The 115,000-nt window shown below is 39.5% G+C and overlaps 2 protein-coding genes and 1 long non-coding RNA gene across 19 annotated transcripts in view; 1 reads left to right on the top strand and 2 right to left on the bottom strand.

The window, feature by feature from the left end:
• Nucleotides 1–10,741: 10,741 nt before the first annotated feature.
• LOC143026242 (rab GTPase-activating protein 1-like) lies at nt 10,742–98,562 on the top strand. 7 transcript variants are annotated; one of them, XM_076186305.1, is made up of 23 exons: nt 10,742–10,808; nt 13,206–13,364; nt 13,840–14,131; nt 14,831–15,038; nt 18,383–18,566; nt 19,004–19,072; nt 21,419–21,571; nt 22,460–22,672; nt 23,585–23,732; nt 25,021–25,145; nt 27,771–27,842; nt 38,213–38,396; nt 50,219–50,298; nt 51,154–51,318; nt 56,230–56,418; nt 57,959–58,084; nt 63,705–63,890; nt 65,538–65,712; nt 78,381–78,532; nt 82,910–83,014; nt 83,612–83,767; nt 88,339–88,518; nt 91,017–98,562. In XM_076186305.1, the coding sequence occupies exons 2-23, from the start codon at nt 13,212–13,214 to the stop codon at nt 91,209–91,211; spliced, it is 3,510 nt and encodes a 1,169-aa protein (XP_076042420.1). In that variant the 5' UTR covers nt 10,742–10,808; nt 13,206–13,211; the 3' UTR covers nt 91,212–98,562. The 7 variants fall into 7 exon arrangements, with proteins under 7 accessions (XP_076042420.1, XP_076042419.1, XP_076042422.1 ...); XM_076186304.1 differs by having other exon boundaries at nt 38,198–38,396; XM_076186306.1 differs by having other exon boundaries at nt 10,767–10,808; nt 13,252–13,364; nt 38,198–38,396.
• LOC143026244 (uncharacterized) lies at nt 28,601–40,668 on the bottom strand. The gene is made up of 3 exons (XR_012966468.1): nt 39,551–40,668; nt 39,108–39,233; nt 28,601–30,085 (listed from the first exon to the last, which is right to left on the bottom strand). It is a non-coding gene; the product is annotated as an uncharacterized LOC143026244 (long non-coding RNA).
• A 14,277-nt stretch (nt 98,563–112,839) lies between the features above and the next one.
• The window catches only part of Crag (DENN domain-containing protein Crag), a 150,026-nt gene continuing 147,865 nt past the window's right edge, over nt 112,840–115,000 (bottom strand). For all 11 annotated transcript variants that reach the window (XM_076186292.1, XM_076186296.1, XM_076186297.1 and 8 more), the window contains one exon: nt 112,840–113,030. In XM_076186292.1, coding sequence (XP_076042407.1) covers nt 112,894–113,030 — 137 coding nt within the window. In that variant the 3' untranslated portion in view covers nt 112,840–112,893. The remainder of the gene's footprint in view (nt 113,031–115,000) is intronic.

Below are 115,000 nucleotides of genomic sequence, written 5' to 3'. Positions count from 1 at the left end.
TTCATGATACGTGTATACATGAGTGTATACACAACATACATACACACATACATAGATAATAAATACATCCGTACATACATGTATACATACAAAAACATCCATACATCCATACATAGATACATACACACATACATACATAAATATGCACACATGTGCATGAATTTATGGTAAATTTTGATAAATGGAGGTACAGAAACGGTATCCCACAAGTACACCTCGTATAAAGCAGTTAGGTAAATTTCATTAGGTACACACACACACACACACACACACACACACACACACACACACACACACACACACACACACACACACACACACACACACACACACACACACACACACACACACACACACACACACACACATAGGTTTGGAGGAGGTGATTAGTGGAGTTCCACAGGGATAAGTATTGGCTCCAATAATGTTTGCTATTTATGTGAATGACATAGATGAAAATATGGAATGTTACATGACCTTCTTTGCAGAAGATGCTAAATTATTAAGGAAAGTGAAAGCCGAAACGGATTGTGAATCTCTACAGAGAGACCTAAACACTGTTTGGAAATGGAGTCAGAAGTGGGAAGTAGACTTCAACTTTAAGAAATGTAGCATTATGGATTTCGAAACAAATGAAAAAAGAATACCAGGACAATATACCACTGGAACAAAGGAAGTGAAGAAAGTGGGGTATGAAAAAGACCTGAGAGTAATCATCTCAAAATTGTAGGAGAATCCTACAACTTGCTAAGATCAATAAAGGTGGCTTTTACCTATTTAGACGAAGAAATAGTTTAAAAAATATTAGTCATACTAATAAGGCCTAGACTGGAGTATAGTGTGACACTATGGTCACCCAATACCAAAAAGAATATAAAGAAAATTGAAAGAATCCAGAGAGAAACCACAAAAATGGCCCCAGCACTTGAAACCTGTCATATGAGGAGAAACTGTGGAGAATATTATAACTCCCGACAGATTTCCCATCCCTTTTAATACGAAGTACTAGTCCTGACGGAGTAAGGTAATCTAGGTGACCGTCCCACCGAGTTGACTCTGGGGTACTCTGTGTGAACTTATATACAACTTTCAGCAACAACAAAACTACATACCTGTGATCGGCAGGGACTCATCGAACCCTGAAAAGTACAATGGCATCACAAAGCATCATGTATCTTTGTGAATATGTTATCATTTCAACCATTCAGGTTTGTTTGGATATTTCATGTAACTGTTAAGTTATGACTTACCGTGGCCTTGGGGTCACTTGGTGATTTTCTTCGTCTTTGTTCTGGTTAATGACGGTGATGTGTGCGACGACTTTGGGCGTGCCATGGGGGATAAGTATGGGAATGGGGAGAAGGATAAAGGTATGTGTTGAGGGGAGTGGTTCTCTCATAGAATCCCCTCACTGGTTTAACACACGCTTTGTCGTATAAGCACTACACACGATAGGGTATATATGAGGTCTGTGATTGGGGTAAATTCATATCACTCCCCAGTCATGAATCACTAACACTTCTGGTTAATTACATCTCTTGTCTTGGACTTGCCTGCCTTATAGGGGGCCCTCTTGGCGCCGAACGCATAGTGACCTTTGAACTCTCGTTGCCAAAGGTCTATAGGAGGTCAAACTTCACCTTAACTGAGGTGAAAATGTTGCACGATACATATATTATACAATCCCCATACATGGGAACTAGAGACAGGTAATGCACCAGAAACAATAGTCAAGACTGAGAAGTCACCAAGTGGTAAATAAAAATGTTAATAACGACAATGATATGTCGGTAACTCGACGTTCCTGAGATGGGGGTAATCAACCAGCTTGGTGTAACTACAGTGTCAAGTCCTTTATATGATGCTTTATATAATGTTTTGGTATATAAAAACACAAATGATAGGGATTGAGGAAGTTAGTGACATAGTTTGGGAAGGTGTGCGAAAGAATGAAGTTCAAGATAAATGTGGGTAAAAATAAGGTGATGAGATGTACAAGGGGAGAGAGTGGCAGCAGGCTGGAAGTGAATATAAAGGGAGAGAGACTGGAGGAAGTGGATAGTTTTAGATACTTGGGTGCGAATGTGGCAGGAAAGGGAGGAGTGGGGGTGGAGGTAGAATGTAGATTGAGAGAAGCGAGTAAATGTCTTGGTGGTTTAAAAAGTGTAATGACGACTAATGAGGGATAGACATTTGGGAATGGATGCTAAGAGGAGACTGTATGAAGGAGTGATTGTTCCAACAGCACTGTATGGGGCAGAAACATGGAATATAACAGAGGAGGAGAGAAGGAGTTTGTGCTTGAGATGAAATGCCTGAGAAGTATGATAGGGGTTACTAGGCTAGATAGAGTGAGAAATGAGGAGGTAAAGAGGAGAACACGGGTGGAATGGAAGTTGGGAGATAGGGTTGATGAAAGAGTATTAGGATGGTTTGGACACATGGAAAGAATGAGTGAAGAAAGATTAGTAAAAGAAGTGTGGAAGGCAGAGGTGGAAGGAGTGAACATGAGGGGACGTCCTAGGATGAGATGGATGGATGGGGTAAAAGGGGCATTGGGAAAGAGGGTAATGTCTGTTGAGGAAGGACGGGAGAGGACAGAAGATAGGGGTGAATGGAGAATGGTTGTGTATGGATGATACTGTGATGCATGAGGAGGTGTGGGTGGGGGATGGGGGTGAGGGAGTGTGTATGAGAAATAAATTGACGCAGCCCAAAGGGATTTCTCCTCGCCTTCTCCTTTTCTGCATGAGGGGACGGAGTGGGGGGGTCGTCGAATTAATGAAGCGTCCTTGCTGTGGATTTGCTGTGTCTTGCGACACTGCTTCTGACCCAGGACAGTGGACAAGATGCAGGGATGACCCGTCATTCAGGAGGTGTCAGGATAAGAGGGAGGGAGGAGGGTAGAGGGGAGTGGAGTATGTAGGGGATGGAATGGGTGGGAGTGGTTTCTATACCTTGTCTTTGGCTACCTCCCGTGTAAGGGGAAAGAAAGCCTTTGGTATATGTATGTATGTATGTGTTATTATTATTATTATTATTATTATTGTTGTTGTTGTTATAATCATTATCACTATTATTACTGTTATTATTATTATTATCATTATTATTATTATTATTATTATTATTATTATTATTATTATTATTATTATTATTATTATTATTATTATTATTGTTATTAATATTATTATGACTATTATTATTATTATTATTATTATTATTATTATTATTATTATTATTATTATTATTATTATTATTATTATTATTATTATTATTATTATTATTATTATTATTATTATTATTACTATTATTATTATCATCATCATCATTATTATTATTATTATTATTATTATTATTATTATTATTATTATTATTATTATTATTATTATTATTATTATTATTATTATTATTATTATTATTATTATTATTATTATTATTATTATTATTATTATTATTATTATTATTATTATTATTATTATTATTATTACTATTATTATTATTATTATTATTATTATTATTATTATTATTATTATTATCATTATTATTATTATTATCATTATTATTATTATTATTATTATTATTATTATTATTATTATTATTATTATTATTATTATTATTATTATTATCATCATCATTATTATTATTATTATTATTATTATTGTTGTTATTATTGTTATTATCATTATTATTACTATTATCATTATTATTATTATTATTATTATTATTATTATTATTATTATTATTATTATTATTATTATTATTATTATTATTATTATTATTATTATTATTATTATTATTATTAATATTATTATCATTATTATTATTATTATTATTATTATTATTATTATTATTATTATTATCATTATCATTATTATTATTATTATTATTATTATTATTATTATTATTATTATTATTATTATTATTATTGTTATTATTATTATTATTACTATTATTATTACTATTATCATTATTGTTATTATTATTATTATTATTATTATTATTATTATTATCATTAATACTATTATCATTATTATCATTATAACCAGCGAGGAGTGAACCCGGCCAGACATAGCACGTCTACTGAGAATCTGCTAACTTTCCTCACGCTTGCCGCTGTATGTAGACGGACTCATGTCCGTGCTTCTTAGACAGAACCCAGCACATCACGGCATGTCTGGTCACGATCAGTCAAAGCTGGTGAATGGATATATTATTGATATGTGCTGCTATACACGATTTCACGTGTACACCGCACGTGGGAGAGGCGCAACTGACAAATAGTCTGTACGGTGTGGTCTAGGTGTGATGTGTCAAATTAGGTGTTTGTGTTTGGCGTGCAGTCTTTCTAGGTATCTCATGTGAAGTTTGTGTTTGTGTTGGTTGAGTGGACGGATCAGAGGAATGACACTCCTGGATGAAGCAGGCGGTATGCATAGAAGACCCGACGCCAATTAGGCGGGGGACGCTGGTTGGTGAACAAAGACCTGTAAATTAATAAATAAATAATCTGCTTAAAATAAATGAAAATGTGTTTCCCAAATCATGTATTAAAATTGAATAAGGTTGTCAGGAATATTCAGTTTACTATGGAAATCGAGTCTCACGACTGCCTACCCTTTCTAGACTTGGAAATAATCAGAAATGGTAAAGAAGCTCTTTTCAGAGTCTATAGGAAGCCCACAAATAAAGACGATTTAATATACTACTACAGCGCATATAATGAGAGGACAAAAACAGGAGTGGTAATAGGTTTCTTCCTCAAAGCACTGATAATTTGCAGTCAGAAGTTCCTCGACGAAGAAATCTCACTCATTAAAACCATTTTAGGAAACTGGGCTATCCAGAGGCTTTTTTGTCCACTTCTCTCTCTCAAAAAAAGCACAAAACATCAGACAATGTAAGGACCCAGTCAAACGGGACAGACAATACTTAATTGTTCCGGGATCTAGTCTTATACACACACACTTGGAGCCGCATTACGGCCGCTTGGTCTGGAAATTATCAGTGACACAGGTAAGAAAATAAGAAATATGGTAACACCAACTACGAAAGTAAGTAACGACCAAGTGTAGTCTACAAGATCACCTGTAGCAAATGCAAGAAGGCGTACTTTGGCGAGAGCCATAGAGGTCTCCAATAGAGAATAGGGGAACACAAAGCGGATCTGAGATACCATCGCCTCTCAAATGTGCTGGTGGGCTACGTAGACAAAGAAGATCATCTACCTAATTGGCAAGAGTCAAAAGTGTTAAGAAAATGCCTAGCAAGGAGACAGAGAAAGGTAATTGAGGCCCTATCCATAGCTACCGAAGACAACATAAACCAAAAAGTAGGGGGCATAAAATGGTGACCGTACGGAAACAACATATTTCAAATGTGGACCAACTATGCGGTCAAGCGTCTGCTACAGTGTAGTATCTGCTGTTATCAGCTTCACATCATATCTTCAATCCTCAATGGCCACTAGTGAGTGCTACTTGCCCTGGTAGTTTGAGCACGAGGCAAATGTGACTGCTTCGGTTCCAACTAAGTTCCTTGTGGGTAAGCTTCTGGACGAAGGAACTTCAACAGAATGTAAGCTTTTAAATAGCATACTGGCCCGCGCCCTAAATTTGTGCGTTCGAGTCTTCCATTTCTCTCCTGTCATTTCTCAAGAACTCTTCCCCTGACTGCGGTGCTACTGTCGTAATAAAGATAAAAATAAATATACTAAAAGAAAATGAAATGCAATGAAAGGAAAGAAAATATAGTTTCTCTTGAATGCATGTGGAACCGAATCATTCAGTCATGTTCCTCTGGATAACGACTAAAGCCAAGGTTATATATAGTACCCATTATCTCGTTTTCTCGCAACATCCCTCCATCTCGAGTGTCCCTCCACTTACATGGGTAATTCCCCAACGTCGCGAAGCTTCTCTCCATTCCCTATCCTTCTTTTATTTACATTTCCCAGTCATTCGTCCCTGCCTCCATTTCTTGTCACCTACACAACAATCACTTTGGTCAATTCTTCGTGAAATTTGCCACCTACACATACATACTGGGAAAATGTCTCTATTTCCCATATCCCTACTTATTGCGACAACCATTGTATTGAGTAGTGCTTCTCATATTATTGTGGCTCCCGCCAGACTGTTTTATTCGGCTGCACGAAGAGGAAATGCCAACGTCTTTGTTTTACCACGTCTCTGTTGGTCGGGAGCCAGCTGTTATCTCCTCCCCAACTCATCTGAGCAAATAAAATTAACTCGTACACGCTAGGGATCGTTATGCTTATCTGACTGCCGTCAGCTGATATGATTCAGCTGAGGGATCTCCTCGGACGGGGTCACATTTAATCAAACTATTTCATTCAACCGACGCCAACACCCAATTGTCTAAGCATAAAAGAGATGGTGGGCATAGTGGACGGAGGTACGAAGACGACCTGGCAATTTACTCAGCCGTCTGTTCAGTAGCTCGCCGCTAGGCCTTCGCGGTCGGTCCCCTCTACGTGGGAGGACCGCGCCATGTCAGGCCGTAGGCTGATGTACAAGGATCCACCAATAAATCACCAAGCCACACCGAGTGTCAATTACTCCCTACGTCACCAGTCTAGTAACTTTATGTTACACGTACGTGTGTGCACATTGGTCTGTGTTGTACACAGATTTGAGGCGTGCCTCTGCTTGCCTCTCCATGAAATAGGCGTATGCCTCCTGTGCGGACTAAAAGTTGCACCGATGTAAACGCGCCCTTGGATTATAAATTTTCACCTTCAGAGGTATTGATAATGGAGTTGGTAAGACATATAAACGAGGTATACAAAGTGAAAATCATAAAAGCAAATTTGATAATTCAAAATACACATTTGGTAAAATAAAGATTAAGGAGGACATTATAGAGAACACGCAAAAAAAAGTAAATAAATAAAATAAATGAAAATAAACTGGCCAGATACACTAATTGTGATATAAACTAAAAGAAGAAATGATCCAAGAAGACATTATGAATAAGTTTAAAGCAAATTTTGATAATTATAGACAGAGACAATACCCTATGATCATGGCTCCAGGTCTTTATGGGAAATCTAAAATTCGAAATTACTGATATTCGAAACGAAAAAGGCCTCAGTAAAATGTACCAGAATATAAGAAAGTGTTTCCAATATCTAGGAAATTTCAGATTTTTTTTTATGAATATTGGAAATGCATTCTAAGTTTTAGTTATTCTCAATAGCTGAACTTATTTGCACCTACCAATCATCTGTTCCTCCATATTTCCAGTGTGAATAACCGTGGTCTTGGATCACGTGCTGGACTCGGGATCGACGTTGGACTCGAGAGAATGTATGTGTGTGTGTGTGTGATTCACTATGGTCTTGGATCACGTGTTGGTCTCGTGATCGACAGCTATTTCCCTACCGGAAGAGAACTCAGAGCTCCTATATGACCGATCTATAGGAAATGCATGCACGCCCCCAACTCCGCCCACGATAGTTTGAGTAATGACTCGCAGCGCAGCGATACAAAAATTAGTTTAGCCCTGGGCGGAGTTCAAACCCGGACCACCGTAGTGGGAAGCGCGAACTCTATCACTGCGCCACAAGTTGTGTGTGTGTGATTCACCATGGTCTTGGATCATGTGTTGGACTCGTGATCGACAGTTATTAATCTCCCGGATGAGAGCTCAGAGCTCGCATGACCGATCTATGGGTAATACTGTGACCTTACACGCACACACCACCCCAACTCCACGCCCACGAGAGTTGGAGTAACACCCCACAGCGAAGCGATACTGATATTATTTCAGCCCTGGGCGGAAGTCGAACCTGGACCGCCGCAGTGGCAGGCGAGAACTCTAACCACCGCACCACGACATGTGTATGTGTGTGTGTGTGTATTTACCTAGTTGTATTTTGCGAGAAGGGGAGCTACGCTCGTGGTGTCCTGCTTTTGTATCTCGCAGTGTCTAGTTTGCTTTTAAACTCATGAATGGTTTTTGCGCACACTATTTTTGTCCAGTTTGTTCCAAGTGTCCACTACTCTATGTGGAAAGCTGTTTTTCTTCAGATCTCTTCTGTAACTATGGTTTTTTTTTCTTTCCATGTTCTCTTGTGTTTCTCTTGTCTCAGTTTAACAAGTTCTCTATCGAGTATTTCTGTGCCCTTCATGATTCTGTAGATGGTCAGTAGGTCACCTCTCTCTCTTCTTTGCTCCAGAGTCGGTAACTCCAGTTTAGCCAATCTCTCCTCATATGACAAGTTTGCAAGTGCAGATGCCATTTTTGTGGCTGCTCTCTGGATTCTTTCTATTTTCTTTATATTCTTTTTGGTACTGGGTGACCACAATGTCGCCGCATATTCTAGTCTAGGCCTTATCAGTGTGACCAATATTTTTTTAATAATTTCTTCATCCAAATATGTAAATGCCACTTTTATTGATCTTAGCAAGTTGTAGGATTCTCCGACAAGTCGTTTGAGATAATTACACCCAAATCTTTTTCGGTTCTTTCCTTTACCTCCTTGGTTCCAATTCTATATTGTCCTGATTATCTGATATTCTATTTTTACTTTTTACAAATTCCATTATGCTACACTTGTTAATATTAAAGTCCACTTCCCATTTCTGACTCCAGTTCCATACCTTATTCAGGTCTTCCTGCAGTGATTCGCAATCCTTTTCAGTTTTTACTTTCCTTAATAGTTTGGCGTCGTCTGCAAAGAAGCTTATGTAACATTTCACATCACATTTCACATAAGTAGCAAACTTTATTGGAGCCAATACAGATCATTGCGGTACTCCACTGATCACCTCTTTCTAACCTGAATATTTTTCTCTGAGCACTACTCTCATCTTTCTACCGGTCAGGAAGTCCTCCATCCATTTTAGTAGGTTTCCTTGTATCCCTCCTATATATTCCTTTTTTTTTTAAATAACTTTTTGTGTGGTACTTTGTCAAAAGCTTTTTGTAAGTCCAAGAAGGCACAATCAACCCATTCATTCCTTTCTTTCACTATGTCTACTAATCTTGAGTAAAATATATTAAGTTTGTGGTACATGATCTTCCTTGTCTGAACCCAAATTGTCTTGGATTTATTATATCATTGTCTTCCAGGTGCTTTACCCTTCTATTCTTGATGATTTTCTCACAAAAATTGGCTATAGTGCTTGTTAGTGAGACTGGCCTGTAGTTAGTTGGTTCTTCCTTGTTTCCTCCTTTATATATTGGTACGATGTTAGCATTTTTACAGTCTTTTGGTATTTTTCCTTCATTAAGTGAGCAACTTATTATGTTATGTATTTTGTCCGTTAGTTCTTCTTTGCATTCTTTTAGAATCCAATTTGCAATTCCGTCCGGGCCATGTGATTTCCTGACGTTAAGGTTTGATAGATGTTCCATTATTTTTTTTCTGTGTGCGCGCGCGCGTGTGTGTATGTGTATGTTTGACACTTCAATCTCAGACATATTCTTAGTCCATATTCACAGCTCTAAATTAATTCGTAACATTTTCCTTTCGTGTAAATTATACAGTGACCGCAATTCTCTTCGACACTTCCCTGTGTATTAGTCACCTTGCTTGAATCCATCTATCTCTTATTTCTTCCTTCATGGACTTTCTTTTCTACCACTGCCCTATTTTTATTCCATTTGTCATTAGAAATACCCAAGTTGCGCTTCTATTCACACAAATAAGGCTGATCACTTTTACCATGTGCCCTTCCGTTCTTCTACATATCTCAGTCTCTATCACTTCTATGACACCATCTCTTCGGTGCGATTTTGTCCTCAAGGATGGAAACGCCAATTAAGGTTGACAAAATTATTTGTTTTTCTTTGATTATGAACAGTCTCCAGATTCATAAACGCTACATATTTCTTTTCCTCTTCAAATATTTCTTACTCATGTGTATCAGAGTGAACGCTTTGGACCAATGTTATATCTAGAAAATAAAAAGTGTTAGGGTATAAAACTTGTATAAAGTGTTTCGGTCACAAATCGCGCGTCGCTGAACTGCGTTCGAATCCAAAAGCTAATGTTGACTTCTACTTGCCCTGGGTTTACAGGTTTTATTTGAGCTTACGCCCAAGGATTCCATTCAATTTGAGAAGCTCTCTGTGAAAGGATTGAAAAACAAATTGTTATGGAGATGTTAGTGTTTATAAATGGGAATTCTCAATTTTGTGATACTGGAAAATCATGTAGAACAAATTCATACAGAAGATCTTAAACATGATAAACAGCTTTCTACATTTGGATTTTCAGTTTAAGATCATGATTGTATTCAATATATCTTATTTAAGGGTGAAGCTTCATTGACTATGAAACCCTCGCAGATTGTCGCTGGCGTATAAAGAATTGTTGGCGAAAACATCGTAAAAATTAACAATTTGCTTCCATCTGGTCTCTATGCGGCAAATTTGGGCGTATATTGAGGAATAGTAAGGAGTAACAATTCAAAACATTCTACGATAACACTAGGAATATCAAAAAGAGCGGTGTACATTCCACACCCTAGTGTTTACTGCGTAGCTGAATACTTTTATTGCGATGACAAGCGTGTCGCACTAAATGCATGTTAAACAAGTAGAAGGATTACTTCGACCATGGTCGAAATCGAAGAAGGAATAAGGCATTGTGTTGGTTAAGAAGAGGCATGAATTCGAAATGTAAAGGTTTTCAAGGCAGAAATATACCAGTAATAAAACAATTAGATCTATTTTACGATGCTATTTTGTTTATTCCTCAGTGTTTTGGGTGGTTAGACCAGTGGAGATGTTGTTGACAAATGTCAGATGATCGTCCCCGATGTCTGCGTTGTATATAGGTACGAAAAACTTACTTGTCTGTATTTTTAGTACCTGCATTTGTTCAATCATGAATATGGAGCATACAAAAACTAATAAAATAACGACATTTAATTTTGATATGGTGGAAGTTGCCGGTTTGTTAAAGAACCTCAAAGTCTGTAATGCATGACGTTTCGACGAAGAAGGACCGTGATTATTTGAGGATTGATACTGCTGACCAGTGGAGTGGGCACGTATAGTGAATTTTTGGGCTGTAAGGGATATGACAAATGTTACTTCGGTGTCATCATGACATTATGAGCGTATTCCCCATATATATATATTGTGTTAAGTTTGGTGCCGATAGGTGTTACGTTAGTCTATTTCCATTTGTTTGACCGATAATTTTAAAGTTTAGCATTATAGATTTTAGGACTAAATAGAAAATAAAATTGTGGACGATATTGCTTCATAATCAACTTAGAGTTAGAAGGGTACCATGTAAATGTGTATTTGTGATGTGGATTAATAGAAAACATTTGAAGTGTTGGTAATGTAACTAAACTAAAGGTATCTAAATAGCCAGACTTTGAGACTAGGATGTAGGTTTACATAAGATATAATTAACAAAGGTATTTTATTGTTGCATATAATTTATTTGCTGGCAGTTTTACATGTTGAGGAGTGGTTTAATATCTGTTGGACGAATAAGAATGAGCATGTAATGTTCTAAATCCATATTTATTGTTAGTCACGTTTGTTTCTCTGTATACATTACAACAGTTACAGTACAAATAGCAGTGGCCAATGGCAGGTACCCACAAGTATTGTTCATGCAAGATGGACATCAGGGAGAATCGTCTCCCTATTGCCCACCTTCAAAACCCATCAATACTTCTACCTCTGTCTGAAAGGTGCAGCCCTTTGGGGCTGATGCTCAGTCTTTGGACCATGCCCGGCCAATATCTCACTTTATAATTTATTAGCTTTTACTATATTTGCACCATCTTTTCACATAAAGCAATTTAACAAATTGTGGCTGCTCCCTTGCAACTATTATAAGCTGGTGACAGAAATATCCCACACCAATGTAACATAGTCATAGACTGTAGTCCAACACATTTCTTCCAAGAGAGATCTAGGGAAGGGCCTGAAGACTGTTGCCAGCTACTGTAGGGCTGTGGATATCCAGTTAGTGAAACTCATGTAACAGTTGTTATTGTATGGGCAGTAGCATGTTTTTGTCTAATTAATGTGTTTGCAAGTGGTGTTCATTGAAAAAATGAAATTTATCTAGTTGTGAATAGGAATTTTGGAGGTAGGTGTATATTGTACATATCATATGTGCTGTTGCTATGTTGACTTACCGGTATGTGCAGCTTTTAAGTACATTTGACTTAGCTGAGATGGTAAAGTTCCAAGTAAAGTGCAGGAGTAAACTAGAGATTGTTAAGAAAATTCCTGCTGGGGATATCAAAGATACCGAGATCATCTTGGTGGAATAGTAGATTGTAACATACATATTAACCAGGTTGCATTGATAATGTAATTGTAGTTTAAATAAATGTGTCACTGTGCTTCAATACTTTGGTTATAGATGAGATTTCATTGTTTAGAAAATAGTTTAATGTTGCAATTGTTTCTCAAGGAAGGCATATGATTGTTGTGCGGCATTAGAATGTTGTACGCTCACTTCAAATAGTTTATATTTGGAATTAGTCAAATACAGAAAAGATATTTCATGAGATATATACACTAAATAGAAGTAGTGTACTGAAAAAAAACATAATAACTATCAACTCCATCTCTCCCATTCTACTTGGTTGATGTGGTGTTGTAGCTCTTGCATTTTTTTTTTTTTTTTTTTTTTTTTGCTTTAATTGGTGTTGGTTTGATCTTGCATATGAGTATGTATTTGTAGAGGTTGACTGTAATTGTAACCTTTACCAGTGCTAAATATTTTACTAGATTATGTGCAGTTGAACCTCTTACATGGCAGATTCCTGTTATATGTAATATATTCATTTGTACTTGATTTCATGAGTAAATAGCTCAAAAAAAATTATTTGTAATTATTGTAACGTATCATATTTGTATTGTTCATTTCACCATATCACAATTTCATGATGTAGTCAGTGGCATTGATTTAAATTGGGTTGAAAGACACAAGTTAATTGTTTGGTACCTGTAGCAGTAGCTTTTCTACATATTTAGACAGTTTGGAAAATTTTTACATACTTGTACTACAATTTATTCTGCTGATCAAGTTTCTGTTGCATTATACGAGGTTCAACTGTACCTTGTGCTTCAAGAAGGTGAAGGGGAACAGTTTTAGATCTGTGCCATTACTAATTATTTTACAAGATGATATACCTTGTGTTGTGATGAATGCAAAAAGGAACACATTTGAACTTAAGCATTTCTTTTGTAAACAGTTAAGTATGGAAGATAGTTCCAGTCTGAAGTCTAGTGATTCAGCAGGTACGAGTGAAGAGTATGAAATTGTGGAGGGCCTCGCTTGCCAACACTCGGAACCAGAGTTGAAAATCGCCAACAACGGCAATATGGAAGACCTCAAGCAGGAGCTAAGTGAGGTGAGCAAGTTCTCTGCATTAGAATGAGTTATTGAAAATTTACTGAGTTTGTGTTGCTTAGCTGTAGTTACATTGCATAGAAATTAATTTCATTGTGTATTTCAGTTTAAGATTGCTTTGGTATTGCTGATTTCTTTGTGGTATAGATTTTTAAGTTTAGTGTTGTACAACATGTATGGACCAAAATTCAAGTCATGATCCCTTGAAGATGGTATTATACTTTGTCTCTAGTAATATTTAGGCACTTGTGTCCTTGAGAGTATGAAGGTGATAAAGGAGAGATTTAAGGAAGGTAGCAGAAAGGAGAGGTAGTATTAGGTGCCTGAGGACTCTTGTTATCTGCTCTGAGGATGTGGGATTCTAGTCAATGAAACTTCAGGCAATAATCACACTTGTTATTGATAGTGGTTGATTTTCCAGGATATCATTGGGAAGTTCAGGATATAATGCAGTTATTAATGAAGTTCTTTTTCAGGTTATGATTGAGAAGTCTCCGGGAAACACATCTCCAGTCGACAAAGAATTGAAGAACAAACGAAATGAAGCATTTACAGGGCCAGCAAAGTTGAAGGGCAACACCCACATCACACCTACCATAAAACCTCCTCCAGCAACCTGCAACACTGGGACCACAAATACACCAAACATCCCAGCTACAACAGTTAACGAAGTTCAGGACAAAAAGGATTCCAATAAAGAGAAGATAGAAGAGAAGAGGCTTGGGGAAAGTAATCCATCATTCTCAGTCAATACACCAGCAGATGAACGTAAGAATAGTTCAAAATTTGATGCTTTAATTTCTTCAGCATAATTATTTTCTTTTAGAATTTTGTTGTAGCTAATTCCAGACACACTCATCCAGCTGAGAGGTGGCCCCAGATTTGAAGGATTTTATTTCTACTAATCCCTTTGACATGGTAGAATACTTTATAATTTATTTTGAATGAGGCCAGTTGATTTTATTCACATATAGGATGATTTCAAGAATGTAGGAGTTGTGAGGAGTCATTAATCCTTGGAGTATGATGACATAGTTGGTTTTGTTTTGCTTAATTGGAGAATCCACACACTAACAATGGTTTATTGACATAACCTGAGCAATGTGGTTGGGGACAGGGATAGCCCTTCTTCAATGAGGTGCTGAGATGGGAAGGACATAAAATAGATTTTAATGTGTAGAAAGTGTGCTTTGGTTTGGTCACCCCCTTTATAATGAGAGAAAGTCTTTGGTATGTGTGTATAATACTGATTTATTGTACTCAGCTGAGGGACTGCCTTAATACAGATTAGAGTGTATGCTATGCTGACTATGAGCCTATTTGCCCCTGTGCTACATAGATTCATCTTGTGTTTGGCAGAATAAAACATAAAAGATATAATAAGCACAAAATGGTAATAGGCATAGCTTCTTATTTTACGACATCAGTCTTTGGTTCATATATGAAATTGGTTATCTTGTTTTGCAGAGCTGCTGGAGAAATGTAATCTCAATATGGATGGAGGAGGAGAGTATACAATATTTAATCGAGTAGCTTATCTAGGTGCTGCATCAATAAATGCACCTAGAAGTGAATGTGAGATTCAGCGTAACATGGCAATACTCAATGAACAAGAGCAGGAACAAGCAATTGAAGTGTCTGTATCAGTTCCCTCAACTTCAGAGGGCTATGTAATGTAAGTCATTACGTGTTACTATTGTAATAGTACATTATTGTCAGACTGGTGGACCATAGCAGCTTGTTGTGGGTGATATACCATGGAGAGATGATAATGGAAGAGAAGGCAGTAAGAGGAAGATGGGCAGAGTATTTTAGGGAGTTGCTAAATGTGAAGGAGGATAGGGAGGGAAAGGTAGTTGCAGTGGGAAGTGCAAAGAAAATGACCATGATGAGTGAGAAAAATGGATGAGAAATAAGAAAGGATGAAGTGAAGGCAGTTGCTAAGATGAAGAGAGCAGGTAAGGCACCTGGTCTGGATGGATGTCATGCAGAATGTCTGAAAAAAAGAAGATACATTGATAGTGGACTGGCTGGTGAGGTTATTTAATGTTTGTTTAAGAGAGGGTAGAGTGTTGGAGGACTGGAGGAGTGCCTGTATTGTTCCACTTTACAAGGGAAAAGGGGACAAGTGTGAGTGTAGTAGTTTCAGAGGGTTTAGCTTTTTAAGTGTAGTTAGAAAGGCTTATGGGAGGGTCTTGAGTGAGAGGATTAGGAGAGGAACAGAGGGAGTAATTGGTGAGGAACAGTGTGGATTTAGGACAGGTAGAGGCTGCGTAGATCAGATTTTTGTGGCAAGACAAAGATGTGAGAAAGCTATAGGAAAAGGTAAGGATGTATTTTGGGCTTTTATAGATTTGGAAAAGGCTTATGATAACGTAGACAGGAAGGCACTGTGGGAGGTTATGCAGATATATGGGATAGGAGGAAAGCTTTTAGGAGCTGTCAAGAGTGTTTACGAGAGTAGTAGAGGTTGTGTTAGGATTAGAAATAGAGATAGCGAGTAGTTTGAGGTAAAGGTGGGACTTCATCAGGGATGTGTTATGTCACCCTGGCTGTTCACTTTGTACATAGATGGGGTGGTGTGAGAGGTAAATGCAAGGGTGGTGGGTCAGGGATTGGAGATGGTTAAAGAAAATGGAGAAAAGTGGGAGATAAGCCAGTTGTTGTTTGCTGATGACACTGCTCTTGTAGCAGGATCAGGGGAGCAATTGAGGAAGTTGGTGACAGAGTTTGGGAAAGTGTGTGAAAGAAGGAAGTTGAAGATAAATGTGAGTAAAAGTAAGGTGATGAGAATTACAAGGGGTGAAAATGTCAGCAGACTGGAAGTGAGTGTTGAGGGAGAGAGACTGGAGGAAGTGGATAGTTTTAGATACTTGGGTGTGAACATGGCAGGAAAGTGAGGAGTGGAGGGTGGAGGTAGAATATAGATTGAGAGAAGCGAGTAAATGCCTTTGTGGATTAAAAAGTGTAATGAGAAATAGACACCTGGGAATGGGTGCTAAGAGGAGGTTATATGAAGGAATGATTGTGCCAACAGCACTGTATGGGGTAGAAACATGGAGCATAAGAGAGGAAGAGAGAAGGAGTTTGAATGTGTTTGAGATGAGGTGTCTGAGAAGTATGATAGGGGTTACTAGGCTAGAGTGAGAAATGAGGAGGTGAGGAGGAGAATGGGTGGAAAGGGAGTTGGGAGATAGGGTTGATGAAAGAGTATTAGGATGGTTTGGACACTTGGAAAGAATGAGTGAAGAAAGACTAGTAAAAGAGGTGTAGAAGGTGTGAACATGAGGGGACGACCTAGGATGAGATGGATGGGGTAAAAGGAGCTTTGGGGAAGAGGGGAATGTCTGTTGAGGAAGGACAGAAGATAGGGGTGAATGGAAAATGGTTTTGTATTGATGATGTTGTGATCCATGAGGTGGAATGGGTGGGGGTTGAGGGGAGAGGGAGCATGTGTGAGAAATAGCCCAAAGGGATTTCTCCCCATCTCCTTTTCTGCATGAGGGGATGGAGAGGGGGGGTTGCCGATTTGATGAAGCGGCCTTGCTGTGGATGTGCTATGTCTTGTGACACTGCTTCTGACCCAGGGCAGTGGACAAGATGCAGGAATGACCTGTCATCCAGGAGGTGCCAAGATAAGAGGGAGGGAAGGGGATGTAGGGGAGTGGAGTGTGATAGGGATGGAATGGGTGGAAGTGGTTTTTATGCCTTTTTTTTTGGCTACCTCCCTTGTAAGGGGGAAAAAACCTTTGGTATATGTATGTACTATGATTTGCATTACATACATATACCAACAGGTTTTTCCCTCATACAAGGGAGGTAGCCAAAGTCAAAGGTATAAATCCATTCCCATCTATTTCATCCCTACATACTCCACTCCCATTCACCACCCCTCCCTCTTTTCTTGGCTCCTGGATGACTGGTCATCCCTGCATCTCACCCACTGCCCTGGGTCAGAAGCAATGTAGCAAGACACACATCCACAGCAAGGATGCTTCATTTACTCAGCAACCCCCCCCTCTCTGTCCCCTCATGCAGGAAAAGAGAAGATGGGGAGAAATCCCTTCAGACTGTGTCAACAATTCATACATACTTCCTCACCTCCCAACCCCCACCCACTCCCTTCCATGCATCATAGCATCATTCATACACAACCATTCTTCACTCATCCCTATCTTCTGTCTTCTCCCTTCCTCAATGGACATTACCGTCTTTCCCAATGCCCCTTGACCCTATCTGTCCATCTCTTCCTTGGTCGCCCCCTCATGTTCACTCCCTCCACCTCTAGCTTCCACACCTCTTGTACTAATCTTTCTTCATTCATTCTTGCCATGTGTCCAAACCATCCCAATACTCTTTCATCAACCCTATCTCCCAACTCCCTTTCCACCCCCACTCTCCTCCTCATCTCCTCATTTCTCACTCTATCCAGCCTTCAGTAAAGTGCTGTTGGCACAATCACTCCTTCATATATTCTCCTCTCAATATCCATTCCCAATTGTCTATTTCTCATTACACTTTTTAACCCCCAAGGCATTTACTTGCTTCTCTCAATCTACATGCTACCTCCACTCCTCCCTTTCCTGCCCTATGTGCCCCCAAGTATCCAAAGCTATCCACTTCCTGTAGTCTTTCTCCCTAAATCACTTCCGATTTGCTGCCATCCTCCATGTCAGTGGAGAGTAGTTTAGAATGGATGATAAATTGACACTGTACAGAGTGATTTTTTCCTGTCTGTTTTGTAAATCCTGGAGTGGATTATTGGGGAGAGGGTTGCCATGTAATGAAACAGTGGAGTTATATCAGTGGAGAGAATTATGGAGAAAGTGTAACATCCACCATGAGTTTTACTAATATAGAATATGATTTTAAGAAGTAAATTCTGAATAATTACTTTTATCTTTATTTGCAGCACAAATATTGTTTCATTTGAACTTCAGGGGCAGTGTCTTGAAATTTTGTTAGAATGTATTTATAGAAATTTTGAAGATTTTTGACTTTCCCTATCATTTCTTTTAGCATATATGATGCTGCCACTTCTCAAGAGATGACAAGGTTCAAGATCCATAGAATTCTGTTTTGTGCTCGAGGGAAAGCAGACACCCCTGAGGCACGATGCTTTGCCTTCACCTGTTCTCATGGGGATACCCAGGAAACTGCAATCTTCCAGTGCCATGTATTTCGATGTCAGATTCCAGAAGCTGTAAGTGATGTATACATTTTTATCTCACAATTAGTTAGCTGTTACCTGCAGATTGAAAGAGCAAGGCATAGGAGAGAAAAAGCCTCATTCATATATGCCCCATGCCGCAAGGTTAAGGTCCGGGCTAGAAATAAAGAAAGAAATAAAAATTACACATCCATTTCACTCCTTCCCATTCAGACCATGTAATGATTCCACTTCATAACATTTCCAGTAATACAGCTGGTTGATCCCTGTTGTACATCTCATGGAACTATGGGTGTGCCGATTCCATTTTTATTACTGGTGCCAATGCCGATTCCTACTTACCATTAATTGCTGATGTCAGTGCCGATTCCTATTCACTCTTAGTTGCCGATGCTGATTCCACTTTTTATAATTACGGTATATCAATTGTAATATAAAGTGATTTAACTATGATTTTTACTTGTATCTAGGCACCTGGTCTGGATGGATGCCATGCAGAATGTCTAAAAAAAGGAAGTACAGTAATGGTGGACTGGCTGGTGAGGTTATTTAATGTTTGCTGGAGAGAGGGTAGAGTACCGGAGGACTGGAGGAGTGCCTGTATAGTTCCACTTTACAAGGGAAAAGGGGACAAGTGTGAATGTAATAGTTTCAGAGGGATTAGCTTGTTAAGTGTAGTTGGGAAGGCTTATGGGAGGATCTTGATTGAGAGGATTAGGAGAGGAACAGAGGGAGTAATTGGTGAGGAACAGTGTGGATTTAGGACAGGTAGAGGTTGTGTAGATCAGATCTTTGTGGTAAGACAAATATGTGAGAAAGCTATAGGAAAGGGGAAGGATGTTTTTTGGGCCTTTATGGATCTGGAAAAGGCTTATGATAGGGTAGACAGAAAGACACTGTGGGAGGTTATGCAAATATATGGGATAGGAGGAAAGCTTCTAGGAGCTGTCAAGAGTTTTTATGAGAGTAGTAGAGCTTGTGTCAGGATTAGAAATGAAGAGAGTGAGTGGTTCGAGGTAAAGGTGGGACTTCGTCAAGGATGCGTTATGTCACCCTGGCTGTTCAACTTATACATGGATGGGGTAGTGTGAGACGTAAATGGAAGGGTTGTGGGTCAGGGATTGGAGATGATTAAAGAAAATGGAGAAAAGTGGGAGGTGAGCCAGCTGTTGTTTGCGGACAACACTGCGCTTGTGGCAGGATCGGAGGAGGGATTGAAGAAGTTGGTGACAGAGTTTGGGAGAGTATGTGATAGAAGAAAGCTAAAGATAAATGTGGGTAAAAGTAAGGTGATGAGATGTGCAAGGGGTGAAAGAGGCAGTAGACTGGAAGTGAGCATTAAGGGAGAGCGACTGGAGGAAGTGGATAGTTTTAGATACTTGGGTGCAAATGTGGAGTGAAGGTGGAGTAGAATGTAGATTGCGAGAAGCGAGTAAATGCCTTGGTGGATTAAAGAATGTAATGAGGAATAGACATTTGGGAATGGATGCTAAGAGGAGACTGTATGAAGGAGTGATTTTGCCAACAGCACTGTATGGGGCAGAAACATGGAATTATAAAAGAGGAAGAGAGAAGGAGTTTGAATCTGTTTGAGATGAGGTGTCTGAGAAGTATGATGGGGGTCACTAGGCTAGATAGAGAGGGAAATGAGGAGGTGAGGAGAAGAACAGGGGTGGAAAGGGAGTTGGGAGATAGGGTTGATGAAAGAGTATTATGATGGTTTGGACACATGGAAAGAATGAGTGAAGAAAGACTAGTAAAAGAGGTATGGAAGGCAGATGTGGAGGGAGTGAACATGAGGGGACGTCCTAGGATGAGGTGGATGGATGGGGTGAAGGGGGCTTTGGGGAAGAGGGGAATGTCTGTTGAGGAAGGATGGGAGAGGATAGAAGACAGGGGTGAATGGTGAATGGTTGTATATGGATGATGTTGTGATGCATGAGGTGGAATGGGGGGTGAGGTAGTATGTGTGAGCAAGATTTGACGCAGCCCGAAGGGATTTCTCCCTGTTTTCTCCTTTTATGCATGGGGGGACGGAGAGGGGGGGTCGCCGATTTAATGAAGCGTCCTTGCTGTGGATGTGCTGTGTCTTGTGACACTGCTTCTGACCCAGGGCAGTGGACAAAGTGCAGGGATGACCCGTCATCCAGGAGGTGCTAAGATAAGAGGGAGGGTGGAGGAGTGTGGAGTGTATTCAAGGATGGAATGGGTGGGAATGATTTTATTCCTTTTCCTTTTTGGCTACCTCCCTTGTAAGGGGGAAAAAGCCTTGGTATATGTATGTATGTACAAATATTTTTAAACCGGCATCACTAAGCATAATTAATTAGTGGTTTTATTCTATAAGCCAGTAGTACATAATCACTAAAACAATACATAAATGCATAAAACAAAAAATTTAAATAATACTTTTTATTATGTTGTTGATGAACAACAACTTATTAGACAAAACAAACCTTAATATAAACTTTAAAAACACTAATAAAATACATGTGATATTATTTATAAAGATGCCAGATGTTCTTAATTTAGCAATTTTTAAGACTAAAGTCTTACAAAAATTGTATTTTTGAAAACGAGAACTATTAATCCAAAATGCATAATGTATTGGTATATACTTACTTGTCAAAATACATAATTTTTTTTTATAAATTATTCATTTAGCTATAAATTGCTGCAGAGTAAGTGGGAGTAAATCCATCCACTGATTTTTTGCACGCTATTATTTTAGGTCATCTATGTGTATGAGTTCTTTGATGGTATGTTCAAATTTTGGGAAGGGGAAGTCATTCACACAGTTGGGGGTGGGTAAGTCATTTATAGATTTTCTTCAGTAATTTTCATTGTTATTATTTATTTTTTTCACTGCTATTTTTCTTTACCAGGTGGCAAGAGTATTAGGAACTTTTGCAGCAGCTTTCCGTCGAGTGCCAAAGAGCAAGTGGAAGAAGGAGGAGGAGCAGAACCAGGACAAACAGCATGCCAAACATGAATATCTCTTCGACATATCATTAGAGGTCAAGGAGGAGGATAGCAAGGTGAGATGGCACAACTTACATCTAGCATTGTAGTTTGTTTTTTTTTCCTTTCTAAAGAAGAGGATAAATAAATTGGTCTAAGTGATGAAAGGGTAGCTATCTCATCGAGACTGCTTTCTTTATGACCAAAATTATCACACATTAACAACTTGAATCTAGTGATATTCATAATAATTTTGTTCTGGCTGATAATGGTAGTCTAGTGAGATGGATATCAGAGAATCATCTTTCAGTCAATTGTCTTTAAATCCTATCATCACCTCCATCTTGAAATATAGTGGCACTCAGCCTCTGAACTTGGTGGGGGGGGGAATGTGAGGAGCCTTGCCAGGAGGGATGTAGCTGCAGCTGAAGCCGTCACCTTTGCTCTGTGCTTGGACTGTTGGGGCAGGTAACAGGCACTGCTGGGGATTGGAGAGAAGTGTGGGATTCAAACCCATAACTAAGCAAGTCTGAGACCAGCACACTTCTAATTATGCCACCAGAACAAAAGTGCATAGATTAAAGATACAAACTGTGGATGAAGGCTGTGCTTCCAGAAAGTATTGTGTCATATATATTATTTTTGTTCGTCTTGTAAGAAGCAAGCTGCTCAGGCGAGGGTTCGAATCCCAGTAGGAGTTTATTTCCATATATATATATATATATATATGTATATATATATATATATATATATATTTGTATATATATATATATATATATATATATATATATATATATATATTCATAGTGAAGGCAGGAAGGAATGATGGGATGAGTGAAACGGGATTGAAAAGGGTAATTATTTCTTTCTTCCCTTGTTTAGCCACCTTGGGTTGCAGAAAATGGCATGCAGGTTGAATAGAAAGTTTTTAAGTTAATTTATTTTTGTTTGTTTTTCTTTCCCAGGGCAACTTCAGCCATGTACCTCGTGACAAAGAATTTTTCAAGCTAAGAAGTAATGTGGAGAGACAGTTGGTACTCACAGTTAATCCAGCCCCAGATAGTACTAACCATAGCACCACTAGTAATCACCAAGAATTGGTTATTGAGAGATGCTTTGGTCTCCTTGTAGCCCCAGGCAGGAGAGTCAAGCATGCAGACATGCACCTACTAGAGATGGTGAGTTATTTTATTGTTAAGGTTGTTAGTATACTCACAGATGAGAATTATTCAGCTTAATTGTTTTGTTATTTATTTATATATATACACACCCAGGAGGTGCTAAGATAAGAGGGAGGGTGGAGGGGGTGTGGAGTGTATTTAGGGATGAAATGGGTGGGAATGATTTTATGCCTTTTCCTTTTTGGCTACCTCCCTTGTAAGGGGGAAAAAGCCTTGGTATATGTATGTATGTATGTATATATACACACACACACAACTTGTGGTGCAGTTGGTAGAGTTCCTGGCTGCCACTACAGCAGTCTGGGTTTGAATCCTGCCCAGGGCCGAAATAATTTCAGTATCGCTGCGATGCAGGTTGTTACTCCAACTCATGGGCGGGGAGTTGGGTGTGTCTGTGCGTGTAAGGTCATAGCATTACCCATAGATCAGTGATATACAAGCTCTAAGCTTGTTTATTTTTCTTGCTGTAGCCTTACTGCATTGCTTCTGACCCAGAGCAGTGAGCTGGATACAGGGACAACTTGTCATCTATAAGGAGCTAAGATGAGAGGGAAGAAAGGCTGGTAGATTGGAGTGAAATGGGTGGGGGATGGGTATTTGCCTTTTGACTTGGCTACCTTCCTTATAAGGAGGAAAAAGCCTTTGGTAAACAGGTTTATTTATTTATGTATTTATTTTATTTTATTTTATTTTTTCTCTCTCAAAGAATGCTGCATGACTGATCTGTAGGGAAATAACTTAAGTCCCAAAATTATTGACTTTATAAAACTTATTGTCAGCATTCCATATGGGGAAGAATGAATAAACAGAGATAATAAGGATATCTGAGCAAGTAGTAAAATAGAAAATGAGGGAAGAAATTTCAGTTTGGTCAATTTATTTTTGGCCAAATTGTGCCTTCCATTTCAGGTGTCCATGGGGAGCAATGGAGGTGATGGTAAAAACTACATCATATCAGGTCAGTGGGACCCCTCTGATCCCGTCTTTGAGGTCCTGAATCAGGAGACACCCAAGGACATGAGAGTCTTCATGACTGTGGCCATTGATCTTGTCATGCGTAAGTTGAAGCATTTCCTATACTTTCAGATTTATTATTTATCATACACCCTATACTACCATTAATTATGTAAGTGAATTCAGCAGCTTCACCCCACAGATCATTGTGATCATGTAATCTTATGCAAAGATGATGATGATGATATGATGATGATTATGTGGTTTAAAGTCACAAACTACCTCCTATCTATCTATCTATATCTCTCACCTCTCTCTCTTTCCCCTCTCTCTCTCTCTCTCCTCTCTCTCTCTCCCCCCCCCTCTCTCTCCCCCCCCCTCTCTCTCTCCCCCCCCTCTCTCCCCCCCCCCTCTCTCTCTCTCTCTCTCTCTCTCTCTCTCTCTCTCTCTCTCTCTCTCTCTCTCTCTCTCTCTCTCTCTCTCTCTCTCTCTCTCTCTCTCTCTCTCTCTCTCTCTCTCTCTCTCTCTCTCTCTCTCTCCTTCCTTTCTCTCTCTCTCCTTCCTTTCTCTCTTCTGTCTCCCTGTATCCTTTCTCTTTCTCTCTCTCTGGCTCCTCTGTTTCTTCTCTCTGTCCTCTCTCTCTTTCTCTCTGTGTCCTCTCTCTCTTCTCTCTGTGTCCTCTCTCTCTGTTTCTCATCTCTTGTCTCTCTCTAGTCTATCTTGTCTTGTTTCTTTCCTTTCTCCTCTTTCTCTGTGCCTCTCCCTCTATCTCTGTACCTCTCACTCTGTCTCTGTTTTTTCTCCCTCTCTCTCTTTCTCTCATTCTTTCTCCCTCTCTCTCTTTCTCTCATTCTTTCTCTCATTCTTTCTCTCATTCTTTCTCTCATTCTCTCTCTCTCATTCTCTCTCTCTCATTCTCTCTCTCTCTCTCTCTCTCTCTCTCTCTCTCTCTCTCTCTCTCTCTCTCTCTCTCTCTCTCTCTCTCTCTCTCTCACTCTCTCTCTCTCTCGCACTCTCTCTCTCTCTCGCACTCTCTCTCTCTCTCTCTCTCTCTCTCTCTCTCTCTCTCTCTCTCTCTCTCTCTCTCTCTCTCTCTCTCTCTCTCTCTCTCTCTCTCTCTTTCTTTCTTTCCCTCTCTGTCTGTGTCTCTATCTCTCTCTCTCACTGTCTGTCAGTCTCTCTCTCTTTATCTCTGTCCCCCTCTCCCTCTCTGTCTGTCTGTCTGTCTTTCTGTCTGTCTCATTTGCTTCCATCATCTTCCCCGCTACTCTCCCTTTTTTTTTCCACTCCACTTAAATAAGCCAATTGCTTTTGGAAAGTCTCTTCAAATTTATAATTTATCATCATTGTTTTATTTTTAAATCTCTGTTCACTTCTTTCATTTCCAACAGGAGGTATCCAGGAACCAGTTCGTTTTGTAATCGAAACTAAAGTACGTGTGTATCCACAGAATGAAAGGTTCTGGTATTTTAGCAAGAAACCTCTTATTCATCTCTTCTCACTCAAACTAAAACAGGTAAGATCTTTTAGAGTTTCAATGTAGGGATCATTGTACTTGTACTTATTAACAAAATTTTCTCTTAAGTTTCATTTTCATGTGGGATATTTTAAATTAAGGCTTTGTTATTGAATGCCACAATGAATAGCTTGTTGAAGTCTGCACATCTATATTTTTTTTAATGGAGATGTAGACCAGAGATGTTACAATTAGAGTGCCCTAAATTGAACAGAAGTTCTGTTGCAATAGTTACCCATCCTCCTCCCTGTAGCCCCACAGGGCACATTCCTAAAAAAAGTAAAGGCATAAGAGGGTCTAGGAGTTTTCCAACCAGCACCCTAAGGTTTGGATCTTTTAAAGTGCATGGATGTGGTACAGATGAGAGTAAAAGGGAAGAGATAGGTAGTATGTTTGTGAGAAGAAAGATGGATGTGCTGTGTCTTGTGACACTGCCTCTGACCCAGGGCAGTGGACAAGATGCAGGGATGACCCGTCATCCAGGAGGTGCCAAGATAAGAGGGAGGGTGGAGGGGAGTGGAGTGGAGTGTATTTAGGGATGGAATGGGTGGTAATGTTTTTTATGCCTTTTTCTTTTTGGCTACCTCCCTTGTAAGGGGGAAAAAACCTTTGCTATATGTATGTATGTATGTAGGGGAAGGTGGGGTAAGACGGACCCCTTAAGAAAGAAATGGGTCTAGAAGCCACATTTTGATATTTTTTTAATGTTTTAGGGGTTGTGGTGGTACTTTGGGGTCTTATGATTCCAATACGCAACCTAGGCACGGTTATTTGAGGAAAAAAATTAAACTATGATTAAAATAAAAAAGGTAACTTTTATTGTTTCCGAAAAAAAATGATGGGTTAAGATGGACCCCAGGGGTCCGTCTTACCCCGTCATTTTTTTGGGTACTTCCTAAGGGTTCATCACAATCCTCGACCAAAAAATAAGAAAAGAGATCCCTCCTGGAATAAATGACAAAGAAAACCCTTCTTTCAGCATCCTTTACCATCATACATTTGCTTCTGTGCCCATTTTACATCTACAGGGATACTTTATAGTGCTATATTATGCCAAATTGCCTGATCATTCCTTGCATAGATCACAAATAAAACACTCAATATCATCCTCATCATCCAGTATCCCTGCACATTGCTCGTGTGCCCATCGTTTATAATTGTAACAGCAAACCCACCCTTCACCTCTTTTAGAATTTCCAAACTTGTCACTGCAGTACTGGCAGACAGTTCCATCTCCCTCTTCACTCTCGCTACTGCTTTCATGAAGCCAGGATGGTCCAGCTTTTTCTTGTTGAGTTTTTGGTTTTATTTTCCTTTTTTCACATTGTAGTTGCTTTTTATTTTTGGCTTCTATTTTTTTTTTTTTTTTTTTTTCTAGACTGACCTCTTTTTCTTTTTTCTTCTGAACTTCTGTCTCGAGCTCATTCTTGTATGGGGATCCTGTCATTCTTGTATGGGGATCCTGTCATGTTGAGGGGTCCCCCTTGAGTCCTAGGTCTTTTCTTTTGTGTCGTTATGGTCACCTTTGGCAAGGGAACAATTTCCTTGGGTGAACTACCTGGCCTGAACAGACTTGGTTTTTCAGGAACAGGAACAGCACGTGGGTTTTCCGATATGTCAGCTACTTCCAGTTCAGGTTCATCCTCAGTGACCATGATAGGAGGGGCGACATGGTCGTTCAGATCTTCCTCTTCCTGATCAGCATCTAATGGAGAGTCTGTTGGGTGTGCAGGTAAAAATGCAGCTTCTCCGAAAACATGCTTATTCAATGGGCAGATACTGGTTTTCTTAAACCCATTAATGGCTGTGTTTGGAACAGCATCATGGAGATAGGCCTCACCAAACAAAGCACTTATTTTGTAGATTGTCACAAGTCTGCCAGGATTGTTTCTGAGGAATGTTTCAACAGCCCTCACATAGTAGGCATTCAGTGGTTTCATAAATGAAATATCCAGTGGCTGCATTCGGTGACTGCAATGTGGTGGTAAAACAACAATCGTGACATAATTATCCCTGGCAAGATTGATAACATCAAGATTCTTGATATGGGTCATGTGTCCATCCATAATCAGCAATACTGGATCATTCACTGATGGCTTGGTGTGGGCAAGAAAGTGCTGAAACCATTCTGTAAAAATAGGGAGCTGCATCCACCCAGATGGATGACAGGCAAATCCGGTTCCTGGTGGAGCACCATCCTTTAGTTCTTGCTTCATACGAACCCATGGAAAGATGAGGAAATTCCTTGGAGGCTGCTTTCACACCCATCTTTTTTTCTTTAACTGCAGATATTGCATTCTGCATTGCTTCTGTATTCCATCCCCCTCTATTACTTATCCTCATGTATTTCCAGGGCATCTACAAGAAAAAAAAAAGAAAATGCTAAGTGTTTGTAAAATATTTAGAGTATGGGGTGAGATGGACCCCTCGGGGTCCATCTCACCCCATACGTAAATATTCGCATTATGCATTTTTTAATAAAACATCTATGTTTGATATATCATTTTATGGCACATACCTATTATGCACACACGATTGGCTATATGCAGCATGATTACTAAATCATTACAGCCAGTATATCAATGCAAAAAAAATAATTATCTTACCTTCTCCAAATAACATCAGCACTGTCCAAAAACACAAACCTTCACATCGAGCGCAAATGCTGTACTGAACCTGGCTTCCGGTTGCACCCGCGTGAGTTACAGTTGATGTTGAGGACATCTAGCGGCAACAATCTTAATCATGCCCTTTCTAATTCAAATTAGAGGGGGGGGTCCATCTCACCCCAGGGGTCCGTCTTACCCCACCTTCCCCTACATACATATACCACTTCCCACTGCAACTATCTTTCCCTCCCTATCCTCCTTCACATTTAGCAACTCCCTAAAATACTCTGCCCATCTTCCCCTTACTGCCTTCTCTTCCATTATCATCTCTCCATCTGCACCTTTTACCTTTTCTTCTCTACTTGATTCGCCTCCTCTTCCTCTCTTAATTTCTTTCCAAATCATCTTTTTATTACTATCAAAATTTTCTGTCATACTCTTAACCCATTTCACATCTGCTCTCCTCTTTGCCTCCTTTACCTTTTGCTTTACTTCTCTTAACTTTTCTTTGTACCTCTCATATGACTCCCTCATCCTATTTTGTAACCAATCTGTGAAAGCTCGCTTCTTTTCTTCTACAACCTTCTTTGTTTCCTCATCCCACCACTCACTACCCTTCCTTCTATTTCCTTCCGTCCTTCTTGTTCCACACACCATCCTTGCACACTTTGTGACTCCCTCCTTGAACCATCCCCATTCCTCCTCCACTCCTAGCTCTATCCTTCACTCCCTCCCACTCCTCTCTCAGCTTCTTTTTGTACTCCTCCTTTTCATTTTCATTTAAAGAGTTTACTCTAAGCACCTCCCTACCTTTTATCCTTTTCCTCTTTCTCCATCTATCCTCCACTCTCAACTTACCTTTCAAAATTTTTTCTGATATTCCCCTACTCTCTCCCCTTAGCACATGTACATCCTTAACTCTTCCTATTATACTCCTATCCATCTACCACTACATAATCCATTAACGCTCTATCTACTACCCTTCCATCTACCACCCTCTCCCAAGTGTGCTTATGCTTGACGACTTTCTTCCTTAACACTGTATTTGCTATCATCAACTCTTTCTAGACACATCTCCACCATCAACTCTCCACTACAATTCTTTCCTGGAACTCCACATTTCCCAACCACTCCATCAATTGGTTCATTTCCTACCCTAGCATTAAGGTCTCCCAATACTACTACATTGACATTCCTCCCTAATGCCTCTCTGCACTCATTTAAATCTATCCAAAAGCCTCCCTTTCTTCTCTATTTTTTCTCATGAGGGGATGAGGAGGGAGGGTCACTGTGTAAGTGAAGTGGCCCTGTTGTGGATGTGCTCCTGTGTCTTGCTGAATTGCTTCTGACCTGGGGGTTAGTGGGCAGAAGACAGGGATGGCCATTCATCCACAAGGAGCTAAGAGGAGAGGGAAATAATGGGTTAATGGATGGATGTGGAATGGGTGGGAGCGGGTGCATGCCTTGACTGGCTACCTCCCTTATAAAGAGGAAGAGGCCCTTGGTATATATATAGATAGATAGATAGATAGATAGATAGATAGATAGATAGATAGATAGATAGATAGATAGATAGATAGATAGATAGATAGATTTATTTATTTATATATTTATTTATTTATGCTCACTCAAGACAACTACAAATCAAAGAAACATCCAGTAGTAAAATTAAACCATCAAATCCTTCCATTGCTAAAGAATCCAAAAATTCTGGGCTTCATTTTTATACATGCTTGACCTACATCTTGCATGTCAGAGATCTGATAGTGAAAATCGGCAAGAAAATAAACATAAAATCAGTCACAAGCATAAAATTTGGACAGGAGAAGGAAACTTTAACCACAGTCTACAATTTTTAAGAACCACACTCAACTATGCTATTCCACAGCATGGTTCCCAGAAGTTAAGAATACAAATGGGTGCTGCTTTGACTTGGTCAACCCCCTCATCAAGGGGGAAAGAGGGAAAGCTTTTTGGTATATGTCATTGCTTTTATATAATTTGTTGTTGGTGATTCTATACTTGGTTTATACTTGTGCATTTGCATATGTGTGTGTTCTGGATACTATGCAAAAACACTTGCATACATACATATACCAAAGGCTCTTTTCCCCCTAACACGGGAGGTAGCCAAAAGACAAAGGCATAGAAACCACTCCCACCCATTCCATCCCCTACATACTCCACTCCCATCTACCCTCTTTCTTCCCTCTTATCTTGGCCCCTCCTGGATGACGGGTCATCCCTTGTCCACTGCCCTGGGTCAGAAACAGTGTTGCAAGACACAGCACATCCATAGCAAGGCTGCTTCATTAATTCCGTCCCCTCATGCTGAAAAGGAGTAGATGGGTAGAAATCCCTTCAGGCTGCATCAATTTATTTTTCATACACACCCAATCCCCCACCCACTCCCACTCATGCATCACAGCATCATCCATACACAACCTTTCTCCATTTGCCCCTATCTTCTGTCCTCTCCCATCCTTCCTCAACAGACATTCCCCACTTTCCCAATGCCCCTTTTACGCCATCCATATGTCTCATCCTTGGTCACCCCCTCATGTTCACACCTTCCACGTCTGCCTTCCACACATCTTTTACTAGTCTTTCTTCACTAATTTTTTCCATGTGTCCAAACCATCCTAATACTCTTTCATCAACCCTATCTCCCAACTCCCTTTCCACCCGTGTTCTCCTCACCTCCTCATTTCTCACTCCATCTAGCCTAGTAACCCTATCATACTTCTCAGGCACCTCATCTCAAACACATTCAAACTCCTTTTCTCTTCCTCTCTCATGTTCCATGTTTCTGCTCTATACTTTACATACATAAGAGTATAAATTTTGAATATTTGAGGATGGATCAGAGTGCTGTGATATTTTAATGATATGGGCAGAATGAGTGAAGAAAGATTGGCAGAATCAGGGTGGAAAGCAGGTGGAGAGAGGGAACTTAACGGGATGGCCAAGAATGAGGTGGATGGATAGGGTGAAAAGGGCATTGGATGCAAGAGGTGTCTGTCAAACTATTAAAGGAGAGGAAAAAAAAGTGTGAGTGGCAAGTGGTTGTAAATGGATGAAGAAATGATGTGGCCCCAGAGTTTCTTGTCTGATCTATAAACTTCTTAAGTGGATGAGGGTGTTGGGGGTTGCTATGTAAAAAAGCAGTGGGGATAAACCAATTTTGATAGGGATTTGCTGTGGTGCTGTGTCTTGTTGTGTTGCCCCAGAACAAAACAATGTGGCAGGGGACAAGAATGAACCTTCATCCAGAGGAAAGGACATGAATGGGATTTTATAAAGGATTACAAAGAAAGAATATATTGAACTAACACAGTACCACAAGGATGGAAACCTTTATTAAATCACTAACTTTATCATAATTCGCAAGGGGGCATACATGACTTCACTAATATTTAGCTCAACAAAAGAAGTCCTAGTTACTTCATTGAAGGGAGACGATATTTTGTAATTTTACTGTAGGCATACATACATTTTTTACTGTGATACATTCTAATATTTGTTTAGAACAGTGGTTCTTAGTCTTTATACCTCTCATTCCCATAGAAGTTAGCCTTAGCCTCCATTTTCAAGATATTTTGGTATCAAATTTGGCTCCATTTTCTCCAAATTTTCAAAAAAGGGGACCTGACAGCTGGTGTCTTCTCCCACACTAATACACAGACGACAGTCTGATGTTTCTTCTCAGGTCCATGGGAGGGCCCAAGGACAATTGCTAGTTGCTGTGGGGTTGTAGGTTTCTAGTGTGAAATTCAAGGGAGTAATTGTTTCATCCATGAGGGGCTAGGATGAGAAGGAAACAAGTGTGATGGATGGAAGTGTGTGCATGCCCTTGACTAGGCTACCTCCCTTATAAGGGGGAAGAAGCCCATGAAACATAAATAGATATAATTGTTATTATGATAAATTGTCTTGTGATAAAAGGAAACAAACTGAATTTTTTTTATCTTTGTCTCAGTGTTTAGTTATATATGATTTGTTCCGAAGAATACAAACTCTTCGGTACTCCTTACAATAGGGATACTTTCGCGTAGCGCGAATATTTCTACTGCGAAATTAAAATCCTCACTCTGTGGGTCTGGGCAACGCTTATCCTCAGTAAGGGGCCCCATTGGGGCAAGGGGGGGGGCCCTTGCCCTCCACCACAAGTCTCGCACACTATAACCATTCTCTTTGCAGTAGTGAACAAGTTAACATCTCTCAACTATACATGTTTAGTTTTTATCGGTTTCCCCCTTAATGGGCCGATTCTCAGTCAAACTCCATTATTAGCACGGCAGCGAACCGTTAATTAATCAACGGTTCTATATTTACGTATGTGCCGAAAATCAAGCAACCCGCTTCGATTGTCGCCAGCTCACTCCCAGGACGCTAAGGAGTTCGTCGTCCTTCAATTTCATCGGGGTTTTCCCTACGCCATCCTGTGTCCTGGAATTTATTAAGTGCCTTCTCCCTTTCCTGTATTATTCCCTTAACCGCCACTGGGTATCCTACTCTTCACTGTAAGTATGGAATCTGGTTCCAGTATTGTTGTTGTTCAAGATGGGTTGTGTGCCTTCGCCGAAGGGAGATACCTTTGTCTCACCCCCTTACCGCCAGCCCAAGTGGATCCTCACATTTGATGTTTCAAGTGTATAGCTCTTAAGTGTTCACCTTCATCCCCGTGTGAGACGTGCATTCAGTGAGATGATAGTCAGTGTTCCGTGTACTTTCATGTTCACAGGAAAGCACATGCAGGGGAAAAGGTGCGCAAGCATAGAAAATGGCTTCCCTCTTCACCCCCCAAAAACAAGAGAAGGCAGACTACGGCTTCAGAGGAGACGGGCAATTCTCTCCCTCCTCCATGGCGTAGTAGACAGGAAAGTGGTACAACGTCCACCTCGAGCCATTCTCCGGCCAAGTTGTCCTTTATTCCTTTAACCAGGACGGTTAGCGTAGACGGACATGCGCCTCAGGCCACCTCTAGCTACCGTTCCTGTACGAGAATTTTCCCGGATGAGGTCGCTTGCAGCTTGCCCTCGACCCATCCCGGAAACTCGACGGTCCCTCCTCCAAAGCGAAGTAGCCAGGAAAGTGGTACAACATCCACCTCGAGTCATTCTCAGGCCAAGTTGTCCTCTATTCCTTCAACCAGGACGGTTAGCGTAGACGGACATGCGCCTCAGGCCACCTCTAGCTACCGTTCCTGTACGAGATTTTTCCCGGATGAGGTCGCTTGCGGCTTGCCCCCGACCCATCCCGGAAACTCGACGGTCCCTCCTCTAAAGCGTAGTAGACAGGAAAGTGGTACAACATCCACCTCGAGTCATTCTCAGGCCAAGTTGTCCTCTATTCCTTCAACCAGGACGGTTAGCGTAGACGGACATGCGCCTCAGGCCACCTCTAGCTACCGCTCCTGTATGACATTTTTCCCGGATGAGGTCGCTTGCGGCTTGCCCCCGACCCATCCCGGAAACTCGACGCCAGCACGGACAGAGAACCTGGGTTCAAAGACAAAGAGCCCCTTAGTCTCTTCTACTCAGGAATCCCGCAGTACGCATAACACCCACCGTAGGAAGAGCCGGGTGATCAACGGTGACCTTTCCATGCCCTTTGCTCACGAGGACAGAGATCAGGGACGAGGTTGCAGACGCGGTGTTTCTCGCTGACCAGACAGGCACCAGCTACGATGGCGACGGCGTCCACAGCGCCGGGGATGAGAGGGCAAGTTACCAAACTTCGCAGGATTCCCAGTCAGAATCCCCGATGGTTGTTACACCCTCCTGCTCAGAGATCCTCTCTAAAGTTAGGAGAGCTAATCAACTGAGCCTTCCACAAGAAGAGGAAGTCACGTTCGAGTCTGAAATCTTCAGGACGGGCCATTCTCAAACAACAAATCCACCTCCCATGGAGTACAGACGGTATGAGCCATGAACCAGGCCTCCGACGCACTCACAAACCGGGCAACCGAAAAACCGTGCTGGCGCTCTGTTCCAGTGGAACAGCAAAAACGCTTCTACTTGCCATCAGGGACAAACCTTTAAGAAGCCTTGATCCCAGCTCGGTTACCAGAGCTTGTCAAAGCGGACGTGGATTCACTGCTCAGCAGAAACGTCATCCTTTCCGGCAGAGAATCCAGGGACCTCGTTCAGGGCCTGGCTCTCTCTCTTGCGGTGCACTCCTGGCTGGAACGCGTCTTGGCTTCAGTAAGGGAGTTTTTACCCGGGCTGCAACCCCAAGGGGAATGCAACCTCCAGGCTCTATGGGAAAGCTCGAGCAGAGCTCTGAAGCATCAAGCGGCCTGCCTCTTAACGTCTTTGGCCAACATTGAGTCCCGCAGGAGAGACACCATCCTAGGAGACCCCAGTGATCCCCTCCTCAGAGAAATTTATGCTCCATTGAAGAGGGCCCCCCTTCTAACCCGCATGCTGATTCCCTACCCCTCCACTCCAAGTCGAAAAGGCAGACAGGAAAGCCCCGTCCCTTTACGACTAGAGATCCTAGACGCAAACATTATAGAGGCTCCGGATTCCCCCACAGGAATCCTAGGAATTCGCCAGCCCCTCCGCACAAGATAGGGGGTTGCCTCTCCCTCTACTGGAGAGTATGGGAAGAGGCTGGGGTGGAAGACTGGACCTACTAAGTTATTAAGACAGGCTATTGTCTTCCCTTTCACAATGTCCCAAACCTATCCCCCTATCCCATCCAAGTCAGCAGCTACCACCCGGACTCGGCTCGCGGGCGGGCCCTAGCGGAGGAATCCTCCGTTCTGCTCCAGAAAGGAGCTTTAGAGGAAGTCTCGACTCCGGACCCAGGGTTCTACTCAAGGCTATTCCTAGTAGAAAAGACAACAGGGGTGTGGAGACCAGTCATCTATTTGTCTCCACTCAACAAGTTCCTTTCCCTGACGAAGCTCCGAATGGACACCCCAGAGTCCGTAAGGGCGTCTATCAGGGAAGGGGACTTCATGGTGTCGCTGGACCTCCAAGATGCCTATTTCCACATACCAGTGCATCCCTCCTCCAGGAAATTCCTCAGAATCGTCCCCAGGGGCAACACCTTCCACTTCCCCTGCCTCTGCTTCGGACTTTTCACAGCACCCCAAGTCTTCTCCAGTGTGTTCAACCTCATTTCAGCGTGGTCCCACTCCAGGGGAATTCAACTACTCCATTACTTGGATAACTGGCTGATCCTTGCACATTCTGCCCAGCTATGCCAAGAACACCTGAGAATGGTCCTAACCTTTGTCCTGAAATTGGGCACAGTAGTCAACCCGGAAAAGTCAGATTTCTTACCAAGACAGAGAGTCACGTACCTGGGTATGGTCCTGGACTCCTCCCTAATGAAGTCCTTCCCGGTAGAAAAGGGGATCCAGAATCTCGCTTCTCTAGTTGCACAGGCACTATCGACCAGGTTCCTGACGGCGAAACACTGCCAAATCCTCCTGGGCCATATGGCCTCCGTAGAGAAATTAATCCCCAGGAGTAGACAAAGAATGCGACCGCTACAGTGGCTCCTCAAGTCTCAGTGGGCCCCGCAAGAGGGAGAACCCCTACAACACATCTCCCTCACTGAAGAAGTCAAGGATTCTCTTCTCTGGTGGAAGGCCCATGCAACCTTCTCATGGGGATGCCCCTTGGCCCATCTCCCCCCGAAGTCCTCCTGTTCTTCGATGCCTCCAAGGAGGGCTGGGGAGCCCACCTCAACGACGATCACATCAGCGGATCCTGGTCCACAGTCGAGCGGACAGCCCATATCAATTGGCTTGAGTTGAAAGCAGTACTCCTGGCTCTCCGTCACTTCAAGGATCAAGTCTCAGGAAAAGTAGTGGGCATAATGTCGGACAATTCCTTGGTAGTAGCCTACCTGAATGAGCAAGGGGGGCACAGTCTCCCAGGAACTATGCCTTCTGATGATGGACATCCTCAACCTAGCCAAGAATCTCCAGGTGTCACTCAAAGCCCGCTACATCCCGGGGAAGAGGAATGTCTGGGCGGACCACCTCGGCAGGAAGAATCAGATAATCAACACAGAATGGTCCCTCTATCGAGAGGTAGCGAACTTCATCCTCAGAAAATGGGGCTCCCCTCTAGTGGACCTTTTTGCAATGAGATGGAATCACCAACTCCCAATATATTTCAGCCCTTTCCCGGATCCTCTGGCAGCAGGAAAAGACGCTCTTCTGCAAAGTTGGGACAACCTGGACTCCTACGCTTTCCCACCATTTCCCTTGCTCCAGAAGGTACTCCTGAGAGCAAGACACGCATCTTACCTTTGGATGACTTTGATCGCTCCTTGGTGGCCCAAAACCCCATGGTTTCCAGACGCCCTCGAGCTAGCAGTAGAAGAGCCTCTGGCCCTTCAGGGAAGACCAGATCTTCTGCATCCACCCATCAATGGGGCTTGGCACAAGAACCCTTCAGCACTCAATCTTCACGCGTTCAGACTATGGTCCGGATCCTCCTAAAGAAGGGTTTTCTCAGAGAAGCGGCGGAGGACATGTCCGCTCCTATTCGCTCTTCCTCAGCTAACCTTTATCAAGGGAAATGAAATGCCTTTGCAAAATGGTGCCACTCCAGGAAGTTGGTCCCAGATCGAGCCACCATTCCTGAGATCGCCTCCTTCCACTTCCTCAGGAAGTCCAAGAAGATCTCCCTCTCGGCAGTACAAGGCTATAGGGCAGCTCTAAATCAGGTGTTTTCTCTGAAGGGCATGGTCCTAGCCCTTTCACTGGAAATTTCCATGCTCTTCAGGCACTTCAAAGATCATGCCCCCCCCAGGGAAATCAGTTCTCCTCCGCGGGATGTGGCATTAGTCCTGAACTCCCTGAGGGGTCCCCCTTACGAACCTCTCCGAGAGGCACATCTGAAGGACCTCACCTTGAGGGCAGTTTTTTCTGCTAGCCCTGGCATCTTCCAAGAAAGTAGGGGAGTTACACGCCATCTCTTATAGAGTCGCCCATTCCAAAGGATGGAAAGAGGTCTCCTTCACTTTCATGCCTCAATTCATTGCCAAAAAAACCAAGATCCTGCCAAATCCGACCCTAGATTCTGGTCCTTTAGTGTTCCGTCCTTAGACAAATTTGTAGGGGGAGAATACACTGAAACAGTTCTATGCCCGGTACGAGCCATCCGGACCTACCTCAAGAGAACCGAACATCTTCGACCAGAATTAAAGAGGTTGTTCATCTCTACTAAAGGTAGACCGAAGCCCATCACTAAGAATTCCATTTCTTACTGGACAATGGTAGTCATCCGCAGAGCCTGCGACATGAACCACACAGATTGCCCATGACCTGAGGGCAGTAGGGACCTCCCTAGTCATCAGAAAGAATCTGTCAGTCAACCAGGTTCTTCAAGCAGGTATATGGAAGAGCCAGAATACGTTCACTTCCTTTTACCTCAAAGAAGTTATGTGGGAATCTTTAGGGAACTTATCTTTGGGCCCCATAGTGGCCACCCAAGAAGTCCTGAAAATGATATGCCCCTCCTCAAGAGCACACAGCCGACCCTGACAACTCATCCAGGTTCTGGCTCGGCAACTGCAGGGATAACTTTCCAAAGTCCTTCTCATACTCTTACATTCCCTTACCTCACCCGCGGGCTCTCAAGCATTCCAAGGGAATCAATTCAAGCCCTTCAGTGGTACAAAAGTGATTATAACCTGTCTGTCTCCACTCCAGGGAACAGAAAGGGGTGCACTTCAAAGTGAGGGGAATGTATAGGGGTCTGGTCAACATAGTCTTAGCACACTAGATTTTCCTTACGGCAGTTTCCCAGGCTAGATAACAACTTCCTTCCCTCCTAAGTCCGAGTCTCCTATTGTAAGGAGTACCGAAGAGTTTGTATTCTTTGGAACAAATGTAATTTTCGCAGGAAAATTAATTTTTCCCTGATACAAACCTGAGGTACTCCTTACCTTTAATGGCCCTCCTCAACCACCCCTCTAAACAGTTCCTTCTCCTTGCCTGTCAAACCTTGTGCTTAATTTCATACCTGGCTCAGAGAATGGTTATAGTGTGTGAGACTTGTGGTGGAGGGCAAGGCCCCCCCCCCCCCTTGCCCCAATGGGGCCCCTTACTGAGGATAAGCGTTGCCCAGACCCACAGAGTGAGGATTTTAATTTCGCAGTAGAAATATTCGCGCTACGTGAAAGTATCCCTATTGTAAGGAGTACCTCAGGTTTGTATCAGGAAAAAATTAATTTTCCTGCGAAAATTACATTTTTTTCAATTTTTGCCTTACTGGATTTGTATCCCCAGATAACTCATCCCCTCTTGTGGGAGTAGTGGGGGTGTATTCCAAATTAAGAAATACTTGTTTAGAAATTGTTTACTTAAGGATACGATGCATGTTTTAATTATTAAGATATATTACCCTAACACAAGGAAAAATTTGATTATAGTATTTAAAGAGAAAAATGTAGGCTTTATTCTATAACCAGGTTGAAAATACTCAGGGCGACCACCACTTCGAGGTGATGAGTGTGGACAACCTAGGTGAAGCAGACCGGTCCAAACCATCATCCATGTCCCTCTCCCTTAATCTGTCCTCCCTCACCTCCTCGACACTCTCCTCCTTCTCTTCTGGTCGATCGCCTTCTATTGCCTCCATCGACACACCTGGTGCTGAGGAAGACACAGGTAAGGCAGATTCTCATATCTGTGACTGCTTTTAGCTGTGATGTCATAAAGGAAATGAATTCTTTGTTTATTAACTATTGTTTTCATTAATTGATGTGCTTGAATTGTGTTTGTATTACTTCATAATTTTTTCTTTGAGTAGATTTGTGGATGTAACAACTGTGCATGTATTTTGGGCAATGCAGAAAGGCTTTTGTGTGTAGGCTACTATAAGCTGGAGCACTTGTGCAAGGACACTTTTATATAAAACACATTAAAAAAATTCAAACTGGAGTCTTCTGAACAAGCATCTATGAGTTAAAGATTAATGCCTCCCATTCATGACACGTATTTGTATATTGTAGTCAGTGACCAGTGCTTCCATCTTTGGGGACAGTATTGCACCAAAGAAGTGGAGTTGTAGAGGTGGTAAATGAAAAATTTAAGAAGGGCAGCAGAAAGGAGGGATAGTGGAAGCTAGAAAAATAATAAACATTCTTATTTGGGTGGATATTAGTCTCCAATCTTAAAACAATGTTCTGTGACTGCAGTCCATAGGAATGAAACTAGAGTTCCTAAATTATTGACTGCATAAGTCTTATGCAGTCTGTACCCCCACATGGGTACTAGTTCTACCAGTGGTTACTTTCACTATAGAGACAGTAATGGGGGGGGAGGCTATTTAGCATATTGTTGCATGAACACACAAAGATATGAAGTCAGTACCCTTACCTTGTGCATAATTACTATGGTAAAAACATAGAATACTGAAGGTAACACTGAACACACAGATTTTGCAAGCAACCAGTTCACTGTCATGGATTTCAGTCTTGAAGAAAACCTATATGTGGCCACAATCTGGAACAACCCAAGTCTTCTTTCAGAGAAGCTTAACACAGGTTTGTTCATGTACATACCATATTAACACTGACCATAAACAAAGTTCATTCAGCTAAACCATCAGATTAACTGGGATATGGGCAACAGGAATGGGTGGTATGAATAATACAGAAAAGATTATAGGGTTGCATTTCTGGCAGACTTTATAAACACTGAACTAACACACACTCTGCTTGTGCTAAAGTAACATAGGAAGGTTAGAGGCTGTGACTTGTGTGACACTAAAATTATGAGAATACTTATCACCTCTCAGGGAATCGGTGATTGGTACCTACAAATGGTGGTCCTGCAAAGTGAATGTTGGAGCAAAGAATCTCCCTGCTGCTCAACCTCAAAACCTGTAAACACCTTCACCTCCATCCTGAGGGTCTGATTCATTAACTGTATTTCCTACATCTTTACACCTGAAGAGAGTTGACAGCTGCCCCCCCTCCTCCTACAACTGATAACAAGCTGATAACGGAGACAGTCCCTCACTTATGCAACACAGACAATGACCCAAAAGTTTCTTCCCAGTAGATCTTTGTGAGGGCCTGGAGCTGTTGTTTTCCAGTTAGTGAAACTTGAGAGAACAGTTATTGTTGTCATCAGATATTAAATTTATTCTGGAAGGACAGATGCTGTGACTCCTTTTGTACTTAGGTACCACAAGGATGGAAACATTTATTAAATCACTAACACTCTCGTAACTTACAAAGGGCCATACATAACTTCACTAATATTTAGCTCAACAAAAGAAGTCCTATTTACTTCATTGACTCTTATGGTACTGGAAAAAATTCCTCTCCACTTTTCTTCCACTCTTCCACTTCCAATCTTGCCTTTGAGTACACTACATAGTCCATTGATGCCCTCTCCACCTCACTCCCCCACCCTTTCCCATATATACTTATGCTTGTCTCTTTTCTTAGATAATATATTTGCAATCATCAACTCCCTTTCTAAACACATTTCTAACATCTTTCCACTGTAGTTCTTACCTGACACCTTGAACCTCTCTACTCCATCCATCAGTTAGCATTGAGATCCCCTAACACCATTAAATTTACACAATGCATTCACTTAAATCACTCCAAAAAACTTCCCTCTTCTTTTCCTTTTTCTCACTATTAGGACCATATGCACTCATAAAAGCCCACATCTCCTATCCCAATTTCACTTTTGCTCATGTTATTCTTAAAGATAATCCATCCACTGCATGCACATTCCCATCTCATCACTTAACAACAGAACTGCTCCTTACCTCCCTCACCCACTCATCACTTCTGATATTTACAAAGGATTACAAAGGCGGAGCATGCCGACAGGAGACCTTTTGATCCATATCTAGGTCGGATGCGAAAAAAAAATCATATTAATAATAAAATAATAAATAAAAACTATAATAATGTAAATAACAAATAAAATACATAAATAAATGCATAGGTATAGTTAAATAATAAACAAACAGGTAAATAGTAAATGATAATAAATTGACATATAACTAATAATAAATGAAAACAAATATTATAAGATAACTTATAATCATTACAGCATCTTACTTAGGTATTTATCTAAATGATTCTTAAAGCTTCGAACTGAACTACATTGCACTACCTGTGCAGGAAGTTTATTCCATTCATTAACTACACGGTTGGCAAAGTTGTTTCTACCTACTTCCAAATTTAATCTATTTCCAGACAGTTTGAGACCATTGTTTCTTGTCTGATTCTCATTCAATGTGAAAATTTGGTCACTTTTGATGTTGTCAATTCCCTTTAAAATCTTAAAGACCTGTATCAAGTCACCTCTGAGTCTATGCTTCTTTAGGGAAAACAGATTCATGTGTTTTAGTTGATTTTTGTATGATTTATTTTTGATATTTGGAATGAGTTTTGTGGCTCGCTGTTGTACTTTTTCCAGTCTGTCAATGTCTTTGATGAGATTCGGTGACCATACGGAAACAGCATATTCCAAATGCGGACGAACTAACGATTTATATAGCTTGTTAATGAGTGATGGACTTTTGAAATCAAAAGATCGCGCAATCAATCCCAGAATCTTATTTGCTTATTTTGCTTTACCACATCTTATTTCCAAACTCTAACTTGTCCTTCTCTTTCAACTTAGTTTCAATCAACTCTGACACATCTGTCTTCTGTCTCACAAATATGCCACCAATCTCTTCTCTTTTACTCTCATTTGTCTAACTCAACATCCCACTACCACAAAGTGGAAAGTGAGAAATCCCTGGTGGGGCAAGCCCTGTCTTTTTTTTTTTTTTTTTCTTTCTTTCTTTTTAAATAAGTATTCAGCAGGTCCCGGGAATCAAATTTGCAAGCTTATAAGTTCAATATGGTATCCATTGGGTTACAGCATGGTCTTTCTTATTTATCTGACAACAACATATGTACATTTAATGACTCGGTTATTAGTGTTCTCATTGGAATCCTCCTTCCATACCTTCTTATGCCTAGACTCTTCATAGGAGGAAGATACAGTGAAAGAACCCTGATTACCTCACTCCATCCCATTGAGTCACCTTATATGGTATGCATGAAAAGCAGTGCCAAATTTTTTTTCAGCCCATCACAGGAATATCAGAAAAAGGTAGTCAGTTGTGGTAAAGTAGCAATTCAAGGAGACAGCATAAAAAGTATCATAATTCCTTAAACTCTTCAATATGGTGACACCATGTGGGGAAAGCTGTTTGTTTTCAGGTCTCTTCTACAACTGTCCTTTTTGAGCTTCCTCCCATGTCCTCTTATATTTTTCTTGTCCCAATTTAGTAAGTCTTCTCTATCAAGAACTTTTATACCTCTCATAATTCTGTAGATGGTCAACAAGTCGCCTCTTTCTCTCTTTTGTTCCAGAGCCGGTAATTCTTTGTCAGAGGACATGTCTGTTGTGATGATAACTTCCAGGTCTTTTTCAGATCCCACATTCTTTACTTCCTTTGCATCAATTTGATATTGCCCCGGTATCCTTTTTTTTTTTTTTTTTTTTTTTTTACTTTTTCCAAATTCTATTAAGCTACATTTCTTATTGTTGAAGTCCACTTCTCACTTCTGACTCCATTCCCAAACCCTGTCCAGATCTCTCTGCAGTAAATCATAGTCTGTTTCAGTACTCACATTCTTTAACAGTTTTGCATCATCTGCAAAGAAGTTCATGTTGCATTCCACACCTTTGTCCATGTCATTCACATAAATAGCAAACATAATTGGAGCCTATACTGATCCCTGTGGAACTTCACTAACCACATCTTCCCAAGTAGAACTCTTATCTCTGAGCACTACCCTCAATTTTTCTTCCATGCAAAAAGTCCACCTTCCATTTCAGTAGTTTACCTTGTATCCCTCCTATGGTTTCCAGTTTTGTTAATATTTTTTGTGTGGTACTTTGCATGGGGGGACGGAGAGGGTGGGTCACTGAATTTATGAAGCAGCCTTGCTGTGGATGTGCTGTGTCTTGCGACACTGCTTCTGACCCAGGGCAGTGGACAGGATGCAGGGATGACCTGTCATCCAGAAGGTGCCAAGATGAGAGGGAGGGTGGAGGGGAGTGGAATATATAGGAAATAGAATGGGTGGGAGTGGTTTCTATGCCTTTTTCTTTTTGGCTACCCCCCTGTGTAGGGGGAAAAAGCCTTTGGTATATGCATGTATGTACTTTATCTAAATCTTTTTGTAGATCTAGGAAAGCACAATCAGCCCATCCTTCCCTGTCCTGTATTATGTCTAGTAGTCTTGAGTAAAAACAGATCAAATTTTTGGCACATGATCTTCCCTGACTAAATCTGAATTGTCTCGGATTTAGTAGGTTGTTCTCCAGATGTTGTATCCATCTAATTTTTATAACTTTACAAATTTATGCTATCATGCTTGTAAGGGAAACCAGTCTGTAATTTGTTGGGTCTTCCTTATTTCCTCCTTTGTAAATTGGTACAATATCAGCAGTTTTCCAGTCTTCTGGTATTTTTCCTTCTTTGATTGAGCAACTTATTATGTTATATATTTTGTCTGTTAGTTCTTCTTTGCATTCTTTTAGTATCCAGTTTGCAATTTCCTGACATCAAAGTTCATTATTTGGTCTATTATTTCTTTCTGTGTTACTATTATTTCCCTCTTGGGGGGGGATTTAATTTCTCTCCCATCATCCCAATGTTGTACATTTTCTCTAGTAAAAACTGACATGAAGTGTTTGCTCATGACTTCAGCCATTTCTGTATCTCTGTGTATTCTATATTCCCTTGGTGTAGTTTCACTATAATAGTTTTGGCTGATACATTTTTCTGTTATGTCTTTTTCATAGTTTCTTTTTTCTTCCCTGCATATTTTTACATATTCATTCCTTTGATTAATATACATTTGTCATTTTCTAGGTTTTTGTCTTTTCTCCATCTTTTCCAAGCTTTATCTCTTTTATCTTTCACTTCACTGGACCTTATGTTAAGCCAGCACTTGATATACACCTTTTCCTGTTTTTGCTTTGGGACATATTTATCCATTCCTACTTTATAGATTTTCATCAGAAGAACCCATTTTTCTTCCACTTGTGTTTCTTCATTGTAGAATTTTTCCTAGCTTGCTTAAAAAAAATTCTTAAAGTTTCCTTTTCTGCATTTCTCATTTCTCTCAATATATATTTGCTCCTTTAGTTCTGACTCAAGTAATATGTGGTCATCTTCATAATTGGTGTCTTGTATGTGTGTGACCTCTCCTGGTGCTCGGTGGTCCTACGTGTGATCTCCCCTAATATCTTCGTCGACCTCTCCCTGTGTTTTTTTTTTATCATTTAAAGTGTGCTCCCTTTTCCATTTTCTTCACTTCAACTGAGGATGCAGAAAGATGTGCAAAGTGTCTTGATGTCTGTTATTATAGCCTGTTTTAATTTCTTGTATTTTGTTTGATGTATTCTGTATTTTTGTGATCATTATAATCTTTGTATTTCCTAGGAATTGGAAATTTGATTCATTCCCACTATCCCCACTAGAAATCTACTTTTCAAAAGTTTGAGAGCTCACAAAAAAGTTAATCACTATTCCTTACCTTTTCCTAGAGCTTTCTCACATATCTGTCTTACCACAAAAATCTGATCTACATAACCCCTACCTGTCCTAAACCCACACTGCTCCTCACCAATTACTCCCTCTGTTCCTCTCCTAATCCTCTCAGTCAAGATCCTCCCATAAGCCTTTCCAACTACACTTAACAAGCTAATCCCTCTGAAACTACTACACTCACACTTGTCCCCTTTCCCTTGTAAAGTGGAACTATACAGGCACTCCTCCAGTCCTCCGGCACTCTACCCTCTCTTAAACAAACATTAAATAACCTCACCAGCCAGTCCACCATCACTGTACCTCCTTTTTTCAGACATTCTGCATGGCATCCGTCCAACCCAGGTGCCTTACATGCTTTCATAATCTTAACAGCTGCTTTCACTTCATCTTTCCTTATTTCACCATTTTCCTCACTCATCAGTCATTTTCTTAGTGCTTCCCACTGCAACTACCGGTACCTTTCCCTCCCGATCCTCCTTCACATTTAGCAACTCCCAAAAATACTCCCGTCCTCTCACTGCTTCTCTTCCATTATCATCTCTCCATCTGCACCTTTTACCTTTTTTTCTCCACTTGATTCGCCTCCTCTTCCTCTTTTAATTTTTTTCCAAAACATCTTTTTATTACTTTCAAAATTTTCTGTCATACTCTCACATCATTTCACATCTGCTCTCCTCTTTGCCTCCTTTATCTTATACTTTACTTCTCTTTACTTTGTGCCTCTCATACGATACCCTCATCCTAATTTGTAACTAATCTATGAAAGCCTGCTTCTTCTCTTGTACACCCTTCTTTGCTTCCTCATCCCACCACTCACTACTCTTCCTTCTATTTCCTCCTATCCTTCTTGTCCCACACACCATCTTTGCATATCTTATGACTCCCTCCTTGAACCATCCCCTTTCCTCCTCCACTCCTAGTTCTACTTTATCCTTCACTCTCTCCCACAACTTTGGCAGTGTGGAATACCTCTCCCAATTCCAACCACAGACAGCATAATAGCTCATTTGAACACTACATTTTAAACGCCCCTGAAGATGGTCCTAGGACTAGGACGGAAACATCGGGCATTAAACTTCCCCCTTTGAGTCTGGTGTTTACGCTTCTCCCCTTACAACGTATATATATATATATATATATATATATAGATAGATAGATAGATAGATAGATATATATATATATATATATATATATATATATATATTTGTGTGTGTGTGTCTTTACCTAGTATTTTATGGGAAGGGGAGCTATGCTCGTGGTGTCCCGTCTTCATATCTCATTTTATCTAAACTGTTTTTAAATTCATGTATTGTTTTTGCACACACCTCTTTCTCATCTAACTTGTTCCTCTGTGAGGAAAGCTGTTCTTTTTCAGATCGCTTCTATAGCTGTCCTTCTTGATTTTCTTTCCGTGTCTTGTATTTCTATCATCCCATTTTATTAGATCCTCTCTATCAATAGTTTCTATGCCTTTCATGATTCTGTAAATAGTTATCAAATCTCCTCTCTCTCTTCTTTGCTCTAATGTCTGTAGCTCAAGTTTTGCTAGTGTCTCTTCATATGACAGTTTTGAGAGTGTTGGTGCCAATTTTGTAATTGCTCTTTGTATTCTTTCAAGTTTTGTTATACATTTTTTTGTATTTGGTGACCACATCGTTGCTGCATATTCCAATCTTGGTCTTATCAAAGTGATTAGTATTTTCTTCACCATTTCTTCATCCAGGTATGTAAATGCCACTTTGATTGTTCTTATTAAATTATAAGTTTCTCCAAAAATCTTGTTTATATGTTTCTCAGGTGACATATTATTCATAATAATGACTCCCAGGTCCTTCTCATTTTCTACTTTTTTTTATTCCTTCTTCTCCCAATTTATATGATCCTATTATTCTTTTTTTGCTTTTTCCAAATTCCATTATACTACACTTCTTAGTATTGAACACCATGTCCCACTTCCTACTCCATTCCCATACTTTATTTAGATCACTCTGTAGTGACTCACAATCTTCTTCAGTGTTCACTTTTTTAACAGTTTTGCATCATCTGCAAAGAAGCTCATATAACTTCAATTTCTTCATCCATATCATTAATATATATAGCAAACATTATTGGGGCCAGAACTGTTCCTTGTGGAACACCACTTATTACTTCATCCCAATTAGAGTGTTTGTCTCTTATTACTACTCTCATATTTCTTTCTTGCAATTAGTCATCCATCCATTTAAGCAGTTTGCCCTGTATTCCTCCTTCAGTTTCTAATTTCTTAAGCAACTTCTTATGTGGTACTTTGTCAAAAGTTTTTTTTTTAGGTCTAGAAATGCACAATCAGCCCATCCATCTCTTTCTTGTATTATATCTATTAGCCTTGAATAGAAACATATTAAATTGGTGATGCATGAGCGTCCTTGTGTGAATCCAAATTGCCTTGGATTTAGCAGATTGTTTTTTTTCTAAATACTTTACCCATCTACTTTTGATAATTCTTTCACAAATTTTTGCTATTGTACTTGTTAGAGAGACTGGTCTATAGTTGGTAGGGTCTTCTTTATTGCCCCCTTTATATATAGGTACTATATTTGTTTTTGTTTTTCCAATCTTTTGGAACTTTTCCTTCTTTCAAGGAACTGTTTATTATGCTATGTATTTTGTCTGCCAGTTCATTCCTGCATTCTTTCAAAATCCAGTTTGCTATTTCATCTGGTCCATGCAATTTTCTGACATCAAGATTAGTCAAGTGTTTCATTATTTCATTCTTTGTTACTTCTATTTCTTTCATAGGGGGGACTTTCTCTTCCCATTCGATCTCTCCAGATTGTATGTTCTCCCTTATAAACACCGATTTAAAATGCTTGTTCATAATTTCTGCCATTTCTATTTCCACTGTGTATTCAACTCCTTGTCTTAATTTCTCTAATTCTTGTTTGTTTTTCAGTTGTTTACAAATCTGTAAAATAGTTTTGGTTGATCTTTACATTTTTCTATGGCATCTTTTTCATATTTTCTCTTTTCCTCTCTCCCCTCTGCACACTTGTACATATTCATTTCTATAACAAGTATATATTTTCCATTTTTCAGGTCTTTTGTCTTCCATTTGGTCCAAGCTTGATCTCTTTTGTCTTTTAACTCCCTACAACTTTTGTTGTACCAGCACTTTACATATTCTTTTTCTTGTTTTTGTCTTGGGACATACTTTTCCACTCCTTTTTTTTTTTTTTTTTATAAATTTTTGTCAAAATATTCCATTTCTCTTCCACTGTTGTTTCCTCTTTGTATATTCTTTCCCAGTTTTCTTTTTGAAATAATTCTCTTATTTTATCAAAATTTGTTTTTTCATACATCATTCTTCCTTTTCTATATTGTTCATTTCCTTTCATGTATTTTTCCTCATTTAGTTCCAGTTCAATCAATACGTGGTCACTTTTACTTATTGGTGTCTTATATTCAATCTTTTCCACTATTTCAGGTTCTGATGTGATTATTAGGTCTGGTCTTGATGGTTCTTCTTCATTTCTATACTTAGTATTCTCTTGAATTCATTGTGTCATTGTATGGTCAATAATCATATCAAGTAGAACATTTCCCCATGAGTTGTCTCCACCCTTTACTGTCATCTCTTCCCAGCAGACTTCTTTGCAATTAAAGTCGCCCATCATAACTATTCTTCCTCCATCTTCTATTATCTTATTTAATGTTATCCTTGTGTCTTCTAACATACTTTTATGTTCACTCTCTTCCCTCAAGTTTGTTTTTGGAGGCACATAATTTATTACAAACTTTCTGCTCTTCTTATCTCTGTCTTCCACTTCGATCATAATCATTTCTACTCTATTCTTTCCATATGTGACACTCCTCACGTTTATATCCTTCTTAGTCAGGAACATAACTCCACCCCCTTGTTTTGTCTCTCTGTTTCTAATCCAATAATTATATGCATCATGTCCTACACTGTTGGGTGGTAGTAGACCTTTTAATTTTGTCTCTACAATTCCCATTATGCTCGGTTCTTTTTTCTTCAGATAATCATTCAGTTCATTCAATCCTGTTATTAATCCATCTATATTTATGTAAGACACTCTTAATTATCTGCTACTTCCATTGTATTCTCTGTTTCCCTTTTGTTTTTCTCTGGTATGGCCCATTTCCTCACTTTTATATTCACTACTCTCCAATAGAATTCCTCTTTTTCTGACTCTGTTCTGTTCTTGTTTTTTTCCTTAGCTTCTTGTCTTTTCATTTGTTCTTCCTCTCTTTCCTCTTTATTCATTTCTCTTTTTATCCATACCTTTTTATATTGTTCACTGTTTGCTAGTTTCCTTGTTTTTGCTAAGATATTATCTGCTGTCGTTTGTGACCTGAATTTAACCTTAATTGGTCTGGTCTTATCCGTACTATATTTCTCAAGCCTATACATTTCTTCAATTTGTTTCCCAATTTCAGGTTCATCTTCCTGAACTAATTCTAGTAAACTGCTTACTTTTTCTTTTTCCTCTTTGATTCTTGTGGTTCAATTTAGATTATACTTCTCTTCCATTCCTAATATAATTATACATTTCTTTTTATCTGCTAAGTCTCTTACCATATTCTCCTTCTGTCTTATCACTTTAATAACTGTGTCGTCAGTTTGTTCTTTCATCTGTTGTTTTACAATATCATTAAATGCAATTTTGATGTTTCTTGGATTTTTTCCAACCTTGTGCTTCTTCTGCTATGGACTCTTTATTAGCTTTATTATTCTTCTTTAATGCCTCATTCTCATCTTTTACTTCTTTTAACTGTCTTTTTAATACTTCTATTTCTTTAGTTAGTTTTGGTTGACCTTCTCTACTTCTTCCAATTTTTCAACTCTCTGCGTGATCTTCGTGAGTTCACCGAACCTATCCTCCCAATGTTTGACAATTTTCTCAAGTTTTTCTTCTAGGCTTGCTAATCGGGGAGGTTTGGCTTCCCCCCCACATTAAATCCTTGGAAATTGTTATCTTCACTTTCCATTGTGCTGCTCTTATGTATATTTCTAATCTTTACATTTTTGTTAGTCCCTTCATCGTCACTAAATTGATCTGGCCTGCGTTTGTTTATATGGCGTCTGCCTGCCTGGACCAAGTCTTCTCCTTTTTCATCACCTTCCCACTACATCACAAGCTTTCCCCTTCCCTGTAAATACAAAAAGGTACTTTCTTGACGTTGAGATCCACGAAAATTTCACTTTTTCTTCGGAGCTCCAATCTTTGCCGTCACTCCGACGAACGTGTGTGTGTGAATGGAAAGGGTGGTAAGGTAAATGCCCAAAAAATGTAGGAGTTTTATTACTAATGTTTCATCCTTAAAGTACTTCAGAGTATGAAGAAGTCCTTTAAGGACGAAACGTTAGTAATAAAACTCCTACTGTTTTTTGGTGTTTACCTCACTATACTTTCCACTCATTCTGTCATACGTGTTACAATATATATATATACTGTATATATATATATATATATATATATATATATATATATATACATATATATATATATATATACATATACATATACATATATTACTTCATACAGGATTGGAAATTGAAATTTCATGATAAAGAATTCAAACTGGTTTCAATTTGTTTTTTAACACTGATTTTCCTACCAGACATTTTTGGGAAAGACATTTCTGTGCATTATCACAGTACTGTATGCCATTTCTGTACATTTGTATTGCACTAAATCATTGCTGCTTCCAGACATTTAAGCAGAGGTAGAATCTCCCATATCCTGGGTGTTTAAAAGATGTCTGAAGAATTGAAGAATTTTTTATTATTTTTTAACCTAGACCTAATCTGATAGTATCTGTGATGGCAGTATCAAGTCTTACATGAAACATGTTTGACATTTATATGAAATCATGATTGATTCTTGATTGTTTTCAGATGATGATGAACCTCTTCTTAGTGGATCTGGTGAAGTATCAAAAGATTGTCCTGAAGGAGAACTTGAGATGTGGCGGCAGGTTTGTGGCCCTGTGAATTTCAGTGATTGTTAGTCTGTTTGTAGATCTTCCCTTAAGTATTATTTGTTAGGTATTTTCATTTATTCAGAGTGAGAACTACGTTATATTGTGGAATTTGTATATAGATTGTGGAATTTGTATAGAGATTGTAGTGTTGATCATCGGGAAGATGAGAGTGCATTGCATTATGATATCAAAGGCACAGCTGTAGTCTACTTCTAATTGATTTAATATTAAAACAGATGAATCACCATTAGTTTTTTGTGTAGCCTGTTGCTTTCTCTATTCTCTATTTCATTAGGTAGAGGAGGATTTATGTTTAGAAAGGAAGGGAGAAGACAAGATAGGAGTGAGTGGAGAATGGTTGTATATGGATGATGATGTGATGCATTGAAGGGAGTGGGTGGGGGATTGGGAGATTAGGGAGTTGTTATGTGTGAATGATATTTTGACCCAGCTTTAAGGGATTTCTCCCTGTCTTCTCTTTTTCTGCATGAGGGGATGGAGGCGGGGTCACAGATTAAATGAAGCTGCTTTTCTGTGGATGTGCTGTGTCTTGCTGCATTGCTTCTGACCCAGGGCATTGGATGAGATACAGGGATGACCTGTCATCCAGGAGCCAAGAAAAGAGGGAGGGAGGGGTTGTGAATGGAAGTGGAGTATGTGGGGATGAAATGGATGAGAATGGATTTATGTCTTTTGACTTTGGCTACCTCCCTTGTAATGGGGAAAAAGCCCTTGGTATATGTATGTATAAAAGTTAAACTGACTTTTTGGCTATATCTCTGACAGATTGGCTAAAGCTGTTGCCATAAAGCGAAGCTAAAATTTGAACCACAATTCCTTCTCTTGCAGGTTCTGCCTAAATGGCAAGCCACCCCACAGCAGATGCCAAAGGGTGTTGCAAGCCTGGTGAAGAAGGGAGTACCTGAGGCCTTGCGTGGTGAAGTATGGCAGCTTCTGGCAGCCTGCCTGGATGATTGTGAGATGATGGATACCTATAGGGTACTACTCACAAAGGTAAGGATGTTTATTTGAATAAGGTGTTAGGGTTATTTGTGACCAAATCTGATATTGATTGTTTAGGGAAATTGTGATAGGCAGCTCCATGTGCTGTTCATTTGGCACATGTCAGAAAGGGTCATTGTCCCATTGTCCATCTCCAAATCTTACCAAGACCCTCAGATTCACTTGGAGGTTCAGCACCAAGGAGTTGGTACTTGGTAGTGGGACATGCCTAGGGTATCTCTTTGTATCAGTTTTCACAATTTTTCCCATCATGTATTATTATATATTTATTTATTTTTATTTAGTCATTTATTATTATTACTTTTTATGATATTTTTATTGGGGTATTTGGGTCTGGAGAATTGGCTGCATGTTAATGTGGCATTAAAAGCTGCTCAATAGTATGTAGCTGATACTTTAGGGTGTATATGGGTACCTACAGACCATAGCCACATCATTTTGTCTGTGGTAGAGGAAATATCAATTCATAGAGAAATGATGCTACTGTATTATACTGTGACTGTCCCTTCATTATGCTGAGCCCCCACTCTTAAAATTATGGCCTGTACCACCTCTCTGAATGTTCGTTTCCTTCTTTGCCGAATCCTGTGGTAGGGGAGAAAGAATACTGCCACTGAGTGTTTCCATTTGTGCTGTAAAAGGCAACAAAAACAGGACATTCTACTCTCTGTAACCTCAAAGGGGGCATTCCTATAAAAAGTGAAGGCATAAGAGGGTCTGGGAGGAGTTTTCCAACCATAACCCCAAAGTTTGGGTCTTTTAATGTGCGTGAATGTGGTACAGATGAGAGTAAAAGTGAAGAGATAGGCAATATGTTTGTGAGAAGAAAGATGGATGTGTTGATATTGAGTGAAACTTAAGTTTAAAGGAAGGGGCAAGTTTGAGTTTAGGTGTGTAGTTGGAAGTGTGTCAGAAATGAAGAGAGGATGAGGGAGAGAAGGTGTGGCTATACTAGTAACTAAAGAGATAGGTAAGTGTCTGGTGGAATGGAATGAGGTTTCTTCAAGGTTAATGTTGATGAAGGTGAAACTAGGAAGGTAGATGTGGGTCTTTGTAAGTGCATATGGGCCTGGTAGTGAGAAGAGTGTAGAGGAAAAGGAGTCTTTTTGGATAGATTTAAATGAGTGCATAGAGGGATTAGGGAGAAATGTCAATGTAGTTGTATTAGGAGACCTTAAAACTAGGGTAGGAAATGAACCAATAGAAGGAGTGGTTGTGAAGTGTGGAGTTCAAGGAAAAAAACGTAATGGAGAGTTGATGGTGGAAATGTGTCTAGAGAGTTGATGATAGTAAATACAGTGTTTAGGAAGAAAGTCAAGCATAAGTACACATGGGAGAGGGTGGTGGATGGAAGGGTGGTAGAGCATAAATGGACTATATTGTGGTAACCAGGAGTATAGTAGGAGGAAATGAGAAAGAAAAGGAGTACAAGAAGAAGCTGAGAGAAGAGTGAGAGGGAGTGAAGGATAGAGTAGAACTAGGAGTGGAGGAGGAAAGGGGATGGTTCAAAGAGGGAGCCACAAAGTGTGCAAAGATGGTGTGTGGAACAAGGAGGACAGGAGGAAATAGAAGGAAGGGTAGTGAGTGGTGGGATGAGGAAGCAAAGAAGGTTGTAGAATAGAAGAAGTGAGCTTTCACAGATTGGTTACAAAATAGGATGAGAGAATCATATGAGAGGTACAAAGAAAAGAGAAGAGAACTAAAGCATAAGATAAAGGAGGCAAAGAGGAGAGCAAATGTGAAATGGGTTAAGAGTATGACAGAAAATTTTGAAAGTAATAGAAAGATGTTTTGGAAAGAAATTAAGAGAGGAAGAGGAGGCAAATCAAGTAGAGAAGAAAAGGTAAAAGGTGCAGATGGAGAGATGATAATGGAAGAGAAGGCAGTGAGCGGAAGATGGGCAGAGTATTTTAGGGAGTTGCTAAATGTGAAGGAGGATAGGGAGGGAAAGGTAGTTGCAGTGGGAAGTGCTAAGAAAATGACTGATGAATGAGGAAAATGGATGAGAAATAAGGAAGGATGAAGTGAAGGCAGTTGTTAAGATGAGAGCAGGTAAGGCACCTGCGTTGGATGTATGTCATGCAAAAGGTTTGAAAAAAGGAGGTACAGTGATGGACTGGCTGGTGAGGTTATCTAATATTTGTTTAAGAGAGGGTAGAGTGCTGGAGGACTGGAGGAGTGCCTGTATAGTTCCACTTTACAAGGGAAAAGGGGACAAATTTGAGTGTAGTAGTTTCATAGGGATTAGTTTGTTAAGTGTAGTTGGGAAGGCTTATGGGAGGGTCTTGATTGAGAGGATTAGGAGAGGAACAGAGGGAGTAATTGGTGAGGAACAGTGTGGGTTTAGGACAGGTAGGGGTTGTGGTAAGACAGATATGTGAGAAAGCTATAGGAAAAGGTAAGGATGTTTTTTGGGCTTTTATGGATTTGGAAAAGGCTTATGACAGGGTAAACAGGAAGGCACTCTGAAGAGGTTTTCCAGATATATGGGATAGGAGGAAAGCTTTTAGCTGTCAAGAGCTTTTACTAGAGTAGTAGAATGTGTGTCAGGATTAGAAATGGAGAGAGTGAGTGATTTGAGGTAAAGGTGGGACTTCATCTGAGATGTGTTATGGCACCCTGGTTGTTCAATTTATAAATGGATGGGGTGTTGCAAGAGGTAAATGCAAGGGTAGTGGGTCAGGGATTGGAGATGGTTAAAGAAAATGGAGAAAATTGGGAGATTAGCCAGCTGTTGTTTGTGAACGACACTGTTTGTAGCAGGGTCAGAGGAGGGATTGAGGAAGTTAGTGACAGAGTTTGGGAAGGTGTGCAAAAAAAGGAAGTTGAAGATAAATGTGGGTAAAAGTAAGGTGATGAGATATACAAGGGGTGAAAGTGGCAGCAGACTGGAAGTGAGCATTAAGGGAGAAAGACTGAAAGAAGTGGATAGTTTAGATATTTTGGTGTGAATGTGGCAGGAAAGTGAGGAGTGGAGGCGGAGGTAGAATATAGATTGAGAGAAGCGAGTAAATGCCTTGGTGGATTAAAAAATGTAATGAGAAATAGACATTTGGGAAGGGATGCTAAGAAAGATTGTATGAAGGAGTGATTGTGCCAACAGCACTGTACGAGTATGGGGAGAAACATGGAATATAAGAGAGGAAGAGTTTGAATGTGTTTGAGATGAGGTGTCTGAGAAGTATGGTAGGGGTTACCAGGCTAGAGTGAGAAATGAGATGAGGAGGAGAATAGGGGTGGAAAGGGAGTTGGGAGATAGGGTTGATGAAAGAGCATTGGGATGGTTTGGACACATGGAAAGAATGAGTGAAGAAAGACTAGTAAAAGAGGTGTGGATGGCAGAGGAAGAAGGAGTGAACATGAGGGGTCGACCTAGGATGAGGTGGATGGATGGTGTAAAAGGGGCTTTGGGAAAGAGGGGAATGTCTGTTGAGGAAGGATGGGAGAGGACAGAAGATGGGTGAATGGAAAATGGTTGTATATGGATGATGCTGTGATGCATGAGGTGGAATGGGTGGGGGGATGTGGGGATAAGGGAGTATGTGTGAGAAATAATTTGACGCAGCCCAAAGGGATTTCTCCCTGTCTTCTCCTTTTCTAGTTGAGGGGACTGAGAGGGCGAGTTGCCAATTTAATGAAGCGTCCTTGCTGTGGATGTTGTGTGTCTTGTGACACTGCTTCTGACCAAGGGCAGTGGGTGAGATGCAGGGATGACCTGTCAACCAGGAGGTGCCAAGATAAGAGGGACGGAAGAGGGTAGAGAGGAGTGGAGTGTGATAGGGATGGAATGGGTGGGAATGTTTTTATGATTTTGTTTTTTGGCTACCTCCCTTATTAAGAGGAAAAAGTCTTTGGTATATGTATGTATGTATGTCTTTTTCATGATTTCCTTTTCTTCCCTGCATGTTTTTACATATTCCTTTCATTGATATATATTTGCCACTTTCTAGGATTTTTCTCTTCCATCTTTTCCAAGCTTTATTTGTTTATTTATTTATTTATTTATTTTTTCCCTCTCTGCACTTTCTGTTAAATCAGCATTTATTATATTCCTTTCCCTGTTTTTGTCTTGGCACATATTTATCCAGCCATTCTTTCCCCCTTTTAAATTCCATGTTTCTACCCCATATAGTGCTGTCGGGACAATCACCCCTTCATATAATCTCCTCTACATCCATTTCCAAAGGCATATTTGTCACGACAATTTTTAATCCTTCAAGGCATTTACTTGCTTCTCTCAATGTACAATTTACTTCCACTGCCACTCCTCCCTTTCCTGCCACACATGACCCCAAAATATAAAAAGACAGATACGAATGTAGTAGCTTTAGAGGAAGCAGTCTATGGAGCATAGTTGATTACACATATGGAAGGGTGTTAATTGAGAGGATTGTGAGGGAAATATGTGAATAAACAAAAATAAAAAGAGGAGGAGTTAGTTTGGAAGGGCTTGGTAGAGAGAATAAAGTTTTTGGCCTGATGCAGAGACCTGGTACCTGCCCAGAACTTCTGGAGGTGGGGAGAAGGTGTTGCCATAAGACAGGTTTTGGGGGTCTCTCCGTTGGTTCTCTTTTCTCCCGAATGGGATAGCAGCTTCTTGCAGGCGCAACATGGTAGCTTCAAGCTTTCTTATGTGGAAAAAAGTGGGGAAATTGTTATAGTTGCTAGAAAGCTTGTGTCCTTTCCAAAGATCAAGTATCACCCTCAAGATGAAGGTGAGGGTATGGATGGTTTTGAAAATGGACAGTGAGGAATCTAATTGATTTATCATGCAAGACAACCTCTGGCAGGTAGCCATTTTTGGTCCCTTAGTTCATAGTTCAGTGTAGGAATGGTATCCGCTTGATAGTAGTGTGACTGTAGTTGCTTAGCTGATATATTTCTCATTTATGTTTTATTTAGGAATGTCCAAGTGAGCAGGTCATCCTCCGGGACATCAACCGAACCTTTCCAGCCCACAATTACTTCAAAGAAACAGGCGGAATTGGCCAGGATGCCCTCTACAAGATCAGTAAGGCTTATGCAGTGTACGATGAGGAGGTGGGCTATTGCCAAGGCCTCTCCTTCTTAGCAGCTGCACTCCTTCTGCATGTAAGTAGGCCCCCATTTTTTTTTTTCTTAGCATAAAAAAGTTTGTTTATCTTTTTCCCAATAGTAGTGGCCTAGATTTTACTGACATGTTCATGCATCTTGCAAGATGAGGGCACATACACTAGTACATTCATTGTTGTTCTTCATGGAAAAGATTTTTTCAATAGGTTCTTTATACTAGTATGTGAGTATATGATACAGTAACAGTTGTTTTTTATACTTTGTCTCTCAGGTTAGTGCCACTTTTTAGGCATATTTTCATAGCTGTTGTAAGCACAATGAGCACATTATTGAGAAATAAACTCACTATTGTAGATATATATTTTTTCTTCAAAGATATATTTCTCTTTGATGTTTAATGTTTACTTATGGTGTCACATTACAAATCTTGTCTGTGTTGTAGTCTTAGGGCATTGGTAGCTGCATACTTGTAGATATTACATGTATACTATATACATAGTGTAAGGCATTGATATAAGTCTTATGTATTTGTATTTATGCACATTTGTATGCTGTAGGGCCTGCTGTGGAAGAGCTGTGCCTCACAGTGCTGCTCATGACCTAAGCAGTGTAATGGGGGACAGGGTGACCCTTCACCCACAAGGTGCTGCCCTCTTCATTTGTATGTCCCATCACCTTACTATTACCCACATTTACTTTTGGCTTTCTCCCATTGTGCATCTTCCCTAACTCCACTAGTTGCCTCAGATCCTCCTTTGACCTACCCACAAGCACAGTGTCATCTGGAAAAAACACCTGGCAGACCTCCCACTTTTTCCACCACACAAACAGTCCAGGTGCATTCTGCTCACATATCTATAACAACCTACACCTAATATCTCAACACTTTCGTACAAAAACTTAAACACAGACCACAAAAAAAATCACTTCTTCACAGGCTAACAGATTCTATACCTCAGTAGACTCTCCCAGAAATCAATACAGCAGAGAAATTGCTCCTAAAACAAGCAAGAATTGCACTGGTATACCTATGTTTAGGTTTCACAGAAACTGTCCCATCATAAAACTGGCCTGGCAATAGACATTAAATACCCTTGGTACAATCACCATAGACAAAGACAGAACACTTTATGCACTGACTCCCTCTTGTCAGTTCCACAAAATATCTTCACTGAGTGATTTGTGGACTGAACCAGTGGCTGTAGCCATTTTCCTTAGGGGTCATGGATCTCCTGCAAGAGAGAACTGGGGCAGTGGTTGAACTGATCACTCAATCAGTTGATTGATTACAATAGAGATAGAGACTGGTAGGAGAGAGTGGGAGGTGGAAAAATGCTGTATCTATCAATCAATCCATCACCTGTGGTCTCTCTTGCAAAAGACCTGCAGCCTTCAGGTAACTGGCAACAGCTACCTAAAGAGATGTTGTAAACTTTACTAAGGGTTCCCGGTAGATTGTTGGGTTAGATGAGTAATTGATGGGTACTTTTTAATTTCCAGTTTAAATTTCCTCTTGCAGTTTATCTTATTTTATTTTATTATTATTATTATTATTTTTTTGCAATGCTTATACAAACAGATGCCAGAGGAGCAGACCTTCTGTGTATTGGTGCAGATCATGTTTGAGTATGGACTGCGGGACCTGTTCAAGGATGGGTTTGAGATCTTGCACATGCGGTTCTATCAGCTTGACAAACTTATGGAGGTTAGTAGAAATTTTATGGGTTTTGAATATTGTATCCCTTCACAAAAGTGGCATGCAGTCTATATTTTGTTTTGATTGATGCCAGATGTTTTTATTCAATTGAGGTGTGGATTACTATCTGAAGAGGCTTTGGTTAAGCCAACCTTCACCCCAAAGTCTTTCCTTCAGTTGAATAAATAAGTAAAATGATTACATACCTGGAGAGGAACAGAAGGAGAGGAACAGAAGGAGTAATTGGTGAGGAACAGTGTGGATTTAGGACGGGTAGAGGTTGTGTAGATCAGATCTTTGTGGTAAGACAGATATGTGAGAAAGCTATAGGAAAGGGGAAGGATGTTTTTTGGGCTTTTATGGATCTGGAAAAGGCTTATGATAGGGTAGACAGAAAGGCACTGTGGGAGGTTATGCAGATTTATGGGATAGGAGGAAAGCTTTTGGGAGCTGTCAAGAGTTTTTATGTGAGTAGTAGAGCATGTGTTAGGATTGGAAATGGAGAGAGTGAGTGGTTTGAAGTAAAGGTGGGACTTCGTCAAGGATGTGTTATGTCGCCCTGGCTGTTCAACTTATACATGGATGGGGTGGTGCGAGAGGTGAATGCTAGGGTAGTGAGTCAGGGATTGGAGATGGTTAAAGAAAATGGAGAAAAGTGGGAGGTGAGCCAGCTGTTGTTTGCAGACGACACTGCGCTTGTGGCAGGGTCAGAGGAGGGATTGAGGAAGCTGGTGGCAGAGTTTGGGAGAGTATGTGATAGAAGAAAGCTAAAGATAAATGTGGGTAAAAGTAAGGTGATGAGATGTACAAGGGGTGAAAGTGGCAGTAGACTGGAAGTGAACATTAAGGGAGAGCGACTGGAGGAAGTGGATAGTTTTAGATACTTGGGTGCAAGTGTAGCAGGAAAAGGTGGAGTGAAGGTGGAGGTAGAATGTAGATTGAGAGAAGCGAGTAAATGCCTTGGTGGTTTAAAGAGTGTAATGAGAAATAGACATTTGGGAATGGATGCGAAGAGGAGACTGTATGAAGGAGTGATTGTGCCAACAGCATTGTATGGGGCAGAAACGTGGAACATAAGAGAAGAAGAGAGAAGGAGTTTGAATGTGTTTGAGATGAGGTGTCTGAGAAGTATGGTGGGGGTTACTAGGCTAGATAGAGTGAGAAATGAGGAGGTGAGGAGGAGAACAGGGGTGAAAAAGGATTTGGGAGATAGGGTTGATGAAAGAATATTAGGATGGTTTGGACACATGGAAAGAATGAGTGAAGAAAGACTAGTAAAAGAGGTATGGAAGGCAGATGTGGAGGGAGTGAACATGAGGGGACGTCCTAGGATGAGGTGGATGGATGGGGTGAAGGGGGCTTTGGGGAAGAGGGGAATGTCTGTTGAGGAAGGAAGGGAGAGGACGGAAGACAGAGGTGAGTGGAGAATGGTTGTATATGGATGATGTTGTGACTGCATGAGGAGGAATGGGCGGGGGGGTGGGGGGTGGGGTAGTATGTGTGAGTAAATTTTGACGCAGCCCGAAGGGATTTCTCCCCGTCCTCTCCTTATATGCAAAGGGGGACGGAGAGGGGGGGTCGCCGATTAAATGAAGCGGCCTTGCTGTGGATGTACTGTGTCTTGCGACACTGCTTCTGACCCAGGGCGGTGGGCAGGGTGCAGGGATGACCCGTCATCCAGGAGGTGCTCAGATGAGAGGAAGGGTGGGAGGGGTGTGGAGTGTATTTAGGGATGAATTGGGTGGGAGTGTTTTTATGCCTTTCCCTTTTTGGCTACCTCCCTTGGAAGGGGGAAAAAGCCTTGGTATATGTATGTGTATGTATGTCATCATACTGAAGATGTTTCACACGTAGAAAATTTGTGAAGGTGATCAAGGGGAAATTCATGTACCAGCACCTCAGTTTTGAAAGTGTTTTCTTTAAGTGAAAGAAATCACCTGATGGAATCCCAAGACTAAGGTGTGTACAATCCAGATCATGTGATGTGAGCTAAACAAGGCAGGATTAATGCTTTGAGGACTGGTTTCATTGAACTTGATTGATATTTTGACAGCAGACAAGTTTTCATGAGTAAATGGGCATTGGATATGATACAATTTGTAAATGTTTCATTTTGTACAATTTTCTTCTTCTTCTTCATTTCTTGTAACATTTCAGATGTTACTTGTTCTGCTAGGTGGCTAGACATGAATGTCTTTGTTTGAATGTGGGTTTGAGACTGTATATCCTCATTGCAGTTACATGTTGATTAGCAGATTCAAACCATCTGCCTCAGGGTGACCCCTCACCCAGATATATGTGTATGTTATTTATTAGACTCGTTACTACCCAGCCCGAAGGGGTTTCTCCCGTCTTCTCTTTTTCTGCATGAAGGGACAGAGAGAGGGGGTTGCCGATTTAATGAAGCAGCCTTGCTGTGTCTTGCTGCATTGCTTCTGACCCAAGGCAATGGGCAAAATGCATGGATGACCAAGAGGAGCCAAGAAAAGACGGAGGGGGTGTTGAATGGGAGTGGAGTATGTGGGGATGGAATGGGTGGGAGTGGATTTATGCCTTTGATTTTTAGCTACCTCCCTTGTAAGAGAGAAAAAGATGTCGATATATGTATGTATATATTATTCTTGGTGTTGGATATAGACATCTGGTGTAAAATAATCTTTTAGAAAAGGTTAAAAAGGATTGTTATTGGATACATATATGCAGGGAAGGATGGCAGCAAATTGGAAGTGAGACTGGAGGAAGTGGATAGCTTTAGATACTTGGGTATGAATGTGATGGGAAAGGAAGGAGTGGAGATGGAGGTAGAATGTAGATTGAAAAGTGTAATGAGAAATAGATATTTGGGAATGGATGCTAAAAAGAGATTGTATTTACCTAGTTGTATTTTAAGGGAAGAGAGATATGCTCATAGTGACCCACTTTTGTATCTTTCAGCATCCAGTTTGATCTTAAATTCTTCTATAGTTTTTGCACTGACTGTTTCTTCATTTATTTTGTTTCTGGTATCTATCACTCTGTGGAAAGCTATTCTTTTTCAGACCTCTTCTGTAACTATCCTTTTTAAGTTTCTTTTCGTGTCCTCTTGTTTTTCTTCTATCCCACTTTAGTAAGTCATCACTATCAAGGACTTCCATCCCTTTCATAATTCTGTAGATGGTTAGCAGGTCTCCTCTTTCTCTTCTTTGTTCCAATGTTGGTCGTTTGACTTTGTCCAATCTTTGTTTTTATGTCAATTAGGAGAGTGCTGGTGCCATCTTTGACATTGCTCTTTGAATTCTTTCTAATTTCTTTATGTTCTTTTTAGTATTAGGTGTCCATAGTGTCACAGCATACTTCAGTTTTGGTCTTATCAATGTAATTATTTTCTTTACCATTTCCTCATCCAAGTAGTCAAGGCCACTTTCACTGATCTTAGTCAATTGAAAGTTTCTCAGACTAATTTATTGATATGTTTGTCTGGTGCCATGTCATTGGTGATAGTTACTCCCAGGTCCCTTTCCGAGTTGACTTTTTTAATTTCCTTTGTACCAATTTTGTATTGTCCCCATATTCTGTTTTTGCCTTTTCCAAATTCCATTATACTACATTTCTTGATGTTGAAATTCACTTCACTCTTCTGACTCCATTTCCAGATTTTGTCCAGGTCTTCTTGTAATGATATGCAATCTTCCTCTGTACTTACTCTCTTTAGTATTTACCTAGTTGTATTATATGGGAAGGGAGTGACCCGTGTGACCCGTCTTTGTATCTTTCAGCATCAAGTTTTTTCTTTAAATCTTGAATAGTGTTTGCACACACTGTTTCCTTATCTAATATTTTCCAGGTATCCACCACTCTATGTGGGAAGCTATTCTTTTTCAGATCTCTTCTACAATTATTCTTTTTGAGTTTCTTTTCATGTTTTCGTTTTCTGTTTCCCATTTTGATAAATCATCTCTGTCTAGGATTTCCATTCCTTTCATGATTCAATAAATAGTCAGTAAATCTCCTCGTTCTCTTCTTTGTTCCAGAGTTGGTAGTTCCAATTTGGACAATCTTTGTTTGTATAACAATTTGGAGAGAGTTGGTGCCATCTTTGTCATTGCTCTTTGTATTCTTTCTAATTTCTTTATATTCTTTTTAGTACTGGGTGTCCATAGTGTTGCTAGGTACTCCAGTTTTGGTCTTATTAGTGTAACTAATATTTTTTGATAATTTCCTCATCCAAATAGTCAAATGGCACTTTCATTGACCTTAATAGGTTGAAGGTTTCTCCGACTATTTTATTGATATGTTTGTCTGGTGACATGTCTTTGCTGATTATTACTCCAAGGTCTCTTTCCAAGTTCACTTTTTTTACTTCTTCACCAATTTTATAATTTCTCAATATTCTATTTTTACTTTTTCCAAACTCCATTATACTACATTTCTTGATATTGAAGTTTACTTTCCACTTTTGACTCCATTTCCAGATTTTGTCTAGGCTTATCTGTAATGATTCATAATCTTCCTCTGTACTTACTTTCTTTAGTAATTTTGCGTCATCTGGGAAGAAGTTCATATAACATTCCACTCCTTCATCCATGTCATTTATGTATATGGCAAACATTATCGGAGCCAATACAGAGGCTTGTGGACTCCACTTATCATTTCTTCCCAATTTAAGTTCTTGTCTCTAAGTACCACCCTCATTTTTCTCCCATTCAAGAAATCTTGAGTGATTGTGCTGACAGTACTGTATGGTGCAGAAACATGGAATATAAGAAAGGGAGAGTTTAAATAGTTTGAGATGAAATGCCTGAGAAGTATGGTAGGGGTTGCTAGGCTGGATGGAGTTGGAAGTGAGGAGAAGAGTGGGGGTGGAAAAGGAGTTGGGAGAAGAGGGTTGATGGAGTAGTATTGGGATGGGATGGTTTGGACACATGGAAAGAACAAGTGAAAAAAAGATTAGAAAAAGTGGTGTGGAAGGCAGAGGAGGAAGGAGTGAACATGAGGGGGCGACCAAGGATGAGATGTATGGATGGGGTAAAAGGGGCTTTGGGAAAGAGGGGAATATCTGTTGAGGAAGGGAGAAGACAAAAGATAGGGATGAGTAGAGAATTGTTGTATATGGATGATGGTGTGATGCATAGAAGGGAGTGGGTGAGAGAGTATGTGTGAATGATATTTTGACACAGCCCAAAGTGATTTCTTCCCATCTTCTCTTTCTGCATGAGGAGACGGAGAGTGGGGGTCGCCAATTAAATGAAATAGCCTTGCTATGGATGCGTTGTGTGTTGCTGCATTGCTTCTGGCAGTGGGTGAGATGCAGGGATGACTCATCATCCAGGAGAAGCCAAGAAAAGAGGGAGGGAGGGGTGGTGAATGAGAGTGGAGTATGTGGGGATGAAATGGGTGGGAGTGGATTTATGACTTTGACTACCTCCCTTGTAATGGGGAAAAAGCCATTGGTATATATATATATATATATATATATATATATATATATATATATATATATATATATATATAGGTATATATATATATATATATATATATATATATATATATATATATATATATATATATATATATATATATATGTGTGTGTGTACATGCATATATTTTTAAATGAAATTTTGACTCATGATTTTCTGCAATTAATTTTCAGGAACATTTACCAGACCTCTACAACCACTTCCAAGACCAGGGTGTTGAATCTCACATGTTTGCCAGCCAGTGGTTCCTGACCCTGTATACAGCCAAGTTCCCCCTCTTCATGGTTTTCCACTATTTGGATGTCTTCCTCCTCACAGGCATTGATTCAGTCTTTCAAGTAGCTTTGGCACTTCTTCAGGTGAGGGTCATATTCTTTGATTGAATGAAATAGCCACATATTTGTCCAAATAATATATACATAATGTTACAGTGAATTATTGGTTGAATGAAATAGCCACATATTTGCCCAAATAATATTTATATGCATAATGTTACAGTGAATTATTTGAGACAGTTCTAACCCTTAAGTTATGGGAAGGGTGATCTTGCAACTTATTAAAACTGGTGGTAGGTAGAAAAATACATATATAAGAACAATTACTGGTAGTTTAGGGTTAATTCAGATAAGATCACTTGGTGGGGGTTTCTTTCAAATGAATGGAATTACTGCCCATGACACTGTATGGAGTGGAGACTTGGTATTTAAGAAAGGCAGAAAGACATTTTTAAAAGTGAGATGAAGTGTCTAAGAAGTATAGTAGGGGTTTAAAGGTTGGATAGAGTGAGAAATGAGATGGTGAGGAGGAGAGTAAGGGTGGAAAGGGAGCTGGTAGATAAGGCTGATGAGATTATTGGGATAGTTTGGTCACATGGAAAGAATGAGTGAAGAAATATTAGGAAAAGAGGTGTGGAAAGCAGATGTGAATGGAGTGAACTTGAGGGGACAACTGAGAATGAGATGAATGGATGGGGTGAAACGGGCTTTGACCAAAAGGGGAATGTCTGTTGAGGAAGGAAGGGAGAAGGCAGAGGATAGGGGTGAGTGGTTGTGTATGAATGATATTTTGATGCAGCCTGAAGGGATTTCTCCCTGTCTTCTCTATTATTTGTATGAGGGGACAGGTAGCTGGGGTGGGGGTCACTGTGTAAATGAAATGGCCTTGCAGTGGATGTACTGTGTCTTTCTGCATTACCTATGAACTGGGCAGTGGGCAGGATATAAGGATGACCTTTCATCCAAGAGGAGCTAACATGAGAGGGAAACAAGGATGGTGGATGGGAGTGGAATGGGTAGGGGTGGGTACATGCCTTGACTTTACTATCTCTCTTATAAGGGAGAAGAAGCCCTTGGTATATAGATAGAATAGAATTACATGGCAACATTCATGAAAATGATAATCCTGCTGTTGGTGGGTTAGTGACTGTGATAACAATAAGAGACTTGGCTGCTACTTCCAAGTTTTAATCAACTGGAACACCAATAGACCTGAAAATACTTTAGAGAATGTAACTTACATAATATAATATACTTGAAGTCAGAAAATGCCATAGTTTATACAATATTTCTTACACATCATTTACTGAACATATAGAACTCATTATATGAGTAGACACGTCATAATATATAAGACATAGTATATGATGTCCACATAATGATTAAATAAGTAAGGGAAAGGAATCAACTTATATAGAGTCATGACTGTTACTCCGACTGGTCCCAAACAGACTCTGACGACGTAGCCAGACAGCTTTGTCTATAGTTTACAGAGTATGCCACACAACCAAACAAATATCTCAGAGTATGAAAAAATTCAATGACAAAATACAACAGTGACATAACTAGGGAAGGCTCCACATTGAAAGATAAAACTGTACAGATCATATCTCACTATATGTGTACTCTTTATTATAAAAAGAATACTTCAACAAACTTTCATGTACCAAATAGAGATCTACCAGACTGACCTTATTCTAAAGAAAGGTATTACCTTCACCAACTAAACAGATGTCCAGGAAGGAATTGTTGTCTTCAGATTTTGAGGGGATTCTAAAGTACTTCCGAGTGTCTCTACCCAAGAAGTACCGCAATGAGGATGTGGCCCGGCAGCTCTTCAAGATTGCCACATCCATCAAGGTGAAGAAGCTCAAAAAGTATGAGAAGGAGTACCTCACCATGAAAGGTTGGTATCCATAGAATATTTTGTGTTTGTCCAAGTGTGTGTGTGTCTGTCTGTCATAGAGATACCTGAATTGGAGTAGGTTGGGCATATGGCTGTGAGTGAAACAAATTTAAAAGGTGAGAGTATGAGGGAGAGACGGGATGAAAATGTATGGATCAGGGAATGACAGAAATCAAGATGTAACTAGTATTTCGTGTGGATACATGAGTGTAGATTTGAGCACAAAGAAGTCATTGAGTGCTTAATATACATTAAGGTAAGAATGATTGGTACCTAGCTCTATGCAAGCACTCTCAAATCCACTCTCATTGTATCACATCACACAGACCATAGGATACAACAAGAAACCAACCCCAGGAACATAATACTTGCACATTAACAAGTCTTTTCCCACTATCCTGTGACACATCTATCTAGAAACATACAAACACAGGTCACAAAATAGCTCTTCTCACTAGATCTACAAATTCAGTACTTCAGCCATGTACTTGCTGATATTAACCCAGAGGAGAGATTACTCTCAATACACATGAGTAACACTAACATTCCTGTGACCAGTGCAAAAACCATACCAACACAAAATTAACAGGCACCAAACACCAAATGTCCCAGATACAATCAATGTTTTACTGTGTCTTATGGATTGAGTGAGTGGTTTGAGGTAAAGGTGGGACTTCACCAGGGATGCGTTATGTCAACTTGGCTGTTCAATTTATACATGGATAGCCAGGAATTGGAGATGGTTAAATAAAGAAAATGAAGAAAAATGGGATATAAGCCAGTTATAGTAGGATCAGAGTAGGGATTAAGGAAGTTAGTGATGGAGTTTGGGAAGGTGTGTGAAAGAAGGAAGTTGAGGGAGTGATTGTGCCAATAGCAGTGTATGGGGCAGAAACATGGAACATAAGAAAGGAAGAGATGAAATGCCTGAGAAGTATGGTAAGGATTACTAGGCTAGATAGAGTGAGAAATGAGGAGGAAAGCAGGGGTGGAAAGGGAGTTGGGAGACAGGGTTGATGAAAGCTTGTTGGGATAGTTTGGACACATGGAATGAATAAGTGTAGAATGATTAGTAAAAGAGGTGTGGAAGGCAGAGGTGGAGTGAACATGAAGGAATGACCAAGGATGAGATCTATGGATTGGGTAAAAGGGATATTGGGAAAGAGGGGAATATCTGTTAAGGAATCGAGGTAGAAGACAGAAGATAGGGGTGAGTGGAAAATAGTTGTGTATGGGTGATGGTGTGATGCATGGAAGGGAGTGGGCGGGGGATGGGGGTTGAGAGTACATGTGAATGATATATTGACGCAGTCTGAAGGGATTTCTCCCTGTCTTCTCTTTTTCTGCATGAAGTGATGGAGAGGGGGCTCAACATTTAAATGAAGCAGCCTTGCTGTGGATGTACTTTGTCTTTCTACATTGCTTCTTCCTTGAAACATTTTAATTCTTCTTCCTCCTCTGTTTCTCCTTTATCTTTCACTACATCTCATACCTCTACTTTGTTTGCTATTCTTTTTCTTTCTCCTTTTCATATAACTTGCTCACTTTCAGCATGTCTCTGCCTCCACTATTTTTCTTTCTTCACCAGTGAACCACCACTCGCAGTGTTCCTTCTACCAGATAATGACCAGGCATTACACTTCCATCTATGAATACATATCCAGAACTCTTTCAATTCTCATTTTTTGGCACCACATTACCCATGAATGCCCTTTCAAAAACCCCTTCCATCAATCTCCCTGGCCCTTGAATACATGTTTTCTTCTTGAACATTTACACTTTTCATTTCAATACACATCTCCAACATCTCTCTGCTGTTGTTCCTCCCTACTACTCCATCTGTTGGCTCATCATCTACTTTAGCATTATGAACCCCCAATACCACTATATTTTTATTTCTCTCCAAACTCTACACATTTATTAAATCACTCCAAAACACTTCTTTATCCTCTTTTTTTTTTTTTTTTTTTTCTAACTACCAAGGCCATATGCACTTACAAATGTAGTTTCTGAAACAGTGATCTTCTGATCAATATAACACATGCACACACACACTAGCAGCGGTTGAAGTAGGATGTACAAAAAGGAGCTCTGAAGCACTAAGCAGTGCTTCGTTGACAGATGAATTTGAAAACGGTGCTAGTTGTGTTTACAAAAGCGGGACAGGAGAAGTGTACTATGAGTGACCAAAATGCAATAGTCTTTGTGTCTTTATTTTATTTTATTAATTTATTTATTTATTTATGGATGACCCGTCATCCAGGAGGTGCTAAGATAAGAGGGAGGGTGGAGGGGTGTGGAGTGTATTCAAGGATGCATTGGGTGGGAATGATTTTATGCCTTTTCCTTTTTGGCTACCTTCCTTGTAAGGGGGAAAAAGCCTTGGTATATGCATGTATGTATGTATTTATTTATTTTTTCTTGATATCAATTACTCTAAGAATGGAAGAAAATAATGGCAATTTTAGGAAAAAAGAACCAACAAAGAGATGCCTGGATGTAAGTAGGTTGGAATCACCATGGGGAGGTGATCCCCAAAAGGACATGCCTGAATGAAACCCTGAAGACGTACCAAAGGTTTGAAATTTTTTTATTTTCCGGTTTTGACAGAGAGGGTGGAATCATGAATAGAGGGATAGAAATAGATAGAGAGCCCAGGTATAGAAATATAGTGTGAAATAGAGAGATCAGCGATGTATTAGATGAAATAATTGAACTAAAAAGTGAGCTTAGGGCAATGTAAAGGGGTTTTTGAAAGGGCATTCATAGGTAATGTTGTGCCCCTATTCAGAGATGGAAGTGTAATGCCTAGTCATTATCTGCTAAGAAATGCAAATGAAGAGACTAACAGGGAGGAGCTAGATGATTTGAAAAAGGAACTAAATATGATCAAGAGAGAAAATGAAAGATTGGAAAATGAAGGTATAAATAAAAATTAATCATTAAAAAAGAAATGAAGGACCAAATACAGGCAGTGACTGAGAAAGTAGAAGAGAAGATCAAAGAAAATTATTTCCGAGAAATAAAGAAACAGTGGAAAGTAGAACAGGATAACCAAAAATGATCTTTTAAAGAAATAGTAGAGCAACAGCTCAAGGAAAATGCTAAGGAAACAGTAATTAAAGTAATTAAGGAGAAAGGAAATTTGGTCTGGGACATGGTGGATATAAAAAAATGCATTGTAATCTATGGTATTAAAGAGAAACATGATGTTCCTAGATATCAGAGAGAAAAAGAGGAGAAAGAGATCGCTAAAGAAATTCTGAAAGAGATTCAAGAGGAAGGACAGAATATAGATAAAGAAATTGAGGAAACGTATAGAATAGGAAAATACTCAAAAGAAAAACAATATAGGCCACTAAAAGTAAAACTTAGGTCTCAAATGATAGCAGAGGAAGTACTATCTAGAACAACAAAACTAGCAAATAGTGAACATTACAAAAATGTATGGATAAAAAAAGAAATGAGTGATGAAGAAAAAGAGAAAGAAAAGGAACTTAGAAATGAAGCAAATGAAAAGAGAACTGAGACTGAAAAGAATGATTTTTTTTTTTTTTTTTTTTTGAGAGTGATGGACCTGAGGCTGAGAAAATGGTATATCAAGAAAAAGGATGGAAAATAGACAGAAAAGGATAAGAAAGGAAAAAATTAAAGATAGCTCATACCAACATAGAATGATTTCAGGACTAAATGAATTAAATGACTATCTGGCATTAGAAAAACCAGATTAAAAAGTCCTCTACCACCAAATACTATGGGACAAGGTCTATACAACCATTGGATGAAAAATAGAAAGGAAAAACAGAGTGGTGGATTATTATTTTTGACTAGGAAAGACTTAAATGTGACAAAAATAACAGAAGGAAAAAACAATGTGAAATCAATTATGATAAAAGTTGAAAACAGCAACATGAAAAGTAGAAAATTTGTAGTAATGTATGTGCCCCCCAAAACACAGTCCTGGACAGAAAGCGATCATTCCAAACTATTGGAAGACACAAAATATGAACTAACTAATTTACTGAAAGAAAGAGGAAATATAGTAATCATGGGTGATTTTAACTTAAAAGAAATATGTTGGGAAGAAATGACAGTGAAGGGTGGAGAATATTTCTGGGGAACATACTACTTGATATGACCATTGAATACACAATGTCTCAGTAGGTGAAGGAAAATACCAGATACAGAAACAATGAGGAACCATTGAGACTAGAATTAATACTTACATCAGAACCTGAAATTGTGGACAGAATTGATTACAAAACTCCAATAGGGAAGAGTGACCATGTACTAATAGAATTTGAACTAAAAGGGCAAATGGAGAAAATGAGAAACATAGAAAAGGAAGACTAATGTACAACAAAATTAATTTTGAGAAACAAAAAATTCAAAACACAAATTGGGATAACTTCCTAAATGAAGAAACAAAGATGGAAGAGAAATGGAATATACGAAAAGAAATTTACAATGAGGGAGTGAACAAATATGTACCACAACAGAAACAAGAAAGAGTATACATAAAAAACTGGTACAGCAAAAAATGTAATGAGGCTGAGGATAAAAGAGACAAAGCTTGGAAAAGATGGAAGAAAGATAAAAAAGAAAAATTAGTAAATGGCAAACATATATGAAACTAAGTATTTCTGTGGCCTTCATGATTCTATCGATGGTCAGTAAGTTGGCTCTCTTCTTTATTCCAAAGTTGGTAACTCCAATTTAGCCAGTCTCTCTTCATATGACAAGTTTGAAAGTGCATATTCCAGTCTAGGCCATACTAGTGTGAATAATATTTTTTTAATGATTTCTATGTCCAAATAAGTAAATGCCACTTTTATTGATCTTAGCAAGTTATAGGATTCTCTGACAGTTTTGTTTATTTGTTTATCAGAGGTAGAATGTAGACTGAGAGAAATGAGTAAGTCCCTTGATGGATTAAAAAGTGTAATAAGAAATAGACATTTGGGAATAGATGCTAAGAGGAGGTTGTATGAAGGAGTGATTGTGCCCACAGCACTTTATGAGGCAGAGACATGGAGCATAAGAGAGGAAGAGAGAAGGAGTTTGAATTTGTTTTAGATGAAATGGCTGAGAAGTATGATAGGGGTTACTAGGCTAGATAGAATGAGAAATGAGGTGGTGAGGAGGAGAACAGGGGTGGAAAGGGAGTTGGGAGATAGGGTTGATGAAAGAGTATTATGATGGTTTGGACACATGGAAAGAATGAGTGAAGAAAGACTAGTAAAAGAGGTGTGGAAGGCAGAGGTGGAAGGAGTGAACATGAGGAGGCATCCTAGGATGAGATGGATGGATGAGGTAAAAGGGGTATTGGGAAAGAGGGGAATGCCTGTTGAGGAAGGACGGGAAAGGACAGATGATAGGGGTGAATAGAGAGTGGTTGTGTATGGATGATGCTGTGATGCATGATGGGGAGTGAGTGGGGGATGGGGGGTGAGAGAGTATGTACGAGAAATAAATTGATGTAGCCCGAAGGGATTTCTCCCCGTCTTCTCCTTTTCTGCATGAGGGGACAGAGAAGGTGGGTCACCGAATTAATGAAGTGGCCTTACTGTAGACGTACTGTGTCTTGTGATACTGCTTCTGACCCAGGGCAGTGGACAAGATGCAGGGATGACCTGTTATCCAGGAGATGCCAAGATAAGAGCAAGGGAAGAGGGTAGAGGGGAGTGGAGTAAGTAGGGGATGGTATGGGTGGGAGTGGTTTTTATGCCATGTCTTGCATTGTGAATACATTCTCACCTCTGCAACATGTTTCCAAATCACCGAGTGAAAGTGATTATTGGGCCTATAGGCCTAGTGACTTAAGGCTGTATACTTTTGTCTCGAAAGTTAATATAAAATGTGTAAATAAAAGTAATACTCGTAGAATAACTTGCGTGAAGTGCATAAACAATATTTAGAATGCACTGTGAGGTGTCTGCACACATCTAGGCATAACGTATAACTGACAACTGTGAGAGACTGTTTTACGTCAAAGTGCTGCCCCCAAAATGTGTTGCCATGAGCGGACTGCCCCCTCCTCCCCCTTAGCTACGCCAGAGGGGTTCCTTAGGTCCCTCACTCCGTCCTTCTTTATCCACCTTTTCCTTCCCCTTACTCCTCCCCATCCTCTACAACCTCACCTTTGTTCTTCCCTTCCTACCCTTCTTTCCCTTCCTTCTCCTTTTCCTCCTCCCCTTCCTCCTGCTTTACTTCCTCCCATTCCTCCTTCTCTTGTACCTCTTTCCCCTTTCTCTTCATCTTTTCCTTCCCTCTTCATTCCTCCAACTTCTCCTTCTTTCTTTCCTCTCCATCCCTTCTTCCCGCCATTTTCCTTTCATTTGCTTGTGCCTACCTCATTTCTACCTTTGTATTTCTCTTCCATCCCCATCTCCCACAATCCCCTTTTCCTTTTCCTACCCCCTCCATCTCCATTCCACCCACCCTTTTGCCTTCATCCCTCCACCACTCCTTCTGCCTCCATCTCCGTTCACTTTCGCTCCTGTGACCCTCACCCCTTTTACTTCCTCTACCTCCTCACAGTCCCACTCCGTCTCTCCACCTCCACTTCCTTCGGTTCTACCCCCTCCACCTCCAACCTATCCACGAGCATCCCCTCCACTCCACCTCTTCCATTTCCATCTCCACATTCACCAGCACCGTCTTCACTCCTCCACCTCCAACTCCATCCCTCTCCACCACTATTTCCACCTCCATCTTCAGCCCATTCAACTTCACCCCCACTCCCACTGCCTCCATTTAATCTCTTCACTCCTCTCCATCTCTATTTCCTCAACTTCCACTCCCTGTACCTCCATGCACTCATCTCCACTCCCACCACCTCCACTTCCACTCCCATCTCTGCTCCCTCCACTACCCCCACCACCTCCACTTCTACCTCCCTGCTGGGTTGTTATTCTTATATCAGGAATTAGTACATTTTGAATTTGTTGATTTGTGATAGAATGTGCAATTACAGGAAGTTGTATACTGTAGTAACGAGGCTCTATGATTTAAATGGATGATATTCACTTTGTCATATTTAGCAAATTGCTTGTGTGAAACGCTTGCTTGCACTTTTGTGTACTGTACGTGGCATTTGATATACAAATGCATTGAGTTTTTCTCTCACTCAGCTGAATTAAGTTGCGTGGCAGCAACTAGGATTAATGACTTGGGGAAAATGGAGCGAACGGGCTCAATAAGTAGTCATTAATACTATTGTATTGTTAGTGGGAGGCGTCACCAGTTTGACAGTTGCCAGCGGTCGCCAGATTTGTTCCGGTGCAGGGCCTAACAGCCTTCTTCGTGGAACAGGAACAGCAGGTACCTGTAAAATGAAAGAAGGGAAAATGTATAAATCAAATAAAGTAATTTCAAATCAAGAGGCAGTTCATGATGAAATATGCGTTTCGTGTAATTATTTTTTAATTTGTGTTAGGTATGTGCTTTGTAGATATGCTTAATCTAAAAATTGTAATCGAAATTGTTATTATATGATATAAGAGCTCTTGAAAACAAGTAGAGGTAATTCTCAATCTCACGCGTTTACGACTAGGAATATGTGGAACAAAAAGTCCCGAAGTAAGAATTGTGTATACAGATTAATTTTTCTAATATCATGGCATATTTTCAAAAGGCTTATTCCGATTATATCATTATTGGAAATGCCGGAATTTTAAAACTTATTAGTTGAGAGAACTAATGTACCCGTATTCAAATAGTGGTATACGAACGCCATTAAAACAATACTAAATCTTAAAACTGTTGTACAATTAGTAGTAATATTTTACTATCAATAATATTGTATATTATTTCCATTAATTTATTGTGCCTCCCTAACTATCATCTTGGTCTAGTGTCAACAATTACACCATAATCAATTACTTATGGTTTATTCAGACCTGCGAAATGGGGCGCTTTACAAATTTTTAAGCCATTGTTCCCTCTCGATATGGAATGCCTTCCTTCCTCCAACTGTCAAATGTTATCTTGAATTTTCTTGCCCACCATAACTTTCGAATTAACAATATTAACATCATTCATTTGCATGTATACGAATGCCTTGCGTAATTATTTCCCAAGATAATCAGAAAGATGTAAGTGTGTTTACTCACAATTATCTAAAGTAATAAATAAGGAATAGTAAATTGCCGAACGAAAGAAGATCGCTTAAGTTTTTCATCGAATTAAGTAATTTGGCATTATCAGACATCTCAAGGGAAATTAACTACGGCTTTTTCGATTGGGCTGTCATTCTTCATTTTTCCATAATATTTCTGCGCTTTTGTGGTGATATGATTTTTGTCGATGAGGTACATGATGAGGAAGATGGTAATCTTGGAATTGTCATCAACCGATAACTATCCAGTTATCTCGTGCTGGTGCTAGAGCGTAGTTGACAATTAATGTTTTAATTATCGCCTGCAAAACTTCAGTCATTATCACACCGCGATTTGTTTTATTTAATTGCATTTATTCATCAATTGCCTGGTGTTATGTATATATAGGGATCAATAATATAGAATATTTGTAACTACTAAGAAGGATAAATATGTACAAAGTTTTGAGGTGGCAACACCGGCCACCAGGCTTTGAGGGCGCCTGTTCTGGCTCAGTACATCTTTTGTGGTTGTGGAAAAATCATGCCTCTAATATGGAGACAGAGAAAGAGTAAGTTTGTGGTCGGTATTAGTGTGTGTGTGAGAGAAAGGGATTCATCATTAATTTGGATCACGTGTTGAACTTGTGATTGGCAGACATTACTATCTTGGATGAGTTCCATAGGTCGTAGTGGACCTATACATGGGACGATGCCGTTCTCTCTCTCTCTCTCACACACACACACACACACACCCTCGTGGCGCAGTGGTTAGAGTTCTCGCCTGCCACTACGGCGGTCCGGGTTCGAATTCTGCCCAGGGCTGAAATAATGTCAGTATCGCTGCGGTGCGAGTCGTAACTCCAACTCGTGGGCGGGGAATTGGTGTGTGTGTGCGTGTAAGGTCACAGTATTACCCATAGATTGGTCATACGAGCTCTGAGCTCTCATCCGAGAGGTTAGTAACTGTCGATCATGATCCAACACGTGATCCAAGACCGTGGTGAATCACACATATCCCATCTTCATGTGTACGGATGACAGTTTTGTATATCGTGCATGTAGATTGACTATGCGTGCAGTCTGTAACATTTCACCCCGGATGTTGCATTTTCATTGCTCCTACGGTCGTATTATTACACATAATAGCGCGTGATGGCGCAGTGGTAGCGTTCACAACCGCTACTACAGCGGTCCAAGTTCGAATCCCGCACAGGGCTGAAATAATTTCAGTATCGCTGCACAGCGAGTCGTTACTCCAACTCGTGAGCGGGGAGTTGGGTGTGTGTGTACGTGTAAGGTCACAGCATTACCCATAGAGCGGTCATATATAAACTCTGAGCTCTCATCCGAGACCATGGTGAACCACACAAAACACACACACGCACACACACACATTACATGAATTTAAGAGCAAATTAGACACTGCGAGATTCAAAGACGGTATACCACTAGTGTAGTTTCCCTTCCCGTAAGATACAACTAGGTACACACACACGATTATTTATGTACGTGTTTGGTCGTACATGTTCATGTATACTTTTTACTATGTACTGTACATGAAAATGTGCCGGATAATCAGTATCGTATACAGGTATTGTATAAACTAGGTACATGTTTTCAAATATCTTAAGTGTTCAAGGTACAAATGTACTAGGTCGTCGATGGAGGTTAGCATGTCAGATTGCGTGTGTTGTAGAACGCGCATGCGCAGCTGTGGAATTCGGATCTTTGACGCATCGTTGTTCTATTGGAATTATGTGTCAGAAAAATATATTTGGAGAGTGGAAGAACAAAATTAAAAACTCGCAAATGTAGACAAGACTTTCTTGTTGACACTCCTCCAGTAAATTCATGATTTACCCGTTTGGGTAACTGATATATTAGCAGTTTATTTATTTTAGTTGAAATTCATTACAACTATTTCAATGTTTCTCCAATACCATTATTTTGAATTAAGATAATTGTTTCTGGTACTCGGAATTTTATGTATATTGGAACATTCGTTCTCTATATTGGGAATATTTATTATTTTAGAAAATTCCAATAAAGATAAATATCAGAACACATGTTCGTTGATAACTGTGTTATCATGTGTGTATATGTAGTTCTACCATGGAAGGTACTTTTGGCAACATCGTATCGGTGCAGCAACAACTGGTGACAGATTTTCATGCCGGTAGAGCGTGGGTCAGTTTCGAATGTCTGCAACTGAAGGATGTTAGTGCATTTGTACACGTGCGTGCATTTACCTAATTGCATCTTACAGGAAGGGAAGCTACATTCTTGGTGGTGTGTACGTATATATGGATTGAATGGGAAAAGTGCTACGCTCGTGTTATTCACATTTGTCTCCTTTGATAATATGCCATAAATTCTGTTATATATTACACATCATCTGTTATGTCCGCGAGAATCACGTGGCTATGTCCATGTGGATGTATCATTTTTCTGCATGCGGGTGTGCATTGTGTGTGCGTGCGGGTGTAAGTGGCGCGCTTGTTTGCCATCTCCATCACACATTTGATTCTTCTCCCTGAATTCAAATGAGATGCTTTCATGGTTACAAGTTACTTATTATTGGACACGCACAGCTTAGGTGTGTTCTCTGTCGTAAAGGCAAGCAGGTTGATGTTTGTATGTCAGGTTTCATGTTTATACATTTGATTTGCGTTTGCACCTGCGTAGGTGAACGATTGAATTTCGTGACTGCTGCTGCTGACGTTACCCCGTTAGCCTGCCGCCGCTTTGGACGGTATACCTTCTCTCCAGTCATCCTCATTTCTCTTCATACGTCTTCTCTCCTCTCCTCTCCTCTCCTCTTCTCTCCCCTTTTTCCTTACCACTATTCTTACCTGCTCTCTCTTCCCCTCCCTTCCTCTCCTCTCCTTTCGTCTACTTTCCACTTCTTTCCTCTCTTTTCCTTTCCTTCCTCTCCTCTTTCCTCTTCTGCCCTCTCCTTCCTCTCTTCTTCCCCTCTTCTTCCCCTCTTCTTCCCTCTCCTTTCCTCTCTTTTCCTTTTCTCTAATCTCACCTCACCCCTGCTTCCCACTTCTCTCCCCTTCTTTCCTCTCCTTTCTTCTCTCTTCTCTTCTCTTCTCAATTTTTCCCTTCTCTTCCTTTCCCTTCTCTTCCTTTCCCTTCATTTTTCTTCCTTTCTTTTCCTTTGTCTTCACTTCTCTCTTTTTGCTTTTCGTCTCGTCTCTCCTCTTCTCACTTCTCTCTTCTCTATTTTGTTCTCTTCTCTCACGTGTCGGTACTCCTCTCCTTTCCTCTCCTCTCTTTTCCTTTCCTCTCCTTTCCTCCCTCTCCTTTCCTTTCCTCTCCTTTCCTCCCTCTCCTTTTCTTTCCTCATCTTTCCCCTCCTTTCCTTCCCTCTTCTCTTTTCTCTCGCCGTTCTCCTTTCTCCCCCATTCCTCGCCTTTCTTTACCTTTCCACTCCTTTCCTTTCCTCTTCTTTCCTCACCTTTCTCCTCCTTTCCTTCACTCCATCCCTCTCCTGTCCTTCTCTCTTCTCTTCTTCTCTCTCCCCTCCTTCCCTTTCCTTTTCTTTTCCTGTCTTTCCTCTCCGTTCCAGTCCTTTCCTGTCCTTTCCTCTCCTTCCTTCTCATTTCCTCACCTTTCCTCTTTTTCCTCTTCTTTCCTATCGTGCCCTCACCCCTCCCCCCCTCTCGCATCTCCTTTCTGCAGGCCCCCCTTTCTGTTCCCAATGATATACTGTAAGCGCTGGTTATCAGAGACAAATTGCATCATTTCCTCACCTCTCCTTCTCTCCTCTCTTTTGTTGTCCTCCCCCCTCCAATCCACTCTCCTCTCTTCTCTCCCCCCCTCACTCCTCCTTTCCATTCTATTCTTCTCTCTCCTGTCTTTTCTCGTTTATCTTGTACTTTCCTTTTAATGTATGCCCTCTCGTCTCCACCTAACCCTCCCTTCCCTTCCCTTCCCTCCCCTATCTTGCACTCCCTTTTTCTCCTCTCCCCTTTTTTTCTTCCCCTTTTCTTCTCTCCTTTCTGTTTCTCCTCACTTCTCTATTTTCCTTCGCCACTCTCCTCCCCTCTCCTGCACTCCCCTCACCTCTCCTCTCTCATCTCCTTTTCTTTCTGCTCCCTCTTTTTCTCTCTCCTCTCTGTTTTTACTTGGAAATATTTTGGGAATGAATTAGCGACTGGTACAGCTGTGCTACAGGCAGGCTTCTGGTAATTTGGTGAGGAGAAAGGTACAGAGCCAGTCATTCTGTATAAGTGCTCTATCAACATTCTTTGACAAATTTTGTATTTTAAAGAGGGAACACAAATATTATTACACACCCTTATAACTCTTAGGAGTCTCCCCCATGTGGGCCATATGGCTGGGGGGATACTCATAAGTGGGAAGGGATTAAGTAAGTTGATGTTCACCTGAGTAAGGAATCAGAATAGCATACATTATATAATTATATCTACTGTCAGCCATTAAAACCAAATAAGAAAACGAGGGAATGGAAACCAGTAACATTTCACTCTCTCTCACTATATCCAAAGGTGCTTCATCAGCTAGAAAAAAAATAATGATATCCTTTCTGCTGTTCCAGAGCAAGAAGCGATGCGAGAGGATCCGGTGGTGCGGTTAGAGCGGGAGAACCGACGACTCCTAGAAGACAACATGAGACTTGAAAGGGAAAATGATGACCTTGCACATGAGCTTGTCACCAGCAAAATCAACATGAGACATAGTTTGGACAAGGTAGGAATTTTGGAATGTGGATGAGTGTGTTTAGAGGATTTTTTTTATTTTTTTATTATTTATATCAGATACTGTAGTTTTCTCTGTTAGGTATTAGGTGGTCAATTTGTTGAAGCAAATGTCCTTGATTCCTTCAGTCCATTTCAGATCTGGATCTTTCTTCAATTGCTACATGTTAATTATTTTTCTAGCTTTATTGTTCTCTCTCCATTCCTTATGGGGCCACAGTGTTGATATTTGAGGACAAGGAGTAGGGGAAAATCGGAAAAAAATTCTCATCACTGGCTTTCTTGCAAGTTTCCATTGTTGGTCCCTGCTATGAATCTAGTTGAATCTTGAAATGATAAAACAGTTATCACATTTAGTCACCTTTTCAGGAACTTAGTTCATTTATTGACTTCTCATAGGAATATACTACATAGGGTTACAGAGAGCAGGATGCCTGGTTCCATCACTGTACCATTTTATGACCTGAATGGGAAAGTTCAGTGGCATTATTCTTTCTTCCCCCTACCACAGGGAATAGAGACAAAAATAATATATACTCAAAAAAGTGGTACAAGACAGTATGAAGAGGGGGGCCAGCATAATGGAAGTACAGTCATGGTACAATAAAGTAGTATAATTTCTTTATGAGTAGATATTTCATCTAATACAGACAAAATGATGTGTGGCTCTGGTCCATAGGGATGCTCCATATAGTCCTTAAGATATTGGCTGCATGCTACTGAGCAAAATTGTACCACACAATAACATGCAGCCAATACCCCAGACAGTGATACAGGGATATAGGGATGACCCATCATCCATGAGGAGCAAAGATAAGAGGGAGGAAAGGGTGATGGGTGGGAGTGAAATGGGTGGGAACGTGTACATGTTTTATGGCTAGGCTACCTCCCTTATACAGGGAAAAGGTCCTTGGTATATAGATAAGACATAAGACATAAAAATGAAGGAGACTGCAAAAGATGATAAGTCCTATACTAGGCAGTTCCATGTCCATTACCACCTGTCATCCCCATCCATAAAGTTGTCTAACCGTTTCTTAAAACAACTGATAGCTTTAGCACTCACTACATGGTTACTAAGTCTATTCCAATTCATTGACCTCCCTATTAATAAACCAATTCTTGCCTATTTCCTTCTTAAATCTAAATTTGTCTTAATATGAAGACCTTGTTTGCATCACCCTTGTTAAATCCATTAATCCATTTGAACACCTCTGTTTGATCACCCTGCACTCAGCATCTTTCCAGAGAGTGTAAATTAAGGTGCCTAAACCTCTCTTCGTAAAGTAAATTTCTGACCCTATGTATCATTTTGGCCATTCTCCTCTGTACTGATTCTAGTGAATTGATGTCCATTCTATAAGATGGAGACCAAAACTGTACCACATTGTCAAGGATGGGTCTAACTAATGCTAGAGCTTGATAATTACCTCAGAACTTCTATTTGTAACCATTCTAGCAATGAAATCTAATGCTGTGTTAGCTTTATTTATGGTGCTAATGCACTGTTTCCTGGATTTAAGGTCAGGACTCACTAGAACTCCCAAGTCTCTCTCGCACTCAGTTTTCTCTAAAAATGTGTTATCTAAGCTATATCTGTTTTTGGGGTTCTGTAGCCTTATTTTTAACATGCTGCACTATGAGATATTGAAGTCCATTTGCTATTTCACTGACCATGTGAACAATATAAGATCATCCTGCAGAATCTTGGCATCGTCTCCTGACCTAATTAGGTGTCCTATTTTAGTGTTGTCCGCAAACTTACTAACATCACTATTAATCTCATTGTCCAAGTCGTTTATGTACATAATGAACAATAAGGGACCCAAAATCAAGCCCTGGAGAACTTCACTAGAAACACTCCCCCATTTGGATTTTACACCATTTATGTGACCCACTGTTTTCTGTCACTGATCCAAGCTCTAACTCATTCTAACACTTTTCCTCCTATGCCATGGGCTTTGATTTTATTTAGTAGTCTTTGGTGTGGCACCTTGTCGAATGCATTGCTAAAGTCAAGGAAGTAACATCGTAACTATCATTGTTATCTGACACCTTATGTACGTTAGTGTAAAAAGATTGAAGATTAGTCACACATGGAGAAACCATGCTGTGAGTCGTGAATCAAATTATGTCCCTTGATGTATCTCTGAGTTTATTAACTGTTATTGATTTAAGCATTTTATCTATAACTGATGTCAAACTGATTGGCCTCTAGTTGCCTATAGATGATTTATCTCCCTTTTTGAAAACACGAACAACATTTGCCTGCCCCCAAGCAATAGGCACAAAATCAGTCTAATGACTTATTAAATATTTCTGTTAACTGGTTGCATATTCCAAATTTACAATCTTTAAGCACTCTTGGAAAACTTTCAACTGGACCCAGGAATTTTGTAGCTTTAAGTCTTTCCATCTGTTTGACTACTACCTTACTAATGCTGATATTAGATGGTCTATTTTCTTCATCCCCACTGAAAATCAGATAGCAGTCGGGTATCTTATCTAACCTCTCCTTAGTAAATACTGAGAGAAAATATTTGTTAAATGCCTCTTTCATTTTTTTCTCTGATTCTTTTGTGACCTCTCTGTCATTTTTAATTGGGCCTATCCTTTCCTTATTTTTTGTTCTGTAATGAAAGAAGCCCTTTGGGTTAGATCTAGCTTGTTTGGCAACCTTAATTTTATAGATACGTTTAGCTGTGCACGTGTTCTATTTAACCAGTCTTGCCATATATATTTGGATCTAAGGTGTGTTTCCCCATTTTTTTATTCTAGTGTAAAGTCCTCTTTTCATTCTGAACTCATATTTCAGCCTGTCTGTCATCCATTTGGGAGTATTACTATTCTTCCATATTGACCTAAGAGGAAAAAATTTATTCTGTGCTTTTAGAAGTAAAGCTGTTAAGTTATTGTACATTTCATCCAAATCGCTGACTGGGCTGTTTACCTCGTGCATGTAAGTGACCTGACCCAAGGTATGCATATTACCCCCCTTCGTGATCCGACACCTGATCACGCTAATGATGTCCAGACAGACCGTGTATCTTACCCCATCACAGCCCCCTGGGTTGGTCTCGTAAGTGACCAAATGTCTTAAATACTTTCTTATCTCATCAAAATTGGCTCTCCTGAATAATGTGTACAATTGAATTCATCCCAGATAATAATCTTATTTTTTGATGATCCCTAGAACCTAGACAATCTCTCACCTTTACATTTCTCGTTAGTTGCTCATTATTAGTTAAAAAGTCCAGCACTGTATGGGGCAGAAACATAGAACATAAGAGGAAGAGAGAAGGAGTTTGAATGTTTTTGAGATTAGGTGTCTGAGAAGTATGATAGGGGTTACTAGGCTAGATAGAATGAGAAATGAGGAGGTGAGGAGGAGATCAAGGGTGGAAAGGGAGTTGGGAGATAGGGATGATGAAAGAGTATCAGGATGGTTTGGACACACGGAAAGTGAGTGAAGAAAGATTAGTAAAACAGGTGTTGAAGGAGTGAACATGAGGGGTTGACCTAGGATGAGTTGGAGGGATGGGGGTAAAAGGGGCATTGGGAAAGAGAGGAATGTCTGTTGAGGAAGGATGGGAGAGGACAAAAGATAGGGGTGAATGGAAAATGGTTGTGTATGGATGATGCTGTGATGCATGAGGTGGAGTGGGTGGGAGATGGGGGGTGAGGGAGTATGTATGAGAAATAAATTGACACAGCACAAAGGGATTTCTTCTCATCTTCTCCTTTTCTGCATGAGGGGATGGAGAGGGGGGGGGGTCGCCAAATTAATGAAGCGGCATTGCTGTGGATGTGGTGTGTTTTGCGACACTGCCTCTGACCCAGGGCAGTGGACAGGATGCAGGGGTGACCTGTCATTCAGGAGGTGCCAAGATAAGAGGGTAGAGGGGAGTGGAGTACGTAGGGGATGGAATGAGTGGGAGTGGTTTCTATGCCTTTGTTTTTTGGCTACCTCTCTTGTAAGGGGGAAGAAAGCATTTGGTATATATATGTATGTGATCAAACCAGTTCACAGAATCCAGGTGTAACTTGTGTACAACTACAAAAAATATATATAATCTTAGATGCCAATGCATCCTCATGCACTCACTCGCGCCTCATGACACTTATGTAGGCGTCATCGTACCGAAATGGTTAACAGCCTTCTCTAAGGCTACAGTTCTACTATGTAGAGATTGTACCTCTTCTGTGCTGATCACTGAAACACAACCACTTGCCATCTCACTGTTTGAAGCAGCTACCCCAGTTTGACTTGACCTGAGTGATGCCTATTTTTACTTGATGGAGGTCCATGTGTTAGTCTCTTGATTAAACTCAAGGCTTGATATATGAAGTGTCTATGATTTTCTTCCAGTTGGAGGATCGATGTGAAAACCTGAACAAAGATGTTGGAACAGCAAACTGCCTCCTGGCGGAAGTGGAGGAGGAGAAGCGACGGCTGCAGAATGAGGCTCTAAAGGTAAGATATTTATTGTTTGTTTTACAATTTCTCTTAAACCAAATGGCCAAGGCTGTATGGTTTCCTGTATGGTCTTAGTCCACAGCTCAGTTGCTACATCATTGCTAAATAAAACCAGTTTTCCATCAGTTTGCCTTCAACCAGCCTAACATTTGGCTGCCCAATGTGGGCCAAGGGCAGCCTAACAACCATGAAATACAGTGGTTTGTTTTTCAATGGGGGATATATTCCCAAAGTTTGCAGGTGATGTTTGTATATATGCAATATATGTATGCATATGTACACTCAACCTTTAATTTGATAGACCCCCCAATTAATGGATTTCAGTGGCAGTGGTCAAAGTCCAGTGACTCAGAATAAATATGTGAACCCCACCCCCACCCCTCCTCCTCCTCCATATGGTCATGTCATATCAAGAACTCATCTTTGCAATCCTTGATAAATCTGGTATTAGATTACAGTAAATATGTTGAAATTATTGTATTAACCAATTGTGTCCTCCCTTTGTCCATGAAATCAAGGGATAGGTATATATGAATGTTGTAAATAAGCAGATTCAGAATAGGGAATACTAATTGAATGTTTGGATGTACATAGGTGAAGGAACTCCTCAAACGTGAAGTGGAGAAGGGTGATGGGGAATCACAGAGAAATGCAGCCATCATTGCAGATTACAAGAAAATTTGCTCACAGTTGTCAGATAGACTGGATAAGGAGCAGGCAGCCAATACTCGGACTATTAATCTATACAAGGTATGGTCCTCTATAGTTTTATGTATTAATTACTTTGTTACTGTTTTTGGAATATTTTCAGTGTATGTATAATTTGGCCTTTTATTTTTTTCATTGGGTACAATATATTTTGTCAGTTTTTGTTAATGCATTATTGCTTTTTGGTTGCTTTATTTTTATTATTCCTCTTTGATGGCTTTCATTCATGTATGTTTTTAATAATTTGTATGTAAAGTCTTGTAAAAGAGTGGGCTTAGAGTGCAATGAGAGCAAGACAAAATTTATTCTGTTGTCTAGAAGGAACAAGATTGTAGGAGAAATGCCAGTTGGAACATTGCAGGTGGAAAGTGTGCAATATTTCAGATATCTTGGATGAACACTAACAATTGATAACATAATGGAGAAAACATTGATGGAGAGAATTGATGCTGGCAGCAGGTATGCAAATGCTTTATCATCTGTACTGAACAGCCATAGTATATCCCATAGAACCAAACTACGCACATACAGTACAATGTTATTATAAGACCAACAGTACTATATGGATGCAAAACATAGACACTTACAAAGGAGAGAATGCAAAAATTTGAAGTGTTTGAGAATGGAATACTTCATAAAATACTTGGAGCAGTGTATGATGAAGAGGAAGGGCATTGGAGGAGAAGACATAATATCAAACTAGGACAGTTGTCAGGCCAGAGTAAAATACAAGATGTAGTCAAGTCAAGGAGACTATGGTGGGCAGGACATTGCCAGAAAGGAAGAGAGCAGAATTCCTAAGAAAACCATGAATGGAAGAGTTGATGGGGTTGGACTGCTTGGTAGACCCTGGTATAGATGGACGGACAATGTCAAGAAGGATGTTCAGGAACTGGTATCCCAAGTCATTGATTGGGTACGCAGGACTGGAAAGTATGAAAAAACTTGGTAAAGGCAGCAATGGGACAGCAGGCCTATGAGCCAATGGAGTAAGAGTACATAAAGTCTTAGTGTGGTTGTGATAGTTTTTAAAAAAAAAAATTGTATTAACCCTTTATCCCACACTGCTAGGTTTGCATACAGAAATATATCCTCAGCTGGCACCAGCACTCTACTTTGTTTATGTTTGCACAAAATCCAAAGGTTGTTAATATATATTAGAAAGAGTACAGGACCTAGTACTGATCCCTGGTGATGGTCATGGATTATATAATCACTGGCTTAGAAATAGGGAGGAGAAACAAAATGGAGGAGTCATGTTCCTGGTTAAGAAAAACTTAAGTGTGACGAAAGTTACATATGGAGAGAACAGGGTAGAGGTGATCTCAATGAGAGTTGAAAATAGCAACATGAAAAGCAGAAAGTTTGCAGTGATTTATGTGCCCCCAAAAATGAGGTCTTGGAGAGGAAGAGATTATTCCAAAACATTAGAGGATACGACAACTTCATTAAACAAGATGCTGAAGGATGGAAATAAAGTTGTTCTCATGGGAGACTTTAATTACAAAGAAATATGTTGGGAAAAGATAACAGTGAAAGGTGATGATCAATGGGGAATGTATTACTCAACATGATTATAGAACATACAGTGACATAATGGGTAAAGATGACACTAGATTTAGAAATAACAAATAACCATCAAGAATATATTTATTATTTATGTCAGAACCTGAAATAGTAGACAAAATTTAATACAACACACCAGTTGCGAAGAGTGGTCACATACTACTCGAGTTAAAACTAAAAGAAGAAATATAAAGAGAAATGAGAAACACTTTGAGAAACTTGGGGAATTTTTTTCTTAAAGCAAACTGGGAAAAATTCTAATAGGAAGAAACACTAGAAGAAAAATGGATAATTCTTATGAAAATTTACAAAGGAGTGGATAAAAATGTCCCAAAACAAAAGCAGGAAAAGTTGTATATTAAGTCCTGGTTTAATAAAAGGTGCAGCAAAGCAAAAGACAGATGAGATAAAGCTTGGAAAAGATGGGGATAAGACAAAAAATCTAGAAAGTGGCAAATATATTAATCAAAGGAACAAATATGTAAAAATATGCAGGGAAGAAAAAGGAAACTATGAAAAAGACAATAGAAAAATGTAAGGATCAGCCAAAACTATTCTATAGACATGTAAGTACATATGCCAAAGGCTTTTTCCCCCTTATAAGGGAGGTAGCCAAAAAAGAAAGGCATAAAAACCACTCCCACATACTTGATGTCAGGAAATCACATGGCCCAGACGGAATAGCAAATTGGATACTAAGAGAATGTAAAGAAGTAATGGACAAAATATGTAATATAACAAGTTGCTCACCCAAAGAAGAAAAATACCAAAGGACTGGAAAAATGCAAATATTGTACCAAATAAAGGAGGAAACAAAGTAGACCCAACAAAATACAGACCAGTTTCCCTTACTAGCACTGTAGCCAAAATTTGTGAAAAAATTATTAAGAATAGATGGATAAAACATCTGGAAGAAAACAATATACTAGACAGGGAAGATCATGTGATTTGTTTCTACACAAGACCAATAGATATAATACAAAAAAGGGTCAAATGGGCTGATTGTGCTTTCCTAGACTTACAAAAAGCCACAAAGTACCACATAAAAAGTTATTAAGAAAACTGGAAACCATAGGAGTGATATAAGGTAAACTACTGAACTGGATGGAGGATTTCTTGCATGGAAGGAAATTGAGGGTAGTACTCAGAGAAAAGAGTTCAACTTGGGAAGGGGTGATTAGTGGGGTTCCACAGGGATCAGCATTGGCTCCAATAATGATTGCTATTTATGTGAATGACATGGATAAAGATGTGGAATGTTACATGAGCTTCTTTGCAGATGATGCAAAATTTCTGAGGAGGGTGAATACTGAAAAGGATTGTGAATCACTTCAGATTATACTGATTTATAAGGGAGGAAACAAGGAAGATCCATCAAATTACAGACCGGTCTCCCTGACAAGCACAGTAGCAAAAATTTGTGAAAAGGTCATCAAAAATAGATGATCAGAGTGTTCAGGTTACTAATGTGGATAGATTGCATTGAGAGAAGAGATCTGATTAAAGATGAGAGGGCTTTCAGAGGTTTGACTAAGATTAAGCATATCATTATTATTACTAAATGGAAGACCCTACAGAGCTGCAGGGTTTATTGAAATGCTGAATTCTTTGCAACTGACCATTGATTTGTGGTTGCTGCATATTAGGTCCAAGACAATTGTGAGATGTAATCCACCAGGATTTCATCTTGAGAAGCTCATGAATGATGCCTTTGCCCTGGAGTATGCAGTAGTAGTCTTGAATTGATTCAAAGTGTTTGGAACCCTTGAGGACCCTGAAGAACCATAAGACATTTCCACATATGAAACTGAAAGCTGCTGAGGAGTATATTGGAGAGATTTCAAGGTCAAGGAGTAGTGTGGCATTGTGTGAGATATGAGAATAAAGAGCATCCTGCTAGGTTGGCCGGGGATTTATACCAATATAATTCTTTAAAATAGTGGATTATGACTCTCTTGGGAGGGAATAAGGAAAGGTATGTTAGGGGTATTGTTTAGAATGCCAAGTTTCATTTCAATACAAATGACCTCAGACATAACTCCCAAGCCCTGAAGAAATTCCTTTCCAAATCTGTGACCCAGGTGGGCACTGCATGAAGAGGCAGTGAACAACTAGTTTTTTGAAAATATCACTGTAACTAGGGATCTGTTTCATAATGATGACAACAGCAAAGTGAATAAAAGTTTCTTTCAAATGTTAGCACTCCAGTTGATGGGGCTAGATAAAATCAGTGGTGCATATTAGAGTTAGTGGTTGGCTTTGCTCCTGTACATAATTCCATACTAAAAGACCATATTCCCTTCATAAGGAGGGTTGCCAAGTCAAAGCACACACCCACACCACACACACTCGTCCAAATCCATTCATCACCTCTCCCATGTTAGCACCTTGTGGATGAAGGGTCATCCCTCTCCCCCATCATACTGCTCAGATCAAAGGTGTGGGATGGGTAGGGGTTGGGTGCATGCCTTGGCTTATAAGGGGGAAGGAGCATTTTGGTATATAGATATTTATTTGAGTCTTAGTATGTGTTCATGAAAGTACTTCTTTGTAGATCTAATGGATATTGGATGATAAATAATATGTGTTGTGATGTGATGATACAGTAATTATTTGTTGCCTCAAGTTTCACAGACTGGAAACACACAGTCCCACAGTGGCTGGCACACATCCTCAGGTCCTCCCATAAATCTCTCTGGAAAGAAACTTTGAAAGGTTGTTTATATTATATTGGTGTGGGACTCTCTATGTCCATGGCTTAAAGTAGTAGGAGGAGAAAGGTCACTTATTGTCAACTCTCCTTGCTATATATGAAAAGATGGAAGAAATACAGTTGGAGTTGGTTGAGAGAAATCTTGGGCTGGGTCCAGAAACCAAGTGTGTACCTCCAGATGGGGGTGAGGGGCTTCATGGGTTTGAAAATGGGTATCAGGGAGATGCCTAACGTCTGTTGTTCACCTTGCAGGACCACCACTAGCAGTTACCCATCACTGATCCCTGTGTTGTGATAGTTTCTCAAGATGAATTTTATTTTTACCCATGCCCAGGCAAAAGTTGCTACCTGTGAGCATTGCAGTGGCTTGTTGTCCCCAGTGACAGGGCCCCCCCCTGAAATAGGAACTGATGAATCACCTGCCATAACCAAGTTGCAGCAACAAATTCGTGAGCTAGAGTTGGAATTGGCCCAAACCAAATTGGCCCTCGTGGAGTCTGAGTGTAAGAATCAGGTACGTTATCATTACTCTTTACTTGTACACTTAGTCTGTTTACATGTCCTTAGTCTTTCCTGTGGTTTAGTTATGCAGAAGTGTCTTAGTCTTACATCATGTGTGTGCATGCAGTCTTGCGTTTCCCTAGTCTTATGTTACATAGAAAATAGTTCAGGTAAGTACAAGGTATGTTAAGACTTGGAGAGGACCTGTAGTGTAGCGCAATAGTGTCTGTCTGCATAAAGCTCTTGTATTAAGGACAAAGTCAATTACAAATGACTATTTATTTTGACTTTACCTCTTGTGGGAAACTGTAATGTTATAACACATTTGTAAATGTACACTTTAAACCCACTATTGGAGAAATAATATCAGAAGTACAGGAGATCTGTACTATCTGTAGTCCTCTTCAGCAGATGAGGACCACAGATAGTAGTCAAAATATATGGATCTCCTGTACTTCTGATATTATTTATTTGATAATGGGTTTAAAGTGTATATTTACCTTGGAGGAAATTCATACTTTTTTCTTTTTTTTTTTTTTTTTTTTTTTTTTTTTTTTTTTTTTTTTTTTTTTTTTTTTTTTTTTTTTTTTTTTTTTTTTTTCATAAATTATTCTGGGATGTTTGTGGACCTCTGTACCAAATTTAGTTGAGAAATGGTAATATTGTTTCAGAACAAACAACAAACATTCCAAAACCTTTATATTACCCCAAAGGAGTGCAGACCTGGATGTTCTTATATCATGCATGTGGGTTGCCAAATTTGGTAAAGATCTGTAGAGAAATGGTGATGTTTCGAAATCTTTTAGTTTTATTATGTAGATGATTAAAAGAAGTGTGGATGTTGTGAGTTCATGTAGAGATAATCATTAATGGATATAATTTGGATATAAATTGTTTTATTCTTTAGCCATAAAATGATTTTGTTTAGGTTTAGCTTAGCTTAGCCCTGGCTGTTCAACTTACATGGATGGGGTAGTGCGAGAGGTAAATGCAAGGGTAGTGGGTCAGGGATTGTAGATGGTTAAAGAAAATGGAGAAAAGTGGGAGGTGAGCCAGCTGTTGTTTGCTGACAACACTGCGCTTGTGGCAGGATCGGAGGAGGGACTGAGGAAGTTGGTGACAGAGTTTGGGAGAGTATGTGATAGAAGAAAGCTAAAGATAAATGTGGGTAAAAGTAAGGTGATGAGATGTACAAGGGGTGAAAGTGGCAGTAGACTGGAAGTGAGCATTAAGGGAGAGCGACTGGAGGAAGTGGATAGTTTTAGATACTTGGGTGCAAATGTGGCAGGAAAAGGTGGAGTGAAGGTGGAGGTAGAATGTAGATTGAGAGAAGTGAGTAAATGCCTTGGTGGATTGAAGAGTGTAATGAGGAATAGACATTTGGGAATGGATGCTAAGAGGAGACTGTATGAAGGAGTGATTGTGCCAACAGCACTGTATGGGGCAGAAACATGGAACATAAGAGAGAAGGAGTTTGAATGTGTTTGAGATGAGGTGTCTGAGAAGTATGATGGGGGTTACTAGGCTAGATAGAGTGAGAAATGAGGAGGTGAGGAGAAGAACGGGGGTGGAAAGGGAGTTGGGAGATAGGGTTGATGAAAGAGTATTAGGATGGTTTGGACACATGGAAAGAATGAGTGAAGAAAGACTAGTAAAAGAGGTATGGAAGGCAGATGTGGAGGGAATGAACATGAGGGGGCGACCTAGGATGAGATGGATGGATGGGGTAAAAGGGGCATTTAGGAAGAGGGGAATGTCTGTTGAGGAAGGACGGGAGAGGACAGAAAACGGGTGAGTGGTGAATGGTTGTATATGGATGATGTTGTGATGCATTAGGTGGAATGGATGGGGGGATGGAGAGGGGGGGTCGCCGATTTAATGAAGCGGTCTTGCTGTGGATGTGCTGTGTCTTGCGACACTGCTTCTGACCCAGGGCAGTGGACAGGATGCAGGGATGACCCGTCATCCAGGAGATGCTAAGATAAGAGGGAGGGTGGAGGGGTGTGGAGTGTATTCAGGGATGGAATGGGTGGAAATGATTTTATGCCTTTTCCTTTTAGGCTACCTCCCTTGTAAGGGGTAAAAAGCCTTAATATATGTATGTATGTATGTTAGTGTAGCTCATTTGAGTTAGCTGAAAATTTAACATATAATTATTCTAATTTATGTAGATTATTTGAATTTGAGAGCTAAATACTTCAAAGAGTTTTGATTTAGTTTTATAAAGGTGAATTATTATTGAGTTTACCAATTGAGTTTGATTATTTGGATGAGTGTTGCAAACTCCCTCCTATTGGAAGGCTGATAATGCTCCTTAAAGAAGAACAATCGAGTTTAAATTATTAAAATTAGAAATGTATATATGAATATATTATTTTTGTTTATTCACCTTCTTGGCAATTGTTTTTTGGTAATTAGCTTTTGCTTTCTTGTTAAATGTAAAATATAAATGGAAGGAAAATCTGAAGTGGTAAAATACAATAATCTTAAACTTCTCCCATGCATTGGTAGGACTTGACACATCAGCTGACAACAGCCATGACAGAGCTCCAGGCAACAAAGAACACATGGTTGCAGAAGACTCTTACTTCCATATCCTCTCTCAAGGAACGTACAGGGTCATCATCGTCCTCCTCCTCCTTGAGCAATGCTATCCCTGTTGCCCCATTGAACCAGCCTGCCAAGGATAACCCAGACAAGGGTTAACGAAATTTATGTTTACCTCAGTATGAGTTGTAAATGTGTGCGATGTAATATGTAGATTATCATTATTATTATCATTATTATAATTATTGTAATTATGTTTATTTTTTATTTTATTTTATTTTTATTTTATTTTTTTCTGTTCACTAATGACCTTTTGCTGTCTTGGGTCATTTGAAGGATGATATTTCATAGTACTATGTTTGTGTCAAATTTGAGTCTTGTCATGTGCAAAGCAATCGATGAGGCTTGCTTAACCCATGGTACTGACATTTTTTTCTTCTTCGATTCCTTTCTATCCACACACCATAGGTGCCTCTCCTGCAACCAGGTGGGAGAGGTTGTCTGCCTAACCTCTCAAAAATTATGCTTATTTTTTTCCCCCTTTCAATTTATTTTTATTTTTCATTTATATTTGCTGGAGCCTGATAGTCTGCTTGGAGGTGGGATGGATGGACACCATGAAATGAATGTTATGTGGACTGAAATCCAGACTGCTAGATGGGGTAACATGCAATGTTGTGGGTATAACTATGCTGCTGTGCTGGTTTTTGGGAAGTGTGTCTCGCACCAACCCACCAAAAGCTGCCATAGGGTTTGCTTAATTCCTTCAGCCCAATAACGTTCTTTGTAGGTTTTGTTTTTGTCAATTCTAGACGATGCTTTTCCATAGAAATGATGGAAGGGGTAACAACTATCTTGATCAACCCATTAACTCTGTAGAATGATTTACAGAACTTAGTATGACAGTCACTGAATTATTATTATTATTATTTCCATTCACTTTCGGGAAAGCTCCTGGACTGAAGGGAAGAAGCATGACACATTGCAGACATGGGAGCTTTACTGCTGGCCTACTAATATTATATAATGATTTATATATTTTGGTATAATACAATTATATGGTATTTATTATGACTGGTTTGTTACCAGAGTAGGTCCTTGTAATATTACTTCATACCAAACTAATTCTCATCACAAATTGTACTTTAGTTTCAATATTCTATTGACATCTGAGTGAATTGTTTGACTCCATATGTGACTAATCAACCCATGAATGCCCTGTGACCACTTTAAAGATTTGGTTCTGGCCAATCCCAGTATCATATCAATCCTATTAGGCTAATGTAAAGCTTGGGTACTAAATGGTTAAAATTATGTTAATATTACAAACCATCATATTCAATGGAAGGGAGTGGGTAGGGGATTGAGGGGGAGATTAGGGAGAGGTTATATGCGAATGATATTTTGACACAGCCCAAAGGGATTTCTCCGTCTTCAGTGTTTCTGCATGAGGGGATGTAGAGGGGTGGGGGGGTTGCTGATTAAATGAAGTGGCCTTACTGTAGATGTGCTGTGTCTTGCTGCATTGCGTCTGACCCAAGGTGATGGGTGAGATGTAGGGATGACCCATCAACCAGGAGGAGGCAAGATGAGAGGAAGGTAGAGGTGGTGGATGGGAGTGGAATGGGTGGGGATGAAATAGGTGGGAGTGGAATTATGTCATTTGACTTTGGCTACCTCCCTGGTAAGGGAGAAAGAGCCCTTGTTATATGTATGTATGTATCATATTCAAAGTAGCAGATACAGTGAATAGATCCATTCACTCTTGCATTACAAAATGTAATGGTTTGTGTATAATTCCAATTTAATTGAAATAGTATGTGATTTTTATATATTACACCATATACTATGTATATAGAACTCCATTCAGTCCTGGAGCTTCCTGTTTGTGAGGAAAATTGGTATTAGCCAGAACAACATCTATAGAGTGACCATAGGCAATTTGTGTGTCAAACACAAACTCTTCCATCCTCCTCTCGGAGCCCTACTCATCATTTTCAAAGTCACAAAGGTGTTCAGAGTTGTATTGTGCCATGTAGGTTGGCAGCTGCATTAGTAAGAGGCTATACCAGCCATCATGTAAGCTGCCACAACATTGTTGATTGCCCTCAATGGTGGTAAGGTCTAGACTAGGGAGATGCACATTTAGATCTTACTGAAAGTTGCTTCACTAATGGTGATAGCTGTTGAAATCTCACTAAAGTGTACGTATGGTTCTAGAGTCAAATAAAACACATGTTCTGTTTAGCTTTTGATTAGTTGTTAATAAATAAATGTACTAATAACAATTAATTGAAAATTAATTAAAAAAATAATTTTAGGTTTGGCAAAAGGCTGGGTGAAAGGATTACTAAAAAGAAACAATATTTATCACCATATAAAATAAAAAAGCAGAACATGGTCATATTTTTGGCTGTATATGTTTGTGCATTGTATGAGTGTGAATGTTTGTATGATTTACAGGAACAGGTCATAAGTCACATCCTGTCTTAGTTTTTCTAATTTATACTCAACTAGTTTTAACCTTAATGCTTATGGTATAGATTACCCTTCTAATGGCAAGGGGCTACCACCCTAGCTTACATCAGAAATTACAAAAGATGTACATTTAGCACCCAAAGTGCAGCAGGTTTGTGCTGACCACAGCATGAAGCCAGTACATTTGGAGTGAGTCACCTGCACACAAATTTGCCAGTTCTAAGCAGGTTTGTCTCCACCACCAAACCTAGAGAGGAGTGGATGCTCTGTGTATTTACCTAAATATTATGGGAGGGGGAACTACATTTATGGTGTCCCACCTTTGTATCTCACAGTGTCTAGTTTGCTCTTAAATTTGTGAATGGTTTTTGGACACATTATTGTTTCATCCAGTTTGTTCCAAGTGTCCACCACTCTGTGTGGAAAACTGTTTTTCTTCAGATCTCTTCTATAACTATCATTTTTTAGTTTCTTTCCATGTCCTCTTGTGTTTCTCTTGTCCCAAATTAGTAAGTCTTCTCTATCAAGTATTTTCATGCCACTTTCTCTTCTTTGTTCCCAAGTTGGTAATTCTAGTTTTGACAATCTCTTCATATGACAGTTTTGAAAGTGTTGGGGTCATCTTCGTAGTTGCTCTCAATTTTCCTTATATTCTTTTTGGTATTGCATGACCATAGTGTCACTGGGTGACCATAGTGTGTGTGTATTTACCAAGTTGTATTTAGTGGTATACGTATGTATTATACAGGAAGGGGAGCTATGCTCGTATTGACCCATCTTTGTATCTCACAACATCTACTTTGTTCTTAAATTCTTGTATGGTGTTTGCACACACCATTGTTTCATCCAATTTGTTCAGACATCCACCACTCTGCCTAGAATTTTTTTTTCCAGATCTCTTCTATAACTGTCCTTTTTTTTCTTTTCTTTTCATGTTCCCTTAAAAAGTCTTCTCTGTCAAGGACTTCCATGCCTTTCATGATTCTGTAAATGGCCAATAGATCTCTTTTTCTTTGTGCCAGGGTTGGTAGTTCCAGTTTAGACAATCTTTGTTCATATGTCCATTTTGAAAGTGTTGGGGCCATCTTTGTCGTTGCTCTTTGGATTCTTTTTAATTTCCTCATATTCTTTTTTGTGCTGGGTGTCCATAGTGTGGCAGTGTACTCCAATCTTGGTCTTATCAGTGTGACTAAATTTTTTTTTTTTCCCTTACTTCATCCAAGTAATTAAAAGCCACCTTTATTGATCTTAGTGCGTGTGTTTGTGAGAGAGAGAGAGGATATTCTTTATGTTCAGTTACCAAAAAAGTATTGAGATTGTAATGCCTGATAGGAAAGAAAATGAATGGGATAACTACTGAAGCACTCGCGTAAAACCATTATTATTGTACGTCTTCTTCCACTGGTCTAGATTCTTTCACACCCCTGGCATTGTAATACTTTTTATGCTGACTGTATATGTTTGAATGTTGAACTTACTGATTTGTGTAAGTGATACTTAACCCAGTGGTGAGTCTGCACGACATATTTTTTACTTTGTGAAGTGTATAATATCATAGATTTATATACATAGTAACATACCAAAGATTTTTATTTTGTTTTAAGAGATAAAGGGTGTGAATTTATTTTCATTAGATTTTCAAAATTAAGCTTTAAGCAATTTTAGAGTCTGTAATTTTTTTTCTTTGTTTCCTGCCATAGGCCAGCAAGTATTGTATACCTTGTACAGGCCCCATAGCTTAATTATAAGCTAAACTTTAATGTAAGACAGTGTTCCCAGCCAGTATGAGTATAGGTATTGGTTACTCCCACCCCAGCCTACTCTACTCTCCACCATAAAAGGAAGATAATTTCTTGCTCCCTTTCTACAAAAAAAAACAACAACAAAAAATGGATACTATCAGATTTACTAGATGCAGTGTTTTGAGAGAATATATGAGAAGAAGACATGAAACTAATATAGGTACTACAGATTTTCCAGTATTTTTTGTTTAGGTGTTTTGGTACCTTTCATATAGCCTTTTATTAACTAGAAATAACTGAAAACCCAAGTTCCCTAAAACTATACATATACCAAAAGACCCATAACCTTTATAAGAGTGGTGGTTGAGACAGATAATGGGTATGTACTTCGAGTCAGCCAACCCCTTTAGAAGGGCAATGGGCCTTTTGGTATCTTTGTTTTTGTTTTTATGAAATTTAGTTTCCACTTAATTCATGATGTGTTATATATAATTAATTAATCAATTATAGTTAAAGGCTATTGTAAGGGAGTGTATTAGTAATGATGACCCACAAGGAGACATCTTTTTATGAAAGGGGAATAATGTGTCTTAGCTTCACTGGTTAATTTGAACTGTGAGTTTAGCCTAAAGTTGAATAAAGCTGAAAAGAAAATGAGGGTGAGACAAAACTCATAACATGTTTCAGAAACTGTTTGTATTACATCACTTCAAATAATCTACTCACCAGCAATACAGCTTATTTTAAAAGGTAATGGAGAAAGGGCCCATAGAAATAGTAATCTTTTTTGTTCAGGAGGTCACAGAGTCATGTAGGGATCATGGAAGTTATCACATTTTGTGTGTGTGTGTGTGGTCAGGTGGGGTGGGAAAACTACAGAAATAATAATATTTTGTCCGGGGGGTCCATGATAGACACATTTTGCTTTGGGTGGACCACAGACTTGTAAAGATTAGGAATCAGTAATTTTGGGGACTCCAGCAGAGCACAAGATATGCAGCTTTCATAGTGTTGCCCCCGCAGTTGGATAAGAGTGAAAGTGCCCTCAAGGAAGATGCTGAGTTTGTAGATATGCTTAAAAACTGACATAGAAGTCACCAAGGAGATTTTAGATGGGGCCAGGAGAGAATGCACTTTTAGTTGGTAGTGCTCTTTTCTCTGCTGTGTCCACCAGTGCCAGCACTCATGACAACACTGATGATGCTGCCACTGCTGCCATCTGGATATTTGCCAGCCTTGTTTTATGCTTATGTACTTTTTTGAATAATATTACCTAGCATATGCTTAGCCAAGTAACAATTAACTCATTACTCAACTTTTGTACAATATATAAATGTAAATAAATTTTCTGGTGATTTAAGAATGATAATCAGTTGAAGGTGTGAGTGTTGGTGCTTTATGCACTCAAGAGTGAAGATGTATTGTCCTCATGATTATGTGAATAGCCATGAGAAGATTTTTTTTTTCTGACATTGGAAGCTCTTATTATTATTGACAACATGAACCGCCTTGTCATCACATAAAGATGATGTTCCTCCATATCTTTACTCCTCCCCCCCCTGTATCCATGGGTTACCTCTGCCAGTGAGTAGCTTGAACAATATAAATAGAATTTGGATTTATTGGTTTATAAAAGACATAGAGAAAACCCATTTGTATGGGTCAACTCCAGTTAGTAGAGTCTATGATATATAAAGAGTGGATTTTTTTGTTTATTATAAAGAATAAACAAGAGGAAAGCCTGATGTAATTTTTGTATGTACTTAAGATGGTAATGCTCGAGGTCACAAATGTTACTTTGTACAAATGTAATAATTCTAGCTTGAATTGACCAATTTTAGGACCCTACTAGTCATGCATGCAGCATCTCCAGAATAAACTGATCTTCCTCCTAATCCTCCTTTCTCCTTCCTCTTCATCTTTCTTCTTTTCCTCCTCCTTCCTCTTCATCTTTCTCCTTTTCCATCTCCTTCCTCTTTCTCCATCTTCACTACCTCCTCCAGTTCATCTACCACTTCCTCCTCCATCTTCATCTACCTCCTCCTTCCTACTCCTCCTCCTCCTTAAAATCCTTACACTTTTCCTTTTGCAATTACTGCACTGGCGTCACCTCATTCCCATCTTTGACACACTCATCTACTGTCCTCTGTTCTCCACCATCTCCCATGCTCTGTGCCCACACACCATCTCATCGTCGTCATCCTTTGTACACCTACTCCCCCTCCAGAAGATGTTACCATTTTTTCATAATGATATTCATGTGCTGTACTATTGCAGTATTCATTTTTTTAAGTAATTGAGAATGTTTCTGTTGCTCATTGAGAAGGGCCTTTTTGTTTGTATCATTTTAGAATAATGAGCTTTAGTTGGAAGTGATTGGACTGAACTACTGTGAATTGCCCAAACCACAGCTTATTTAAGTTTTGGCTCTGCTTGTTGCCTTGGGATGGATGTTCTAAAAGTTGTCACAACTTTTAGTGGACCAAGTGCTTACTTTTGGAAGGGAGTATAGGTACTTTGTATTGATAATGAGAACAGAAATGAGTCGGTTATTTTTTAAAATCATGGTTATTATTGTTATTAATTTATTAATTACATTTGTTAGCATTATCAAGCCAAAGGCTTCTCTCCAGTTTGGATCCACCATTAGCTGTAACAGCAATGATGACATTGTATTCAGTTGTCTTGTAAACGTCCCCAGCATCTTAACAAAAGAGACAGTCAACAGGCATGGGAAAATCAGAGCCAAATTGTTTAAACAGACCAGGTTGTCAGTACACTGCTGCATCCATTCAACTTTGTGTTTGGAATCCAACCCAGGAAATGATTGAAGAAGTCAAGAAAATGAGAATTTTCATCATGCTTGCACTGCATCCTGGTCTTTATCAGCCAGAGTTGAAGTGACTGCAGTGGAATAATTATTTACTGATGCAGTGTCACCAGACTGCTGGTTTAGTTACCACTGTATGCGCAGTAACTAGGGTGACCCTCAGTAGGCCTCATGGTCAATCACAACTGTATACATAAATCGGGTATGAATGGTGAAAGGAACTGAAAAGGTAACAATTTGCCTTATTATCATCATTATTATTATTTATGTCATCATATACAATTATTATTGCTGCTGCTGTCATGATCTTAGATAAAAATCCATTTTTATTGTTACCATCACTCCCCGTCTTATTTCTTTGTTAATCTTATCCACAACTAAGAAGGACATTGTTATGTTATTAAAATGTGAAAAAATTTGTGTAGCACATGTGGCTTCTCAATAAAAATATGTAATGGAATTGTCATAGTTTTTAATTCCCTACACAAGGTTACTAGGCTGGATAGAGTGAGAAACAAGGTGGTGAGGAGCAGAGTGGGATGATGAAAGAGTATTGGGATGGTTTGGACACATGGAAAGAATGAGTGAAGAAAGATTAATGAAAGAAGTGTGGAAGGCAATGGTGGAGTGAACTTAAGGGGTGACCAAGGATGAGGTTGATGGATGGGGTATAAGGGGTGTTGAGAAAGAGGGGAATGTCTGTTGAAGAAAGAAGGGAGAAGATGCAGTGAGTGGGGAATGGCTGTGTGTTTACCTAGTTGTATTATATGGGAAGGGGAGCTATGTTCATAGTGACCCAACTTTGTATCTCTCAGCATCTAGTTTGTTCTTAAATTCTGATGTGATGCATAGAAGGGATATGGGGGGCAAGGACTGGTTGTGTGTGAAACATATCTTAATGCAGCTTGGAGGAATTTCTCCCCATCTCATTTTCTACATGAGGGGATGGAGAGGGGGAGGGGGGTTACTGATTAAATAAAGTGGCCTTGCTGTGGATGTGCTGTCTTGCTGCATTGCTTCTGACCCATCATCCAGGAGCCAAGAAAAGAGGGAGGGAGGGGTGGTGAATGGGAATGGAGTATGCGGGGATGGAATTGTGCCTTTTGGCACTGACTACTTCCTTTGTGAGGGGGAAAAAGCCCTTGGTATGTGCACTTGCAGACATATAACCTGATTGGAAGAAGAGAAATTGTGTAAAGATTGATAAGGCCATAATAACCAAGCGAAAGTATTTCATTGCCAGCAATTCACAAGTGCATCTGAGGATAAAATACTGAAATTGAATATCATAATAGGGTTAGGATTGAAGTACTGGTAAACAACAGTCCATAACAACATATGGGGTCATGGAGGTAATGAACCTGGATAAACTGTTGGGTAAATATAGGAATGTGATAGGAGTATTTGGGTGTTATGTTGAAAGGTGTGTGTGTGGTACAAAGGGGACAGAGCTGGGGATTTGTTTTATATCATCATTTGCTACAGTGAAAAGAAGAATGCTGAGGATGCTTCCCAGCTGGATTTCTCCTTGTTAAGTATGTGGTGAGAATAGGGTTGTTCCTATGTATACTTAGAATGTTCTATGGGTTAGGAATTGAGATATGAAGGTAGATGTAGCTCACCAAAATCCTACAAGGTAGAGCTTAGGTATGATCCACTATTTCAAGGCTGTGTCACATACTTTTCCATACATAGAGTACAGACATGTTTGTAGGCAAATGCAGTGTGGCTTATCATTTCTGTTTCCACTAGAATGTCTATAGTGCTATAGCCAATTCATAATCCCATTTAAAGGGGTGATAAAAAGAGAAGTACATTCCAGGTGATTTTATGATATAGGTTTGGCATGAGTCTCAATGTGCTTGGTGAATTACTTGTCAAACCTTATGCTTTTGTTTTTTTGAAGATTATGTTATTTTGGAGGGTTGCATGTTTTTGGAAGCAGTGAAATGCTATTGTTTTTGCTCTTTGGGCTGTGGCATAATCTGGATTGCACCTGAGGACTAAGTATCAAGATGTAGATACTGAGTTTTTTAAATTTGTACTGGAAAAGGAACATTAGGTTGTGGGAGTTATACTAATACAGACAGATTAATCTCAGGATTGAGTGAACTAAATGACTACCTGTCAGAAGAAAGGCCAATGGGAATTGTGGAGATGAAATTAAGGGGTCTACCACTAAATAATGTTGGATATGGATTATTGGAATGAAAACAGAAACGAGAAACAGGGAGGAGGAATTGTGTTTTTGGCCAAGAAAAACTTAAATGTAATGGTCACAAAAGGTAAAAACAGTGTGGAAATGATGATAAAAGTTGAAGACAGTGACATGAAAAGTAAAAAGTATGTAGTGATTTATGTACCCCCAAAATGGGCTCTTGGAAAGAGGGCGAGTATTCATAAATGTTAGAAGATACAAGGTATTCATTAAGGGAGTGTTGCATTGCTTTATAGAGTGATTTTTTTTTTCTAAATACTGTATGTGTTTAATGACTATGGGTATAAATACCCCTTACATAAGTAATTCCTCAGGGTACTGTGTTCCTCCCATGTATATATAAGGCATAGTGAATATTTAATGAAGATATAGTGAGCTCTAGTGAAGCACTAATTACTTAATGGAAAATCCTTCCACACCATTCAGCTTGGTATGAAATGAAAGCTTAGAGTCTGGGGAACAAATCTTATTGAATACATTTTTTCAAACTAATATCTCTGATTTTCTATTAATTTGTTTCTCTGAATAATTAAAAAAATGCTGCAAAATACAGGTTTCATAAATAATCTTTTAAAATTCAATTTTCTTTTATTTTTTACTGTAGAAAATATAGAGTACGTTGTTTTCTTTCAAATAAAACAAAAATGACAAAATTCATGAAACACAACCAAAGATATTAGAACAGAAAGAACAAAAACATAAACTTTACGGGACGGGGGATTTGAATTTTTGCAAACATTTTTCATGACCATTTGTTTGATGGTTGCAATGTATAGCAAATCTCCAATTTCCTCTTCTTTGGTGATGAGGTGTGAGGTGAGGGTGAGTGGTGTGGCATAGGTGGAGGTGTAAGGGGGGCATGGCTAGTAAATGCTTGTGGAATGCTGGGTGCAGCTGTGGAGCTTTTCTCCTCTTTTTCCTTCTTGTTTCTATTTCAGGCACTCATGGGCCCTCTCTATATTCTGCCGCTTCACTCTTTTGTTTCTTGTTAATTTTTCCATGATCACAGCAACAATATAGGGCAAGGAATCAAAAGTGTTGCATATGGTGAGAGCGGCAGGAGCGATGTCACCTTACTTTGACCTTTACAAGAGTACTGGTACCCTGTCCACTGTCTATGTGGGGTATGCTGGTGGGAGGAGTTGCCAAATATCTCCATAAACATAATTCTGTAGCAAAAAATAAAATAACTATAGAAATGTTTCAATATACAAGATGTTTTTTATGTAATGGGGTTGCCAAAGGTTGCCAATATTTTATTTTATCCTGTATAAAAAAATTGAAACAAAATACAGTTGTATAACTTTGTATGAATGTTGCCACAATCAGATTCTTTTGAAATGTTTACCTAAAATTCGCTCATTTACCAGAATTTTTCGAATGATTGCTGGTGATGCTCCCTCAAATGAGATGCTGAAGGATGGAGGTAACCTGGTACTTATGGGAGATTTTAACTGCAAGGAAATCTATTGGGAAGAGATGACAGTGAAAGCCGAAGAGGATCTATGGGGAAATGTATTACCTGACATGACTATAGAACATACAATGACACATTGGATAAAAGAAAATACCTGATATAAATGTAATGAAGAACCATCAAGACTAGATTTAATATTTACAATAAAACCTGAAACTGTGGATAAAATTGAATACAAGACACCATTTCACAAGAATGACCACATACTAATAGAGGTTGGACTAAAGAAGGAAATATAGAGTGAAATAAGTAATACAGAAAAGGAAGACTGATGTACAACAAAATGGACTTTTGGAAAATTAAGACATTCTTTCAAAATGCAAATTGGGAAAACTTTTTCAGACACAAGTGGAAGAGAAATGGATGATTTTGATGGAAATTTATAATGGAGGAGTGAATAAATATGTATCAAGACAGAAACAGGAAAAGGTGTACATTAAGTGCTGGTTCAACAGAAGATGCAGTGAGGTGAAAGAAGAGATAAAGCTTGGAAAAGATGGAAAAAAGGTAAAAAACCTGGAAAGTGGCAAATATATATCAACCATAGTAATGGATATGTAAAAGTGTGCAGAAAAGAAAAAAGAAACTACAAAAAAGACATCATAGAAAAATGTAAATATCAACCTAAACTATTCTATAGATATGTGAATGGTAAACTTAAAAATAAACAGAAAATGGTGAAACTACACCTCGGAAATATAGAATATAGAGAAAATTTAGAAATGGCTGAAGTCATGAACAACCACTTCAAGTCAGTTTTTGCTAGAGAAAAAGTACAGCATTGGAATGAATTAATTGAAGTGTGATCATCCCCCATGAGGGAAATAATGGATCAACTAACAAACCTTGATGTCAGAAAATCACATGGCCCAGACAGAATTGCAAATTGGATACTAAAGGAATGTAATGAATTAATGGACAAAATTTATAGCATAATAATTTGCTCATTCAAAGGACTGGAAAAATACCAATATTGTACCAATATATATAGGAGGAAACAAAGAACCAACTAATTACAGGCCAGTCTACAGAACAAGCACTGCAGACAAAATTTAAGAAAATATTATCAAGAATAAATGGATAGGACACCTGTAAGAAAACAATGTAATAAATCCGAGACAATTTGAATTTAGACAGGGAAGATCATGTTCCACAAACTTGATCTGATTCTACATACATATACCAAGGCTTTTTCTCCTTTACAAGGGAGGTAGCCAAAAAGGAAAAGGCATAAAATCATTCCCACCCATTTCATCCCTGAATACACTCCACACCCCTCCACCCTCCCTCTTATCTTAGCACCTCCTAGATGACGGATCATTCCTGCACCTTGTCCAGAAGCAGTGTCGCAAGACACAGCACATCCACAGCAAGACTGCTTCATTAAATCGGCGACCCCCCTCTCTCCGTCCCCCCATGCATTAAAGGAGATGGGGAGAAATCCCTTCGGGCTGCATCAAATTTTGCTCACACATACCTCACCCCCCATCCCCCCACCCATTCCACCCTATGCATCACATCATCCATATACAACCATTCTCCATTCACTCCTGTCTTCTGTCCTCTCCCGTCCTTCCTCAACAGACATTCCCCTCTTCCCCAAAGCCCCCTTCACCCCATCCATCCACCTCATCCTAGGACGTCCCTTCATGTTCACTCCCTCCACATCTGCCTTCCATACTACTTTTACTAGTCTTTCTTCACTCATTCTTTCCATGTGTCCAAACCATCCTAATACTCTTTCATCAACCCTATCTCTCAACTCCCTTTCCACCCGTTCTCCTCCTCATTTCTCACTCTATCTAGCCTAGTAACCCCCATCATACTTCTCAGACACATTCAAACTCCTTCTCTCCTCCTCTCTTATGTTCCATGTTTCTGCCCCATACAGTGCTGTTGGCACAATCACTCCTTCATACAGTCTCCTCTTAGCATCCATTCCCAAATGTCTATTCTTCATTACACTTTTTAATCCACCAAGGCATTTACTCACTTCTCTCAATCTACATTCTATCTTCACCTTTTCCTGCCACATTTGCACCCAAGTATCTAAAACTATCCACTTCCTCCAGTTGCTCCCTTAATGCTCACTTCCAGTCTACTGCCACTTTCACCCCTTGTACATCCAATCCCTGTCCCTTTCTTCTCGCCTCTTATGATCCAAGTGGAAATACTTGGTGCTTTCCTAGACTTGCACAAAGCTTTCAACAAAGTACCACACAAAAAATTATTAAAAAAAAAAATGGAAAACATAGGAGGGATACAAGGTAAATTACTGTGGAAGGATTGTAAGTGTTGGAATGAGTGGAAGGTGATAAATGGATTCGTGCAGGACCACCTGCAAATCATGCTCCAGCAAGAGGGACAGTGAAGTTGCCAGTTTTCAAAACACTGAGGGGCTGGTACTTGGTCTCTGGACTGGGCTACCTCCCTTGTAAGGAGGAAAAAGCCTTTGGTACATGGATTTAACTATATTTCTTAGACTTTTTCACATAGGGAAAGCTGGTAACTGGCAACTTTTCTCCTATTCCTAGTCCCTTTCCCATGTGGGGTGAGCACAGTGGGATTCTGAATAGGGCTGTCCAGTCAAATAGACTGCTGCTAAGCTGTGCTACTCCATATTTTAGATGGCATCAATTCAGATAGGCCCCACCACAGAACACTTCTTATAACATTGGACATTAGTAAAGCTTTTGATGCTATCCCCCGCCACAACCTAACAAATAAAATATATAACACAGACATGCACAATAACACCAAAAGATGGCTGGCCAATTATCTGGCAGGCAGGAATGCTCATGTGTCATATAATGGCCAATCATCGCACATCAGAAACATTAAGAACGGAGTACCACAGGACTCAGTTCTATCCCCCACATTATTTAATCTATACATGCATGACTTACCCACACCAGACACCTCAGAAATACAAATCTCTTCCTACGCAGATGACATAACAATCACATGCACACATCGTAACACAGACAAAGCTGCAGAAATAATCCAGCCTTACCTTGACACACTCAACACATGGTTCATCACAGACTCAAAATAGCTCCAACCAAATCTACAGCAACACTTCTCACCAACTGGACAAAAGAACACAAATACATACCTCATCTCTACATCAATAACACTCTAATACCACACACAAACACACCGAAAATTCTTGGTGTAACATACGATACATCCATGTCTTTCAAACAACACCTCACAAACATAAAAAACAAATGCACACCTAGACTTAACGCACTTAAGTCAATCACTGGAACAACATTTGGACAAAACAAAGAAACTAATATAACAATATACAAACAATGCATACGCTCAGTGATGAATTATGCGAGTCTTACATGGGCTCCTAATCTCAGTGACAAACACCACAACACCCTTCAAATCATAAAAAAAAAAAGCCCTAAAAACAATTACAGGCTGCACAAATACAACACCTACAGACCATTTACACCATGAAACAAAAGTCCTCAAAGTCAAGGACCACCTCGACATGAGAGGCACACAAACACTTGCTGCAGCCACCACAAACACATCACACCCGCTACACTACATAGCAGAACACCCACACACACCAAGAAACATTAAAACTACACCCAAAGACCTTTATTACGCACAGATACTCTCTTCTCTTCCTCCACAACCACCAAATACCAGCCTCCGAAAACATATTCATAATCATATCACTCACCGCTCCATTAACACACTGAAAGACAACACACTGCTGCATGCCAGACCCCCTGATATCCACCCTTCTGAATCCTCTCTCCCACGAAAGGACAGAGTCCACTTGGCCAGACTGCGATGCGGTCACCACCCAGCACTTCTAAGCTACCAGAAGAGGCTGGACGACCGTGTTGTGAACAGCTGCCCAGGATGTAACACTTCACCCCATACCATACAACACATAATGGAAGACTGCATTATACACAATCATGCACGCAAACAACACAACATACACTCTATAAAGGATTTGTGGGAAAACCCAGTTTCGGCTGTGGCCTTCCTTGGGGAGACGGGACTGCTCGGACAGAGAGTCTAGGGAACGACAACAACAACAACAACTCCATATCCTCACAAAAGGCAGCCACTTGAACTACACCTGCCTGTGTAGGTTCTGTGTAAGGGCTTCCAGAGATTATCATCTCTTGACCTTATCATTATACATCATTACCAGAGGACTTATTGTTGTTAGTCAGGAAAATAACATATTAAATAGTGGGTGAGACTATGATTAAATGTACTCTCATTATCAGTTGTTGGTGGCACAATCATAAGTGTTGTCTTGTATCTTCCTAGTTGTGGGTTCAAGTCCTGAACCTATCCCTTAATCCTAGTAGTGACTCTTACTTGTTCCAACAGTCTAGGTGCACAGGGTAAAGATAATGGATTTGGCCACAATTATGTGCTTCCTGTATAAGCTCCTCACCTTTTTCAGTTGCATCCTCATTCTCACCATTACCCAGGAGTAGTACTTGTAGGTGGTGAGGTTGCAGTTGGTTTTCCTTCAATGTGTTTTTGTAAGACCTTGAAGTGGGATTCATAGCAGGTAAAATGAGAGGACATGGAAAAAAAACTGAAAAAAGATAGTTATAGAAAAAACTTGAAAAGGAACAGTTTCCCACACCGAGCGATTAATACATGGAACAAATTAGACAACAAAACAGTATGTGCAAACACTATACAAGATTTTAAGATAAAACTTGATGCGGAGAGATACAAAGACGGGTCACCACGAGCATAGCTCCCCTCCCGTATATTACAACTAGGTAAATACCTAACTCCCTGATAGCTGGAGGTTGTGATTCACGGTACATTCATGGCTAGAGACTGTTCTCTAATATAATGAACTTCCACGACCTCTAAACTACTTGGATTAAAGGCAATACAGCAAGGCAGTGCTTTTACATCATGGCCAGCCACAGGTGTATCAGGTACAGGCACACCTCGACTTACGTCGTTTCGACTTACGTCGTTTTCGAAGATAAGTCGGTTTTAAAAAAAAATATTGAAAAAAATTCAATTTGTAGTTTTAATTGACTTTACGTCGGTCATCCAATAATGGTATAGCATAAAACCCAAAAAAACGTTTCAAGCGTTTCAAGCAATTCATGTTACAATAAATAAGAATAAAAGCATGTAAAATTATATAAAGATTCAGTAACTGCTAAAATATATACCATAAAGTAGTATGGCCTAGTCCACTAGAACATGAAATCGCAACGGTACTTCCAATACGTATTTACCGTAAGCGGCGTCTCGACTCCCGCAATTCTTTTGGATTATTATCTGTGAAAAAGACAAGGAGTTACTGACAAACAAGGATTTGATGGAACTTCAGGAGCAACAAAAGAAAGAAGAAGAGGGTGATGAATCTGAGCCATGCCACTTCACCATTAAGAAAATGGAGGAAGCATTTGCACACATCGAAAAAGGTCTTGCTATGTTTGAGGATATGGATCCAAATGCTCAATGCTTTTCCAAGATAATGGGGGCTTGTTATGAAGCTTTTGCTCCTTATAATCTAATCCTTGAAGAAAAGAACAAGAAGACGGTTCAAGGCACTCTTGACCAGTTTTTACGCGTCGAACGACGAGAATCAGCTGATGTTGATGTCGACAATCCCCAGCCATCTACATCTACAACGTAAACATCAACATATTGTATCTACTGTTTTGGTAAACTGAAAATACATTAAAGTTTTTCACTTATTACAATATGATTATATGTAAGATTGAAATATTTTTTATTTCTTTGTTTTTTGTTTTGACAGATATGTTTTGACAGATATGTGAGAAAGCTATAGGAAAGGGGAAGGATGTTTTTTGGGCTTTTATGGATCTGGAAAAGGCTTATGATAGGGTAGACAGAAAGGCACTGTGGGAGGTTATGCAGATTTATGGGATAGGAGGAAAGCTTTTGGGAGCTGTTAAGAGTTTTTATGAGAGTAGTAGAGCATGTGTTAGGATTGGAAATGGAGAGAGTGAGTGGTTTGAAGTAAAAAAAATGCTCAAAAAAAAAAAAAAAAATTGCACCATAGGTATCTTGTATGAAGATTAACAAGGATGCGTTATGTCGCCCTGGCTGTTCAACTTATACATGGATGGGGTGGTGCGAGAGGTGAATGCTAGGGTAGTGAGTCAGGGATTGGAGATGGTTAAAGAAAATGGAGAAAAGTGGGAGGTGAGCCAGCTGTTGTTTGCGGACGACATTGCGCTTGTGGCAGGGTCAGAGGAGGGATTGAGGAAGCTGGTGGCAGAGTTTGGGAGAGTATGTGATAGAAGAAAGCTAAAGATAAATGTGGGTAAAAGTAAGGTGATGAGATGTACAAGGGGTGAAAGTGGCAGTAGACTGGAAGTGAACATTAAGGGAGAGCGACTGGAGGAAGTGGATAGTTTTAGATACTTGGGTGCAAGTGTAGCAGGAAAAGGTGGAGTGAAGGTGGAGGTAGAATGTAGATTGAGAGAAGCGAGTAAATGCCTTGGTGGTTTAAAGAGTGTAATGAGGAATAGACATTTGGGAATGGATGCTAAGAGGAGACTGTATGAAGGAGTGATTGTGCCAACAGCACTGTATGGGGCAGAAACGTGGAACATAAGAGAAGAAGAGAGAAGGAGTTTGAATGTGTTTGAGATGAGGTGTCTGAGAAGTATGGTGGGGGTTACTAGGCTGGATAGAGTGAGAAATGAGGAGGTGAGGAGGAGAACAGGGGTGAAAAAGGATTTGGGAGATAGGGTTGATGAAAGAATATTAGGATGGTTTGGACACATGGAAAGAATGAGTGAAGAAAGACTAGTAAAAGAGGTATGGAAGGCAGATGTGGAGGGAGTGAACATGAGGGGACGTCCTAGGATGAGGTGGATGGATGGGGTGAAGGGGGCTTTGGGGAAGAGGGGAATGTCTGTTGAGGAAGGAAGGGAGAGGACGGAAGACAGAGGTGAGTGGAGAATGGTTGTATATGGATGATGATGTGACTGCATGAGGAGGAATGGGCAGGGGGGTGGGGTAGTATGTGTGAGTAAATTTTGACGCAGCCCGAAGGGATTTCTCCCCGTCCTCGCCTTATATGCAAAGGGGGACGGAGAGGGGGGGTCGCCGATTAAATGAAGCGGCCTTGCTGTGGATGTACTGTGTCTTGCGACACTGCTTCTGACCCAGGGCAGTGGGCAGGGTGCAGGGATGACCCGTCATCCAGGAGGTGCTCAGATGAGAGGAAGGGTGGGAGGGGTGTGGAGTGTATTTAGGGATGAAATGGGTGGGAGTGTTTTTATGCCTTTCCCTTTTTGGCTACCTCCCTTGGAAGGGGGAAAAAGCCTTGGTATATGTATGTATGTATATGTGTTTTGTTTTACCGTATGTTATTGACAATGCATTCATAGAGTACAGCACCGCGAAATAGCAACGCGTAAACATCGACATAATGTATGTACTGCATTGGTAAATTAAAAATACTTTATTCAATTTTTCACTTATTACAAAATGATTGTAAGCTTGAACTAGTTTTTATTTATTTGTTTTTTGTTTTGTTTCACCGTATGTAATTGACAATGTATTCATAAAGTACAGCAAATTGTACGTATTGATGAACAAGTACAGGTACTTTTTTATACTTTATTACAACATGATAAATAAATGTTGTTTGGAAACTTAAAATAGATTTTTTTATTAACCTTGTTTAATAAAAAATGCAATCAAAAGTAAAATAAAGTACTGAAAAATGGCTATTGGCAGTTTAGCCTAGGCTACACCAGGCCTACCTAGCCTACTTGTAAGCAAATTCGACTTACGTCGTTTTTCGACTTACGTCGTGTCTCCTGGAACCAATTAACGACGTAAGGTGAGGTGTACCTGTATATGAAATCTGTATTATATATATGCAAATAAAACAAAATATATCAATTGATATTTATTTACTGACGCTAAATCATATAAAATATATCCATGGAGTCCTCAACACTTTCAGAATGACTTGTATTAAATCAAGTGAAATACATCTATGGTCAATTCTCAGATAATAAACTTTTACAAAAACTCTAAACAATGATTTCTGGTGAGGAAATAACTGCCAACTCTAACTGTACATACATCACATCCCTTTCCTTCATGAAACTGGATGTGACACACAATGCTAATCACCATAGTAATAAAGATTAAATACCTGCCAACCTTTGCTATACAAACATTTGTTGGTTACAAAATCATATTTGCCAAATCTTTACATCTTACCAACTTTTCATAAATGATTTATGGTCTTTATGTGTTGGAACACATTATGAGAATGCCTTAAAGGGTACAAAACACACTTCACTGGACAAGTCAACACTCACAAAAGAAAATAAAACGAAAAAGAAAAAGAAAAGAAAAAAAAAATGCAGTAGACCTGAACTTGCATTCCTATACTATTCTATGCCTCACAAATCATGGGCTTGAAGATGATGCATGAAGAGGTAGCAGCATGTAGAAATAGTAGTAGTAGTAATAGTAGTAGTAGTAACAGTAGCTGTAATAGCAGTAGTATCTGTGGTAACAGTAGTAGTAGTACAACAGCAAATATTACAAAGGTTAACAATAGCGATGAAGGCAGGAAAAACAATATATGAAATAGGGGGGATAATGACAGAAGATAGAGTTTAATTATACGAAAGAGATAATGGAAGTTGAAATGCATTTTGTCTACTTTGCCTCCAGGAGCACAGTTCTACCTCACCACCAGCAGGTTGGTGCATAAACCACAGCATGAATTATTCTGAGCCTTTTCTCTCTCTCTCTTTTTTTTTTCCTCTTTTTTTTTTTTTTTTATTCAAAACTTACACATATCAAGGAGACTAGTTATAACATTCAATCTGCACTCCCAGAAAAAAAAAAAAAAAAAAAAAAAAAAGAAGAAGAAGAAGAAGAAGAAGAAGAAGAAGAAGAAGAAGAAGAAGAAGAAGAAGAAGAAGAAGAAGAAGAAGAAGAAGAAGAAGAAGAAGAAGAAGAAGAAGAAGAAGAAGAAGAAGAAGAAGAGGAGGAGGAGGAGGAGGAGGAGGAGGAGGAGGAGGAAGGAAAAAAAAAAAAAAAAAAAAAATTGCACCATAGGTATCTTGTATGAAGATTAACAATACATGTAAGGACTTGCACACCAATGATTATATCAGCTTTACACAATCAACTCTGGGAATTCAACCTTAATAGGATTAGGCACCTAAGCTCCTTATAACATTCTGACACAACTTCTTGCTGTATGATTTTCGACACAATTTTCTGTCACTTATTCATAAGTACTATCACCATCACAGAGGAAATCATACCATTTCATAAAATATGTCAAAACACTTTTGAAATATGCAATAGATTGTACATAAAAATAACGCTTTCATTAATTAATATTGAACACATAGCAGAGTACCCTTTACGTATAAACACAAATTTCTCCCCTGCACATTCTTAGTAAATTATAAAAATTATCATAATATTTTTTTCTCATGAATTCAATATATATTTTCTCTACAGTATAAATAGTTTTTGAACAAAAAAAATAAAACATTTATCTAATAATAATAACAAAGAGAACTACCAATGCATCAAAGAACTGAATTGTTGCTCAAAAATTTCACTTATTAAAACTTTAATCTAATTGGAAAGAATTTAAATTACACTAGAGAAAATATCTTTATATCTTTAGTCTTGATTTCTAATAACTTAGCTGTGACAGTGTGATTGTTATCTCCTGGTATGGTATGGAACTCACCAATAAACCATGATCAATTCTAGAACAATTGTAGGGAATTTATCTATTTATCATCAATGTCACTCTATTGACTTACAAAATAAACTTATACCTACACCAGCTTCTCTAACAGAGCAAACCTGAACACTGTGTAGGATGCAGTCTCTTAAGCAGAAATGTGATAAAATTTCACTGCCCGATCAAAGGAACTTGGTGACAGCTCAAACCTAAGTTTGAGAACCTGATCAACAAAACCAACAAAAATGAGAAGACAAGAAGCAAGAAAAGAGTTATCACAACTTTCAGTGTACCATTTTAAAGGAGAATACTTAAAAACAAACCAAGTTTAAAGGTGAAATTTTAAAGCAAACTGTATACTCTTAAAGGTCAGTGTGGAGGACAATAAGAGAGAAAGCCAAGAGACCTATTTAAAAGAGGACCCCCTCCAGGAACCTCTAAACAAGCTGCAGCCATTATAATCAAGTAAGCAAGTCCCAAACAAAACTGAGAACTGGAGGTTTCCAAACAATATTCACCTTTAACCATGAGATATTGAGTATTTACAAGGAAGTAATGTGATAGACAACATACCACAAACATTACAAACTGGAATTAACATTTCACTATAACAGGAAAGGCATCAACTTGCTTTTTTTTTTCTTTTTGAGATAATAAAATATTTTCCTTCAGAGACCTGAATATTTTGAATCTTTGAAAGTGTGATGAATCCTTGTACCCATATCCCAAAACAATAAAAATCATCTAAAGCAATATAAACAGTGTACTATTGCATATAAACAAATATCAATATTCATACCAGTAAGCTGCCCATTCTATGGGTATCACAAATTCATATGCCAAATCTTTTTTTAAAAGAACAGGGAGCAATTTCAGCAAGGACTGCAATAATGAAATAATAATACAACAAAGTCCTTGAAGCATTCAAGAATCGAAACACTTTAGATTGCACTACAATATAATACATAATTCATGGAAGGTTAACATACAAAGAAGAGTACATATGCCAATAAGCAATGATGTTCAGGAGCATCAGTTCACTCTCCTCTTTTGTGAAGAGTTCTGAGGAAAAAACTTTGTCTGGTAAATATTTGTACCTCTTTGCATATTTGGCTTTCCACTTCATTCCATCACTTGACAGCCATTGTTGTCTTCACATCCATTTATCATGTCCAACCACAAGCCGTACAGAACTGTCCAGCAGCAAAGATATGTAGAAGAAAAGATGAAGAAGAAGAAGAAAAAGAAAGAAAAAAAAAAAAAAAAAAAGAATTATAAATATATATATATAAATATAATATATATATATAAATAAAAAGAGACAAGGAAAAAAATACTATGCAAATAACACAGAAAATCACAAAGAAAGCTGGCAGAAGTATCGACGGCAGAAGACGGCAGCAATGGAAGGCGGTGAGTCGGACTTGCTGAGGACCTTCATACAGCTCCGTTCTATTCGCTCATATGCACGACGGTACTCACGGTCAAAGGCAGCTGCAACAATGATAGGGAAAACTTGTACAAAAATCTGCAGTGATAATGCTATACCATGTATAATATATTTTCACAATTATGCACTCAGGACAATTTTTGAGGAACATATATTTTATGTGTTAAAAAAAAAAAAGTATGGCAGTTTGATGGGCCACGGCTCTCAAGAACATGAAATTGTACAAGGATAGATTGATGGGGTGAGAAAATCAATCATCCATTGCCACTAAATGGAAAATCCACAGCCGCACAGTGGCTGGCAACAATCATCTCCCACAGATCCCTCTGAGAAGAGACTTTGGATTGTTGTCTGTATTGCATCAATGTGGGACTCTTTCCTTGTCACTGGCAGTTGCTGGTTGTCAGCTCTCCATGTGTGAAAAAGTGTAAGAAATACAGCTAAAATTGATGGAGAGATCTAAGACCCAGTCCTGAGACAAAGTGTCAGCCACAAAAGTGGATTGTGAAAAGGATCCCTGCATAATTATCAGTAACGATCTCAAATAATCTAAGCTGTGTATTTCAGCCTCTGAAAAAGCAAACAAGATTCTAGGACTGATTGTGCAATCTTTTGAATTCAAAAGTTCATCTCTCATTAACAAGCTATATCAATCGTTAGTTTGTCCACATTTGGAATATGCTGTTTCCGTATGGTCACCGAATCTTATTAAAGACATTGACAGATTGGAAAAAGTACAATGGCGAGCCATAAAACTGATTCCAAATATAAAAAATAAATCATACGAAAATCGACTAAAACATCTGTTATCCCTTAAAAAGCATAGACTCAGAGGTGACTTGATACAGGTCTTTAAGATTCTAAACGGAATTGACAACATCAGAGGTGACAAAATTTTCACACTGAATGAGAATCTGTCAAGAAATAATGGTCTCAAACTGTCAGGAAATAGATTTAATTTGGAAGTGGGTAGAAACAACTTTGCCAACCATGTAGTTAATGAATGGAACAAATTTCCTGCAGAAGTAGTGCAATTCGAAGCTTTAAGATTAGTTTAGATACACCTAAGCAAGATACTGTAATGCCTGCATGATTGAGCATTAATCTTAAAGTTTAAAGACTGGGATGAAGGCATAGATTTGCTATTACATGCCACTACAATAATAATGCACGAGGGTCTAGGATTTTCTCCTTTTTATTTGATGTTCAGTAGAGCCCAATGAGAGCCCCTTGTCTCCTTATATGGGATATTGTCAAAAGATTCAAAAGGAAATACCCCTACTCAAAGCTTGTAGGCACTAACTTTGAAAGGTTAAAAAAGTCAAAGAAATAGCTAAGAAGAACCTGGAAAGGTCACAAGAAGTCTACAAAGGTTAATATGATAGGAAAACTATTAGAAGAGAATTCAATGTTGAAGACTATGTCTTAATATTATCTCCTAAGTTTACCACGTTGCATCCAAAATATGAAGGACCATTCAAGGTGCTTGAGAGAAGGGGCAGTGATAACTATATAATGAGAAATCTGAAGAGGAGATCAGGTGTGCAACAAGCACATGAGCCTCAGGGAAATGTGGAGGAGCAAGCAATTGGTGTGATTGAAATGGGACAAGCTAATGGAAACTGATTAGGATATTGGGAATCTAAATTTGTTGTATAATTTAGACAGGTGACATATATGAGGCATTAGAGGGATCTCTGTCATCACTAGCAGGAGAGATGTGTGAAGAAGTCCGAGTGCTCCTCTGTAAGAATGCCAAGATATTTTCCTCTTGTCCCACCATTATTCAAGCCATATCACATGATGTCATCTTAGAAGATGGAGCAAAGTTGGTGAGGCAGGCCCCTTACAGATTCTCACCCCAGAAAAAGAGGATTATGGAAAAAGAAAAGAAGCAGTTTATGGATCAAGGATTTGTGAAGCCTAGTAGTTCTTGGGCTTCACCAGCCGTGTTAGTACCAAAACCTGGAGGTGAGTGGAGACTGTGCTGATTACAGAAAGGTGAATGTGGTCA

Source organism: Oratosquilla oratoria, chromosome 6 (genome assembly GCF_046742065.1).
Source record: "Oratosquilla oratoria isolate Oo_2021 chromosome 6, ASM4674206v1, whole genome shotgun sequence".
NCBI lineage: Eukaryota > Metazoa > Arthropoda > Malacostraca > Stomatopoda > Squillidae > Oratosquilla > Oratosquilla oratoria.
This window is presented reverse-complemented; position numbering and strand designations above follow the sequence as displayed.

What these genes read in the sequence shown, in the direction of transcription:
- LOC143026242 (XM_076186304.1), top strand. Translation starts at nt 13,212, where the DNA reads ATGGAAGATAGTTCCAGTCTGAAGTCTAGTGATTCAGCAGGTACGAGT. An exon ending in TCAAGGAGGAGGATAGCAAG is followed by an intron (nt 21,572 to 22,459) that starts GTGAGATGGCAC and finishes TTTCTTTCCCAG; the next exon opens with GGCAACTTCAGCCATGTACC. An exon ending in ACATGCACCTACTAGAGATG is followed by an intron (nt 22,673 to 23,584) that starts GTGAGTTATTTT and finishes CTTCCATTTCAG; the next exon opens with GTGTCCATGGGGAGCAATGG.